The 105,674-nt window shown below is 37.0% G+C and overlaps 13 protein-coding genes, 3 long non-coding RNA genes and 1 pseudogene across 28 annotated transcripts in view; 8 read left to right on the top strand and 9 right to left on the bottom strand.

Annotated features, from left to right (window-relative positions):
- LOC103945997 (F-box/LRR-repeat protein 17) overlaps window positions 1-3,060 on the bottom strand; it is a 3,772-nt gene extending 712 nt beyond the window's left edge. The window contains exons 1-9 of the mRNA XM_009356599.3: window positions 2,306-3,060; window positions 1,888-1,989; window positions 1,518-1,662; window positions 1,213-1,397; window positions 982-1,086; window positions 605-702; window positions 298-518; window positions 145-211; window positions 1-28 (exon numbers count right to left, since the gene is read on the bottom strand). The exon at window positions 1-28 is cut by the window's left edge and continues 58 nt beyond it. Of these exons, the coding sequence (XP_009354874.2) occupies window positions 1-28; window positions 145-211; window positions 298-518; window positions 605-702; window positions 982-1,086; window positions 1,213-1,397; window positions 1,518-1,662; window positions 1,888-1,989; window positions 2,306-2,958 (1,604 nt within the window). The 5' untranslated portion in view covers window positions 2,959-3,060. The remainder of the gene's footprint in view (window positions 29-144; window positions 212-297; window positions 519-604; window positions 703-981; window positions 1,087-1,212; window positions 1,398-1,517; window positions 1,663-1,887; window positions 1,990-2,305) is intronic.
- A 22,777-nt stretch (window positions 3,061-25,837) lies between these two features.
- On the top strand, window positions 25,838-28,141 carry LOC103945998 (phospholipase A1-Igamma2, chloroplastic). The gene is made up of 2 exons (XM_009356600.3): window positions 25,838-27,141; window positions 27,711-28,141. Exons 1-2 carry the CDS (start codon window positions 25,853-25,855, stop codon window positions 27,958-27,960), a joined length of 1,539 nt encoding a protein of 512 aa, XP_009354875.2. The 5' UTR covers window positions 25,838-25,852; the 3' UTR covers window positions 27,961-28,141.
- A 409-nt stretch (window positions 28,142-28,550) lies between these two features.
- Window positions 28,551-31,126, top strand: LOC103946000 (U3 small nucleolar RNA-associated protein 18 homolog). Its single transcript, XM_009356602.3, has 2 exons — window positions 28,551-28,710; window positions 29,202-31,126. Exon 2 carries the CDS (start codon window positions 29,231-29,233, stop codon window positions 30,914-30,916), a length of 1,686 nt encoding a protein of 561 aa, XP_009354877.2. The 5' UTR covers window positions 28,551-28,710; window positions 29,202-29,230; the 3' UTR covers window positions 30,917-31,126.
- Window positions 31,127-33,364: 2,238 nt separating this feature from the next.
- LOC103946068 lies at window positions 33,365-34,977 on the top strand (annotated as a pseudogene).
- Window positions 34,978-35,100: 123 nt separating this feature from the next.
- LOC103946001 (glutathione reductase, chloroplastic) lies at window positions 35,101-38,721 on the bottom strand. The gene is made up of 11 exons (XM_048569848.1): window positions 38,308-38,721; window positions 37,928-38,153; window positions 37,512-37,790; window positions 37,236-37,412; window positions 36,972-37,025; window positions 36,684-36,832; window positions 36,506-36,569; window positions 36,260-36,430; window positions 36,027-36,164; window positions 35,689-35,773; window positions 35,101-35,405 (listed from the first exon to the last, which is right to left on the bottom strand). Exons 1-10 carry the CDS (start codon window positions 38,688-38,690, stop codon window positions 35,732-35,734), a joined length of 1,683 nt encoding a protein of 560 aa, XP_048425805.1. The 5' UTR covers window positions 38,691-38,721; the 3' UTR covers window positions 35,101-35,405; window positions 35,689-35,731.
- Window positions 38,722-39,644: 923 nt separating this feature from the next.
- Window positions 39,645-43,057, bottom strand: LOC103946002 (1-aminocyclopropane-1-carboxylate oxidase homolog 1). Of its 8 annotated transcripts, none has more exons than XM_048569850.1 (5): window positions 42,794-43,057; window positions 41,402-41,662; window positions 40,777-41,294; window positions 40,366-40,687; window positions 39,645-40,017 (listed from the first exon to the last, which is right to left on the bottom strand). In XM_048569850.1, exons 2-5 carry the CDS (start codon window positions 41,516-41,518, stop codon window positions 39,763-39,765), a joined length of 1,212 nt encoding a protein of 403 aa, XP_048425807.1. In that variant the 5' UTR covers window positions 41,519-41,662; window positions 42,794-43,057; the 3' UTR covers window positions 39,645-39,762. The 8 variants fall into 8 exon arrangements, with proteins under 8 accessions (XP_048425807.1, XP_048425806.1, XP_048425810.1 ...); XM_048569849.1 differs by having other exon boundaries at window positions 41,402-42,504; XM_048569853.1 differs by having other exon boundaries at window positions 41,402-41,481; window positions 42,794-43,056.
- A 907-nt stretch (window positions 43,058-43,964) lies between these two features.
- LOC103946003 (photosystem II reaction center W protein, chloroplastic-like) lies at window positions 43,965-44,867 on the bottom strand. The gene is made up of 2 exons (XM_009356610.2): window positions 44,704-44,867; window positions 43,965-44,423 (listed from the first exon to the last, which is right to left on the bottom strand). The coding sequence occupies exons 1-2, from the start codon at window positions 44,798-44,800 to the stop codon at window positions 44,122-44,124; spliced, it is 399 nt and encodes a 132-aa protein (XP_009354885.1). The 5' UTR covers window positions 44,801-44,867; the 3' UTR covers window positions 43,965-44,121.
- A 446-nt stretch (window positions 44,868-45,313) lies between these two features.
- Window positions 45,314-49,205, bottom strand: LOC103946004 (probable galacturonosyltransferase 6). Its single transcript, XM_009356611.3, has 9 exons — window positions 48,890-49,205; window positions 48,757-48,791; window positions 48,454-48,492; window positions 48,197-48,350; window positions 48,025-48,098; window positions 47,430-47,737; window positions 46,826-47,183; window positions 46,068-46,586; window positions 45,314-45,887 (listed from the first exon to the last, which is right to left on the bottom strand). Exons 1-9 carry the CDS (start codon window positions 48,999-49,001, stop codon window positions 45,612-45,614), a joined length of 1,875 nt encoding a protein of 624 aa, XP_009354886.1. The 5' UTR covers window positions 49,002-49,205; the 3' UTR covers window positions 45,314-45,611.
- A 5,945-nt stretch (window positions 49,206-55,150) lies between these two features.
- Window positions 55,151-58,324, top strand: LOC103946005 (magnesium transporter MRS2-I). Its single transcript, XM_009356613.3, has 11 exons — window positions 55,151-55,673; window positions 55,785-55,814; window positions 56,117-56,267; window positions 56,448-56,569; window positions 56,720-56,794; window positions 57,039-57,269; window positions 57,353-57,397; window positions 57,482-57,526; window positions 57,644-57,673; window positions 57,762-57,881; window positions 57,971-58,324. Exons 1-11 carry the CDS (start codon window positions 55,389-55,391, stop codon window positions 58,055-58,057), a joined length of 1,221 nt encoding a protein of 406 aa, XP_009354888.2. The 5' UTR covers window positions 55,151-55,388; the 3' UTR covers window positions 58,058-58,324.
- Window positions 58,325-61,281: 2,957 nt separating this feature from the next.
- On the top strand, window positions 61,282-65,475 carry LOC103946006 (E3 ubiquitin protein ligase DRIP2). Its single transcript, XM_048569927.1, has 8 exons — window positions 61,282-61,531; window positions 61,654-61,893; window positions 62,704-62,803; window positions 63,293-63,626; window positions 63,780-64,216; window positions 64,330-64,380; window positions 64,693-64,765; window positions 64,916-65,475. The coding sequence occupies exons 2-8, from the start codon at window positions 61,779-61,781 to the stop codon at window positions 65,087-65,089; spliced, it is 1,284 nt and encodes a 427-aa protein (XP_048425884.1). The 5' UTR covers window positions 61,282-61,531; window positions 61,654-61,778; the 3' UTR covers window positions 65,090-65,475.
- Window positions 65,476-66,538: 1,063 nt separating this feature from the next.
- On the bottom strand, window positions 66,539-68,656 carry LOC103946009 (PRA1 family protein F2). Of its 4 annotated transcripts, none has more exons than XM_048569928.1 (2): window positions 67,758-68,656; window positions 66,539-66,975 (listed from the first exon to the last, which is right to left on the bottom strand). In XM_048569928.1, the coding sequence occupies exon 1, from the start codon at window positions 68,436-68,438 to the stop codon at window positions 67,830-67,832; it is 609 nt and encodes a 202-aa protein (XP_048425885.1). In that variant the 5' UTR covers window positions 68,439-68,656; the 3' UTR covers window positions 66,539-66,975; window positions 67,758-67,829. The 4 variants fall into 4 exon arrangements, with proteins under 4 accessions (XP_048425885.1, XP_009354893.2, XP_009354892.2 ...); XM_009356618.3 differs by having other exon boundaries at window positions 66,539-66,985; XM_009356617.3 differs by having other exon boundaries at window positions 67,731-68,655.
- Window positions 68,657-70,780: 2,124 nt separating this feature from the next.
- Window positions 70,781-73,262, top strand: LOC103946008 (signal recognition particle 9 kDa protein). The gene is made up of 4 exons (XM_009356615.3): window positions 70,781-70,942; window positions 71,246-71,314; window positions 72,606-72,699; window positions 73,021-73,262. The coding sequence occupies exons 1-4, from the start codon at window positions 70,871-70,873 to the stop codon at window positions 73,095-73,097; spliced, it is 312 nt and encodes a 103-aa protein (XP_009354890.1). The 5' UTR covers window positions 70,781-70,870; the 3' UTR covers window positions 73,098-73,262.
- Window positions 73,263-79,983: 6,721 nt separating this feature from the next.
- LOC103946010 (probable WRKY transcription factor 21) lies at window positions 79,984-82,978 on the top strand. 2 transcript variants are annotated; one of them, XM_009356622.3, is made up of 4 exons: window positions 79,984-80,399; window positions 80,737-81,547; window positions 81,673-81,798; window positions 82,489-82,978. In XM_009356622.3, the coding sequence occupies exons 2-4, from the start codon at window positions 80,748-80,750 to the stop codon at window positions 82,631-82,633; spliced, it is 1,071 nt and encodes a 356-aa protein (XP_009354897.2). In that variant the 5' UTR covers window positions 79,984-80,399; window positions 80,737-80,747; the 3' UTR covers window positions 82,634-82,978. The 2 variants fall into 2 exon arrangements, with proteins under 2 accessions (XP_009354897.2, XP_009354896.2); XM_009356621.3 differs by having other exon boundaries at window positions 79,985-80,399; window positions 80,746-81,547.
- Window positions 82,979-85,668: 2,690 nt separating this feature from the next.
- Window positions 85,669-86,495, bottom strand: LOC103946012 (ethylene-responsive transcription factor 8-like). Its single transcript, XM_048569873.1, has one exon. The coding sequence runs from the start codon at window positions 86,434-86,436 to the stop codon at window positions 85,888-85,890; it is 549 nt and encodes a 182-aa protein (XP_048425830.1). The 5' UTR covers window positions 86,437-86,495; the 3' UTR covers window positions 85,669-85,887.
- An 8,773-nt stretch (window positions 86,496-95,268) lies between these two features.
- On the bottom strand, window positions 95,269-96,363 carry LOC125470593. Its single transcript, XR_007252891.1, has 3 exons — window positions 95,969-96,363; window positions 95,532-95,607; window positions 95,269-95,296 (listed from the first exon to the last, which is right to left on the bottom strand). It is a non-coding gene; the product is annotated as an uncharacterized LOC125470593 (long non-coding RNA).
- An 89-nt stretch (window positions 96,364-96,452) lies between these two features.
- LOC125470594 lies at window positions 96,453-97,586 on the bottom strand. The gene is made up of 2 exons (XR_007252892.1): window positions 96,650-97,586; window positions 96,453-96,551 (listed from the first exon to the last, which is right to left on the bottom strand). It is a non-coding gene; the product is annotated as an uncharacterized LOC125470594 (long non-coding RNA).
- Window positions 97,587-98,554: 968 nt separating this feature from the next.
- On the top strand, window positions 98,555-99,340 carry LOC125470516. 2 transcript variants are annotated; one of them, XR_007252812.1, is made up of 4 exons: window positions 98,555-98,720; window positions 98,874-98,934; window positions 99,086-99,152; window positions 99,250-99,340. It is a non-coding gene; the product is annotated as an uncharacterized LOC125470516 (long non-coding RNA). The 2 variants fall into 2 exon arrangements; XR_007252811.1 differs by having other exon boundaries at window positions 98,555-98,934.
- The last annotated feature ends 6,334 nt before the right edge of the window (window positions 99,341-105,674 follow it).

The raw sequence follows: 105,674 nt of genomic DNA on the forward strand, positions 1-105,674 counted from the left end.
AAATTGGGACACTGAAGCACCAATCTCTCTGGGTATAAATACAAACAACAATCACTAAACGATAAGAATAAATTCACCAAAAATTTTCACCCTATAAAGAATTGATAGAAACCTTAGCTAAAGTGAGGAGATCAAATGGGATACCTGGGTACAAATTTTTGCAATAATTCAAGTTCAGGTCGTTGAGTTCTCGGCAGTTTAAATATAGAGCCTGCATTAGATTGAAAATTAAGAACCAGAAAAGAAACTATACGATAACAAAATTAAGTATTAACTTGTATTAGTTCAGGAACTCACATCTAAGCCAGAACAACCCCACAAGCTCAGTTTTTTCAACCGGGCATGTTTGATAATCAGCTTCTGGTAACTATGGTGTACTTTGGCATTGGATGCTTCGGGGAGTTCACGGACATTGGTTTCATCAGAGGGCGAATTGGGAGAATTGGGATCGCATATGGTCATGCCACAGTCCAGGAGTTCAAGCAGAGGCAGTTGCGCAGTAGCAAATTGAATGAAACCTGAATAGTACAGGCAACAGTTAGTGAACTAAGGTTTATGTGAAACTAATCAATTATCAGTTTTTGTCCATGGTCTAGGTGATTACTTGAACTGATATTAGGGCAAAGAGCAACGAGTAGTCTTGATAGAGTATCAGGGAACACGTTGCAAATAATTCCAATGCCACTATCGCTGATGCTAGATCTGTAATCAAAGTGGAGAGAAAAACATTACCTCTCAAAGAAAGAATGAGTAGAGAGAAGCTATAATTTTCAACTATACGTATCCAACTATGCTCATTAAACAAATTTGTTTTCTGCTTTCAGGATCATAAGCAGTATTTCTCTAATGTTCAAGTCTAGTCCTATAGATTCGGATGTTTTACAAAGCAATAAAACACTACAATCAAACATTGTACATATCAGACAATCAAATCTTAACTTCAAAGACTATTGCAATTGAACCATAGGACTGTAAACATACCCGCTCAGATCAAGCAATTCTAAGTTCTGGTAACTCGAAGCAATGGCAGCAACAGATGCATCGGTGATTTCAGACCCAAGGACAAGAGAAAGCATTCTCAACCCCCTGGATGACATGATCAAACAATCTTCATGAGACTAATTGTGCATTGATCAAAGAGAGTTCTTTCACTAATCATCATAGCAGCAGTCTATTCATATGATAAGATTAGTCTCAAAACAAATGGCAAACCTTAGCTTTGCGGCTGTAAGGGCAAGCACAACAGCGTTGGAAAGCCGGATTGATGCAATGTGTATGTTTTGTAACCTTGGGCAATTCCTTCCCAGCACATCAGCCATGGTAACAAGGTCAGTATTATCATTTTCTTGGCGAGAAAAGTCTACAGAAATCTCTTTTAGATTGGGACAATTGAAAACCTGTGAAAAGGGAATGCGAATGAGTAAAAAGAAGTCATTTAAAAATAAACGGAAAACAAAAACATCAAATCAGCAACTACATGATATTGATATACACAGAGGAAAGATAAAAATAATCACCATCTTAGAGAGGGAGTGAAGACCCGAAAGCCAAATTGTAGAAAGACTTGATGAACAGAGAGCAAATCCACCTAAGTTAGAACAACCTTCCATCTTAAGGCTTTTCAGTAATCGTCGATCAGCAACGAAACGACCCAGTTCATCACTGTAGTTTTAAAATCATGGAATGGATTGAATTAATCAGCCAACAAAAGCACTGTTTTATCAAATGCACACCACACAACGAAGAGTATGAAACAGAAAATAGCCAACAATACCAATCTAAATGCCCAATACAACAGTAGCTCAATAGTTTATCGTTTAAGACGACAGTAACGATTAAACACGCGAAAAAGGGAACATGGAAGCTAACAAAGAAGAGGAAACATACCCGGTGATCCGATTGATAGCGCTTCCGGTAGTATTGATCTCCAAGAACTCAAGATTTGGGCATGAAAATGTAATCCACGCCAGCAATGTTGCATCCACATCACTACAAGGGCAAATTTTTATCAAATTAAACGCAATGCATTATTTAAATAACAAGAATTCAAAATGCAGCTTGCTGATTCCGAAAAAGAATGCTGCATCACATCAAATCCTTATAGATCAAATCACATCACTATAATTCTACCAATTGCATTCATCAAAACCCCATTTCGTTTGATCCCTTAATTTTTTTTTCTTTTATTTCAGTTTTAATCCAGATCGAGTTCATTTTTTCGGTTTAGATTGTTTAGTCTTCAAAGCTCGTCGCTGTAAGTAGATCTGTCAGATGAAACCCTAGATCTGAAACAGAGCAGCAATACCTTTCCATCCTAAGAGAGAGGTTCACGAGGCTCGGGCATTTCTGCAACACCGATCCAACAAACCCGACCTGAGCCCTAGCCGGAACCCTAATCCTAAGCATCTCAGCCGCCTTCCACAGCCTCCGCGTCGTCTCCCTCCACCCCTTGCACACCATCGCCGCCGACAACAGCCCCGGCGGCGGCAACCTCTTCAAAATATCCCAAAGACAGCTCGCCGGCAGACCGCCCAAACCCGTAGCCAAATCTATATCGTCCCCGGAGTCTCCGAACTCGTCAGGGTCCGGATCTGGAGAGTCAAAGTCTCCGCATCCTCCGCCGTATCCAGAACTATCCACATCGTCATCGAACGATAGCGCTCGGCGGAGGTGGGAGTAGGGCAGACGTGGCGGCGGAGGGGGGCGGGTGACGGAGAGAGAAGGGGAGGGCTCCTCATCAACGAACGATTCATCGGCGGTGGAGTTGGCGGGGAGGTGGCACTTGTGGCCCTTCTTCGGCTGGCCGCATCGGCCGCAGCTGTAACTGCCGCGCCTCTTTCCGCGCTTCGCCTCTGAGCTGGAAGAAGGGAGGATGGCGAGGGAGCCCAACGGAGTGGCGGGACCCGAGGCGGCGGAGAAATGGGGTTGGTTTGGGGTTTGGTGGTGGCGCTGCTGCATGGTTCTGGATTTTGGAGATTGAGATGTCTAGAGAGAGAGAGAGAGAGAGAGAAAGAGAGGTTGAGAGAGTGAGAGAGGAGAGAAATATAGGAGAGGGAGAAGGCGCGTGAGTGGTGGGAAGGCGCGGGAGAAAAAAGCGGGATTTCGCGCGCGGGTTTTGAAACATTAAAATAATGCGGAGGAGCGGAGCGAGGGCTGCCTTTGCCTGCTTAAAAGGTTTGAGATGACGAAAGTGACCCTGGCGGTGGGTGGAAAATGCCCTTATCGCTGTAAATTTCTTTTGCACATGTTACTAATTAATGCAATTCAAGAATCGAAATTTTCCCGCGTTTAATTTTGGAAATTAGTTTACTTTTTATTGCAAGCATGATTTTGGAGGATCGGATCTAAATTGGTTCGATCTTGTATACATTGTTTAGATAGATAATTTCCCTATAATCATAAATTTGAATTGTCTATACTTCATAATATAGAACGTACAAGTATCATTCGGCCAATTTGTTAATTTCAGCTGTTGTGTAGCATTTTGTGTGTGTATGACATCCATGGTTAAAAACGCTATATTCTAAATAATTGAGAAGAGTATTATAAACGAAGAGTTTTCTTTTTTTAGGTTACCAAAAGTAGAAAGTGTTTTGAAAGTACGTATGCATGTATAGAAAGGTAACTCAACTCGAATAGATCCCATCTATAAATCGTCCAATTCAAGAAAGAAATAAGGTAACTATGCACGAACAGTGCAAAATGAAAGATCATAGGTTGATTATAACAATGGGAAAATTGTTGAAAATGGAAGTTGTCGTTGGAAGTTCAAGGAATTGAGATTCAATAGATTTGCATGCAATGTAAACATAGATAAAAATATAAATTTGAAACCTTCATGTTTATGGAGAGGGAATTAATGAATTTATGTACCATCAGACGTGGCAAGTTATATATACATATCACGTCAATTAATGAATTTATCTCATAAAATATTAATTATATGCATCGACAACCACCTAACTTGTACGATATTTTTAAATTAAAATTTATCAGCAATGTGCAACGTGATACACAAAAGTAGAGCGAATACTGCGGCTCAAGGACAAAAGCTAAGAAGCCACTTGACTTTTGGCAAATGCAAATCTACAACCCTTCGGAGTTTGAACCCTCCTCGCCCATCTATTCTCTAGTAGAAAAAAACAGTAGAAGGGTGGAAAAATTAAGAGGGAACTGACCACCATGGGCTTCTTGTGTCACCACTAGCATGAGCCATTTGGGTCATCGTTCATCTTGTTTTCTCGGGCCTCATCTTACATGACTCGTTTGGTGGTTATGATCGGATTGAAGTTGATAACGCATAAGTTTCAATGTTTATAGAAGCGATAAATGAATTAGTTGTGAAGAATTAGAAGAGAGAAGTTTTGTTAATGACTAATTCATATTTCGCTTTAAACTTAGACAAAGTATATAATTTAATTGGTACATATTGATTTATTTTTCAATGTTTCAAGTACACCCTGCACGCTCCTATTTCAAGCACAAAATAAAGTAACAATATAGACTACACACAAAATTAATGTAAAAGATTTGAACTTGAGTATCAGGCCCTTAAATAAGACTAAATATAGTCTAACCAATGTTAAAGACACCGTAACTATTGTGCACGGAAACTTTTGGAGTAGTTTGTTTTTGTCAAATCTTCACTAGTTGGTCCAATTCAAATTAACTTTACTAGCCTTCATGCAAACGCTCACACACGTGTAAAAGGTATTTTTTGAATCACAACGTGTTATGCGCGACTTACACATTTTAAATGTATTTATATGTGTAAATTGACAAAAGGAAAGTCAAATACTTGAAATAAATGAATAATTTTAGATCATGCTAGAAGAAACCCCTCATTAACCAATTAAAACGGTTGAATTCACATAATAAAATCGGTCTCTATAAAATTTACATTAAGAATAGAGAAAATAATATTTAATAAACAATTGATTGAACCACATTGTTGCTAGCATATTGTGAGGCTAAGCCCACCCCAACTCCCTCTTAGTGTAAATAATATTGTTTGTTTTTAAAAAAAAAAAAACAATCATTTGACAATTAATTTAATCACATTATTATCTGCATGCGAAAAACTTTTTTTATAACCCGCATTACACGCCTTTTAAGATGTTTTGAATGCGTTTAAAAATAGAGAAAATAATATTTAATAAACAACTGATTGAATCATATTATTGTTAACCCATTGTGAAGCTAAGCCCACCACCTCCCCCTTAGTGTAGATAATATCGTTTGTTATAAAAATAAAAAAACAATCATTTGACAATTTATTTAATCACATTATTATTTGCGTGCAAGAGATTTTTTTTTATAACCGGCATTACACGCCTCTTAAGATGTTTTGAACGTGTTTAAAAATAAAAAAATTGAATCACATTATTGCTAGCCTATTGGAAGGCACTAATTTATGAAAAAATAAAAAATAAATATAAAAAAAAAACTGTACCAAAATTTAATTATTAAAAAAACACTATTAAAATGACGAAATGACCTTGCCTTATTTGATACATTATTTTGAGATGCCTTTGAAGTTTTTTATCTTGAGAGCATTTTTGTCTAAATAATTTTGTTGAAGTTTGGTGCAACAAAATCACCATTCACCTTTTGTGTTGGCTTTATATATAGATAGTGGTTTAGAAAGAAAGAATAGGTGCCACTATTAGAGGTCCATATGGAAGATTCATATTCTTCTACATCTTCCTTTGAATTGAACTTTCCTATTCATCTGAGAATATGAAACTTATTCCATCACGATGACAACGATGGGTTGGTGGAGGCACAAGTAACAAACTGGATACCTCCTCCTTGCTCCTTTCAAATGAAACAATTTTTTCACATTCTCGTAACTCAAGGAGTCAGTATATTAAGTGTCAAAATGTAAATAAATAGAGAATATATCTTTTTTATGTTCCGAGTACACTAAAAAATTTTTCCTTTCAAAGATGTTCAGAGATGAAAAATAGTTCAACACTTCAATTTCCGGTAGCTCTGCTCAATACAGGTTTCAGATTATCAATAAACAAAAATAAACATGGGTGTAAAAAAGATAATAAAAACGTGTCGAAATTAAATCATTTTCCCTTTTTTAAACCTCATTGAGCTCTTGCATGCCGATATGGGTTCAAACCTCGTTTGTGGCTAATCTAACAAAATCTATAATTTAACAAAAATAAATAAAAAAATTTAGTTTTTAATTTTCATAAAAGTAAAAACTGAAAACCAAAACATAAAACGAAAGGATCATCACACGCCACCAACAATTCACCGTGAAAAACTGAATCGTCTCAAAGTATTGGTTTTGTCTTTCTTTTACTCTTTCCGTTTATTTATTAAAAAAAAATTCTTGGAAGTTTTACATCCATTCTCATATTTTCATTTGTTAGCCCTGCTATGCCAGCAAAATTACATTATTGATTATATTACATGTCAGACTCCACATTATCTAATGACTAAGACCTTCAATGTCATTTTTCTATGCAACTTTGTATGCACATTTCGTACACAGTTGAATTAACGAAAGTTCATCTACAAATTAAGAAACATCGTTAGCCTAATTGGAGAACATCCAAAAAAAGGGAGAGTATCTACCAAAGGGCATCAGATGCTTAAGTCAGAAACGTATTTGAGATAAATAAGAACTTAAGAGAGTTATGAGTAATAAGTGGCGATTACCGTTTCTCCTGTGTTTTTCTTGTTTGACTTGGCTATTTATAGACTTGAACCCTAGGCAGCGGGAAGGGAGGTTGCAAACCTTACTAAGCAGACCTTAACGTTCTACTAGCGACAGTGTAGACCAGTCTTCGCAGTCATGCCGACTAGTAGTTTAAAAAGGTCCATGTTGGTAAGAGTGCAGGCGTGTTTGACACCCAAAAGAATAATGGAATTGAAATGACAAGATTTTATTTTCTAGAATTTGTGAATTTTCTTGTTTGGTTAACCTAAAAGAACAATGAAATTGAATACGGAATTTGTCATTTTTAAACTCTTAATCATAGAAATTGAGAAATGACACCTATTCATATGGAATTTAAACTTGGGAATTGGAGGTTCCAAATTTCAAGGTTTTTTTCATGAAGAAATTCTAAATTTCTATGTTTATGAATCCAAACAAGGGAACTGGTGCATATTAATTGATAAATTATGACTTTTATCCAAATTTCAAATTTTTTTTCCTCATCCAAACATAGTATGAAGAGTCGACTTCCTTCCACCATTGAGTCGAGTATAACCTAGTGGCAGGACATATCATGGGCACGAAGCACTTTTGATATGATAGTAGGCCGAAAAACCTAGTACCCACAAGGCACACATGCATGTGCCATAGTCCTTCACGGATGGCAGACATATGCCGCGTTTTGGAGTAATATGTAGTCTACCCATGACTTAAAGGGTAAAAGCGTGGTAGCGAGCATAAGGTTCATTTGTTCTTATTTTATTGGACGTGGTTAATTTATATCTTCATATTTTGAATGTTATAGAATCTAAATGATTCAAAAAGAGTGTAAAAGTATTTGTTCTTTGATCACAATCTAATAAAAAATAATAAGGGCTTATTTTTTATAATCAAGTCTTAATATAATCATATGTCGAACTATTGACTATTGAAAAGTGTGAGTTGTGACAACTGAATTATGATGTTTAGGCTTCATTCATTTTATTTATATATATGACCAATCAAAATTCGGGGGAAAATGATGGAAAATGGGAACTGTTATTCTAAAATTTTATCATGAACTCATTGCCAATATCTTACATGCATCATTGAGATCAATGGGTAACAACACAAGTGATTGTCAACGACTTTTACACGATGGGTTATACATAACAAACTTATTTTTATAAATGTGTGATAATTAAATATAAATTGTGAGGATGAAAGAGAGGGATAAAGGGAGAGGCCTCCGCCTCATATCTCTCTCTCTTTATGAGTGAAAAAAATGGAAGCTTCGGATCGAAGACGGAGAGAAAGAGAGGGATAAAGGGAGAGGCAAAACTTCAAAAGAATTGATATGAGATGAAAATTTCATGTCTGTTTTTTTTTTGTAATGTAAGTAACGGTGACTCATCTGTCAAATTTTTCGTAATCATCGATAATAAATTGAAACTATGTCTTACGTAAGTTGTTAAAGTACAATTAACCTATGCACTCAAAATCAATGCTCATATACTATTTGCCATAATTGACAAGAACATTATGTAGTCTCAATAAGAGAGGAAAGGAAGTATTACCCATTGCAGTCGTAGCAAAGGATCACGCACAAAGGCGTTCTAGTTCATTTCAAGTTCTTATCCAAGACATCTATCATTCAATCAAATCCGGCTTTCAGTATGTGTGACCGGTTCCATTGGGGCCTCAAAATTTTGGGGGGCCCCCAAAATTTTTTTTTATTGAATATAATAAAATATAAAATAATGGAGACTTTGGATGCGGTCCTTAACTATAAATATTCTTTGATTGAAACCTTGTTGGTTTTTAATTTTTGATCGAGCTCCCTGAAATTAATGTCTATGTACATTACTATATTTTTTAAATTAAAAATTAGAAATTTTAGTTTTTTTATATAAATGAGATTTTAAATAAAAAATCATAATTTGTGGGATTAAAAATATTAAAATATAAATATACTATTGTGTGTGTATATAAACATGGGTACATTCATCAAAATTAACAAAATACTTAATCAAAACATGGTTATATTCTTCAAAATCACAAAAAAAAAAAAAAAAAAAAGATATTAGGCTTAATAACATTAGTAAATTTCTTTGATTAAACTTTACACGGATACATTTTAAATTTAAAAAAAAAAAATAAATAAATAAAAAGAGAATGTACCCATATAAGTTTAAAAATGGATTAGAAAAAAATTGAATAAATTTTATATAAAAAAAGGGTACATTTTACATATAACAAATTGGTATATTTAAGAATGAGTACATTTTAACATTAAAAAGTTTTACATGAATGGGTACATATAATTAGCATGGGTACATTTAGCAAAATAAAAAGTACAAATAAAAAAATATATGGGTACAAATACAAATAAACTTTAAAAGATATGGGCACAAAAAGAAATTAATATATGGGTACAAATTAAAACTGAAAAGAAAATTGGTACAATTTAAAAAAGAATTACAAATTAAAAACTAAAACTAAAAATATATGATAAAAAATTTAGTCAGAAATATAAATAGGGAACTATTATTATCACTCCAAAAATCTCATTCTACACTCCTCACAAGTGTATTTTTCTTTCTAATTATAGAAAGTTTGGAGTGCCAAATGAGATTTTTGGAGTGCTAATAACAATTCCCTATAAATATACTAATTGTAACATTTTTAACATTAAATGAATATATTTAGAAATAAAAAATATTTTATTATTGAAATAATTAATGATGCTATTAATACTCAAGGACCTTGATCAAAAATTGAAAAGGAATGAGATTTTAATCAATGAAGTAGTAAAATGAAGGATGAGAACCTAATTTATCCATAAAATAATATTATATGAAATAAAATACTAATCAAATAAAAAAAAATATATATATATATATATAAATCTAATGGACCCAAAAGTCATAAGGCTACCTGCCTAAAATTTGTACGGAATTATATAAAATTATAATTAAAAAAAAGCTATGTTGGCAAAACTAATCAATTTAAAGGGGAGAACCCCATCGAGGCAAACAATTCATGTCAGAGACTCAAAGTCCACTTTTCTTCTCAGTTCTCTCACGCCAAAGTCTCATCGTTGCTTCTCACTTTTCTTCTTTCACACTAGAATCCCTAACATCAAAATCTCAGACGTCGTTGTGGATGCAAATTTATTCCTCCTTGTTCTTAGACAAAATTGCTCCTACAAAATAAACAACACCTTAGGTCAAGGCCAAAAGCCTTAAGCGCCCACGATAAATTGGGGGGGGGTGGTTTTGGCCAAAGAACCTTTGATGCCAAAGTTAGAATTTTGAGGGAAAAATGTTTGGAGAATTTAGAGAATTTAGCAAGAGTGTAGAACTTGAGTTTTGGAGAAAATGATATGGTTTATATCGGGGTGTGGCCGGCCCCTTTGGGAGGAGAAGAACCGGCCACTTGGATGGTTTTTTGGGTGAGATTCATGATTTGTTAGCTAATTAATAAATTAATTAGGTAATAAATCAATTAATTAGCTAATTAATATAATTAGAAAGGAATGATTTGGGGGTTACCTTGTGGAGAAGATTTGATGAGGATGAATGAAATAGGTTTTGAATAATTACCTATTTTGGGCACTTTTAACTTGATTGAAGGATGATTGCCCACTACTTGCGCCTAGAAATCTCGGTGTGTTTCGAGGGTAATCTTGTCTTTTTATCCAAAAATCCACATGTCGCCTTCATATTTTTCTTGATTATTTTTGGCTGCACAAATGGCCCCCCCACACCTGTTGGGCTGCTCGCAGGAAATGGCATCAGGTGTAGAGATCTTCTTACTTTAGGAAACATATGATTGTTTCCCATTTTGATGTAGATTCCTTCTTTAACAGGAAATTAGGTCCTTCTAGGAAAGGGAGATAAATCACTTCTAAAGTCTACCTTAAGTAGATGATTAAATCAACTTTAGAAAGCAACTTATTCTACCCTACAAGAGAGAGAAAGCTAGAGGATATGTGTTCCCCTTCTTTTAGAAATCTTCTACACTTGCCCGTGCAAATGACCGTCTTTCGTTGCTTTCTTCGTTTTCTCTGTGTCGCACCAAGATAAGAGAAATTTCTTGTCTTCTTCTTGGATAGTGTTGTTGCAGGGCAGCCGTCAGGGTGGTGCAGCACGTCGCCCGGCAGAGGCCAGAAGTCGGCTTGGCATGGGCCGATGATGTGTTGTGGAAATGACCACTGTTTAGGCTGCTCAGCTTGGCTAGAGCTAAAGACAACTTGTGCGGCTGGGGCCGCGGATTAAGGCGTTGGGGTGTAATGCTAGGCGAGCCGCATGACTCATGTTCTTTGGGCTTTTAGACCTAATGCAAGACTGGCCAGCTGTTGAGGAGATCGTAGGCCTTATGGACTGCTGAAATGCTGAGGATGCAGGCTTCCTGCCTGTTGGTCCGAGAGAAAAACAAAGGGAAGAGCCAATATTGGTTGAGCTCATTTGCTGAGTACCATGAATGACGTTGGCTGCTTATTTTATTTTTTTCGCTGGAAGAAAAATAGGCTGCTCCCGATAAAAGAGGTAAAAATGATCAAGACGGATGCATTGGCTCGTTTGATCGTTGTTGTGGATCCTACTTATGAATAAAGGTGAAAGAATAGATCTTTCTCACCTGCTCAAGAGATGACGGTTGAGAAAAAACTGAAGACTTCATTCGCTGCTCCATCTATGGCAGCTGAGAAATCAAACTCAAGCAGTTTCCTCATTTCCGACAGGCAGCCCAAACCGTAACCCATGCCATGCCATTTCCTTAGCCCATGCCGAGCCAATCCTTGACTTCAATCAAGCCGAGTAGCATAAGCAATCGCCCCTACCACACCACATCCTTGGCCCATGCCGAGCCTACTCTTAGCCCCTACCAGCCGACGTGCCGCACCACCCTAACGACTGCCCCATGACAACACTATCTAAGAAGAAGACAAGAAAAATTAAAATTTTCGTACATCGATGCGGCATGGAGAAGACAAAGTAAGCAACGAAAAATGGTCCTTTGCACGGGCAAAATATAGAATATTACTAAAGGAGGGGGAACAAATATCCTCTAAGCTCTCTCTCTTGTAGGGTAGAATAAATTGCTCTTCAAAGTTGATTTAATAACCCAATTAAGGTGGACTTAAATAGCCTTTGAGAGAAATTTATTTCCCTTTCTAGAAGGATCTAATTTCCTATTAAAGAGGGAATCTACATCAAAATAGGAAGCGGTCTTAAGTTTCCTACAGTAAGAAGATATCTACACCTGCTGCCCTTTCCTGCGAGCAGCCCAACAAGTGTGGGGGCATTTGTGGAGCAAAAAATAATCACAAGGCGACACATAGATTTTTGGATAAAGGAGGACAAAAATACCCTTGAGGCATACTGGGATTCCTACGCGCGAGCAGCGGGCAATCATTTCTCAACCAAGTCAAAAGTGTCCAAAGAAGGTAGCAAATTCAAAATTATTTCATCCTTCCTTATTCCATATTCTCTACAAAGCAATCATTCCATAACCTTCAAAACATTCCATAAAATTAGGTTAATTGGTTAATTAATAGATTTATTTCCTAATTAATTAATCCATTAATCACCAATTAAATCACCCATTATACCAATTAATCACCCATTATGCCAATTAATCACCCATTACACACCAAAAATACCCCAAAGGGCCGGCCACCGTTTCTCCAAGGGGGACTGGCCATGCTCTATATATTGAACCCCATTTTTCTCTAAAAAGCTAGGTCTTCACTCTTGCTAAAATTCTCCAAAACTCTCAAATACTTTTCTCTCTAAATTCTAACTTTGGCATTGGAGGTTCTTCGGCCAAAGCCCCCCCCACCCATTCATCGTGGGCGCGTGAGACTCTTGGCATATTGAAGTAATTTAAGTTTGGGAAAATTAGAATGCCCTACATCTTTTCTATAGTTGTTAGATTAAACATTCATCCCTTTTAAATATTTGATTAAGGTGCTTTGATCAATTGCCACCTCAATAATTTTCTATTTATTTAATTTCTATGTCATTAATTTAAATGCATTTATATAGAGGCATAAGGTAGCTTAGCAACTAATTGTCTATAATATAGGAATTTAATTTCGTCAATCCCTTTCTACGCATTAAATGACATTTTTTTAATAAAATAAAATAAAAAGTTAATTAATTAATTCCTCATTACCTTATTATCAGTATTTAAAAGAAAAAAAAATTCTCTTTCTATTAAAAATGTCTCAATAAAAAGTCTTCAATACATATTTTTTCACGTATAAATGCATATCATATATACTTAAAACTTATGATACATTTGAGAACAAAAGTATCGACTTTTCGTACATTTAGATTTCAAATGTTCTGAGAAACCAAATGTACCAAAAATTCAAATGTACCATAAAACCAAATGTACCCATTGTTATGTAACCCTTTTGGTACGTTTAGATTTCAAATGTACAGAGAAACCAAATGTACCAAACTTTCAAATATACCATAAAACCAATGTACCCATTGTCAGGTAACCCTTTTGGTACATTTAGATTCCAAATTTATCAAAAGACCAAATGAACAAAAAATCACAAATGTACCACAAAACAAAATGTCTCTATCAGATAACCCTTTTGGTACATTTACATTCCAAATGTACCAAGAAATACAAAAATCCACTATAAAACTAAATGTATCCATATTATAGGTAACTAGGCGTAGCTATATAATGAAACAAATCTTTATTATGTGTTGGGTCTTCTAAATAATAAAATCTGATAATTTTTTTTTTTATAAATATTCTACTATATTCACAAAAAAAAAAAGTAAAATTATAACAAAAAAAAAACATAGAGATGGATAATAAATGGATAAATATAGGGATAAGAGGAAAAGAAAAAAAAAACCAAAATGTCAAGGAAAAGTCGTGAAAAACTAAAATTCTAAACAAAATTGAACTTATGTGAAAAACTGAAATTAATAACCAAAATTTTAGGAAAATGTTTGATCAAAATTTCAAAAGGAGTGTATGTTTAGTTTAAAAAATTAAAAAAACGAGGTGCCTATATCTAAATGTCCCTTTAAGTTTTTATATTTTTACTTTTTTTCGGGTAAAGTGTCTAAAGTCTCAAAATTTAAAACTGAGATTGTGAGCCTTACCAGTTATTATTGTATACATTTTATTTATTTGTTTTGTTGCAAAACCATCTTACAAAGGAGAGATTTTTAAATGTTCAGAACACGGGACAGTACGTCATATGTTATTATACAAGTGAGACAATACTTGAAAAAAAAAAATTTCTCCACTTGTATAATGATATATAGTATATGTAATCGTGTTTCAGATACACATATATAAGGGCATCCCAAAGCTGCCCTAAGGATTGAAGGACTTTTAGCCCCATGACAGGTGGTATCAAAGTAAAAAGTCAGGCCAAGCCGCGGCTAGTGCATAATTAATTGTCAATTGAAAGTTTGAAACAAATAACACATCCCCGTACATGCTCGTTAATGATCGAGTAACATATTATTAATAAGTTAGGTGATATGGAAGAATCACGTATTTAGTTAATCATAATATCTCACTAATCCGCATAGTACTAACCATTATTTTTACTTTGATAAAGATAAATTCATTAAGTATAAGCTCATGAGATTACATCAAAGAGAAAATACTTATTCTCTTAGCATGCATCATCGACCTAACATCCCTATGCATCAAAACATTCTTTGGTAGAGTTGATTCGATTCATCACCTTCTGAAAATTGAAAATTGAAAACCCTAGTAAAAAACAAACTGCAGTAGTATTCTGGCAAATTCAAGAACAGCATTCTATTTACTTATTTATTATTTTGTTTTTATTATTTGCTATTTCATTATACTTTAATTACTTAATTAAAGTTAGCTACTTTCTTTAATTAAAGGCAGCCATTTTGTTCTATCAAAAGGTGCATGATACATATGCACATAAGGAATTAAAAAGAATTCAAACTTATGGAACACAAGATTCATTCTCTTATAAACCCTTCATTTTCTATCCCCTTAATTCTTCAACCCTACATTCTTTACAAAATTGATTAATATGTTATGTAAAAGCTAGAGATGGGCACGGTTTGGTTCGGTTTGGTGCAATTTCGGTTTGACTTTTAAGAAAGAAATGTACATTTTAAAATATATACCTATCTACGCATAAGACGATCTCATTTTCTACACAATACATTAATTAATGAACACATGTGAACAATGAGTACATTGAGTGAGGATGTTTTGATAATCTATTTCCCTCAAAAATTAGGACAATATATGCACAAACAAACTTGCAGCAACTATATATGCAGCAAGCAAACATGCAGCAAATGATGGATGATGAAATTCTAGTGTGGTTGAGTACATACTAAATATATGGAACTCTAACAAACAACCAATTAAAACATGAAATCTCATATGGACATCTAATTAAATGTTTATTAGTATTTGCGGTGTGGTTTTAAAAGCCAAAACCAAAATCAAACCGTTCCCTACAATGTGGTTCGGTTTCAAAACCGCAAAACCCAACTATTCCGTGCAGTCCGATTTGATTCGTGTTTCAGTTTTGATTTCGGTTCCAAATGCCCACCTCCAGTAAAACCGGAAAAACAAAAGATTATGAGTTGCTATTTCCTTATCTACAAGGGTTGCATCTTTACAAAAGGTGAGGAAGAATATATAATAAAAAAATTTCATAGGTCTTTATCGTAACATGATGCCAGAGCTGTTCTCCCGATCATTCTAGATGATGAAGATCCGGACTTAAACAATGACCTATATAATGAGACAAAATTAATGAAAAAAAAAGGTTGGCTTAAAAGTTCAGCCCATCCTAGTTTTAAATATTTGAGTCGTATCCGACCATACAATGTGTCAAAAAGAAAAAGTCTATTAAAACTTCACAATTTGTTTTGTTACTTTTGTATCGCTTCACAAAATAGTAAAAGGAAATACTCATTAGTTTTGTTGGAGATGCTTTTAATTGGCATTTGAAAACTACTAGTGCATATCTTGGTTCACTAGCTATCGCAACATTGGGTCCTCCCCTCAAAAGTCTGCTCTCGTGGCCCAGCCTGCTCCCGTGGTCTTTCAAGCAGCCCAAATCGGTCCAAGACTAGTTCAACCGTCCCGGCTTCAAATTTCCGGACTGATGATCAAATCGGGAGCATTTTCACCATATTTTTCTGCGGATTTGACATTTCCCAGCTTAAATCTTGTTCTCGGAGTCTACCACACTTCCACTACTCAAGGAGAAACATTTCTTCCAAGCTCTTCCAATCCAAATATCGAACAAAACTTGTCTCGACAAGTCATAGAGTTGACGAGCGTTCTAGCACAGCAGACGACCTTGGTGAACCAACTCTTGTAGCGCAAGAAGATGCAACTTGTTCCAAACGAGGTGTCCCAAAGAAAGACAAGGACAGACGAAGAACCTCTCCAGCAGCGTGCTGACAAGCAGCCACTCGACCTGCCACAAACCGAGCATTTGGGTAGAGTACACTCCCGATTGGGCCTCCTAGATAGCGTATACTCCCGTCTTAGAGCGTGGAGGAGCGTGCATTCTCGACTAGGCCCACAGATGAGCATACACTCATGATTGGGGCCACACTCCGATAATCAACATGAGCAGCCTTCCAAGCGAAGTGTTCATTCACGGCTAGGCCCGCAATGAGCATCATCCATATCGCATCGGGGTAGGCAGCATGACGGGCGGAGAGAAGCAGTCACTCAATCCGGCTCAAGTTCAACCAGCAGCTTGCGAAATCCCTCGCCTGCTAGGAATCCACCACATGTACTGCTGCCGCGGCATAGACGAGCTAAACACGTAGAAGAGCAGCCTAGACCAGCAAGTCAAGACTGAAGCAACCGAGAGCTCTGCCACTCCCAACAAAGGCAAATTCATGAAGAAGTAGAAAGGCTCATAACCGAGCGATTGCGCAATTTCCCTCGCAACGAAGCTATTGACAAGGCGCTCCGATAAGACATAACCAACATGAGCGAGTCATCTTTCAATGTCAAGATCGAGCAGACAAGACTACCCCATATAGATTGTTGGATATAAAGACTACTTCTGTTTCGACAAATGTAGCAGCTCAGCCAAATGGCACGCCCGGGGCAGACGAGTACCAAAAGGACACACCAAGCCCAACTACCAAGAACCGGGGGCAGGTTAAGGATTATTTCGGTTGTCCTAGCAGTCTAGCTTTCCTTAGCTGCACTCACGACAATGATTTCCATGCTCTCCAGTGCGAGAGGGTAAACCAATTTCCTGACATCCAAAAGGGTATGTTCTCTAGTGTGAGAGGATAAACTAATTGCTTTCCAGTGCGAAAGGGTAAACCAATTTCTTGACACCCAAAATGGTATACTCTCCAGTGCAAGATGATAAACTAATTGCTCTCCAGTGCGATAGGGTAAATTAATTCATCGACACTCATATAGGTCTGCTCTCTAGTGCAAGAGGATAAACTAATTGCTCTCCAGTGCGAGAGGGTAAATCAATTCCCCAACACCCATATGGGGTCTGCTCTCCAATGCGAGATGATAAACTAATTGTTCTCCAGTGTGAGAGGGTAAACCAATTCCCCGACACCCATATGGGTCTGCTCTCCAGTGCGAGAGAATAAACTAATTGCTCTCCAGTGCGAGAGGGTAAACTAATTCCCCGACACCCATATGGGTTTGCTTTCCAGTGCGAGAGGATAAACTAATTGCTCTTTAGTGTGAGAGGGTAAACTAATGGCTCTCCAGTGCGAGAGGGTAAACTAATTCTCCGACACCCATCTGGATAAGCTTTTTAGTGCGAGAAAGCCACATGGCTTAAAAGATTGAATGCTTGAAGATTGTGTGGGAAGCAAAATGGTGAGGGGGCAGCATCCACTTTTTACACTTAACAATTCGCTTAACACTTCATCTTCAACAACTCAAATTTTGGCAGTTCCATCATTGATTGCTCCATCTATGGTAGCTGAGAAATCAAACTCAAGCAGTTTCCTCATTTCCGACAGGCAGCCCAAACCGTAACCCATGCCACGCCATTTCCTCAGCCCAAGCTGAGCCAATCATTGACCTCAATCAAGCCGAGCAGCATAAGTAATGGCCTATGCCACACCACCTTTTTGGCCCATGCCGAGCCGACTCCTGGCCCCTACCAGCCGACGTGTCGCACCACCCTGACGGCTGCCCCACGACAACACAATCCAAGAAGAAGACAAGAAAAGTTAAAATTTTCTTACATCGGTGCGGCACGGAGAAGACGAAGAAAGCAACGCACGAGCAAGATGTAGAAGATTGCTAGAGGAGGGGGAACAAATATCCCCTAAGCTCTCTCTCTCTCTTGTAGGGTAGAATAAATTGCTCTTCAAAGTTGATTTAATAACCCACTTAAGGTGGACTTAAATAAGCTTTGAGAGAAATTTATTTCCCTTTTCTAGATGGATCTACTTTCCTATTAAAGAGGGAATCTACATCAAAATAGGAAGTAGTCTTAAGTTTCCTAATGCAAGAAGATCTCTACACATGCTGCCCTTTCCTGCGAGTAGCCCAACAGGTGTGGGGGTATTTGTGGAGCCAAAAATAATCACAAGGCGACACATGAATTTTTGGATAGAGGAGGACAAAAATACCCTTGAGACATACTGGGATTCCTACGCATGAGCAGCGGGCAATCATCCCTCAACCAAGTCAAAAATGCCCAAAAAAGGTAACAAATTCAAAATTATTTCATCCTTCCTCATTCCATATTCTCTACAAAGCAATCATTCCATAACCTTTAAAACATTCCATAAAAATTAGGTTAATTGGTTAATTAATGGATTTATTTCCTAATTAATCCATTAATCACCAATTAAATCACCCATTATACCAATTAATCACCCATTATGCCAATTAATCACCCATTACACAAATTATCACCCATTACACACCAAAAATACCCCAAAGGGCCGGCCACATTTTCTCCAAAGGGGACCAGCCATGCTCTATATATTGAACCCCATTTTTTTATAAAAAGCTAGGTCTTCACTCTTGCTAAAATTCTCCAAAACTCTCAGACACTTTTCTCTCCTAAATTCTAACTTTAGCATCGGAGGTTCTTCGGCCAAAGCCCCCTCCAATCATCGTGGGCGCGTGAGGCTCTTGGCTTTGACCTAAGGTGTTATTTGTTTTGTAGGTGCAATTTTGTCCAAGATCAAGGAGGAAGAATTTTGCATCCACAATGTTACCATGAGATAAAGATCTTTCTATTCTAAAGAGATTTGGTTCGAAACTACAATATGTCAAATGTCCAATATTGAAGTAATTTAAGTTTGGGAAAATTAGAATGCCCTACATCTTTTCTATAGTTGTTAGATTAAACATTCATCCCTTTTAAAGAATTGATTAAGGTGCTTTGATCAATTGCCACCTCAATAATTTTCTATTTATTTAATTTTCATGTCATTAATTTAAATGCATTTATATAGAGGCATAAGGTAGCTTAGCAACTAATTGCCTATCATATAGGAATTTAATTTCGTCAATCCCCTTCTACGCATTAAATGACATTTTTTAATAAAATAAAATAAAAAATTAATTAACTAATTCCTCATTACCTTATTATCAGTATTTAAAAGAAAATTTTCTTTCTATTAAAAATGTCTCAATAAAAAGTCTTCAATACATATTTTTTCATGTATAAATGTATATAAAATATACTTAAAACTTATGATACATTTGAGAACAAAAGTATTCACTTTTGGTACGTTTAGATTTCAAATGTACCGAGAAACCAAATGTACCAAAAATTCAAATGTACCATAAAACCAAATGTACCCATTGTTATGTAACCCTTTTGGTACGTTTAGATTTCAAATGTACAGAGAAACCAAATGTACCAAACTTTCAAATATACCATAAAACCAATGTACCCATTGTCAGGTAACCCTTTTGGTACATTTAGATTCCAAATTTATCAAAAGACCAAATGAACAAAAAATCACAAATGTACCACAAAACAAAATGTCTCTATCAGATAACCCTTTTGGTACATTTACATTCCAAATGTACCAAGAAATACAAAAATCCACTATAAAACTAAATGTATCCATATTATAGGTAACTAGGCATAGCTATATAATGAAACAAATCTTTATTATGTGTTGGGTCTTCTAAATAATAAAATCTGATAATTTTTTTTTTATAAATATTCTACTATATTCACAAAAAAAAAGTAAAATTATAACAAAAAAAAAAACATAGAGATGGATAATAAATGGATAAATATAGGGATAAGAGGAAAAGAAAAAAAAAACCAAAATGTCAAGGAAAAGTTGTGAAAAACTAAAATTCTAAACAAAATTGAACTTATGTGAAAAACTGAAATTAATAACCAAAATTTTAGGAAAATGTTTGATCAAAATTTCAAAAGGAGTGTATGTTTAGTCTAAAAAATTAAAAAACGAGGCGTCTATATCAAAACGTCTCTTTAAATTTTTATATTTTTACTTCTTTTTCGGGTAAAGTGTCTAAAGTCTCAAATTTAAAAACTGAGACTGTGAGCCTTACCAGTTATTATTGTATACATTTTATTTATTTGTTTTGTTGCAAAACCATCTTACAAAGGAGAGATTTTTAAATGTCCAAAACACGGGACAGTACGTCATATGTCATTATATAAGTGAGACAATACTTGAAAAAGAAAAAATTTCTCCACTTGTATAATGAGATATAGTATATGTACTCGTGTTTCTAATACACATGTATAAGGGCATCCCAAAGCTGCCCTAAGGATTGAAGGACTTTTAGCCCCATGACAGGTGGTATCAAATAAAAAAGTCAGGCCAAGCCGCGGCTAGTGCATAATAAATTGTCAATTGAAAGTTTGAAACAAATAACACATCCCCGTACATGCTCGTTAGTGATCGAGTAACATATTATTAATAAGTTAGGTGATATGGAAAAATCACGTATTTAGTTAATCATAATATCTCAACTAATCCGCATAGTACTAACCATTATTTTTACTTTGATAAAGATAAATTCATTAAGTATAAGCTCATGAGATTACATCAGAGAGAAAATACTTAATCTCTTAACATGCATCATCGATCTAACATCCCTATGCATCAAAACATTCTTTGGTAGAGTTGATTCGATTCATCACCTTCTGAAAATTGAAAATTGAAAACCCTAGTCAAAAGCAAACTGCAGTAGTATTCTGGCAAATTCAAGAATCGTCTTCTATTTATTTATTTATTATTTTGTTTTTATTATTTGCTATTTCATTATACTTTAATTACTTAATTAAAGTTATCTACTTTCTTTAATTAAAGGCAGCCATTTTGTTCTATCAAAAGATGCATGATACATATGCACATAAGGAATTAAAAAGAATTCAAACTTATGGAACACAAGATTCATTCTTTTATAAACCCTTCATTTTCTATTCCTTTAATTCTTCAACCCTACATTCTTTACAAAATTGATTAATATGTTATGTAAAACCTAGGGATGGGTACGGTTTGGTTTGGTGCGGTTTTGAGTAAAACCGAAACCGAAACTTTTTGCGGTTTGGTTCGGTTCGGTACGATTTTGGTTTAATTTTTAAGAACGAAATGTACATTTTAAAATATATACCTATCTACGCATATGACGATCTAATTTTCTACACAATACATTAATTAATGAACACATGTTAACACTGAGTACATTGAGTGAGGATGTTTTGATAATCTATTTCCCTCCAAAATTAGGACAATATATGCACAAACAAACTTGCAGCAACTATATATGCAGCAAGCAAACTTGATGCAAGCAAACATGCAACAAATGATAAATGATGAAATTCTAGTGTGGTTGAGTAGATACTAAATGTATGGAACTCTAACAAACAACCAATTAAAACATGACATCTCATATGGACATCTAATTAAATGTTTATTAGTATTTGCGGTGTGGTTTTAAAAGCCAAAACCGAAATCAAACCGTTCCCTACAATGTGGTTCGATTTCAAAACCGCAAAACCCAACTGTTTCGTGCAGCCCAATTTGATTCGTGTTTCAGTTTTGATTTTTGGTTCCAAATGCCCACCTCCAGTAAAACCGGAAAAACAAAAGATTATGAGTTGCTATTTCCTTGTCTACAAGGGTTGCATCTTTGCAAAAGGTGAGGAAGAATATATAATAAAAAAATTTCATAGGTCTTTATCGTAACATAATGCCAGAGCTGTTCTCCCGACCATTCTAGATGATGAAGATCCGGACTTAAACAATGACCTATATAATGAGACAAAATTAATGAAAAAAAAAGGTTGGCTTAAAAGTTCAGCCCATCCTATTTTTAAATATTTGAGTCGTATCCGACCATACAACGTGTCGAAAAGAAAAGGTCTATTAAAACTCCACAATTTGTTTTGTTACTTTTGTATCGCTTCACAAAATAGTAAAAGGAAATACTCATTAGCTTTGTTGGAGATGCTTTTAAGTGGCATTTGAAAACTACTAGTGCATATCTTGGTTCACTAGCTATCACAACATTGGGTCCTCCCCACAAAAAGTCTCGGCCACCACTTCAAATTATTTTGATTCATACTATGTTTTTATACCATTTTAAGTAACATCTGATCTGAACAGTCAAATTATTTGAAAAATTTGCAAAACTCAAGGAAATGAAGGAGAAAAGCTCCTCATATACCACAATCATCATTTAATTAACTAATTATTCTTAATTATTAGTTTATTAAATAATGAACTAAATTTAAAAATTTAATTAATTCAAATGATATAACTTTCCATATCAAATGTCATCCAAAATGATATGAAAATATAGTACAAAAACATAGTAAGAATAGCATTACTCAATTATTTCAATCCACTGTGAACAAAAATGCACCGCTTTTAGGAGGCAGATTCTCTGCCCTCCCACTTCTGTGTCCTCCTATTTGTGTGGTAACGGTTAGACCACGTTAATATTTTATATTACTATTTTTTTTTGTCTTATTATCTTTATAAAAAAATAATATAAAATATTAACATGATTTAACTGTAATTACAAAAACAAAAAGATACGAGAAGTGGAAGGGCAAAGAATCTGCCTGCAGAAAGTAGTCACCAGAAGTTTTCCCCTAGAGTGTTCGCTATTTCGTAAAGAAAAAATTGACAGGTTGAGAGGTTTGAAAACTGACCTTTAATTATTTTGCATTACTTTGCCTACAAATATTTGATTTTCACGTTGATTTTTGAATTGTCATTTTTGTGGCTGTCTCTTGTAATATTCCATAATCCTGTTTAATAAAGCATCTGTTACCCCGACAAGACAGATTCTTATTTTGCCCGGCAGGTCTATTTTGCATAATTAGGACTGCAATTAGCTAGCCAGCCAGTAAATAGTTAAATCATGGTGAGTTTAAACTTTTAATTTCGCAAAAATACTATATTTATTATGTATTTGTATTATTTTTCTAATAAAAAGAAATCTACATGTGTTAGTAGGCCCTCCTTTTATTGAAAAAATGGCATAAATAATTATACAAATATATGATAAGTGTGACATTACTTCTCTTAATTTAACAAAAATGTTACATTTACTACATATTCGTATCATTATTTGTATCATTTCTTGAATAGAAATGTGATCTATATGTATTGGTAGATCATACATATATTAGAGAGATGATACAAATATGTAGTAAGTATAATATTACTCTTAATTTAAGTTGTTTATCATTAATTTTCGTTAATTGGTTACATTATGGTAAAGTTCACCATCAGAAGAGATTTTTTAATGTGTTCAGAACACGAGGCAAAACACTACATGTTACTATTCAATTGGAGAAATGTTTTTATTCCAAACATCCCTTCAATTATATAACGAGGTATGAATGTGGGATTTCGCCTCATATTTTGAATACCCTAAAAAATCAAATTTGGATCCTATTTGGATCCAAATTGTGGGGATTCTAAGGATCTTCATATCTTGGTTATTTATCGTGCATCGTACGATTATAAATTATTATTTATTTAAAATTAAATATAAATAATATCTTACGAAAACTGATTGTACGATCTGGAAAGAGGATCCTCTTCCTGAAATATCTACCCACCAACATGATGACAAAGTTGTTAAAGTGGTTATCAACTGGACAAGATAACTACTCTTTTGTTTCTATTACGAGGGCGTCACATGCAATGCGTCACTAGTAGTTAGTGCTCATTTTTCCTATTGAATAATATATAATAAATAAACAAATAAATAAAAGTACAGTGTTGATGATATGGACAAGCGATGAAAAGTCGGAGAAATTGACCCAACATTTTTTGTTCCAAAGAAATTGATTCAACATTTACCACGGTTCAAAATTAGGTTTGGTTCTTGAAGATTTTAGATGGCTGGATTTCGTTGGCATAAAAAATACAAAGATTGATATGAAGTATCTTATATCTGTGTATGCATAGTTAAATACAGTACGAGGAAATTTATTTTCTATATATCCAAGATTTGTCCAACTTAAGCGAATCTTTTTTTTTTAATACAATGATTTTTACATTAAAAGAAAAAGAAGTTCGGTTAAGCTACACAACGAACAACTTAATTTAGTATCGAATTCGCCATCTAAGGGATTCAAACCTAAAATTTATTACTTTTAAGTGAAGAAAAATATCATTAGAGTGTAATACTAAATCTCACTAATCTAAAGAAAATGACAAGAATTTTGGACAACAAGAAAAGGAGGAGAAACTTACTGGAAGACATGTGCTGGACTTGGACCTAGCCAGCTATGTAGCTATGTGTAATTACATAACACAGCCTTTTGCAATAATACAATAAGTACTCATAGTGTAACTCTAATATGGACAATGATTTTCTCCCCTCCTAATCTCTCTCATCTTCTCTCTCTTCTATTTGAATGGTTACGGTTTAGCTACGTTATCATCTTATATTGATTTTTTTATAAAGACAATAAGACAAAAAATAATATGTGAAAGGAGGGGGAGGGAAGGGGATAAGAATAGAATGAGAGAAAATCTTACTTTCTCTGTTATAGTTGTTAAGTGACATGTAAGAGAGAGTTATTACTGACCGTCAAAAATTGAAAGAAGTGCTTAAGAAGTAAAAATGAATACGTGCAAAGCACCGCTATTATTTAAAATGCTGTTTGAAATTTCTTAATTTCTTATACATGGAGTATCCCTTCCGCTAACATCTTCAACTCTAGTTTCCTTTTCATGCTAACTAAACAACTACAATGAGGGCAGCTAAAATTGAAACCCTAATATACAATACTATGTCATTACAAATAATTAAAATAAAAAATAAATTGAAACACTACTAGCTGAAGCCCTGTCAAACCAGCCAAGATTCAAAGTACACAAATGATATGTTAACAAAGTATCAATTGTTAACAATCAATTAACATTAATTGCGAACCACCACAGGATGCCTAGTGGTTGGGACGAGTTTCTGACTGTATTTTATACGACATGTTCTAAATTCGATTTCAAACGTTAATAAATTACTCAATGATGGTCATAGAAAGTTGAAATGCATGATGAAACACTTGCTGATCGTTTTTATAAAAAATAAAAAATAAAAAAAACCATTAATTGTGCATTCAATTTCAATTCTACTGAGTAATGAATATGAATTAAGGTGTTGGTGATGATTGACTTGTGCGTAAAGTAATCAGGAAATATGTATTTTTTTTCCATGGAAATGGATCAAATGATTTCCAACTTTTCCCAACAAGCCAAAGATTTTATTGGAAACATGAAGATATATCTGGTTACTGAAGTAGGATTTTTTTTTTTCTGTTTTTTTTTTCTTCTATTATATTTAAACGATTATGTTTAAATTACGTTAATATTTTATATTAATTTTATATAAAAAAAAAAACGAAATAAAGTATGTAAGAGGAAACGAGGAAAAGAGATGAAAAGAAAAATGCGAGAGAATTCTAGTGCCTCTGGTTACTTGTCAGCGTGGGCTTCTAAGACCAATCAAGATTGACCCTCCTCGTGAATCACATGGTAGTAAAATATTCATAAAGTAAAACACCTACTTGCCCTTGACAAATATAATGCTAACCCTAGCAATCATTTTCTGTTAAACTTAAAAAGTTTAAAATCTCCACTTGCTTTTACATACGAAACTTTGCTCTCTGCGTCATTCAGCACTGAGTTGCTCCACCACCTCTTTTGATCATTGTCTCTAATGGCGGCCATTTCTTTATCCAGTACAGTTCTTCCCTTCCCGAAACTCAACTTATCAGCCCACAAAGCACACCCCTTTGGAACCTCAAACCCATCAAAACTCACCCTTTCCACCTCCACCGTCGCCCCCAGAGTCCTCCACTCAAAAGACACCGACTCCTTCACCTCCATCATCACCGACCTCGGAAAAGAAAGAGCCCAGAACAAAAATGAACGGCAGACCGACACCAACAGTACCACTCACGAAAACGAGCGTCGTTTATCCGATACTTGGCGGGAACTCCACGGCCAAGACGACTGGGTCGGGTTACTCGATCCGATGGACCCGCTCCTCCGATCGGAGCTCATCCGCTACGGCGAGATGGCCCAGGCCTGCTATGACGCCTTCGACTTCGACCCCTTCTCCAAGTACTGCGGCAGCTGCCGCTTCACGCGCCGCGACTTCTTCGAGTCCCTCGGCATGGCTCACCATGGCTACCACGTCTCGCGCTACATCTACGCCACGTCCAACATCAACCTCCCCAACTTCTTCAAGAAGTCACGCTGGCCGAAAGTCTGGAGCAAAAACGCCAACTGGATCGGATACGTGGCCGTTTCAGACGACGAGACGACAGCCCGCTTGGGCCGCCGCGATATCAGCATCGCGTGGCGGGGCACCGTCACCCGCCTCGAGTGGATCGTGGACTTAATGGACTTTCTAAAGCCAGTTTCCTCGAACCGGATACCTTGCCCGGATCCCACCTTGAAAGTCGAATCCGGGTTTCTGGATCTTTACACCGATAAAGACGAGACGTGCCGATTCTGTCAATACTCGGCGAGGGAGCAGATTTTAACGGAGATGAAGCGGTTGGTGGAAAAATACTCGGACGAGGAATTGAGCATCACGATTACCGGGCACAGCCTTGGGAGCGCGTTGGCAATTTTGAGCGCGTACGATATAACGGAAACGGGTTTGAACGTTACGTCAGACGGGCGTGGGGTGCCCGTATCCGTATTGTCGTTTGCGGGTCCTCGGGTCGGGAACGTCCGGTTTAAGGAGCGGCTCGAGTCGCTGGGGGTTAAGGTGTTGAGAGTGGTGAACGTTCACGATGTGGTCCCTAAGTCGCCCGGTCTGTTCTTTAACGAACACGTGGCGCCGAGGCTTATGAAGTTGGCCGAGGGCTTGCCGTGGAGCTACACACATGTCGGGGTGCAACTTGAGTTGGATCACAAACACTCGCCATTTTTGAAGCCGACTAATGACCCAGTTGGCGCGCATAATTTGGAGGCTCACTTGCATTTGCTCGATGGGTTAGTAAAAAATGATTAACAATATTATCAGTAAATGTGAACGTATTATATTTTTTGGTTGACAATTTAGACAAATTACAAATTTACATAGCTATTTGGACTTTAAATTTAGGGTTTCGATTCTCATTATTCAAAATTAGGACCACCTACAAAATAAAATTATTAGATATGAGTATCGAAATATCTTTCGTGTTTCGAGTTTAACTTGGTAGGATGTGACTTTGAAATTAATTGATAAGATCATGCGCTCGATATATCTATAAAATTATTAGATTATGATCATACTTGTAAGTAAATATTTCACCAAATAATTTATAAATTGTATTTTAAAATAGAGAAAACAACTGTGTGAAAATTACGTGAATAATTGCGTTAAAAACAAGAAGAAGAGCGCAAACAGAGAAAATGATAGTGTGAAAATCACGACGATCAGGAGAAAACAATAGGTATCCACCATGTGAATAGCGGTCTATGTTGACTGTGTTTAGTGCATGCCATAAACAATGATTAATCAACAGTCATTTAATTAATTAACCGTTGTTAATTTGATTACGTAATTTTTCATGCAGGTACCATGGGAAAGGGCACAGATTTGTGCTTGCCAGTGGAAGAGACCCAGCATTAGTGAACAAAGCCTGTGATTTTCTGAAAGATCATTACTTGGTTCCACCTTACTGGAGGCAGGACGAGAACAAGGGCATGGTGAGGAGCAAGGACGGCCGTTGGATCCAGCCTGAACGCCCGAAACTCGACGACGATCATCACCCCGAAGACATACACCACCATCTCAAGCAGTTAGGCCTTGCTTCTGACCATTAATTAGCAATTAGCAATCCGATCTTCTTCATCTGTTTAGTGGGGTTTATATGAAGATTGTTAATGTTTGGTTTTTAGCGAAAAAATGTAATAAAACGTAGAGTGCTGTTACGGTGCACGAAATTTCAATACACATACCATTTCGTCAATAATAATCTCAAAAGAAAAGAGAACCATTGCTGTAGTAGTGTTCTCGAAAAATACTATTATGATGGCAAGTAGTTATGTTATATCGATATCATGTTAATATTTTGTCACTATAATGAAAAACCACGCAAAGGATTTGAGAGTCGTTAAGGGCAATTATTCATGCATCCTTAATTTCATTTGAAATGCCCCTATTTTCCAATTCCAATACTGCTTTTATAAAAAGAAAAAAAGAATTATGCCATCACAATTCACAGGCTTAGGATATACGATCATAAATAAATTTATTTACAATGATACAAGTGAATTGGTAATACTATATGATGATTTAACAATCACAATTAATTTTTTTTTTTAAAATGTTATTGGGTAGGCCTAGAGTTGAGGCTACAAGTATATAAAGCCCAAATACCGTTTGACCGAAGGAAAAGCCCAAATTCCTACGACCTCGTTCGGCTTGCAACCCTTGCCTCCAACCCCAAACCCAACGACCCCCCTTTTCTCTCTCGTTTCACTCGAAAGCTTAGCTCTGTTCTCTGCAACCGCTGCTCTCTGCCGTTCCGCGCCGCCGAAGCTCGCCGTCGTCCAAAAGACTTCATCATCGTGGTAAATTGTTTTTCTTTTTGGGTGTTTGTTCTCGGTTCCGTTTCTGGCTGAAATTAAATTTATTTTTTCCTTTTTTTGGCTTTTTTTTTTTTTCATTTTATTTTATTTTGTTTTTGTTTAATTTCTTAAGCCTTGTTTGTATTTCCTTTTGCAATTTTTCAATTTTTCAATTTGACTGTTGATATGCATAGATTTTCTGGGTTTTTATTTATTTTTTGAGTTTATTTGCTTACAACTTCAGGAGTTTACTATTAAAATAATTTTGGGGCAAGGGTTTTGTAATCCTGCACCAGAAGTTCTGTTCGAACTCTGCTCCCCCAATATTGCTCGTATAAAAAATCGTAGTTTCGGAACTTGTCCTAGTTGCCAAGATGAGATTTTGAATAGTTTGGTCATTCATAGTACGAATTGTATTACTTCAGTGAACGTTTTGGAAGCTGTTTTGGCTGTTACTATTAGATTACGTGACCCGGGTTTCACTGAATTTGCAGAATCAGAGACGAATTGTTGTTGCGAAAAGATGAGTTTAATATCGCAGAATGTTCCTTCCGGTTTTAAAGCCAACAAGGCTAAAAGGGATGATGATGGCGCTGACGAGCCTTTGTTTCTGCAAGGAAATGAAGACAATGGGGATGGACAAGCAATGGGTTTGGATATTATGAGGACGAAGAAAAGAAAGAAAGCGCGTAAGGAAGATGATGAGAAATTGGTGGTGGAACAAAAAGAAAAGGAGCAGCTGGAGGACTCATTGTTTGGAGCCATTAATTCCCCACTTGAGTTTGGGAAGGAGGATGAGGAAGAGGTTGGAGATGGAGCGGATTTGTTCTTCGTGGACCGTTCTGCCAATGGTGTGCGTTCGGTTGATGAAGAGGATGGAGAGTTATCAGAAGAGGAGACCCAGGAAAGGAAACCTGTGTGGGTAGACGAGGAAGAGGAGATGACCAAAATAAATATTGCTAAAGTTAATAGGTTAAGGAAGCTGAGGAAGGAGGAGGAGGAGAGTTTGATTTCGGGTTCAGATTATGTGTCGAGATTGAGAGCTCAGCATGCTAAGCTGAACCCAGGCACAGAATGGGCTCAGCTTGATCGACAAGTGCGGGAGAGTATTTATTCTGATGATGAATCATCCGATGAACAGAATCAGGTAGCAGTGGCCCGTGGCTTCAAAGGTGTAGACACTGTTGATGATCTCCTTCGAACGAATGAGGATCTTGTTGTGAAGAGCAGTTCAAAGTTATTACCTGGACTTCTTGAATATTCAGCACTTCTAAATGCAAATGCAGAGGAACCTTCAAATGGTCCGATAAACTCAGTGCAGTTCCATAGAAATGGGCAGTTGCTTCTTGCTGCTGGGTTGGATAGAAGGCTTAGGTTTTTTCAAATTGATGGCAAGCGGAATACTAAAATAGAAAGCATCTTCCTTGATGACTGTCCCATTCGAAAGGCGGCTTTTTTGCCTGATGGGTCGCAGGTTATTATAGCTGGAAGGAGGAACTTCTTTTACAGCTTTGATTTAGTGAAGGCAAAAGTAGATAAAATTGGTCCCCTGGTTGGTAGAGAGGAGAAAAGCTTGGAATGTTTTGAAGTTTCCCCTGATTCTAGTACAATTGCCTTTGTGGGCAATGAAGGCTATATCCTGTTGGTGTCCTCGAAAACGAAGGAATTGATCCGAACACTGAAGATGAATGGAACTGTTCGTTCTTTAGCTTTTACCAATGATGGGAAACAACTGTTGAGCTCCGGTGGAGACGGACAGGTTTACCACTGGGATCTGAGAACTGGGGCTTGCATCCATAAGGCTGTTGATGAAGGTTGCATAAATGGTACATCTCTTTGTACATCTCCAACCGGAACATTGTTTGCTGCTGGTTCAGACAGCGGGATTGTCAACATCTACAATAGAGAGGAGTTTTTGGGGGGAAAGAGAAAACCCATCAAGACCATCGAGAATCTTACAACGAAAGTAGACTTTCTCAAGTTCAATGGCGATGCCCAAATACTGGCCATTTGTTCGAGCATGAAGAAGGATAGCTTGAAGTTGATACATGTTCCATCATTTACTGTTTTCTCCAACTGGCCTCCGCCGAGAAGGTCCATACATTATCCCCGCTGTTTGGATTTCAGTCCCGGTGGAGGTTTCATGGCTGTGGGAAATGCTGCTGGAAAAGTGTTGTTGTACAAGTTGCATCACTACCATCACGCATAGAAGGAATGCTAAGAAAACCAGTATATGGTCACCAGGATCTTGTTTCCTTCGTTTCAGAAGATTCGTTTGCCCGTTCAACGACGATCTGATTGTATCATCCGCTGTATCAATGCAGAAAGGTTTTGCAGCTTTTGACCTTTTATTTCTGTTCGAACTTCGAATGTGTTGCACCAAACTTTAATGGAAAATTTTGAATCATTTATATGTCCATCGCAGTTGTTTTTATCTTTCTGTCAGAAATTTGTGCACACATATATTCCGAGCCGAAGTGAAAAAATGCATTTATTTATAAGAAAACTAGTTGGACAGAAAATAAATAATTTTTATTTTGCATTTTATTTTTTCAATAATTTGTAATAGGCTTGTTGGATGCTTGAATTAACACTTATTATATGCTTGTTCCTTAAGCTTTCAATATGTTTTAATATTTCTTTTTTGGTTCTACCTCTTATTTTTTATGAAGAAAATGAATCTTTTTATCGAATGATTGTAAAAAAAAGGGTCTGGACCCCAATATACATGTCATTCTATTTTATAATTTATGTATCTGAATCCAAGTATTTATTTTTCTTAGGTATAAGTAGACATTTATATATAATAAATTTAAATAAATTGACAAACCTCCTAACCTCACCTAAACGCCTAGACGCTCATGTCCAGCGTCTTTTTGAACCATGTTAATTACAAATGGCCACTTAATTATGTTCTCAATGCCACATATACAAAATAATATTAATATAATTTCAAAATATTGTTGTCGAAAATTTATGAATAAACGATTACTGATAAAACATTGTTTTTCTTCTTTTTCATTGTTATTTTTGGATTGTAATTTGACTTAATATTATTATCTGTTTTATTCTAAATGATGCATGGTTGTATATATTTGACGTGGATTACAAAAGTGATCTACAACAATGTAGTGTTTTTATAAGGGGTACTTGTCCCTCTTATATGGAAGGGGATCATATTTGGATCCCTTTTCACCTAATCCACTTAATTCGGGATCCGGACTGTTGAAATTTGATCCAACTACTACAGTTATTATCATTTTTAAAGGGATTCCTTGTTTATAGCTGTTTGGTCAAATTTTAAATGTCTCGATCCCAAACTAGGTGAATTAGGTGGAAAGAGATCCGGAGAGGATCCCTTTCCCTCTTATATAGGCACTTAATGAGCTCCAAAAGTTATGGGCTCTCAAGTACTTCACAACTTTAGCATTAAATGAAATAAATGTAGACATGACTTATTGACTACACCTCCATTATTCAATCGACACATAGAAATGAAGTAACATTTGCTCAGGGCTAGTTGCAAAGTTTCATGGGAACGAGCACCGGGCACTTCACTCAGCCTTGAGCGGCCGAGGAAGCACTTTTCCGAGCACTAGGTTTGATAACCTTTACGTCCCTTCATAGACTTTTGCCCTTGTCAATGGGCAACGCGTGACTTGGAGTTGATGTTTGGGCAACCCTTTTTTTGGAGATTCCTATCGTAAAACTAAGGTCTACCACTGAGTTTGTTTTGAGGTACAATCTTATCATGTAAATTATGAGAAAATTTATTTAAACCTATATAACTTCATTCTACACTGAGTATGGGCTTAAATTACGAGAAATTTTACTTGATCTCTGATGAGTCGATATTATCTATATATTTTATCCTAATCTTAGTAATAATTTATTAGTTATTATGTGTGAATTTTGATACTTTGAATTATATTTCTAATGTAAGACATTCGACTTCCTCTGGAGGAAAAAGTGATCAAACGGATGAATTTTAGAGTAATTCCAATTGGAGGATGTTCGTGAGCCTTTCAAGATGATTGTATCAAAGTTTCAGATTTTTCTACCTAGCCGTTTGACCTAAAGGCCAAGGGCGCAGCTTTCCTAGATTGACGTTTCTAGATGTTTTGGGTATTTTGGAGGTCAAGATGATATATTTTGAGGAAGATTTCTTCTGAGGATTTGTAGGGGACGACTTCAGCTTGCAAAAGAGATCTTTTAGGACCAAATCAGAGTTGTGAACAGCTTGTATGCATGAATAAACATCCTGATAGCACTTGAAACAAATCGTACCGATCTGCGAATTCACGAACGAAAATCGTGGCGTTTGTTGGATAAAGTCATTGTGGTTGAAGAAAGTAATAGGAGGCTTGAGAGTTGTGGGTGGAAGTGGTGGTGGTTGTGGTTGGATGGACAAGAGGTCAAAGAAGAAGGCTGATGAGATTGCAACATTGTTTCACCTCTTTGTCCAAGAAGTGCAGATTTCCTTTCTTAACCTCCTAGAAACACTATCAAGTAACCAAGAAACTCCAACCAAACAATCAAGAAACCAAGAAAGAACACTATTGTGAGACCGAGAAAGTTCAAGTTGTGTGTATTTCAACAATCTTCTGTTGGTTAGTGTCAGCTTGGCTTCTTTTTCATAAATAATTTTCCTTGGACCATGGATGTGGAAGAGTTACATAAATCTGAACTGATTTTCTCAAATTTACATGTGCGTTTATCTGCATGTTTGTGGCTGGGCGATTTAACCTAGTCAAACATCATTTCCAGTTCGCTGTTTTGATTCATCTTCTACGTGCTTAATCCAAAACGAGCACTTGCTTCGATAAAGAGACATTATTAGCGCGTAAGGAAGATGATGAGAAAGTGGCGGTGGAGCAAAAAGAAAGGAGCAGCTGGAGGACTCATTGTTTGGAGCCATTAGTTCCCCACTTGAGTTTGGGAAGGAGGATGAGGAAGAAGTTGAGTTGTAGTGGATTTGTTCTATGTGAACCATTCTGCCAATGGCATGCTTTCGGTTGAGGGAGAGGATGGAGAGTTATCGGATGAGGAGACTCAGGAAGCGAAACCTGTCCTGGTGGATGAGGAAGAGAAGGTCAAACAAATATTGCTAAAGCTAAGGAAGCTGAGGAAGGAGGAGGAGGAGAGTTTGATCTCGGGTTCAGTTTATACGTCAAGATTGAGAGCTCAACATGCTGAGCTGAACCCAGGCACAGAATGGGCTCAATTTGATCCAGGGTTGCGGGATGGTAGTTATTCTGATGATGATCTCCTTGGAACGAATGAGGATCTTGTTGCGAAGAGCAGCGCAAAGTTGTTGTCTGGACTTCTTGAATATTCAGCACTTGTAAATGCAAATGCAGAGGAACCTTCGAATGGTCCGATAATCTCAGTGCACCTTCATAGAAACGGGATCTGAGAAATGGGGCTTGCATCCATAAGGCTGTTGATGAAGGTTGCATAAATGGTACATCTCTTTGTACATCTCCAACCAGAACATTGTTTGCTGGTGGTGGTTCAGACAGCGGGATTGTCAACAGTTACAATGGAGAGGAGTTTTTAGGGGCAAGAGAAAACCCATCGAGAATCTTACAACGAAAGTAGACATTCTCAAGTTCAACGGCGATGCTCAGATACATGTTCCATCATTTACTGTTTTCTCCAACTGGCCTCCGCTAAGAAGGTCCATACATTATCCCCGCTGTTTGGATTTGAGTCCCGGTGGAGGTTTCATGGCCGGATTTGAGTCCCGGTCGAGGTTTCATGGCTGTGGGAAATGCTGCTGGGAAAGTGGTGTTGTACAAGTTGCATCACTACTATCACGCATACAAGGAATGGTAAGAAAATCAGTTTATGGTCACCATGATCTTGATTCCTTCGTTTCAGAAGATTCGCTTGCCCGTTCGACAACTATCTGATCTGATTGTATCATCTGTTGTATCAATGGAGTCGTGGGTGGCAATTAGTCTAGAAATATGAATGCTTTCATGCCTTTCTTAATGCAGAAATGTTTCTGCAGCTGCTTTTGACCTCAATTTATTTTTGTTCGAAGAATGTATAGCCCCAAACTTAAGATTTGAAACTTTTGGATCATTTCTTTATGTTCATCTTAGTTGTTTGGGACATGATTTCACGCCATTTTTCTCCACATGCACACACCATGCTTATTTTTTACCGTTAAGACCAAGTAAAGTACATAAAACCAATGGACACATGCACACCCCATGCTTATTTTTTACCGTTAGACCGAGTAAAGTACATAAAATCAACGGACAAATGCAGAGGGCGGTGTGCACACCTATGTCACGATATTGAGATATCGAAGTCAAAAGTATGCATTTAGTTATCAATAGTGTATATATATATTGTACAGAAAAGTTCAAAGAAAAGGAATAATGAAAAGAAATAAATAGGCATTTATTTATCGATTCGATGTAAAAAATATGTTGAAGCGGAGCCAGATCACAGTTCATACCACAGTTCGATTCATTGCATTACTGAAGCGAAAACCCGCTACCAATTTACAGAAAGAAAAATTCCTGATGAAGTTCTTGTGCTCAAGTTCATCGCTGGCCCCAAGAGGAAACATGCACCATCTATGCTCTCCGGAAACTCAACTGCTGTCATGTTAGATGCTCCAATTTCCAGCAACTGTTCCAAGAGGATTGTCATGTACAAATTTCTGGAGCCACAACGTGAACCTGCGCAGTAGTTTAATACACAAACCAGTCATACAAAGCATATTGAAGTACCTATTCTTTCTGATTATCATGACCTAGATCACCATTAACTCCGCAACTGAATACACTTTTAACAAAAATGAAAAAGAAACCAGTGTTACCGACTCCTTTTGAGAAGAAGTCAAGTAAATTACCGAGTTTTGCATCATTCTTTAGAATTAAACCAATGAACCCGGTTATATAAAATTGCCCACAACTGAACACACCGCTAAATCCATAACAATATCTTACTTATAACTCTCACCTTTGGAATCAGCTATCTCGTACAGCAGATTGGTCAACCCTGATCAAACACCTGTGGCAGTTTTAACATCGGAGTCTGTCTTCTCCTGGAAGAGGTTCAGCAAAAAAACGATGATAAGTAATACACAGACCACTGAGTTTATAAGTAGCAAAGATGTAGAAGGTTGACTTCAACCCCTATACAAGCTCAGAGTAATAAAGATTGAAAAGTTTCAGCACTTCTTGAGCAGTAAAAGATGTCAGGGAAGTTACAAATCTTGTTATGCATCATGAAAGTTACAGGACCAGAACTACAATAAAATGAAAATTAAGGCAATTCCCTATATGTCCACTACAGACCTGAGATGGAAGGTCTTTTCGTATCTTCCGAGTGGGAGTCCTCATTGTCACAAACTCTTCCGCGGCTGTCGGGTGAATTCCAATTGTGGAATCTAAGTCAGCCTTCGTCAAGCCAGCTCTCACAGCAACTGCAAATCCCTGTAATTTAACACATGTACTGCCACCTGAGCTCCAGAAACTAAAATCCTGATTTGGAAAAGAGAAAAAAACAAATAAAAGTGAAATGCATTTACCTGCACAATTTCCGGTGAATCTTCTCCACACATGTGTAACCCCAGAACTTTGTTTGTCTTTGCACAGACTATGAGTTTCATGAAGGTTCGATCTGGCAACCCTGAGACAGTAGCTTTTAAGGGCCTGAAGTTTGATGTGTAGATATCAACATCACCATACTGTTCTACAGCCTGCAAAAGCAACTACAATTTAAGACAAGAAGCCAATTTCGCACAATTGCAGATATACAAAGATAATTTCCTCACCTGTTCTTCGGAAAGACCAACTTGACCAATTGGTGGCTGTGAAAACACAGCAGAAGGAACAGCTCTACTCAAAGTGAAAAAATATCATTAGAATATACACAATTCACACATTCGCTAGTCTACTTGCATAGATTTTATGGAATACCTCCAAAGTTATAATATCAGGTAGCTAGGATACCTGTAATCAGGTTTTGTTGGTTCATTCAGAAAGAGTGTTTTTGCTATCGCCCCTCCCTCCATCAAAGCAACGGGAGTCAGATTTACTCTATCTGTAACATCTCCAATAGCCCAAATTGAAGGAACTTCTGTACGGGAGAATTCATCAACCTGAGAAGCAAACCAACTCAAAAACCTTCAGAATATAACTCTATATCTCTTGCCCAGTTTTTGGTCACTTTTACCAGGAAAGCATCTAACAAAGAAAGCAGAAAACAAAGCAAAGCTTAAACATATCAAGGAACATTACCTCTATTGCTCCATTCTTGGACAGTTTTACACCTACGGCTTCCAATCCCAAATTCTGCATTGCAGCACAAGTTCACATTACTAACCCATAAACAATACATCTTAATCATTGAACTGTCAGTATTATATTTGCAGAGTGCCACAACCAGGCATGAAGTCCCAATCAAATATTTCTAGACAACTGTCATTCATTTGGTGGATTGTTACACCTATGCCTTGATGGTGATAATCTTTAACTATAAAATCGATATTTCCAAGTTCAAACCTTTGTATTAGGCCTACGTCCTGTTGCAAACATAATGTGTGAGAACCCTTCAATTGTTCCTTTGTTGGTCTTCAGGGACAACGAACCATCAGCTGCCTTTACAATAGCCTTAGGGGACTCCTCTGCATGGAACTCGATTCCTCGCAGAGCCATCTGCTCTTGAACAAAATCTCTAACCTGCATGGTTACAAAAACACATATTACACCTTCAGAAAGAGACTTCAATCACGAAAATGTGTAACCAAACCAATACTGGCAATATGCATGGTTCCTAACCTCTTCATCAAAACCCCTTAAAACTTTCTTCTGCCTTATAAATACATGAACATCACTCGTCAAACCATTGAAGATGCCAGCAAACTCCACCGCGATATAACCACCACCAACTATTGCTATTTTCTCAGGCTTGGTAGGCAAATCAAGGGCAGCATCAGAATCTATTGCATATTCACTTCCGGGAATTTCAGGAATGAAGGGTCGCCCCCCAACCGAAACTAGTATATGTCTCGCAGAATATAGCTTCCCGTCTACATCAACCGTGTGTGGGTCCACTATCTGTGTCATTGGTGACAAAAACACAACATTAAGAACAACATTCCAAGTATATCTCGTGTTCCTGTCACAATGAAAAATTTCTCCTATATCTACAGCGTTGCATACTTTACAGAGAAAGAGTTTTTCCCCTGCCACACCTTTCCGCGGCCTTCGATCAAAGTGACATTTGCATTTTTGAGAACGTTTTTGTAAATCCCGGTGAGCCGCTGTAGCTCAGCATTCTTGTTGGCTATCAATGTGCTCCAATCATGCTTTGGCTCAGTCTCATATCTCCATCCAAACCCATTACTCTCTTCAAACTCATGAGCAAATTTCGAAGCGTAAACTAGTAGTTTTTTCGGTACACATCCACGAAGAACACACCTTCATTAACCAAAAACAAAAAACTCAGCATAAAATAATAATAATAATAATAAAAGCAATAACATTTCACAGAACCCAGAATCCAAAATTGTTGAAAAAGCTGAATAATTCAATTCCCAAACACCCAATTGGGCTCCAAAAGTTAAAGACTTACGTGCCGCCGACGCCGCCGGTGTTATCGGAAGAGATGGTGGAGAAGGGGAGCTCGCAGACGGCGACTGTAGCTCCAAAATTGGCGGCAAAGCGGGAGGCGCGGACGCCGCCACTGCCGGCACCAATAGTGAAGAGGTCAAAGTCGTAGTGGCGAGTGGAGTCGGCGCCGTTTCCGGAATCGGCGGCGCGAATGGAGAAGTGGCGGAGGGAGTTGAGGTGGTGGTGGGGGTGAGAGGTAGAGGTGCGGCGGAGGTGGGAGAGAGAGGTTAGGGTTTTAGGAAGAGAGAGAAAGGAAGGGAGTTTTTTGGAGAAGAGGAGGTTGTGGAGTGCCGGGGAGGAGGAGATGGTGGTGGTGAGCTTTGGGGTGGAGAGAGAGGTGGCCATGATGAAAACGTAAGCGCCTCAAGCTTTGGAACTTTGGTGACTTTGCTGCTTAAATAGGGGCAGTTGTGTTCACCTTGTTTTCGTGTCAAATTTGCACTCGTCGACATCGCGTGTTATCTGAGCTTAAAAATTCAAACCCAAATTTAACATGTTCAAATAAACGTATTACGTGAGCCGAATCGTTTGCATTCATTAAAAACAATATATATTACTTGAATAAATAATCAAATAAAACAATAATATGAAATTACAAAATATTAACATTGAATTCGTAAAAATCCACAAATAATTTCAAAACGCATCATACCACTACAAAATATCAAATGTACGTGCAAAATGAAGTTTTTGCTTTCAACTTTGTGGAGTCTTCCTCAAAAGGAGGGGAGGTTGATGTAGAGATTCTGGACATGGTGGAGATGCTGTGATGTGGGGCCGCGATGGCGTATCCTTTCACATATGAGATTACAGTCCTGTTCTCTTAAGGTTCTTATTTTGAAGAGTCGTGAGGATCAAATCTATATTAGTCGCAAAATTGTATGCAACTGAATCTAAACGAATATAATATTGTGGCTAATATGCAATTAGTCATTACAAATTCTCAAAATGAGAGTCCCTACACCACCCCCTTTGAGAGTTCATTTAAAAGAAACTCTTTAGCGTTTCTCATATTATTCTTTAAAATTTTAATCGCTGAAGTGACAAAAAAAGTGCCCCAATTTAGAGAACGTGCATGCATCAGGTTGTCAAGAATTGTTGATTGGGGCTATTCAGAGCCAGATAGTTGTAAATTCGCGTAACATTGTGATCTGGAAAGCTTCTGATCTTGCATTTTTGTTGTATTTGTTTGTAGGTCGATAACAATGCTGCTGCAGATATCCCATTACCGTGTAAGCGTCCAGTTTATGGCTCGAAGAGAGTTCGGGTGCCACATTTTCGCAGTACTGCAATGGTAAATGTTTAAAGCTTCTCTTGTTACCATGTCTGATGTGCTGGGAAGGAATTATCCAAGGTTGCAAAACATACACATTTCCTTAGGTGGTTTACAAACCATAGGGATTAAAGTGAATCGAATCTAAACCGTAGGGGCTAATTCGAAATCTGGAACGACTGATTTACCCTCGAATCCATTTGCTCTGTAGTAAGCAAGATACGAACGAACGCTTACTTCCCTGTAAATAGGCTGGTCTCCAGAAAGAATCTCCTTGATTGGTCCGATGGGTTTGATTCTCTCGGTTGGATAGAAAAAACATACAGCTGATACTCTAGGCCCCGCTGTTCCTGCCAGTACCCTGTGCACTACGCTTTTGAACTTGCCGTTGGAGATAAACTGCGCACAACATTGAAGATGAATGAGTTCTCATGCAAGATGATCTTTGTAGTTTTGTGTCTCACTCATCACGTGATTTTGACATTCATGCTATGTCTCTCTCGTTATGTCAGGATGGTAATAAGAACATAAGAGAGACAGAGAGGAGATGTATGAAATCGAGACAGAAAAGTTTCTTCTCAAGGAATTATTAGGATGATGAAGAATAATGTGTTTCTCTGTCTCTGTCTTCACATAATTTGACGTGCTCTTTTTATCTATCTTGTCATGTCAGACTGGTGACGAAAGAGACGGAGAGATCTATGACACTAAAGATCTATTTTTGACAAAATAGGATGATGAACTTACTTGCAGAAGATCACCGACATTGGCCACGAGAGTTCCTTTAGTTGGAGGAACATCAACCCAATGACCTTCGTGGAGGACTTGCAGGCCGCCAGTTTTGTCTTGCAAGACTACGGTAAAAGAGGAAGGATCTGAATGCCTGGATGTGTTGAGGGTCAGCTTGGGTTCTGGACAGCTCGGGGAGTAATGGAGCACCAGACTTTCAACCTTCAGGAACTCTCTGCGTTCCAGGTAGTCAGCGCTAAGCCCCAAGGCCTCCGAAAGCAAACCGGATAGCACATTTCCCAGGTTCTTCATGTGCTTGGTGTACTCCTGCACCGCCTCTCTGCGAATCAACCAATCTCTCAGATTATCCGCTAAGTTATGTGATTTGACTATTAATATATATGTACAAGCAGCTTGAGGAGTATGTACCTGCAAACCGATGGAATGTTCTCGGGTTCCAATGGACCGTCCACGAAATCAAACCCTACCGAGTCTCTCCAAACTGCTGCTTTCGTTGCCAACGGTTTTACACTGCTGTAGTATGCCACTTTTTTATTATAGTCACGAGAATACCAGTCCATCCTATCCTCCTTCGGCTGCTCATGAAATCGTCGAGACCCTTCTAACGCCTTATCCATCGCCTTCTCCGGAACTCCATGGTTAACCATTTGAAAGAACCCCCACGTTTCGCATGCTTCACGAACCTCCTTCACAATCTGCGGACGTCGGAAATCTTGATCAAAGCCCTCAAAGTCTATGACAGGAACTCGTAACTCTGTATTTTTTATTGCCAAATCTGAAAGTCTATCTGCTGGCTGGATGAACATCCTGGGGAGTTTTGTCAGCCCTGTGTCCACAAGTCCTTTTACTCCAGCTTTTGTTTCCTCAAAATCCTTCATATCCTTGGTTATGTCATAACTCGACAGCCCGTTTGCCATCTTCGCAAGCTGGGGAATGACGCTGCGGAAGTATGTTAGACGCTCTGCAGATGCGATTAAAAGAAGCAGAGAATATGAAGAACAATTTGATGAGAATAATTGATTTAAAGTAGTACCTTTTGATTGAAATATTTGAAGAATATCAGAATGTTGCTTTGATACCGATGAGTCGATGACTTCAGTACTGTAATTCTGACTGAGAGGGAAGGGACTTTAAGACTCCAAACTGTCATTACATTTGCAATACATTTGGAGTTTGTATTAATTTATTTGGCATCTTAAAATGGTAAGGGAACTCTCTTGAAGTGGGACTCATGAACTCTCTTAGAGTGGGCTCTCTATAGATTTTCTGCTACCTCACAGTTTAACTTCAATTCCTATGTCAATATTATAAAACATTGTGTCGATAAACATGAAGTGGCAGAGAGTCCATGAAGAGTCTCAGCTTTTAGCATTTCTCTTTGATAAAATAATTGGGGCTCATGGATGTTTTGTTTTAGCATCTTGTAATAATTGGGGGACAAATGAGTACAAGTCAGAGAATGTGTACACTACAGATTGGCCCACTGCAATTTAGATGAATTTTTCTAATTGAGCATGCAATATGTTTAAGAAATCCCTCCCCAAACGATGCTTGCATTTTTAATTCCTTAACGAAAGCTGACTACACAATGCACGATGAACGGTTGAGATGAATTGATTCCTAGGATCCTCACAAAGATAAACCTTGATGTTTGTTCAAGCAGAGGACAACCATAGTTGTTGCAAAAAATGAAAGTCATAAGAGGGTTTGGGAATGAATGGAAGTGGAAGTGGAAGTGGTCATGGTGCTTAAGACTTGAATATTACATGATGAAAATGGTGCTTAATCACATGAAAATGCATATAATATTCTTCACACCCAATTCCTTTTTAGTTGTAACTTGTAAGAACTTGTAAGGTATGAAAGAATGCAAGCTCGTTTGAAAATGCTTCTTTCAAAATCACTTATATTTAAAAGCACTTATATTAAAAGCACAAAAATAATTTTAAATGCAAATGCTTCACTAAAAGCACTTAGACCATCTCCAAAGAAGAAGTCAAATATGTCCAATGGGACTAAAAGAAATTCAGGTGTTCTCTAATGGAGATGCCATATATGATGTGGTTGCTTTCTAAGAGTCTTTTTTGACACACCCCGACCAAAAATATCCAAACAACCGAATCGTGCTATGCTGGCCTACAATTGAAAAGTGATGAAGGCATAAAGTGATGGTAATGTGAAAAGTGCGAAATAATTTAAATCTAAAGTACGCATATGAACAGAGTTGAAACCCTTATCACACAAGTGATGTCAGAGTATAAGTAAATTGCAATAAAAGATAAAGTAAGCATTTTATACCAAACGGAGTCTTCTGCAATTTAATATGACATAACCATTTTCAGCAATCCATATACGGAAATGAAGCTGAGAGGAATCGAGCTCAGAAAACCATAAGGAAGCAGTTTAGGGTAGTTTGAAGCCTTACCTTCGCCGTAAACGGAGATATTCTCGCCGGGAAAATTAGAGTCGCGACGGAGCTCGCAGTTTCAATTTCTCAGGAAACAGGGGCCGTATGTGGATTTGTTGGGAGGAGAGGGGTATCGTGATGGTGGTTTAGGAGGTTCCATCGCTGGATATCGGCGGCTCCGCCGTCTGTATTTTTGGGGTCTGCAACGGGGAAGACGAGAGAGTTGGGAGAGGGGGAAAGAGTTTTGAGGTGTTCGGGAGAAAAGTGAGATGGAGTGACAGATATTTTTCAGTGTGGGGAGGGTACGAGTGCACCGGGGGAAGCAGGACCCCCACCTGGGTGGGTCCCACAGGACATAAACCCAACAAAACTGAATAGTGAGATTGCTAAAATGCCCTCCAACTTTGTAGTTCCATGATTCTGCTTTTCGTTTCATCTGCATCTATGACGAGTACTATGAGAGTATGCGTGTGTATATGTATTTGGGTCAAGCCTAATTAATAATTACTTAGGCACAAATCTTAATTATAAAATCTAACGAAGACGGGCTTACTTGCCTACTTGCTTAACGAACTCAACAAATAAGTCATCCAAATTACAGTCTGCAACCCACTACCATTTTGCCTCTCATTAGGAAATGTGCTTGAATCGTCCGATTTACATCTCGTTCGCACTCATGTGTTCGTAAAAACACATACCACCTAAAAAAAAGAGAAAAGGGACAGAGAGTGACAATGACTCAAATGTCCACGTAAGAATTTCATGTATAATTTCCACTTAGCCCGTAAGGGGGATTTTCGTTCGTTAGGGAATAGAATAAGATTGAATTTTGGGACTGGATATGACAATTCAATTGGCCACATCAGTCATCAAATAAAGTTTTGACATATTATATTTGACATCTCTCTTAGAGATACTCTTAACTTATAAATGGTTATTTGAAATTATTTTTAGTTATTTTAAAAACACTTTCAAATAAGTCATCAAATAAATATTATTCTCCAAATTAAAATATAAAAGAAAACAAGTAGAAAACTTGATTTCAGTTTAAGGAAGTGTAATTAGCACTCCAAAAATCTCATTCTACACTCTTCACAAGTGTATTTTTCTTTTCAAATAGAATGTTTGAAGTGTGAATGAGATTTTTGGAGTGCGAATAATAATTCCCTCAGTTTATCATAATAAAACATCAAGTAATCGAGCATTGATATTTAAAAACTGAGACTGAGAATACAGTGGATAACACAAGTACACGAGTTTGATTCAGAAATGGGAAGCTTTTACTACAAAACATGAACTAGAAATTTTTACATTCCTCCATCATTTGAGGAACACTGGTGTTTGGCTTAGAGGGACAATCCTGACTCTTCGTCCTCTTCGAGGGAGGAAGTATAGATAAAGTAGAAGGTCCAAATGAGACCAAACACACCAAAGAGGATCCAACCAAGAAGGTTGTTGCTCAATCCGAATGGAAGCCCTGTTCCCTCGGTGCTCAACCTATCGTCCACCAAAGCCATGGCGGGACTTGACATGGTCGCCGCCATAGCTGCGGCCGCCAAAGATGCACCCTTGGCCATGTTTGAGTTGCTCTCCTTTTTTCCTTCCATGGAGCAGCTCACTCTTCCCTTTCTTGCAAGTGACGGCAAAGCTGAAATCATATTCAGAAACCAATTAGAAGAAGAAAAGAAATGTAAAATCAAATGTCAATAAGTCTCATAAAAAAGAAATATCACTGTGACGATATATCATACCACTTAAAATTAAAGAGAATGACTTTCTTAAAACAACAATTAAACCGTTCATGCACTATTGTAGGAGAAAATTTAAACGTACAACAGTATACTAGAGTTGAGATACCGCTAAAGACGCATATCCGATGTGTAAATAAGTTTCTCTCGTAATCAAGAAGCAAAGAAAGCAAGTGTTACCCAAAACAGTTGAGGATGGAGCCCCAACGGATGGCTTGTGCACAAGGCTTGCCCTAGTGACCGACGAGGCTGCAGAGCTAGCAGTAATGGTTGCCATTTGTCCTTAGTTTTGGAGAACTCTAACAAGCTTGTGGGAAATCTGCAGTGGAACTGAGTCTATGACACAAGTTGCAGTTTCATAGGGGCTGTGAGCAATTCACAGATTAATATGATTGGCCTTAAGTCTGCCCCGTGCATCACAAAGGATGGATAGATTGGCATTTGGCAGCCCCTCATTAGATATCCCCTATCGGCAACCACCCAACCATTTTTCTCCACGCGTCACATAATCCCTCAAAAGTCCAAATGGGCCTTTCTTTAGGAAAAATAGTAAAATCGAAGAGATCTTTTATGATACTGATACAATGTTATAACTTCATCTATTAATGACATAATAAGATGTAGAGAAAAATATACACCTAATATTGAATTATTGATACGAAAAAAGAAAGTTGCGGCTTAATTGTATGATGTAAGTTACTCACCTAGTTTAACTTGGTTTTCAGCATTAATTTCGCTTAGAACAATCAAGAGGTTCAGATAATGGGTTTATAACTAATATAATAGCAAATAACAAAATGAATGTGTCTATATTGAAAGATGTTTTGAAACGGTGTAGCTAACAGGTCGAAACAAGTTATGTACACAAAATACGGACCAGCAATACAAAATCCCCCAGGGATCTTATTAATTCCAATTATTTCTATACTTTTTTACTCGGCTCCTAGAAGATTATGGCCGGAAAATTTTGTGAAAAAATTGATCGGAACTTTGCATCGAAGCGTCGTTAAAGAAAGAATTGTGTGAGGCAGTGCAGGTCCACGAGCAAGAAGCAACTAATAATCTGGTGCATGTGTTTTTCAACTACCCTATGCATGAATGTTGCACCGTTGCAGATAAGAGTCGTCATAGTTGACATATTTTCTCCAATAATCCTTGTACCTCGCAATCGCTATGTCCAACCATGGCTTCATGATTCCATCATAGTGTATTACTGCCGCTCGATCAATGTCAGCACGAACCACACCTGAGTTATAACCCAGCCCAAGGATGTGCCACCGCCTGTCCAAAGCTACCGTCTGGTTATAGAAGGTGATCCAACCTAAGGGCAAACTCCCAGCCACCCACAACGGCCTCTTATAACCCTGCAACCAAAAACGAAGCAAAACAAGCATTAGATTGTGATTTCATAACAACATTCAAATATCCACAAGTGGAGATGTATGTACTGTGCCGCGAACCAGACCAGACCATCACATTCCCAAATGTTAAAACCCGAAAAAGAAAATACTTTAAAAATTGTAAAGTAGAAGTTCATATTGTACCGATTTCAAGTATTTGTCGTAGAGTGTAGTCAGATCTTTTCTCCTCCATTCTTGAAGGTCAAACAAATTCATCCCAAATGCCCATGTGCATGCATTGGCATCAAACCTCTTTGCCACAAATGGATCTGAGAAGTTGATGAATGTATCCATCCGAAGGAAGGAAGTTTCACTCTCCCGACAAGTCTCGACTGCTCCATTTACTTTTCCTTTCATATCAACACTCCATAGCCTACTTAGATCCTTTTGCACCACCACATCATGGTCAAGGAGCACAATCTTATTCAATGCCGGGAAGATATCTGGCAGATAGAAACGGAGGTGGTTGAGCTCGGAAGAATATCTAGGGTCACTAGAGTTTTGCCTTAATCTTGTATTGTACTTGGTAGACAACCATTCAAAACCATCAATGCTCTGGACTTGGATTGTGGCTTTTCCAGGAGGATTTAATAAGAACCACATTGAGATTGCTGGAAAATTGAGTGCATCAGTCACAACATGGAAAACAATCTTCTCTGGTTTCTGCACATCATTATGCCAAAAGGAAAGAACAAGTCAACAAGCTTCCATGGTATACTGATATAGTGTCTGTTTTCTTCGTAACAATAAAGGAGAATGTGAAAATTAGGGCCGGGGTTAACTATCATGGTTTTTGGCTAGGAATCTTTTGATTCTCCACTTTAGCCAAAAGAAAAATCATGGGGTCCGGAAATTAAATGAGAAACTTATAACAGAATACTGAAAAGACTGATTCAAATTACCAAGGCAGCAGAAACAGTGGAGTTCACAACCACTGTACATGCCAGAACATTGTCGGAGAAAACAGCATAATGATAGAGCTTTGGATCATGCAACTTTTGCTGGTTAGGAAACTGCCTGTCCTTGGGAGCCAGAGCAAAGTATTCAGCAGTTAGCTGCATAGAAAGACAATGAAGGCCTTTTGGGGTTGTGCTTGAAGCGAGGCTGAAAAGAAATGAGACTTGCTTCTTCTGCGACTGAATTTGCTCTTCAGCATTCTGAGTCATAGCACGAAGCTTTTTGGACATGGAAGAGCAGTCTGGGTATGTACGCCTGGCTTTAGATAGTGAAGACTCCATCTTTCTCATTCTCTGTAAGGCACTGCAATTTAATTTGTTTTAGAGAATATTAATGCTTTGTGACTAAGTGAGAGGTCATAATGGTGTTCCCCAGCCTAAAATGTTTACTGACATAACTATTACATACTACCTTACTGTCAGAACGGTGAATTCAAATTTCAGATTCATTTTTGTTTCAACATCTTTTGTTTTTCTTTCCCTTCTGTGGGGTTGAACATACTTGGAAAGAAATGGAAAAGGGGAAAATAAAAGAGATGAATAGTTATACCTCCTTGATAGATCCGAATCCTTGGTGGCTCCACCAATTGCTCGTTCCACCTCTTTGATTTGCAGTTTCAACTCCTTCACTAAACTTGACTTACTGCTTGGTGGTGCAGAACTCAAGTATGCTTTAGCTCTAATCACTTGATCCTTCATCTCGTTTATCTTCTTTGTAACTTTCTGTAATCTTGAATGTGCATTCTGATCATGTTGAACTGCACGATTAGGTCTTGCATCTTTCTTCCGTCTTATTCTCTCATCTATTACTTTCCGCGACTGAGAGTGTACATTCTGATCTTGTTTGTTCAATTGCTTCTGTAACCAAAACCATATAAATCAAAATACAGACTGCAGAAGGTACACCTTGCTACAATGATTTGTCACATAAAATTCTGAAATTGCGGCGATTTAACAATTATATTGAAGTCTCAAACTTTGGGGTTTCTTAATACCTAAAATGCACAAACTTGACCCTTAAAACTGCATACTCCTAAACTTGTAACAAACAACTTCTACTGGATTATAAAAGACTAAATTTTTCTCTTTTCTTCTCATTTTTTCTATCAAATCTGCTCGTCATATAATTGTGGCACAAAGCATACCTTTCCCCTAGACATGGATGATACTTGTCTCTGCTGAAGTTTCTTATCTCCTTCGTTGCTCTCATATTTGGTTCCTGATATTTGCATTATGCAGACACACAGTAAACAATGTGAGATTGAGAAAGCAGTATATAAACAAAAAGAATACAAACACCAGTCAAAATACACTAACCATTTGTAGTTCTTTCCAACATATCAGTAGCGTCCCCAACATTTCCGGATTCCTTATCAACATGATCCTTTTTAAGAGTATAATTAACTGCAGAAAGCAAATCTGTATCTTCATATAAAACTTTTCTCGGCTCTTTCAAGCCTTCATTCGATTCCTAAATCACAAAAGCGTATCAAAAATCAAAACCACAGATTGTAAAACAAACAACTGATAAATTCACATTGAATCCATATCGCAATCAATTCATCCTTCACTACCTGCTCGACGCTAAGTTTCACACTATCAGTCCTGTATTTCTGCGCCAACAAAACAAAACCCACCTTCAATCTCCAATTGGTTAACAAAAATAAAAATTTGCAGCTTAAAAAACGTATAAATTTCCAATCTTTAAAACATCCATAAAGAAACAATTTTTTCATAATTTGACTAAACCTTCCGGCATCAAACAACACAGACCCTAAACATTCAAAAGTTCATTTTCTATCACTTTCTCAGCAGCCAAACACCACACAATAAAATTACAAAACAAAAAACCGAGATTTGGGATAAAGGATTCATACAATATTCGATAAATCCTCTATGGATTCGTTCCTCCCTGCAAAGCCACAGTTCACGAATCAGTCAGTCTACACAATTGAACAAAGTCAAACAAATATTTACAAATGCACCACTGCATCAGAATTTCATATTTACAATTAGGCGTGAGATTTTTGAGCCTCTGGGAGACGAAGACGACGGGCGCGAAAACAGAGACGCATAGCAGAACGAGGATGAGGATCCTCTGGCATCGACGAAAAAGCTTCATCAATGGCGGTTAGGGTTTTTCTCACTCCTCCAACAGCACATTTCACAGATTTTTCTCAAATCACAACCGAAAAAAATTAAATCCAATGCTTCGATTACAAGAAAACGAACCGGAATTAAAAAAAAATAGCAGGAAGATTAAAAACAGCAGGAAGAAGCGAGAAAAGGAAGATATCGGTAAAAATCTAGGGGTTCTGAATCAGTCCCCTTGATACTTTGCGATTCTAGAGAGAGAGAGAGAGAAAGAGAGAGAGCGCGAGAGGAGAGAGAGTGTGCGTGTTTACGAAATAGCTTGTTCGGCCATGTTCTTGTTCTGTGAGAGAGGTGGATTTTTTTTGGTTTTCTCTTTTTGGAATATATTTGTTTTTTGGATTCTGTTTTGAAAACCAAAAAAGGAAAATCGGATATTTTTTTTCTTTTTTTTTTTTTATCAAAATTTTTATCCCTTTTATTTTCTGTGAGAGAGGTAGGAATGTAGGATGACGAAGGTGACGGTGACGGTGGGGTGGGGTCCACGGTGGATAATGCGGACTACGGCTACTGATCGTCGATTAGTATGACTATTTTGTCTGACTGAGAGTGTGGAAACGTGTAAGAGTGGGATGGTGGCACGTTAAATTCTGTTGTAGGTGATAACAAGAGTGCGGCTGACAATCATTATAAAATTGATTAAGCGTAATTTTCAGGTTAATCATTTGTTTGTGGAAGAATTTTGTTTATGTGTTTTCTCCTTGTTAATGGAAAAAGATCATCGCCGGATTATTTTTTTAAGAATTTTGTGATCATGACTATTCATCATATATCGTGCGATCATAAATTATTTTAAAATTTAAAATTAAATATAAATAATATCTAACGAAAATTGACCCCACGATATACGATGAACGATTAAGATCCCGAAATCCTTAAAATTCCTAAAAAAAAATCCAACCAGGACCCTCTTTCCTCATTAATTATGTTACTCTTTAATTCTTGTAACCGAAAATGGAAAGGATTAATTAATTTCGTAAATGACCGTCATGATTATGTTTTTTTTACTTCCAATTGATCGTTTCAACGATATTTCCAAAACTGTGAGTTTTGGAAAACTATTTTCTTTCGTTTTTTAGTTTAAAAATGATAGAATATTTTATACAAATTTATCTAAATTGTGGCAAGGAGGGAGAAATTGAACTCACGATGTATTTTGTTTCATTTGACCCATTTTTATGATCTTTAAATTGAATAATACAACCATAACAAGTGTCCTAATGGTAACCCAGTGGACTGCAGCTCCCCTATAAACAAAAAATATGGGAGATTCTGGGTTCGATGCTCAAAGCTGGTGAGTCTGCTTAGCTATGGTCACGGGTAAAGTGAAACTCTGAATCGGAAAGAAGTGGATAATTGTGTCTTGCCACCAATTATTCCCTTTTAAGAAAAAAAATTTGACTAACACAAAAGAGAATGAAGAAACAAAACTATACAAAGTGCATAAAAAGAAATAAAATAAGTGCACAAAAATAATTTCTAGTTAGTTAATTATGTCTCAACAAATTTGTTTTATCATGGTTGGAAGGGAAATTTGAATTAATAACTTCTCTCACGCTTGTTCATTTGAATTGTATCTATAATTTCTTATTACTCATAATAAAATTACGATAGCGTAATGAAATTTACATGTCGAATTTATTCACAAGTATGTCAAATTCATGAAAATCTAATGAAATACGATAAACACGAAACTAGTACTATGTTTAAGAGCACGTTAAGCACTTAAACATGCATTTAACAATGGTTATCATTTGGAGTTGAGATCAAGTTTTGCCCGAAACTCATGGATTGCATTAAATGAGCTAAAATGGTCAGCAAGCTGAAATGATGAAAATGTATTCATCAATCATCGTGTGGACTAGTTTGTCTTTGTCGTCCTAAGTCCTAACTATTGTTGTAGGTGATCCAACTCCAACCTAGCTTTTCAAGTTTTTAACCCTAAACTTAGTACTATGATCTAGTGCTATTTTTATTTACCTGTAAATAAGAGCTTTTAGATTCGATTCTTGCTAAAGTCGAAGTTAAACCACATTATTATGACAAGTTTATTATAAGGTCTAGCCCACTTCATATCTCCTTAATGTAAATACTATCGTTTGTTAAAAAGAAAGGTTTTCAACCCCAATTTCCAAAGTTTTTTACAATCTTGAAATTGGATTGAGTGAATTACAAGGTCCCAATACTCTAAACAATTTCACGTCAAAAGCTAACATTTAAATGTTCCTTAAGACTAAAGCAATAATAAAGACATTGATCCGTGTTTAATGGTGGAGATTTAATTGATAAACCACTGACCCATTTCAATTTTATTGGTCAAAACATATCTTAGTTTCGATGTATATTTGAGTCAAGTAAGATGGTAAAGATAGAGTGTCGTCTTCTTGCACTCAAGTTTGAATTTGCTTTTGTGCAGATTAGAGTCATTTACCAAACAGATTCCATCCTAATTGATGTAAGGGAGTTTTGTTAAGTTGGATGACCCGTGTTCGAATCTTTCATTGAACGAGATCTTTTGCAAGGGATGCTGTAAGCTTGTAGTTAAATTGGTTAGACATATTTCCCTCCTTCCAATATCGCTTGTATAAATAAACTTACTAACTCGGGTCTAGTACTATATAAGTTAAGAAGTTTATCTACTCTAAAAAGCTTTTATTTTAGAAGTGTAATTAGAGAGAGATAAACTGAACTCGTGATTAGGAATTGATCCTCCATGACTCATCAACACTGACAAACACCGACACGACCAAAAAAGGACCGAAATTTGTAGCCTGAAATGAAATGGGTGAGGGACCTCACCTCATGGCTTTTGCTCAAGTTTTTTGACTTTAAGCCTGGAAGCGAGGTACTTTTTTCAGGTAAAGGAGAAGAGTGTCACATGGTTCATGTAACACATCTAATCATTTTAAATTTAATTTGAAATGCTTGAAGATCTCGTGTCACCTACTTTCGTACATGATAGTAATTAGTGTATGAAAGGTCGGCAAGAAATTGGATCCATGTGACTAATAATTTAATACTTGTATGTAATAAAAACATATAAATATACATGAATGTGAAATAGAATTTGGGAACGTGACATATAGGATATTTATAATTAATTTATGGAATGTTTCGATACTATTATAGTAAACAAAACGTATTAACATGTTATTAATATATCAATATATATATATATTGATGATGTGTACATTTAAATTACATATTAATAAAACTTATCTTTGTCAACCAAAGTGAAAAGACATTTTTATGTTCTATCATAAAATAAAATTATGAACGATAAAGTAATTTTGTGCAAACTTAACTTTATAGTTTTTTTTAAAGCATAATATATGTATGATTCTAACAAATATCTAATTTAAAAAATAAAAAGAAAAAGAAAAACTCCTCCTCCTTTCCACGTTCTCTCTTTCTCATTTTAAATTAAAAAAGTGTTCACACACACACACACACACAAAGTATGTAGGCAATAAAAAAAAAAACAAATGTATTGTATTGAAATTTCCAAATGACAAGAAAATTCAATTCATTTCAATTTGCTCTTCGAGATTGTAACAAGGCTGCGCATGCGGTTGCTCTTCTATTGGTAGGGAGAATGCTGGTGTCCATGGAACCGATTTGAACTCGGTTGGTTAATCTTTTAGCCCCTGAGGCAAGTGTTGATATGCGTCTTTGATCATCTATATCTATTTATATGAAGGAAGAAATAAAAAAAAGTGATGCTTTCATGATACTCAAATTGCCTTTTTCCCGTTAAGAATTTCGAAAGTTCGTTATTTTTTAAAATATATTTTAATAAAAATAAAGTAAATTGTCATATTCGTATGAGTGTAGCGAGAAGCTAGTTTCCAATAAAATCAGCCAAATCTTTTGAGGAAAAAATTCATTTAACGCGCTGAAAATATTAAGCAAGTTACATGTATGTGTGGATGGTGTGAGGGAACAACCATTTTATGCATTTCTTAATCCTTAACATGTATGTCATTAAGACATTAACAATTGCATTTCAAGAGTGTTGTTATTCCCATCCCAATGTCTTATCTCTCTACCCACTTTTTAATAAAAATTTTAAAGTGATGTTATTCCCACCTTAATGTTTTATCTTTCCACCCACCTTTTAATGAATTTTTTAATTACAAATTTGTCCATTTGCAAAAAGACTGATAAGGACATTAATTATCTTGTTTTGCTTAATTTTTTTTTTTTTTAAAGTTGGGCATGGGAGAAGATTTGTCTACTTTAAACCCTAACTCATATTTTCATCTCCTTTCATTCAGAGAAAGTAAAAAAATATCAATGGACTTATAATATGACTTTTTCATTGAACAGGTGGAAGTGACGCTTCTACGGAAGAGGTAGAAGATTATGTTTCCATTGAAAATGTAGAAGAATAATTTGTGTGTAGGTCATTTGAATTTGTCAATCGTATTTTTGAATTTGTCGTTGTCGAATTCTTTTGAATTTGGATACCTCTGTCGTTTCCATCTGAATTTGCAGACCTTAATTAGTAGTTTTCTTTTACATATTATTTGTTATATTTTTTAAGAGAGAATTTTAGAATTTCATATGTATGTATATATTAAAGGTTATTTTGGGAATAATAGTGCGTGGGGAAATAGCATTTTAATTTTTTAACCTTTTAAAGTGGGTGAGATTACAATGTGGGTGGAAAAATAAGACAATGGGGTGGGTCTAGTAGTTCTCATTTTTTAATTACAATTTTTTCCATTTGTAAAATGACTAATAAGGACCTTAGTTACCCTCTTTTTGTTATTTAAAAAAATAAAAAATTTGGTCATGATAACTATCGAGCTCTATTTAAACGACTTGTCTGCCTTAAACCCCTCATCATCTCATCTTCTTTCATTCAAAGAAAGCAAAAATAATGAACTTAGTTTGGGCGTGATACCTCTCACGCTTTGCTCAAACAATTTTTCTTAATATGAAACAATCATGCATTTTTCTTATGTTAGATGAAGCAGATGAAATTCTATCATGACCGTATCCTTAGTTTTAGTTTTATATTTATATTTTTATATTTTTTTAAGAGACAAGTTTATAATTATATATATATTAAGGGTTATTAATAATATTGAATAACATTTTAATTTTTTTTAACTTTTTACAGTGGGTGGAAATCTAACGTGAGTGAGGAAATAAAACAATAGGGTGGATCTAGCAACTTTCAATTTCAAAGCATCTTGGTTTTTGGTAAAAAGACCATCTTGTTAGTTGTCTTAACTAATTTCTTGTGGTAGTCGCCACTCCGACCACTTCCTCGTTGATTTCCTTTCCTTAATATCTCACTAAACGTATTAATTTGGCTTTGATTATCAAAAGAATGAGTTTGTTGTGAATGTTATTATTGATATTGATAATGTTTATTTCACGTACTTAGTATGTTAGGAATGTTATTATCCTTCTTATTCAACTAATTGGAAATATATGGAATGGACAATAATCAAGATTTTAATACATAACCGGTCTTGTCAAGGGTGCTCCTAATAATTCATTCTACACTGTTTCAAATGTATTTTCACTTATATTTTTATATGTTTAGGGTACGCAATAATTTTTTTTGAGTGCCTTTATCAACTCCTTATATAATACCATTATTTTATTATGACACAAATACGCCAATATTTAAAATATTGCAAACCTTATTTAGCAAAATGAAATGGCAAACTAAATAAGGAGAAATTAGCTCTTCGCCCAGTAGTACTTCTCTTTTGGCCGAATAACACATGTTTTCCATTTCAATTTAAAAGTTAGCTATTTTCATAAAATGGGTATATTGTTTAACTTTTCCCGCTTACATAAGGTTAAAGTCCAAACGCAATCAACATCGTCCCAGTATGACTAAAGACGTTCGTTCTACATGTAGGATCGACACAATAGATTATGACAATTTCGAAGTTCCAATTTTTCCGTTCACGCTCACGAGAAATACGCATTATATCAAAACCAATCACTCGAATACCTCAATCCTTAATGTACATACGTCGTCATATTAAAAACTGCTCAAGGCAAATAATTTATGGGAGGGAATGTGAGCGCACGCGCCGTTTAATGCGGGTAAAACTTGATTCCGACATATATTTCTCCCCTGTCAACAATTTACTTGCACTCTTACGTTTCCACCAGCAGCCACCAAGCCATGCAAATATCTCCACCACATTTTCCTCCAAACCCACCTCCCCAATCCCCAATTCCCCAAAACCCATGAATTCTCCAAATTTCCCAATCCACCAACAAACCCAATTGATTGATTCACAAAAAGTTCAAAACTTTCCTCTTTCCCACTTCCCCATATTCCTTAATCGGCTTTCCCAATAAGCAGCTTTTCCCAATAGGAGATATGTTAGCTCTGGAAATAGCTCGGGATGAGCTGCTGGTCCCGGCGGCGGAGGAGACTGCTCAGACGCAGGCTCAAGCCTCTGCCGCCACCAAGAAAAAAACTGCAGCTTTGAGAAGCTGGATTTCGCTGGACCATGACGGGCAGGGAACGGTTTTGGATTTGGACAAGCACGCCATTATCCACCGAGTTCAGATTCACGCTCGAGATCTTCGGCTTCTCGATCCATTGCTTTCGTATCCTTCTACAATCTTGGGCAGAGAGAAAGTGATTGTTCTTAATTTGGAGGTCGGTTGTGAGATTTCCACAAGTGCTTTTCGTTCTTATTCTGCTTCTGGCTTTTTTTCTTTTACTAAACACTGTGCTTGTTGCGTATACTTTATGGGATTTGGGTTCCAGCACATCAAAGCAATAATCACAGCGGATGAGGTAATTAGATTAATGTGTATTTGTACTGTTTTATTTGTCTTTGCCTTTACACTTCTTATTGTTTGTTATAATGTAAGTAGCGCTAAACTAGCAACTAAACACAATTAGCATACGCGTAGCCATATAGCCTCGAGGCAGTGTGCTCCTCCTCTACACCCAAGTTTAAATCCGCCTCACGTAGTTTAGTTTGAATTAGAGTAGAGAATGGCCGAGTATACTTGTGAGGAGAATAATGAGTGGATTTCAAATGCATTGAAGTAAAATATATTCTAGGCAAATGGTTAAGATTTTTATTGGTGTAGGTACTGCTTAGAGACCCGTTTGATGATGCTGTACTTCCCATCGTTAAGGAGCTTCAAAGGCGTTTGCCTCTGTCAAGTACCAATTTCAATGGCCAAGGAGAAGAAGAGGACGCTTCTGGGGTACAAAAAGATGAAACTGATGAGGAAAATGGTGTGACCTCAAAACTTCTCCCTTATCGGTTTATGTCATAGTGTTGCTCAGGAAGCTCGAGCTCAATTTTCCGTGTTCCTAGTTGCGTTAGTATGTTTCCAATTTGGTGCCCAAGTTTTGTGCTTGTTTATATGTTCTTTGACTTAATTTCCTGGTTGTTTTGTTTATGTCATGATTTAGAATTCCCATTCGAATTCCGAGCTTTAGAAGTTGCACTAGAAGGTATCTGTAGTTTTCTTGATGGGCAGACTAGAGTTCTAGAGGCTGATGCTTATCCGGCTTTAGATGAGCTGACCTCCAAGGTAAATGATTCTTAGAATTTCATTTATTTTCTAAATCCCTGATTGCATAACCAAAGTGTTTACCCTAATTACATTATTTCATAATCCATGATAGAAGGAAAACTTGTTTAGATTGTTCTTCTCTGTTGAAAGAGCTGGACTTATTTGCAGATTAGCAGTCGCAATTTGGATCGTGTTAGGAAGTTGAAGAGTGCAATGACCAGGTTGACAAATCGGGTTCAAAAGGTATGACAGTTACCAATATTATGCTGAAAACGGCAGTCATATGCTAATACTTAACTACATTCCTCTTATGCTCAGTGATGCAGGGGATTTGTTTCTTGATTTAGTTCTGCAATCAATTCCCTTAACAATGTTGTATTGTTTTTGTTGCCACAAAGGTAGAAGTTGCAAAAAATGGCAAATATATATTTTCTAATTTTCGCTTACAAGTATGAACTTATTTCCTTTATGGAATAATGCATTCTAGGTAAGAGATGAACTCGAACAACTTCTTGATGACGATGATGATATGGCAGACCTTTACTTGTCAAGAAAGATGGTGGGGACTTCACCTGTCAGCGACTCTGGAGCTCCAAATTGGTCTCTCGCCTCACCTAATATAACTATAGGCTCAAAGGTATCCCGAACAAGCAGGGCGAGTGCTGCAACGACAGTTGAAGAGGAGAATGATGTTGAGGAACTTGAGATGTTGCTCGAGGTTTTAATTTATCACAGGTTTTGTACTCTTGTACGGCCAAACCAAACCTGAAGTCTTGAGTTGAATCCTATTATCTTTTGCAGGCTTACTTTATGCAAATTGAAGGCACGTTGAATAAATTGACAGCGGTATGCATTATTACTACGTTGGCAATATCCTAACTTTCTACTCATATGAGATAAAACTTACACGTTTCATTCTTTCATTACCAGCTGCGCGAATACATCGATGACACAGAGGATTACATTAATATCCAGGTAATGGTTGTTCACATGATATTGAAACCTTGATACACTGATTTCAGACTTCACCTGCACAGTAGTTTCTTTAACAATATGCGCAGACATGTCCGATCTAATGCGTAATCATTGCAGCTTGACAATCATCGGAATCAGCTAATTCAGGTAATGTCTTTAGGACTCAAAAAAGATACCATGCCAACGTTTTAAGTATATATCCTTTTTTATGGTTAACATGAGTTTCCGGTGACAGCTAGAGCTGTTCCTAAGTTCTGGAACTGTTTGTTTGTCTATGTGTTCTATGGTGGCTGCAATATTTGGCATGAACATCCCGTATACATGGAGAAAAGATCATGGATACGTATTCAAATGGGTACGTATACCGCCACATTCCACATAATTTCCTTCACTTCTTTGGAGATAAATTTTCATTTCAAACTCCGTTTCCCTAACATAACTTAGGTGATCATCGTCACGGGGATAGTTTGCAGCTCCGTTTTCTTGTTGATAATCTCGTACGCTCGGCACAAAGGTCTTGTTGGATCTTGATACTCATACCATTTGATCTGTATGTATACATAGTAGAGCTTTGCAACTATCATCATCATGTATTGTTACTTGTAGTTAGCAATTGATCAAAGACCGAATAAAGTTTAATGTTGCGATTAAGTTGGCATCAACCTGTAGGGGATTGTAAAAAGCTTGTAGCTCAATTGGTTACGAGCATCGTCTACTCCTCTACTCCGAGTCACGTGTTCAATTCTGTCTCGTCCAGTATCGCTTGTATATAAATATGCATGAGATTTTGTTCTGGAAGTCAAGTCATGGTCTTTAATTACGTGCTTATCAATCTTATTACATGTTAATTCTTAATTCACAAATCTGGTCCCTTACAATTGTCCTGTTACCTAACTGGTATTACCCACTCCTAGAAGGAGGAGCATGCCGCACGTGACTAACATGTTTTACATGTTCTTCAACTATTGTTGTGCTGGCTATCTAGGTGGCATTTCGTTGACATTTGAATTAGGGGTGGGTTATCCACACACTTCTTTTTACTTCTCACACATTATTTTTTTTAATTTATATTCGTTGATCTTCTTCAATTCATACAATCCGACAGCCGAAAATTAAAAAGGAGTAAGAGAAGTAAAAAATGGTGTGTGGATATCACATCCCTTGAATTATTGCATATGGTCTTTATATATATATATATATATATTTATATTTATATAATTCTTTTATTTTATTTTATATAATTCTTTTATTTTATTTTATATATTATTAAGATCATCCTGAATGTGGGAACATTTTTTTGATGGGAACAATCGCTTGCAACTCATCGATTTGTGTACTTAAATATTGGTTTAGGCATGATCTCATGTTCCATGTCAACTGTCTGATCAGAAACAGACACGTGGTAGATCGTCTTAAATTATAGTCTCATGTGGCCCCAGTATGACAACTCGTCCGTCTTTCTAGTCTACAACAGCCATGCCGAATAATTTTCCGGTGAAACGCTGTCATGGCAACCTCTGAAAACCCAAGGCTGCCCTACGACGGCCGGCGGGTATAATTTTAAGTAAAAGTTACAAAGGGTTGTGTTTGTATGACATTGTCATTGAAATGGTCTCGGTATTTTTTAAATTAGGTAATTTACATTTTGAACCTTAGGTTTTTATTCAATTACAACATCGACAACATCTTTAGAACATTTCAATCTTATATATTTACTTATTATTTTATTTCAATGTCATACATTTATCTAGAATTCTGATAGTTTCTTCGTCTATGTGAACGTCATGGGGCCGTGCTGGGGAAAGTGGTGGCTGAGCCCTGCGGGTAAAGTAGGGTTTTAGGTTCTTTTTTACTTATTATTTCAATCTTCAAGCTAGAAAAGCTTCGGTGTTCATCAGCTCGAGAACACCACGAATATCCCAGCTCAAGAACGCCACGAAAATCCCAATAAATTATGCTAATTTAATTTACACAATCGACGTCGGCGAAGGACTTGTCGAAAGGTTGCTGGAGAAGGAGAGGGTGAGCCCATTTTATAATTACAAATGATTTATTTGTTTTTATTCACGTGGCACATGTTTTGTGGGGCTTGCAGCGTTTTATACAGGCATATAACGAAGAAACCAACAGAAATTACGATAGATGTATGACATTAAAATCAAATAATAATTAAATATGAAATTGAAATATTTTAAAGATGTATATATCATTATACGATGTAAGATCTCACATCGTCCAGGGATGAGGATCCTATAAACCTTATATGTATATTCTCATCTCTACCTAGCACGAGATCTTCTAGGAGCTCACTGGTTTCAGGTTCTGTATGAACTCTGAATTTAAGCTAGTTCGTGCAAGAACAATCTCAGAATGGGTGACCCACTTGAAAGTTCTCGTATAAGTTCCCAGAAATAAAACCGTGAGGGTATGGTAGGGGCCCAAAGTGGACAATATCGTGCTATGGTAGAGTCGAGCCCAGAATGTAGTGGGAGCCTGGGGCGGATGTGACATACGAGGTTATAAGTTATAATTGAACAAAAATTGAGGGTGTAAAATCTAATTAAAAAAAATTTGGCATTCAAAAAGCTCTAAAGCAAATACAAGAAAATTTCCCTACTCCACCTTATTAAAAGCAAAGAGGCCAAACCCGGTGGTTGTTTCTTGTTCTAACTGAATACAATGAAAAGATCAATGATAGAACAATTCATATAGTGACATTTCGTGCCAGATACATAAGGGAGGTATAAACCCAATTTTTTTTTAGGAAATTTTAACAAAACATTTTTGGTACGGTTCATTTTTAACGAAAATGATATTTTTACTCTAAAAAGTCACTTCTGGTACTATTCACTTACAAAACATTTTTGTCATTTTGGTTAAAACTCAAACTTTTCAAACTTTTTTTATATTTTTATTTTTTTAATTGTGGTGACTCTCTATAATTTTATAGGCTTCCCAAAGATTCCACCTGGCCTACGGATTCACATATTGGGTTGCTCTTCATGATGAGGATCCTCATCGGATTCTCTTTGTAAGGATTTCGGGATTCTTCTGATCACATATGTTCATCATACATCGTGCGATCAATTTTCGTCAGGTACTGTTTATATTTAATTTAAATAAAAAATTTTAAAATGATTTTTGACCTTACGATGTACGATGAACAGATGTCAGATGTGATTGGAGAATCCTAGGAATCTTTTAATCGTGTTTGTTCATCGTATATCATGCGATTAGAAATCATTTTAATTTTTTTTATTTAAAATTAGAACACAAATAATACTTGACGAAAACTGATCGCACATATTACGATGAACAAACATGATTGAAGAATTCACTATATCCTCATAAAAAGAATCTAAAAATGATCCTTGCAAAAAGAATACGGAAAGAATCCTCATTGCCTCTTCATACCTTTGCACATTAATTTCACAGCGCGGTAAAACACAAAAGTGAAAAAGTGAACAACGGCGATTGGAAAGTGGAAACATAGTATGGGTTTCAAGTAGCTTTGACTCAGCCCGTTCCGTACGTGAAATCTATTTTTGTCAAATTAAAAATAAAAATACCAAAAAAAGTTAAATGCGACCGCCAGCTATAATGCACATGTGGACACAAAACAACTCACTCACACTTCAGCAAGACTCGCCGTCGGGCGCACGATAACCCAGGGCGCACTTTAATATCAGTACGCACCCTTAGCACATGTTAGCCTCGTCCCCCCAATCTTGAACTGAACCTGGTCTTTAAATTTCAATTTAATATTGCTTTTCGAATAAGAAAATGAAATAAAATTAGTCAAAAAAAAAAAAAAAAAAAAGGAAAAAACTTCATGCTCTTTTATGACGAAGAGCGAGCCTCTCGATTCAGATCAATAATCCTTGACCCTCTGTTCGAATCCATCAAAACCAACGTCGAGTACTCAGAAATCGATCGAACCCATCTCGCAAATCTCACTTTCCCACCAACCAAACAGCTCAAATCTCCCTCGCAGCTTCAACAGGGGTAATGATAATATATTTCTTGCTTTCTTCTCCCTTAGATTTTGCTGGGTTTTCCTCATCTTTTTCGCCTGCTTTGTTGTCCCGTTGATGTTCTGATTTTTGTGGTTTTTGGGTCTAATGCAGGTGGATTTGCAGAAATGGACGTAAATTTTGTGCGTGCCGCAACATGCAGTGTGTGAATACGTGGGGGAGTTCGGAATTTTGGAATTTATAGAGTGGGAGGAGTTGGAGGCTTCGTGGGGTTGGAGATGGCGAATCCGGTGGTGAGAGTGAGGAGGGAGACGATTGCGGCATGCATGACTTGTCCTCTCTGCGATAAGCTCTTCAGAGACGCCACCACCATATCTGAATGTCTTCACACGTGTGAGTTCCTCCTCCTTCCCTCGTGCCAAAGACTCTTTGTTTTTCCTGTTTCTGCCGATTGCGTTTCTGATTCTGGAAATTTGGAGTGTGAAGCTGTGATTTTTATGGCGTTTTGGTGTTTTTGGTGATCTGGGTTATTGGTATTTTGCATTTTTGTTATCTGGGTTTGGCTTGGTTTTGAGTCGTTTGCGTGGTTTTGGGATGTGGGTTTTTGGAATTCCATGTTTTCCAAGACGGTTTCCTTCCTCGTTCTCTCTTTCTGTTTACGTTTTTGGGCTCGAAGATCTGAGGGGAACTTTGCCTGTTGGATTTGCCAACCATTTGATGAACAAACAGAATCTTATTTCATTAATTTGACATGCTTGTTTATGACTTCGAATGCTTGACTAAAAGGGATATAATTCCGACGTCTCTCGGAAGGTCTCTGCTTGCAGTGGCCTAAGTTGCATAACCGCATTGCATTCGTACATGTTCATTGGATGGAATCCTGAGAGTGTGTAACAAATGTATAGAGTTAGAGTCATGTGTTCTTGAAGGTAGAATTACAAACATGCAATTATGTTCAAAATCCGTACCAGTGCGCAACTTAAAGACTGGCTTTCTTTTACTTTAGCTCGTTAGCTGTCTTTTCTTTCCGTTGATTAAGAATTTAGTTTACTTCATGCCGGGTTTTCTGTTGCTTATCAAATTAATTTCGAGTGAAGTTTTTCTCGGACTGATCCTCCACCCTCCTTTTCTTTTTATCGTAAGTTTCTTCTGTGTACGGTGTAGAGAATAATTATGATTGATTTTTTGTTTGTACTTCTCCAGTTTGCAGGAAGTGCATATATAATAAGATTTCAGACGAGGAACTAGAAGTCTGTCCAATATGCAACATAGACCTGGGTTGTGTTCCACTGGAGAAATTAAGGTTCCTATTTTGTTAACTTATCATCGGATTAAGCAAAATAAGTACTTAAATGGATTATAATGTGCAATTTTTGGAGAAGTTGGTTTTCCTTCATCTTTTTCGAGCAGAATCATTCATTTTTCACTTTTAATCAGAATGCCATGGTTTATGCCATCAACGTGCAACCTCCCCGTATTAATTTAGTGGCAAAGAACTGTTCTTTGATAAGTGAGTTTATTGTGGGATGATGACAAAATAGGAGGATGGTACTACACCTGATATGGATATGCCTTGTAATTCTTTATGATCTTCTCTGCATGTGCATGCAGTCGCATTTGCAACCATTCAACGTTCTTGATTTAGTTGCAGATGATTTGTAATTCTCCAGTCCTTGTGCCTTTGTCATGCAACTGTAAATACTTATTGGGCAAGCATGCACATCCATTATTCATGAGTTTTGTTGATTTAATCATATGATATATTGATGGTTTTAGTTACCTTGGTTATCAGGCCAGATCACAGCTGGCAAGATGTAAGGGCTAAGATTTTCCCTTTTAAAAGAAGAAAGGTAAGTGCACCTGAAGTTATGCCTTCAGTTACATTACCAGCTAGAAGAAAGGAGAGATCTCTCTCATCTTTGGTGGTCAGCACTCCCAGAGTGTCAGCCCAGGCTACCATGACGGGAAGGAGAACTAAAGCTGTTGCAAGAAAGGCTTCTGCTTTACAAGCATCCAGTTTTTTGGTTGAGAGGCCTATTAAGAACGAGGAAGGTTCAGCAGAAGATCACCCAGAGAGCAACAGCTCACCTGAAGCCTCAAATAAGTCTGGTCAAAATAACAAGCCGGTAGGTGACGGCAACATTCTGTCTTATCTAGCTTTCCTTGTATGCATTTGTTAAACTGCTGATGAGCTTTTATTTCCACAAGCTTAAAAAGAAAGTATTGCATTTGGATAAATATACTAATGAATTTATTGCTCTCAAATTTGGCTGGCGCAGAGTTCTTTTTCTGCTGAGCCTAGCCAGCCTGTATCCAATAAAGAAACTGAGGACAGCGGTGAACCATGGGAAGGGAAATTGGATCTTTGGAAACCATTAAATTGTTTGGTTGAAGTTGCGAATAGGACCAAGTCTCTCAAATCCAACTCCCAAGGGTCTGAAAATAAAGTAGAACCAGTGCATGTAAGTGAACCTCAGGTTCGCAAGTCCAAAAATAAGGAAAACAAACAGAAATCAAAAGTTGAGGAGGAAAAGAATAGCACTTATCCTACCTCTCCAGAAACAGTAAAACCTAAAAAGCTGCGTAGGGTTCGACGAAAGAGGGAATCATTTGCAGAATCAAGCATTTCACCCCAAGCTGTTTTGGATGCAACTTTTGGCAAACATGAACGAAGAGCCGGTCCAATTTGGTTCTCACTCGTAGCTTCTGAAGACCAGTGAGAAACAACTTTAGCTTTGATTCTGTCTTTATTTGGATTATTTAAAGAATTTTTTGGACAAGTTGCTCTCCCTTTCTTTGTGAATTGATCTTTTGAATTAATGGTTTCAGGGAAGGAGATGAACCCTTGCCTCAAATTCCGACAAGTTACTTAAGGATAAAGTGAGTTCTTTACTTCTCTAATGCATGTTTGAGTGCACCATTCATCATTGCATGATGAAGTGTTCAATTTTGCAGTGCTATTTATAAGTTTTATGGACAAGCTAACATATGCTGCTTCATTCTTAATCGTTAATGAACTCCATTATTTGTTCTTAACGTTCCGGAAAAAACTGTAAATGTTCAAAATTCATCACTGCTGGTACTTGTAACTTTTGTCTACTTAAGATTTTGAAGGTGTGAGAATGATTTTGTTATGGGAAGAGTTCTCTAATGATTGTCTCATTAGTCTCATATTTGGTTCTTTTGTCACAGGGATGGGAACGTGCCTGTCTCGTTCATCCAGAAATACCTAATGAGGAAACTAGACCTCACTAGCGAAGCTGAGGTAAGCCAATCCAGTTTTGGTTTAATTTGAAAAGACTACTGGAAAATCATTCCCAGTACCCAAATTGTGTGTTTTTCTTCGGAATATAGTTAAATTTTTACTATATGTTGCTTGCTTCCTTTGGTAACGATTCATTAATATTTCTTGCAGGTTGAGATTAAATGTATGGGACAACCAGTGGTTCCCACGTTAGAAATGTATAACTTAGTTGATCTGTGGCTACAAATGGCATCCCCTTCGGAACGAATTACAGCATCTGTCGGGTCCTCTGCGAAAGATTTTGTGATGGTGCTGGCTTATTCCCGAAAGGTCTCAAACTCCTAACAGTTCTGTCATGTTTTTTCCGTTAGAATTTGTGAGATGATAGAGATGCAGTTTCTGATCCGGCATGTATTGTATGAGTATATGTTGCAAACTTTGCAATCACAGTGTTGTCAACTGCTGCTGCCCACGGCGGTGTCAGAGGGGACGATGAACTACTGAAGAAAAACTCGCTCATCTTCCCTCGTACTCAAAGTGTGGCATGTTGTTCTTGGCGAATGACCATTGCAATGTCTGTATTATACCTGATCAAATTTTCTTGTTGAAATTATCGATTCGCATCATGTAATGCACTTGTTCTATGAACCTGACTTATACACAGTTTCTGGCCGCAGTTTACTTGTCTGTAACAAAATGCCCAGTACCAATATACAAAATATTTTTCCTCTTGTGCACGTGGTCCGTTCTTTTTTCTCGTATTATCGATGGGGATCATGGAGATTCAAACTCAGTATTTCTTTTACAATTGAAATAAAAGTACCACTAGACCAATATTATCACCATTTCGCAATGCAATGACTTGACCTCGCCTGGTGATTAGACTAATAACTTTCGTATCTCTACTGACGTTATAATATGTAAATTAGTTATTAGTATTATATCCTCAAGCATTTACATGTGGATTGGTGATGCTACGTGATTTTGGAACTGTGCCGTCCACTTCTCCATCACCTTCAACAATTGTGGAATAGATTTTTCGATTAAAACTTTAAAAGAGATTTTTATCGAAGGCATGAGCGTGTAAACTAATGATTCAAGTGGGAACTTGAAACAGTATCACGTGCGCACGTGACTTTACAGATTAGCTCTCAGCACATAACAGTTCCTCCAGCATCTGGTTTATGGGCCTTTTACCGCAGTGGTTGAAAGGAATGGTGCCCTTGCATTACGGCGTGATTTCGAACCTAGTTGATTCCCTGATCTAACATCTAATCTAACAAATTTATTAAGTGACAGAAAAAAAAAAAAAAAAAAAGCACCTGGTTTATACTATACTATTTATATGCTTCCCATGCTGTAAAGGCTGCAACCTTTTTCTGCCTTTGAGTTGAGCCTCCTCCTGAGCCCCGAGACTCAAAACAAAGCACCTGGTTTATACTATTTATATGCTTCCCCACGCTGTAAAGGCTGCAAGCCTTTGAGTTGAAGCTCCTCCTCAGCCCCGAGGCTCAAAACAAACACAATACTAATCGCGTTTCAAATGGTTTGCCATCCATCGTAATTCTACTTTTAAGAGAATCTTCTTAACATTTCTCATAGAATCATATTATGTAGAAGGAAAACTCCGTGGCTAAGCTTAAAAAGAGAAAAACTTGAGCGTAACCAAGATTTATCTCCATCTCTCTATCTCACTCGTCACCTGTTACATGCAATAATCTCTCTTGTAAAACGCGTACAAGAATCAATAATCTTAAGGATTAAACAAAAAGAAAGTCGAAATACAGTATAAAGTTTAAGCAGAAATACCATTATCATATAATAAAACAGCATTAGCATTTAGCACAGTTGTAAACAGGCTTCCAATACATAATTAGTGAATGCCAAGTTGCTTAATCTTACCCTACAAAAATATTCCTGAATAAGGTGTAACAAAAGTAAGCTAACACATTATTGAATCTGTATTCCTCTCCCAAATGGAAAACCAGCTACCCTTCAAACATCTTCACAAAATAATTGCGTTAAAAGCCATTGACTTTGCACACATCTTCTTGCCTTCCCTTTTCGAATAACCAATTCGATAACTTTAATCGTCACGTGGCCCAAATTAAAGCATTGCATCTCTACTGTATCATCACAAATCAACAGAGTTGTGAAGGATGGTATGCCGGGCCATACCAGAAGCACATGCTTAGCTCCCCCTCCGGCCTTCAACGTCGACGACACGGGTCCTATAGAAGTCTGAAGCATCTTTTAGCAGAAGGTAAATTGAGAGGTGACATATATGGAGTACGCATGGCCATTAAACTGATGAGTGAGAATAATTATATACTAAGTATCTATTAGCTTTTAAAACTTCAGATTGTACAGAGTTAGATTGTGATGAAAGAAAGTACTGAGCAATCGATAGTTGGAAAAAGCCGAAACAACACATCCCAATCGAAGAAACTTACCAGAAACACCGACTAACGAACTTCAAGAAAACAAAAACAAAATCAAAATTAAAAGTAATATGCTACAGAGGAACACTATTAGGCATTTCACATGTAACGAGTCGCCAAGAGATGGTTGACGAAGGCAAATATCGAGCTTTCAACACTCAAATGCAAATGGCGGCAACACATCCAAATGCAAGAAAGTTGCAAAATCAAAACTAAAAGTAATATGCCACAAAGAACACTGCTTGGCACATACATATGCAGACGCAACTCATTAAAATCCGTCACATAACATGCACATAAACTGTATGCAAACTTCGATTACAAACTCGATAAGATTAATGGCCTTAGTCCAATAACTCAACAAGATGACAATGTTTCCCTTCTTTCAACAACCACACTTGAAATCAACACTATATATTGGCAGAAACCAGAGCAATCTGATACATGCTTAAGTAAAGTATAAAAGAAAACCTCTATCGAAAAAGCAGCTGAATTCGAAAGCTAAAAAAGCAAACAATTTAGCTCAAGATTGAATGAAATGTTACCTAAAAGCAGATCTAAAGTGAGCTTACAATGCCAAAGAAAAGAGAGAGACTTTCTTCTACCCAGCAAGGATCCAATGGCACCCAGTATTCTCCAATCAGCTAAACGCGGGTGTACCGTGCTCGCCTGGGACTGTCCACCACAACCGAGAGCAACCCACCTTCGGCAGCTTCCTGCTCGTCGGCATACAAATCATCCGTCCCCCTAAACGCAGCGTGCAACCCAACAATCGCGAGCCCAATCAGAACCGATACCAGCACGTTCAGCCACACGTGCGTGAAGACCAAAGCCACGACGGTGACGACAGCGAGAGTCCCCAAAACGATGCGGTCATCGACGATTCGGTGGAAAATTACGAGCGGTTCGTCGCGGAAGAAGTAGAGGAAGAACCAGGCGACGAAGACGAGGAGGAAGACGATGAGGGAGACGGGGTGCCAGAGGAGGCTGAGGAAGAGGACGAAGAGGACAAGCATCGTGTAGTTCACGCGGAAGTGGCCGAGGTTGCGCTTGATTCGGACGGTGGCTTCGCCAAAGGTGTAGGGGCGCGTGAAGCTGGAGAAGGGCTGAACGAGCTCGAGCCATGGGCGGCGCGTGGCGAAGAAGGACTGGGTCGTGGCCCTGGCGCGCGTGAATGGTTCGGGCATGGCGGTGGTGAAGGAGGAGGTGGTGGATGGGAGTGCGCCGTAGCGGGGTGGCGAATGTAAAGACATTGGTGCTGGAAGAATAGAGGTTTACAGAAGTTCAAGATGGAAGCAGAGCTGAATTTAAACCCTAGGAGAGAGAAAATGGTGATCAGAACAGGAGAAAAAGAGGGGTAGGTCTCTGTAATTCTTGGTGTGAGACTGTTGTGGTGGCCTGATATTTTGTGCTTTTGGGGAAGGTGATACTGGAACGGCAAGAGATGCGTGATTTGATGGAAGGTTATAGTTGAAGGAAAAAAAAGATTAGATATTCTCGAGGAACAGGACTACCCGGATCTTAGTGACGATTTTAAAATTTTTTAAATCGTGTCTATTTATTGTATATCGTGAGTAAGTTTTTAACAGATATTATTTATATTTAATTTTAAATAAAAATATTTAAAATAATTTATACTCGCATAATGTATAATAAATAAATATAATTTAAAGATTCAAGAATTCTCACAACGAAGATCTGGAAATGATCTCATTCATTCTTGAAAGCCATCTTTTTAACAAAATGTTAATCGAAAAATATTTTTCACATTATGTCTTTAAAACTTTTATATTAATATTTAACAAACATTTTTATATTTGTTATCTATGATATTCGAATTTAAAAATTTCACTTACTTCGACCAATGCTAAATGCTTTCCATTTATGTCAATTTTTTCCATTTAAAAATATTATGAGGATTTTTAAAAGGGTCAGAGGACTTATTTTCAATCCATTCATGAAAATCGTCAAACGATGACTATAGTTAAAGATTTTGTTCAAAAATAAATTATTATTTGTTGTTGAAATGACAGTGTTTAATTTATACGTCAATATGGCATTCATGTAATTTAAAAATGAGTATGTTAAGTGTTGTGTCATAATGTGTTAGGATTAACTTAATGACCAGACCAAAAAGAATGAGCGAATAGTATAAGAGCTGGTTTGATATTGCTGTATTTTGATAAAAAATTGTTTCTGATGTGATGTGAGAATAAGCAACTGTGAAATAAAGTAGCAGAATGTTTGATAAACTTTTTTGTAAAAGTGCTTTTGAAAAAAAAAAAAAAACAGTATTATAATGTTTGGTAAACTTTTATATAAAACAGATGTGAAAAAAAACCGGTTTTTCAAAGCTGAGTTTTGCAGCTTCTTGTTTTTGGCTTTTTTTCATCCAAAACTGTGAAAAAAAACTGAAGTTGAAGTTGAATGTTTACCAACTTTTTTCAGAATCACCTCAGTACCAAACCAAGTCTAAGTAACATAAACTTAGAGTTGTTTGTGCACTTATAGATGTTATTGTTTACAAATCATGAAAGAAATGGTAAGTCTGGACATCTTCCACAATAAACTTGACAGCACTAGTGCAGCCCAAAACTGCCACAACGGAGAACCAAGCAACCGTTGCAAAGTTGAGAAGCAACAAAGAAGGGTACATTTTGGTGTTTTTGGTCTGCCTTCTTCTAGCTTTTAAATATGCCAATGCAGGGAACACAAAGTCCAATGGAGCAGTTTGACATAAAGTCTCAAAAGAAAGGCATGGCTGCTGCAACATTAGTGACAAAAACCATATAGATGGAGGTGAAAAAAAAAGCCGAATTAGGGTTTTTCGGAGCAAAAAATGACCGTGCAAGTAGTTTTTTGTGACATGAATCCCTCCTCGAAATAGGCATACGTTATATCTACACATTATGAAATGTAAAAACAGCATCAGAAGTGAATTCAAAGTTGGAAAAATAGTAGGGGTTTAACATTGCGTTTAGACCAAGAAAATAAATTTGGGATTTGGAAAAGGTAAAAATAGGGTTAAGAAACTCAGTTCAGATCGAGCCACAAAAATTGAACTACAAAAACTGAAAATGCATGAGTTTAGTAGATTAATACCAAACCTTAAGGCTACTTCTCTGCTCTCTCTAAAGCCGACAAACAAGCTTAGAACACTGGGAATCAACAAACTCAGGTGGTTGATTCATATAAACTTCATTGTGTAGAATCCTATTAAGGAAGACATTACGCACATCGAGTTGTTGGAGGGACCAATTATTGGAAACAGCAAGGGCAAGTATGGTTCGAATAGTATCCGGTTTGACCACGGGAATGAAGGTCTCTTGGAAGTCGATGCCTTCTTGTTGATTATTCATACAATCAATCAGACTGAATATACAAATTGATACAATTTCAATACCTTAAAAATACAATATGAGAAAACTAAAAGTTCGTTTTCCATTTTGATCTTGCCGGCCCAAATTTCCTCCCTTACCGTATGATGACATACCCGCCCCGACCCGGCTGCTTCCCTGGTCGAACGCTCAAAAGCGGGATGGGCTATGATCTTGCAGGCCCAAATATCCTCCCTAATCGACTTCCATAAAATCCCCAAAAGGCCCATCCTTCCTGTAAGCAAACACAAAAACCCCAATTCTCCCTTCTCCCCCTCTCCGAAAGTCGCAGTGCGATCCACGCAACAATGGTTTACATAACTTCCTGGGACGAGTTCGTCGAGCGATCCGTCCAGCTTTTCCGCGCCGATCCCGAATCTGTAGGTTACGCTTTTTCTTTTTTCTTGTTTTCTGTTTGGCTTCCGAGAAAATTTAAAGAAATCGAGTGACGTTAGCAATAGTTCTTGATTGCTGCTTGATTTCAGTGCATGAAATCCCTAGTCTTCAATGGTATAATTGATTTTTATCGACTAAATTTTCTTCGAGAAACCATGTTCTCCGTATTCGAATTAATGCTGTTTTAATTACGTTTTGTAAACGAGTATTAGGTGATCGGAATTGATTTTATTAGACTGATATGTAACTTTTTCTAACGCTTGTGATGGATCTGTTTGTTGATGCAGACTCGATACGTGATGAAATACCGGCATTGCGAGGGGAAATTGGTTCTTAAGGTTACTGATAATAAAGAGGTACTAATTGCTTTCCCCTTTGATACCGTGTATTTACTCAATGTGCAATCGTAAATTGGTTTTTTGAGGTATTTATATCATGTTATAGTGCATTGTTTCTCAATTATACTTGTGTTTAAGAACATCGAGTAGTTTTCCGAATTTGGTGTTATTCTTTTAGAGTTCCGTAGTCTCTGCATAGAACTTTGTCTTATGAGTTTTCCTTGGTTCTTTTAATATATGTGCTTACAATTAACTACCGAGATGTTTAGTCCACAAAGAAGTTCTTTACACATAATATTCATAGCTGGTTTTGTACTTTTTGAAGAAAGTAAATGCAAGATTATGTTATGTGTTTTCTACTATTAGTGAGCGCATATTAATGAGAATATGGATATTTGCAAGGAGAGAGGATCCTCGCCGGATCCTCTTTGTGAGGATCTCCGGGATTCTCCAATCATATCCGTTCATCGTACATCGTGGGGTCAGAAATCATTGTAAATTTTTTTATTTAAAATTGAATATAAACAGTACTTGATGATAACTGACCGCACGATGTACGATGAACGGATGTGATTGGAGGATCCGGCTAGGATCCTCTCTCATTTGCGAAATATTAGGTTCACATACTTTTTTTTTGGTTTAGACTAGTGCGGTTGTGTTGGGATTTTTTTTTTCTTTGGGAACTTAGGTTACCTCCTATTTGTGGCAGAAATACCTAGATCAGCTTCCTTCACCTCTGTTTTTAGATTACACAATCTGGTACTGTTGATGTCACTTAATCAATTTCAAGGTGTTCTTTCATGCTCTCTTTTTCACCATTGAGCATAGTGAGATACTTTGATTTTTACATAGGAAAAATTCTTTGAATGCTATGTGAAAATAATACTCGAAGGAACTCTTTTCTTGCCAAATTGGTCCCAAACTGAACTTGAGGCGGCCTTACTGGCGATAGTTTTTAGCTTATGGCAATATTTTTTTTTCTTCTGTCTTACCGTTTGTGTCTTTTTATTGGTGGACAAGTCTTAATTGCAGAAATCTGGGTGAAATTTGACTATATTAAGGTTGTCTTTATGCATTTCAGTAATATGGAAAATCACCTAGGCTTTCCTCATATGTGGAACAGGCTTCATATATCCTGTAGTGAAAACGTGAACTGAAGTGTCTTTTATGGCTGTGCTAGAAACTGGGGATATTTTCTTTAAAACTCAAATTGTTAGATTCAAGAAAATGGATGCATATATCACTTACATCATCGTCGATTACATGCTTGCCTGATATACTCATGTGATGGATCTCTTTGCATTTGCAGTGTCTGAAATTCAAAACAGACCAGGCGCAAGACGCTAAGAAGATGGAGAAACTCAACAACATATTCTTCACTTTGATGTCCCGAGGTCCTGATGGTAGTATCTTTATCCAAGCCTAAATCTTAATTTTTTTCGAAAAGGTTTTTGGCACAACTGTAGGTCCCAGTCCAGTTGTATTTACGTGTAAGCAATTAGATTGCTTGCTATGTGTCTGAACACGAACAGTGGGGTAGCCACCTTTTACCGAAGTTTCCTTTCACTAATTACAAAGGAGCTTTCGGGATGTTCGAAAACATGTTTCAAATGCAATGGAATTCCCTTCCTTGAATTTGTTTCCAGTATGACCTTGATGTTATTAGCACTCTTTCTGCCAAACTAAAACTAATTCACATTTCCTGTTGTTCTCCTTTTGAACAGCGGATCCATCAGAAGTTACTGGGAAAGACCAGATGGACGCACAGCCAACCAAGAAAGGACGGGGAAGAAAACAATAGTTGTGTCGGCGTAATTAGGTTGTTTTTAGGACTGATCTTACAGGGAACCATGGATTACTATTCAGACCGAATTTTTGGAGATGGTTACAGAAGATTGTGGTTCTTTCTTTTCCCCGATGTTCGCTTTTTATTTCATTTTATATATAAAAGGATTGTTGACAACTTCAACTGGTTTTGTCTTGGCCAACATCTTACAATGGTATCAATGACTCCTAGTTATGTTTCAAGAGTTAAATAACCGACCCATTTATAAGTTCATAACTGCCCTCAACTGTGATGAAGATTCTGAGATGAGACTGGCTGGTCGATTGGTGAATTGCAACCAATTGATCAGCCAATCGACCAGCCACTCACATCCTGTAAGATTTGTCTTGGATTTTCTTTGATTTTCTTCTTGAACGTCTGCATTCGATTATTCACAATGGTAGAAAAGGCCGCATCCGATCCCGTTTGATAAAATGAGATCCAACAGGGTTTACAAATCCCCCAAAACATCAAACGAGATCCAACAGGGTTTACAAATCCCCCAAAACATGTGTAGCCCGTTAAAATGCTCACGTGGTTAAGAGCATTTATATATGCATTAGAAGTCTTAAATATGATTCTTCTTTTCGAGTAATCGCTTGTATAAAAAATGAAGCTAGGCAAAGCTTTATTTGAGAGGACGCATGCTAATATTTCATGGCTGCCCTCTAAAAAGTGAGAACCGGGAAGAGCTCTGGATTGTAGACCAAAGACAAAGATAACGTGATTTCCCCTTTGCCAATCTAATTAAAAAAAAAAACTAATGAATAGCGTCTGAAAACTTTGAGTTTTAATAATAAAGACAAAATAAAGGGTAAAATGAATAGTACCAGAATTGACTTTTTAGTGTAAAAATATAATTTTTTGTTAAATTAAACAGTACTGCGGACTTTTCGTTAAAATTCTCTCTAATTAAGGCCTTACGGAGCCCAATCGGATCCCAATGCACTCTTTCCCTTTCTTTCTTTCTTTCTTTCTTTCTTTCGTTTACTTTATTTTTTGGCATGAAAAAAGGATAAAGTTGTTAAAAATCAAATCCATGCATGTGATGGGCCACAAAAGCTTGTGAAATGTTTGCTCCCAAAGAAAAGATGGCGTGTGTAATCGGGGTTTTTGGGAAGCAAATATTCTTCAATCAAAGTTAAAGAGACAGACAGACCAGATGGACAATGGGACAGAATGTCTTGGAGGACAAGGTGGATTCATTAACGTTACCAGGACCATTTTGTTCACACATTCTTTTAATTGTATTTTTGGAATACCGTCATGTTGTATACCAAGTTAACTGATTCTTAATATTATAATTATAGTATGTTGATTCGATCATACCACGTGATTGTATTTCAATACTGTTGTGCAATAATAGTTAGGGTGGTGCTATTCACACATTTATGTTTATCTCTTGCACATACTTCTCAAATTCTAACAGTTAGATCGAATGAATTGAACAAAATCAACAGACATAAATAAACAAAGTGTGTATGTAGGGTTTCAAGATGCCTGACTCTCATGCAGACGCTAACGTGAGCTGGAGGGGGTTTGATTCTTCAATCAAGCAACAAGAAGGAAATCATTAGTTTGTATATATAGAAGAGTGAGAGAGAAGGGAAGGAAAAGAAAGATGGAACAAAGAAGCTTTTGCGATTCCTCAAAGATCTTTCAGTTTACAAATCCAATCGTCCACGTTAGTTCCTTCTTAAATAATGAAAGAAATAAAAAATAATTAAGGAAATGGAAAATAATGCAAAGTTACTTAACTTTTCAAAGTAGAATAATTCTCCATATTCTCATTGGTCCGTCCACGTGTGGTGATAGTTAAACTACACATGTAAACAATACATGTTGGGTGATGTAGCTGCATATGTGACTTTTAAACTTCACGCGTGAACAGTGTACCAATATCCTCATATACTATGAAGGAAAAGGATTCCTCCGTAAAACAAGTCCACAACAATGAATAGTAACTAAACTCCTTATAAGCCTGTATAAGATTCGTTAACTTCCCGATTTAGGACAATTCTCAACACCTCGCAAATAAAACTATAGATAAAGAAAAAGGGAAAAAAAGTAAAGTATCGGTGTTTTCATGGCTCTACATTTTGGATAAAGTAAACCTTTTGACCTTTAAGATCTGAATTGTTCCCGACTTAAACGTCGTAAAGTATGAATTCGTGCACTTTGAGTGGGAAAAACCATGCTTTAATCCAACTTTTCTTTCTCTACTTTTTATTACTCGTAATTATGTTTTTATTCTTTTTCCTCTTTTTTTTTTTTCTTCTGAAAATTTAACGTTATGATCACACTAATGTAATTTGCATCCTTGGGTGATATAGAATTGTGTTATTTGGGTTATTGAATGTTTTGATCTCTTAAATTCATGCATGGTGAAATACTGAAAGTGTTGGAATTGCTTCATTCTCCGAACTTATGTTTATAAGCCTTGAGCATGATTGGCTCAGAGAGTAGCTGGAGTAGGCAGGCCGATTAGGGTTCCCACTTTGAAGGGGCCTCAATTTTTATATATTTAAGTTAATATTACAAATATTGTGTTTGTTCAAATAAGAAGTTTACAGACTTTGAATCTTTGTCTAAACACAATAGCCAGTTGAATTGAGTGGTTGAGCCCAACATTTGTAAAATTTATTTGTTTTATATAATTATTAAATAAAAAACAACATACCTGTTTTGTACGTGAAAAGTGAAATATCAAGTTACTCAAACTTGTTCTTTTCGACTTCAAAAACAAACATGTTTACTTTTTTGGTCGCACTCCCTCGATTGCCAAACACCAAACCCAAAGGGGGCTTTTGTTGCGCCGGACTATCTCGGATTGGATTAGCTTCAAGGACTAAGCTGGACTGGCTTAGACTAGACTAAACTGGACTAACTTAGTGAAGCGTTTGGTGTAGTATTGGACTAAGAAGCTGGATAATAACAAATTCTAATATTATATTATTTAATATATAAATTATTAATATTTTATTATGATCTTATCTTTTTCTCCATCTTTTCCTACCATTTCCGTCCCACTCTTTTCCTCTTCTCTCATCGTCCCACCCTCTCCCTCTTTTTTTCCTCTTAGACCTCTCAATTCATGTCTCTTTCTCATTCCTGGTCAAACTCCTTATTGATTCCAGTCTCTATTTCTCTGTCCTCCCTCCCTCTCTAGCTATACGTTGTTCGAACGGAACCTCACGGCTTCAATTTTCCCGACGAGTTGCAGGTTTCCCGATGTGTTTTTTGGCCAACCCTCGTTAAATTGGATGAAGTTAGCACCACCAAAAAATTCATCACCATCCCTGGACCGAGATCTTAGCTTTGAATGCTCGAATCTGTCATGGATTTGAAGAAGCCCAAACAGGCCGAGACTTCCAGGCCATTTTCCTGTCACATTCGACCACATTTTAGCCTCGATTCAGGTAAAATCGTAATCTTGTCACTCCCAGCTTCAATTTGGTATATTTTATATGAAAGTTGGTTGCGAAATGGATCTGAAAGAGAGTTGGAAAGTTAATGATTGATCTAGGTGACCGGAGATGATGAGGAGTCTGTCGGGAGTGGTCGTTGAGCATGACGAGGACGAGAAAGAGAGGATAGTCTTAGCTAGTCCCATGGTTATTGAGGGGTCTCGCTAAGACCTCTTAGTGAAGGGTTTTGTCCATGCTAGTCCCCTTTAGTCTCATTAATGTTAGTCCCAGCATGGAACAAACACAGTATTGGACTAATAGCTAGTCCAGTCCAACTTAGTGAGGGCAAACAAACGCCCCCTAAACGGCTAAACCCAGCCTTTGTCACATTCCCCAAAACAAACACCAAATTCTAAACATCTGTGTCTATTCTAGAGCTCCACTTCGAAGGCTCGCCTAGGGACCCAAATTAACAAGAACAGCCCCGGCCTTATGTAGTATGCATATAAGTGTGTTTTCATACGAGGCGGATCGAAATTTGTTAATTCCAATTTCAGTCCAAAAATGTTTGGAATAACTGTTTTCTTCTAGTTTTGTGTCAACTTCTATTTTTCGAATGTCTGTTTCATTCCGAACTCGAAATTTTCTGTCAAAAATGAAGGGCAAAGGTTGCTTTGCTCCAATCCACTACAACAATTATAAGTTTCCACCAAAATAAGAAAGAAACACGTGATTGCTAATTACATTTCACTTAACATCGGTCAGTTTCTATATGTAGTCTTGTTTTTTTTCTTCTTTTTTTTTTACACAATCAATATTGAAGAAAAGGAAAGCGACAATCGCCCTAATCTTACGATCATAATATAATGGTTTTTTTCTTCATAATCATAATATAGTTGTTGAACATTGTATAATGGTTATTTAAAAGTTAAACATTTTCACAAGGCATATATAATGATTAGAGGTGCAACTTGAGTTAGGTCAACCTGGATCCGTCCATGTCCAGCCCAATTTCAAATCCTATTGGACGGGTTAGATGAAGAAAAATCCGCCCAAACCCAACCTCAACCCAATCATTTCTTCGGTTGGGTTGGGTTGAGTGAATGCCTTTCTCGTCTCTGTGAACCCAAGCCAAACCTGATTTTGAGCCTCAATTCTCTCATGCACATATTACCCATTCCACTTCATTTTTTATAAATTATATGTAAGTTTTGGAATGACAATACTTCAAGTAGTTGCTTTTACATTTATTTTGATTGAAATTTTGTATACATCTTGTTATTTAATTTTAATTTTGGATTGTTGAAATATTTAATAGTTTACAAATTGTTTGCTTTGACTTTTTGTTGGATTGATAACGTGCAAATGAAAATGTAACTAATTTTTTTATTCAAAATTTAAAAATTATGAATATTAATGTGTTATAACTTATAAGATTAAACTGAATAAAGTTAGACGAACTTAAATTTAATCCGAATAAACCCAAATTCAATTAAAACCCAAATCTAACTAAACTTGCATGACCCGAACTAACCTAAATTTGAATTGTATAAATTAGGTTAGGGTTTGTTGACCATCTATCCGCACGAGTTGCATTCCAATAATAATCATGTAAGATCTCTAATTAGGCATTACATCATATTATTAAGTGAATTAATTTTTAATCGAAAGTGAGCTGATTACGCCAATCAGAGAGAGTAAAGTCAACGGAGGTAGGACCGGTGGGACCCCATGGCGGGTCCAGTCACCGAAGCAACAGTGTCTCCCCGGCGAAGGATACAAATTGTCAAGCAGTCACAACGGCACATCGTTTTACGTGTCAGACTTTAGGGTTCAGTTTTACACGTGTTGATAAATGATTAACCGTCCTGGCAACGGCTATATTGGATGCTCTCGAGTGCTGGACTAGGCCTTGGGCCCCACTCTTGAACGGACGTTGAGATAAGCCGCGCTGCAGAGGGAAAATAAGACTTCGAAGCAAAGTAAGGAGCAAAAGCTTTTGCTAATGTCGTGCTATTTTTCTTTCTTTTTTTAATATTTTTTTTTTACTACTCAACGAGATCGAAATCAATTTGTTTATTTAATTTTTAATATAAACATATCGTTTGAATGAAAATAAAATACAAGAAAAGCGTGAGTCAATTTTAATTTTTTTTCTTCATTAGGCTGATTCTCACTTTTCTTTGTTCATAAGATCGATTGTTCAATCACTATCTTGATTTAAGGTGTCCACCGTATTAACAATATTCTCTTTATAGATATCGTAATTATAATATCAACAGTTAAGTTACTGAATATTTTCATGGTTATCGAGAAAAAATTATTGTGTATAAGGGTGACATCTAAATCGGTGAACATAGCATGTTATATTCTAAGGTTTAGATTTCAATTTTTGAAGAATAAACGGAATATAATATGACCACCCTTAACTATTTAGTGTAGTGACATGTAATCACTATTTTATTATAGTTAGTCATTATTTAAATCTAGTTAAGTAAAATGTTCTAGCAATTGATGTAATTTGACAAAAACAACTTAACCATTTGCTTTTCTTTCAAAAAATTCAAGATTAAGCAACGAAAGAGAGTTGCATCTAATCTTTGTTATGACGAAGTTCAAGCCTCCAAGTTGTTAAACAATAGTAGATTATCAATCATCACTTGATATAATGGCACTTGAACGTCGTTTTGTTGAATGGTGAATTCAAATCTTATCAACGACGGTTGGTGAATAAAAATTAAACAAAGAAAAGAAAAAAAACTTTGATCTTTACAACTTACCCAACTTTACCATATATTACAACATTGTGCATTTGAGTTGTTTCTTATTTGGCGAAATGGTACTTTAACTGGTACTTTGCTTAATTTTATGAGAAAATTCAAACTTGAGCGCAAGGAAGCAAGCATGATACCCTGTACAATTGACCAAACGGACGTTTATGCATGTGACTACGTTCAAACAAGTGTCATTTTACACAGAAAAAGAAAGACATGCAGACAATCGATGAATGGACTATACGAAACCGTCTTTGTCCTCATTTTCTGACCCCCAATCCAAATTTGCAGAGACTGCACAACATGCAGAGAGGCCAAGCGAAATCTAGCTCTTCAACAACCCTACCATTATCTGATAACTCACTAAGCACACGAGAGATTCAACAGTGTAACCGCTCATATTCAAAGAAATAAAAAGAAAGATATATATATTATCGGTTACACCGTAAATTTGGTCAGAGCACACAGCTTTTTTTTTAATGCAAGTTACAAAAGTAAAGCTGGATTTAGTGGTCTTGCTCTCTCATGAAGGAGGAAAAAATTACCAAATTTAAAAACTTGAAAATTGAATTGGGGGGAAGAGAAAGAGGAAAAATCAAATCTTGAAAGAAAACAAAGAAAAAGTGAAGGGAGAAAAATAAAAAGAAAACTTCGTGTAGACCGTAAAAGCAAAGGCTCACTTTAACATTTTGTGGACGTCTGTGTGGAGTAGAGGAAGACCATTTCCGAAAAGAGAATGACAAGGGTCTTCAATCCGGGACCCCCCGCCTTCATATCTGTGACATAGGCGGCAGTTTCATCTCTCCATTTTATTTCTCTCTCTCTCTCTCTCTCTCTCTCTCTCTCTCCTTCTGGCACTCGGTGTTTATTTATATCTCCTCTCCTCTCTGTCTCCTCTGTTCAAATCTTTGGGTTTCTCCCTCAAGAAAAAAAAAGGGTAATTTATATTAATAAAACAAAGATGGTGGCTTTGGCTTTGTATTCTTGTGGCAGTGTGATTTCCATCAAGCGCAAAGCAAAAGTCTTCTCCTTCACACCTTTCAATCTCAAAAGCATGAATTGAGAATCTAGGGTTTGAAAGCATCAACTCCAACAAGGTCCGTTCGTTTGCGTCTCTTGTTTTCTTCCCTCAATCAACTGACAATTTTACCAAATTTCTTTGCTGTAATGTCTTGATTTCCATCTGGGGTTTCCTCTAATCTGACAAATTTCATAAACCCAGTTGGTTGTTTCATCTCCTGGGTGAAATTTCATTAGAAAGTTGAATACTTGTGGGTAAAAGAATGGGATTTTGGTTATCTGGGTAGTTGATTTATCTGCTGTGGATTGCTGAACATTCTATAAATTAGGTTGGTTTGCTGAGTTTTTGGTGTGTTTTGTGTAAATTTTTAGCCTTTTCAGGATTTAAAATTGTGGGTTAATTATTTTTGGTAGTTTTGGTAGATATGGAGGAAGTTGAAGAAGCTAACAAAGCAGCCGTTGAGAGCTGCCATAGAGTTCTTAGCCTCTTGTCTCAGCCACAGGATCAAGTTCAGTATAGGAATCTAACGGTGGAAACTGGAAAGGCAGTGTCTAGGTTTAAGAAAGTTATTTCCATTCTCAATACTCGTTTAGGTCATGCTAGAGTTAGAAAGCTCAAGAAGCTTCAAATCCCTTTTCCTGAAAGAATCCTTTTGGATAATCCTAACTCGATTGGGGACCGTCCATCCAAAACTCCCCACTTTCTTCAATCTAGATTTCCTGAAAACCCAACTCAAGATTTGAGTTTAGATGTTAAAAGTTCCTTGTGTTTGGGGAATCCATCGTTGGAATTGAGTGCTAATGGGAAAACCCCAATTCATCCTGCCCAACAAGTGCCGCCGGCGCAATATCACTTCTTTCAGCAACAACAGCAACAGCAACGTCAACAACAACAGCAACAGCATCAGCAGCAGAGGATGTTACTTCAGCAGCAGCAGATGAAGCCCCAAACAGAAATGATGTATCGTGGGAGCAATAGCGGCATAAATCTGAATTTTGATAGCTCTAGCTACACACCTACAATGTCATCTACGAGATCCTTCATTTCTTCCTTGAGCATAGATGGAAGTGTGGCTAACTTCGATGGTAATTCCTTCCATTTGATCGGGGCTCCTATCTCTTCAGATCAGAATTCACATCACAAGAGGAAGTGTTCTGCTAGGGGAGACGATGGGAGTGTTAAATGCGTTGGTAGCAGTGGTAGATGTCACTGCTCAAAGAAGAGGTCGGATTTGTCTCCTTATGCTCTACTTGGTTCAGTAATATCTTGTAATGCTTCTGTGTCCTGTCATGGAGGAGCAATTATACTTGCTTTTTAACTATTTTATGTTATTTATGTTCTGCTGCCAGGAAGCATAGGGTGAAAAGGTCAATTAAGGTGCCTGCTATCAGTAACAAGCTTGCAGATATCCCTCCTGATGATTATTCATGGCGGAAATATGGCCAGAAGCCAATCAAGGGCTCCCCTCACCCTAGGTATCATATTTCTGCATTTCGAATGAGAAATTGATTTCATTTGATGCCCAATATCTTCTTCCAATGCTTTGTGTATAATATGCAGAGTTGATAATTAGCATGGTTGAATATTGAATGTAGTGATTGTTAGTGTTAACCTTTTTCTGTGTATTTTTTTTTTTTTTTTTTGGGTTGAAAAACGGGTCTATAATCAAGAGCCCAAAGAAACCTACTCAATAATAAATCTAGACCAGGACATCCCAAGTCGATCCTCATGAATACTTTTCTGTGTATTTTTCACATACATGATCAAGGTTCTAAAAGGCGCTAGTCAGGCAGCAGGCAGGGGTTGTGGCCTAGGTGGTTTTTTAAATTTTAATGAAATTTTTATCCATAGCTTTTTTACAATCGAATTTAGGGTCAAGATTTGTTCAAAGAATTCACGTTTGAATATGACATGTGATTGATATTTGATGAGGCTTGTTAAATAAACTTTCAAGTTTTTTCGACACTTCTATGGAATTTCGTGTTTATCCATATGCTTGGAAATCAAATGTCCGAAAGAATCCAAGTTGAATATGACGTGTAATTGATATTTGATAATGCTTGTTGATAATGCTTGTTGGAAATGAAATGTCGAAGATCAGAGACTTTTATGTTAAAACTTCTCGAGAACTTAATTAACTATTGAAGCTCCTTTAACTTGTGCAGGGGATACTATAAATGCAGTAGCATGAGAGGTTGTCCAGCAAGGAAGCATGTCGAGAGGTGCTTGGAAGAACCCTCGATGCTTATTGTTACCTATGAAGGTGAGCATAACCACCCAAGGATACCATCGCAATCCACAACAACGTGACATTCGTGGAGAGCCTTGCCGAGCTCAAGCCCAACGGTCACTTTGTCAAACCCTTATCTATGTTCGGCTTGGGATGCTCCTGTACATATATTTGCATGGTTCAAGCATGACCTACAAATTGGAGCAGCTATTTCGGCTTTTGGAAGTTGACTCTTTCGAGCGTTTTTGCATTTAGGCATGCGGGCATGAATCCCCAGCGGGGGAGACTCAAACAAGTCTGTAAAATTAGGTCATCGTCCTATAAGAACTGTTTTTTTATTTATTTATTTTCTGTGTTCCTTTTAGCAATCAGTGCTTCAAACCATTTAGGGTTTTTGGAATTAATGAAATGCCTTTGATGTGGTACTTTTGGTTTTCATTTTCTACCTTCATTGTTTATACGTTTGGGTGATAAAGTTTGTTGTGAATGGTAGATGGTTTTAGGAAGGATGAATTAGAAGCCAAGTCACAGGTGGTCCTGTTTACCAAATTGCTCCTGCTTTCAATTGTTGTGGGGAAAAAGAAAAGTAAGTTAGGTGTGACTAATGAGGGGGACCAAGATGTGTTGTTGTTATTCCTTCAATCCAATCAAACCAAAATGATATTTTTGGGTTCAACTCCCAGATATGGGGTCGATTCTTGCACAGTCGGGGATATAGAATGTTTTCTTGTAGTATTCATCACATTAGTCGATGTCTCCATATTTTTGTATCACTCATCAAGTGACGTGAATATATAATTGCATGCACAATAAACATAGTTTTAGGTAATTTATCCTTACTCTTCCGATAAAGATACTTTGGTAGTGTTATCATACAAAATGATAACACTATCAAAATATTTTTATAAGTATGACAACTCTCACATGTGGTGAGACTAGACCAAACCAAACGTACAATTGCGTGAGTGAAATAAAAAAATGCAAAATAACTCTCATACTTTAAATGCTTTACGAATGACCTGGTTAGTACATTCTACCCAAGTTAACTTTTTTCCTTTCAGTTAGCAAACTTTGAGGAGAATTAATGGAGAATCGAAGTAGGTAAAAAGACAGTTGCTGGAAGTGGTAAATATTCATTATTTGGTTGGTGAATCTTGGGAGCTTGTAATAAAGGAAGTGATATGGCTCAGTACGCTACCAAAACGATGTAGAGAATGAAAAGATGACGTGTTACAACAGAAAAATCATTTTTTTCCCTCCTAATTTTTCTCTCATTCCCTCCCTCCCCTCCTATGAACGATTACAGTTAAGCACAATGAAATGCTTGTTGCGGCAAGTAGCCATTTACTACAGTGATGGAAATGTGTTAAGTCCTTGCATGACAGTATTGCTTCAAACCCTATGAATGGCTAATTTAAAATCTAATTTAACAAAACCTATCATTTAACAGAAGGAAAAAAAAAAAGAAAAAAAAAAAAAAAGATTTTTGCTGACCTCAAACATTTTGTCTTCTACTGTTTTTGCTTTTGGGGTTTGCAGAGAAAATTAAATTTAGGGGATCTCATTTTTTCTAAATTTTTTAGTATGTGTTTGTATATAAAAAACATCGACATTTGTCATCACTAAATCTTTGTTGGTTGGATCATTGGTTGCAGATTTGATACTTTATTGATATGATGTATGTCATACACTAACGCAATTAATTTCTTCTAAATATGTTATAGATTGAGTAGAGCAATGCGCGCGCCTCCTAAGTTTGAATTTATTTTCCTGCTAGATACAAATAGGGGAATATTGGAAAATCGTTTTCTTGAAGGTCAATGGCGTGTTGTAGCAGTCATGAGAAGAAAGTCAACGAGATTGGATGAGGTTAAAACTTAATCGCACTCAATATTTTGTAAGAAGATTAATAATGTCTAATTAGTGATTATGGTTGCTGCAACGTTTTCCAAATCTTTGATTCACCGCTCCCTAAACCAACCAGAGTATTATGTTATTACGCAATCAATAATTAATATAATTATTTAAATTTATTTTAATATTCTTGAGTCTTGACAATCAATCAACCGGTACTCTTTAGTCTTCTTTTTTGGGCTTTAGTTTTAAGCCCAACCCAGAATTTGGTTTTGATTGAGAAATTTTTTGTCAAGTCTGTTGAATGGACCAGCCTAATATCCATGGTGGGTTGACTAGTTGACCCATGACCCATGATTCAAAGTTGTGACATTAGTGTTCATATTTCTTATTTATGTTTAATTTTAATTAAAGGATTACAATGGTAATTTTATGATTTTCGAAGTTAGCACTGATTTTCGAACTCTTATTTTCCATAAAACTATTTTTTTAGCTATTAAATTAAATATGTCAAAAGCGTCAAAAGATTAATTAAAAAATAAGTGCAATAAAGAAAACGAAAATATGATAATCACAACACATACCGTAATAAAACAAGGAAAGAGAGGGATGCTTGGTGTTGTTGTATGGAAAGAGATGCCCTCCGGATCTCTTCCTCTAAAATTCAGGAATCAAGTGATCCGGATATTTAAAATTTAATCCAACGGTATAAAATTATTATAGCTTTTAAAGGATCAGATGACCCATATCGTTTGATCAAATTTTAAAAACTCAGATCTCAGAGAAAGAGACCTGCAGAAGATATATTTCCTTGTTGTATCGTCCAGTCAAAAACTCTTAATCATGTATGACGTACGTGCGGGACAAAACAAAACCAAAGTAGCACGAGTCCCCACTGGTGGGCGTCTTCTTCTTTGTTCCCTTCTCTTCTACCAACGTCTCCTACTAGTCAACATGATTTACCTTTCAAATGCAAAACAAAAATATTCTAGTGCCCTATGCTAAATTTTGTTAAAACCCGTCGTTGATGCGTGCGTGAATATCAAGGATGAATTATTACTAATCTAACATGTAATATATCAAAATATCGAATGAAAGAGTAAATCTTCTTAATCTAAGTAACTGAGCTACAAATCCGTTACGGAATTTGATTTGTTAAAGGATATGCATCATAACTGCATATACAAAAGGGAAAGAGATTTCATGTACAAATATCATAATTAGTTCATGCTAAAATAAGTAAATAAAAAAGATTAAGAAGTTGCCACAAATATCCGAATCAATAAAGCTCAGGGCAAACAGAATTAATAGTCGGTAATTAACTTTTAATCGCGCCCTCAACATTTTTATCCTTTCTATTCCCGTTTTTACAAAAACTGTACACATGTGATGTAGAAATTAAGAGTAAACGCCAAGGGCAAAAATGGAGAGTCACCCCAAATACTTCCACCAGAAAAGCCTAAACCACATCGGCGGCCGCTCAGAACAGCGGCGCTGGCAGATTCAGATCGAACAAGAACGGCTTCTTCTCCTTCCGCATCTTCTTCTCCTCCTCGCCCACCACCACGTCCACATTCTCAAGCATGTACCCTGTATACTCCGACCTAACCGGCGCCACCGCCGGAGCTCCGGTCATAACGTACATCAGCGGTGGAGGCCAGAGCATCTCAGAGCCGCCGCCGAGGAGAAGCGAGTGAGGCGGAGCAAGAGCGAGATTACCGAAGTTGGTCTTGGCCTTGGAACCGCGGAGGCTAAGCGCGGCCTCGTCGTACGCACGCGCCGCCTCCTCGGCGGTGTCGTAGGTGCCGAGCCACTTTCGAGTCTTCTTCCACGGATCGCGAATCTCGGCGGCGAACCGTCCCCACGGCCGCTTCCGCACGCCTCTAAAATGCGGATCCCTTCCCCCGCCGCCTTTACCGGGCGAAGCGTGCCTGGGCTGAGCTCGAAGCTTGCGAGGCGGAGGCGAAGGCGGTTCAACGGCGAGGGAGAGTGCGGTGTCGCGGAGGTGGAGCGCGTCTACAGTAGACATTGGGTGGACCGTGCGGAGAGAGAAAATGGGGGCGAAGACTCGAGTGAGTTTAGGGTTGGCGTTTTGGAGGGTATTTATAGGGGAGGAGACAGTCTGGGTTAACGCCGACAGCTTTGGCCTTCGGGGTTGAATTAAAAAATATTATTTTTTATGAAAATATTTTTAAATTAGTAAAATACTAAATTGGAAGGTAAATGGGTTGAATAAGGTAACGAATTTAATTTATGCCAAATCAGATAAATAATACTAGTGATCATAAGGTATTCGGATAATAACTTATGTGGTAAAAAAATTCGGATATATACCCTTGTGCTGAAATCTATTAGGATTTGTGTCCAAAATGTAACTTTTGTTCTTCCTCCATTAGCCTGCATGTGAGTTTCTTCGCCCAAACCGATGCGCTCTCTCTCCCCCTTTGGACCTCTGATTCGACGGTGATCACCCAAGATAGAAGGGAACGCTCTCCAAATCGATTCCCACTCTCTCTCCATTTGGTTCTTCAATTACCGTAGTTTGTTGTAGTGATTGAATTCCTCTTTTACGAATTCCAATTCTTGTTTTTGTTTCAATTGTTGTGATTGAATTGCTTGGGCATCCTCTGATTTGGGTTTGCAATTGTTTGGTTCCAGAAATCGAAATTTGACAAAGTTGGGTGTTTTGTGTCAGATTTTGTTTACAATTTAAACCGTTTAATTCATGATTTGTTCTATGCCAATTCAAATTTTCTGTGGATTTGATTGGTTTGATTTGGTTCTTGAACCCAATTTTTTTTTTTTTAATGTTCTTGAATTGGGCCAAGAAAATGTGGGTTTGGTAGGAATTTTGTCTAAATATTGATGAGTAATTTCGTTTCGTATCAGTATCAAAATGCTGCTTTGGTAGAACAATTTGTTAGAAACAACATGCGGCAACATGCAATTTTGTTTGTAACGAACGCATGAATCCAGCTATTGCAGGAATTGTTTTGTTTGTTTGCTTTCCAGTTTCAAGGAGATGTCTCCAGCATCATAAAGAAGACTAGAAAAGAAACCAGGTACCTTTAAAGCTTTCGACGGGTGTTGGGAATGCAGGTTCTGGGATCCCAGCCATTGCATACAATCTACTTTTCGGAAAAGGACGGAAGTTAAGTTTTGGGGCATAAATCCGAATAAACTTTATCACGAGGGTTTAAATTTGAAATTTTTTTATCATAGAATCTATCATCCGAATACTTTAAAACCACAAAGATTATTTATCCAATTTGGCCTTTAATTTAAATAGGCTTGACGCAACGAAGGCATTCGTGTAAGTACGAGATACTGTGGGGGGTATAAATTATCGAATATAATTAACGTGTTTTGCCCAAATCCAAACACTTCTTTTTGTTAGTTTACATTTGGGATTGCAGACCAACATTTATAATTGTCGGTTTCTATGTGACAGCTAAAACGAACGTGGATTGGTTTTGCATTATCTTTGAAGTTGGTTATTCTCTCTGTTTAATACTTTGCTTGTTACCACTTAATATTACGATTCAGTGGTATTCTTATTCATTTATAAATAAGATATCTTAGATTCGATTATTGCCAAAGACGAATTTGAATGACATTATTTCTATTAGTGTAGCGTAGACTCAATTCACTATCTCACTCTTTTAGTGTAAATAATATCGTTTGTTCAAAAAAAATATATATATATTTGCTTGTTGTTTCACGATTTGCTTGATAAACTAGGTTTTGGTGAAATGAGGGTTGTTTTGAGTTAGGGTCTCAAACTTGATGTACGACGACAATTTGTATTTGTAGTAAGTTTGATACCTTGAAGCAAATAAAGCCATATTAATAAGGTGAAGTTATAATATTAACACGAAAATTATACTTAAATATGAGTTGATGAAGAGTCTATAAGGAGTCCAATTCTTGAAAGAGCCTCCTTAGGCCATCTCCAATCGAAGGAAGGCAAGATGGCTCATTTTAGACCTATGTCCCTCCAATAAATTAATATTTTAATGAACAGTGCATAACCATATTTCTTACTATCTCCAACCGAGGGCCATAAGGCCAAACATAGTCCTGTCACAAAAAACCATCTTCAACCGAGGGTCAAAGGGCCACAGGGTCAAACATAATTTATTATTTAAATTTATAAATTACAACAAGGAACCGATAAGAGAGTGGAGTTAAGAAAATTTAGACTTCATCATGATGTCTTGCATCATATTACACAACATGATTATGGAGGATGAGCGAGATGAGTATATTGATGGAGAGTATGATAACGACCAAGAGGATCCAAATAGGTCAAGAAGGGCCTGTGCAAAAATATATGATGGTCCTAATTTGTCTTTTAATTCAAGAACTGGTAGTATCTCTTTAAATGAGTACATGAGGCGATATAGGATAATACGTTATGTGCCACAAACAAGTACCTACAACAAGATCTTGTTGCACATCTTTGGGCCAAAAGAAGCATGGAGTAGGCGTTTAAGTTTTATGTTGTTAAATGTTTTTTTTATGTTGTTTCATTTTACTTATAGAGTTTTTCATTTTCCGTTGCATTCAAATTGCGGCCTGGCCTGAGATCGGTCAGGCTGGCTAGATTGGGCATGTCAGTTGGCCCTTTGATCATTTTTTATCTAGTAAGATTCATAAATTTTTTGATCTAGCCCTCAGTTGGAGGCCGAGTTATTTTTAACCCTGTGACTGTTATGAACAACTCTTCTGAACACTTCAGTTAATGATGACCTTAGCGTCTCTCATTTAATTATTAGCAAATTCAATTGTAAAACAATAAAAAGTTGTCGTGATGTTGGTGAGTCAAAAGTCGAAGCGCTCGCAAGCACCCAAAAGTAAATGAATCGGCGGCAAAGCGGTGGTAGGGCTTTCGAAAAAGACGAGGAGGGCACGAGGAGCACGTGGGGAAGAAATGAACGATGGCAGTCTTGGGTGAATGCGGTGTTGGGGCCCCATATTTGTCTCTCACTGACTGACACCGCTGACACTATCATTACCTAAGCTTGAAAGTTTCCCCCCGCGGAGTCGCAGCACACCGCGCAGACTACAGTACAAATTCACGCGCAGACAGACTTTCTTTTTACGTTTCAGTCCATCTTACATGCTCGACTGCAGAAAATTACTTGGGGAACGTAGCCTTACCAAGTCATATTATTTCAAATTGGACTAATTTCAAATTAAGCTGAACCTGATTGGTTTAAACTAAAGCAGAAAACTACTTGGATAACCTAGCCTGGTCTTGGAATAAAATATTTTTGTCTTAATATTTTTATTTTGCCATGGAACTAGACTTTGTAATTTGTCACTATCCTACAAAACGTTGCTGTATTACCCTCTTCATCCCCCTTTTTACAAAAAAGCATCAATCACAAACTTTGCACGTATCAAACTGATTCGAATTTCACCTTCAGGTTGTACACCGCTGATTTGACGTCCATGGAGACCTTGAACGGTTGGAGGCAGTTGGCGAAGAGGAGGAGGAGGAATTCGACTTTAGAAAGGTCTGGATCTGTGTTCAGAAGTTCCTAGAGGGCGATTTTCGAGACATTGAAATCCAAGCATCCCTTGTGGGTGAACGAACTCATCGAAGGGATTACTGGGCGCTAGTCGGATTGGATCAAGGAGAATTAGATCTCGAAGGAGCAGAAAGAGAAGAAAGCGAGGAGTGAGAGATGAGGAAGGGGAGGGGGAATTGACGAAGGGGGAACGATGACAGCTCCGTTTGTGAAAACATAGAGCAAAGAGGCAGAAGGGAGTTAGTCCCCGCAAATCCCATGGTTCTCGACAGGTTTCACTAGCGAGGGAGTTAGTCCATGCATGTCCCATTTAGTCTCATTTAACTTAGTCTCTACACTTAACAAATACAAGATTATACTAATATGTAGTCCAATCTAATTTAATGACAGTTAATGAGGTCAAACAAACGCACCCCGAATGTCTCATGCTTGTATTAGAAGAGATAAGAAGCTTTGCCTTGCGAGAAAAATTTGGACAAGGCAACTTGATAAGTTATGTGGTCAAAGATTACAAAGGATAAGACTTTGTTGTGTTTGGATACCATTACCGCCATATAGATACAACATGCATCACCAAACACGTAGTCATATCATGAAATTTAAACACAGAGCAATATACTCAAGTGACAACTTTTCTCCGACAAAACCTTATACCAACAAGGCATGTTTGGTATGTTGGCTAGGGATTGGACAAGGCAACTCGTTGTGCGTCAGCTTCAGGCATTCACCTATCCCTCGCGATCTCACTATCAAGTATTCAAGGTATGAATTGAACTCTGAATCTCCCTTGACAACTCTTTTCATTTTTTCATATGGGTTTTTTGAATTTAAGAAAGTTTTCTCTTCACAAGGTTCAATTTTAATTGTTTTCTCCTAAGTTGGATGATTAAATTTTGAATCTTTTAATTTCCCCAAATTCACATGGAAATGGGTTTGTGGTTGTTTTATGGGAGTGGAAGAAGGCAATGACATCTGCTCAACTAAAGGTTTTTTTTTCAATGGTTGATCAACAATAAACAAGCGTATACGAGATTGGAGGGTTCGGGAGTTGAAGTTGAGCACTTGCTTTTAAAAGCACAAAGCGGGGGTGGATGGTAAAGGATCATCTCACCTAACCGTTGCATTTGTGTAGTCCGTCTTTCACCACACACCCACGCATTTGTACATATGTGCAACTTCTTTGGGTTTTTTTAGATGTAATAAATTGGAATTATGCATAGGTATATGAGAAGACGATGTTTCAGAAGATTAGCACTGAGTTTGACGAGCGAATGATTATGTGAGTTGAACTTTCCATGCAAGGTCAGAAATTTAAAGTTTTGGTCCAGTTTTGTAATGCCCAATTTCAATTTTGAGTTTTGTTTAGGTTTGACGAGAAAATATGCCCGCGCGTTGCTGCGGGACTTGAACGCACTCACCTTAACTGCATGAATAAGACACATTCAACCTGAATAAATTAAGACACATGCACCATGCACTCATCTCAGAGAGATAAACAAAGATACCAAAAACGGAGAGGCAATGTCACATTGTTTTGCATGATCTTTACACACACGTACCCTAAAAGTAAGAGTGTAAAATCTACGCTAAAATAAACAACTAAGTATGAGCAGGACCTCGTAAAAAGTAGGTGATCATATGTGTTCTTCAACTGTCTGTCGAACCTGAAATCAACGAAAGTGATCCACCGTAAAAAACATGGTTAACCACCATGTATTGAAGCTATATATAATCATTGAAGAAAACCTTTTACATCCAGCACAAAGCAAACTATAATCGAAAATGCAGATAAATAAATAGAGAAAAAAAAAAAAAGGAAGGAGAAAAAAAATAGTCGAAATTTCTTTTATGTCCAGCAATGGAACCAATAGAGATTGTGTAGAAACAATGCAGTAAACCACCATGTATTGAAGCTATATATAATCATTGAAGAAAAACCTTTTACATCCAGCACAAAGCAAACTATAATCGAAAATGCAGAAAAAAAAAAAAAAAAAAGGAGGAAAAAAAAAATAGTCGAAATTTCTTTTATGTCCAGCAATGGAACCAATAAAGATTGTGTAGAAACAATGCAGTAATCACCACCAGAGAATGGGGATAAACAGAATGGTAATACACACATACCTATCAAGATAGTAAAATGAAAACAACTAAACATTTAAATTCAAAGGTCCCTCGGAACATGCTAAAAGTAAAACTAAATTGCATAGCGATTGGCATCTAGATTTACCTTTAAAATGGCATGTGATATGTCATTAATAAAAGCCCTGAATTCTTGGTTCACTGCTAAATTGGTAGGAGCTTTTTCTTTATCCATCAGAACCTTAAAACAAAACCTGTAATAGTATGATAAGCGATCAAGATCTGGTAAGTTTATTAGACATTGTTTCAAATACAAATTGGGACTCGTGGGAAAAAAAAATAGAAACAATCAAATATCATATTATATTCCGACAATACTCTGAGATGGTATGAAGTCACCTCATCTAATTTTATGACAAATGGGTGAGACTCGTTAAAGAAACTCAATAATGGATAGAATGTTTAAATCTATCTGATGAAAGAAGTGATAACGTTGTGGTTATTTTATCAGGAGGCGTTAAAACCATGAATCAAGAGGATTATAGACCAGGGATTTCAAATATTTCAATTATAAGAAAACTTGTTTGCAATACTGAGAAAAAGCTTATTATTGTTGATAAAAAATGCACACGACACCAATGGATTATGCCATAAAAATAACACCATGAAAAATCCAGAGACCAAAATCTTGGGCGGCAGAATTTATCCACATCAAAGGACGCACAATCTTGGTTTAAAAAACCAATCAAATTTAAATTCTAACACCATACGATCAAATGTTAATCAAACACACAATCTCAGAAAGCTGAAACCATGTTAAGCAAACGAAACAGAAGGAAAAGAGTGAAGATGTAAGCATTGATAAGAATATGAAAAGTGGCAGCACTGATATCATGCACAGATAGGACAACGAAATATCGGAACCAGCAGCTACAAATAGAACCAAGAAGGAAAAGGATTGATAAAATAAATAAATAAGAAATAGGACAGAGGCACAAACCAACGACATGAGCTCAGTTTTTTCACCATGAATTTTGCATGGCCTAAAATCAAGAAAATGACGTGTTTACCAGGATTTTGAAGTGGACGACCGCAGTCCGAATGACAGCGATCATCCCTCTTTTGATCGTCTTGAACCGACGCAGGACACTCATACGAAATCCAAAAAGGCAGCATTATCTGGAAAGAACATGCGAAGCCGTCAACAACAACAAAGTAAATATATAGTTCCATAGATGCAAACCAAATAACACTACGGCATGGTATTTGATTAAGATCCGTCTCTACCAGTTTGATGGCAAAAACACACACCTCTCCCATGTGGGAATGAACCTAACGATTTAACGAAAAGAAGACGAAAACCCATGCGGGAATGAACCTAACCACACTGCATGCATTCACATACACTGCCCCAATTTAAGATTCGGTTTTTGTCCAATCTATGTATATGCTTAGATACATCTGAGAATTTGCTTTGCAACAGTTGCTACTCTCATCGTCTTTTGAGAGAGACAGATACAAAGGTAAAGATTACAATGGGGAATAGTTAAGAATCCTTCTAAAATACTAAAGAAAAACATACCTAGAATGGAGTAAACAACTGTTTGTCTCCATAGCAGTTTCTCAGAGCATTTATGCTGTCAGAAAGATAGTGCTCCACTCCAGAAGGATGGACAAATGTACCAGATGGAGACTGACCCAAAGAAGACATAATTAAAAGTTAGCATCTGATGAACAATTAAGGTGATGCAAAAGGGTAACACGCGATGTGAAATTATTATACCAAAATAGCCAAGGTCTGTTAATCTAATCACCAAATAATAAAACAGAAATTAAGCACAAAAGTATCAAAATTAAAAGGAAGGAAGAATACGAAACCTTGTGCATAGAACGTTTGTGAGAATGAATCACACAACAATCAAGGGTGGACAAATCACAAAAGTGACAATTAAAGGGGACCTAACGGACACCCCCATTTCTCTCTCTTTGCAATCGCAGAAATCCCAAGGGTTTGAGGAAACAAATGGAAAATGAAATGCTTTTTCTGTTCCCTTTACCCTCGCAGAAAATCCTCCCATCTCTCTCTCTTACCCTTGTCCCATCTCTCTGTCTGCAAATCGCAGAAAAGAAACCCTAAACAAATCCCTGAAATCCCTCGCCTAAATCCTCCCACATTTCTCTCGAACACTCCCTATCTCTCACTCTCTCTCTCTCTCTCTCTCTGCAAAACCTAAACCAGATCTCCTAAACCGTTGGTGCCACTGCACATTGTTATCAATTGTGGGTTTATCAAATCCTTCATGGCTTAGACTGCATGAAGAATTAGAAACTAAAAGATGAATATACGCTGTAAATCATCATATAAATGTAATTGCATTTAAAAAAAAAGAAGGGAATAAAAAAATTGAATTCTATTTCATCAGCATGTAACTGCATGAAAAGTTACAATTGAATGCAGACTCAATCAGTAGTTCACACAAATCTTGCCCCTGTCTACATGTTTTTGGCTTTCAACATTTTAGCTTCAAGACTTAGCTACTTCAACAACAACGAATAGAGAAAATCAAGTTCCACAACTTACGAAAACAAAGTGGCAACTGAGAGATCGTTTGAGGGATTTGAGATTGAGCTTCTTCCATAAACAACATACCTAGAACTTCCCAAATTTTCAAATGGAAATAAAACATTTAAAATTTAAATAGCTTATAGTAATTTAACAAATTCTTTATTAGTGGAGTAAATAAACTGCAACTAAACAACTTATAGTAATTTAATCTGTGTTTGTGGATATGAGAGAGAGAGAGAGAGAGAGAGAGAGAGAGAGAGAGTTATCTATTATAAAGCCAACCTTTGAATTCACTTCTTGGTCCTCTTGTGGCTTATTACCAAAACTCTCCACTGCATTTGCAGTAATGCCCTCTTCCGTAAGTAAAAGGTACAAAAATATCAATTATTTAATGGTAGATATGTACTTTAGACTTTTGAAGATCTAATTCATCCTGCATCTTCTCACACTCATCTTCATGCTGAAGCCGTAAACCTGTCAGCTCAGCCTCATGTTCGCTCCTCATTGAAGTTGTTTTCTATGAAAATGATAAACTGGTTTGTAACGTAAGCATATAACACTCTAGTTAAATAAGCAGTTCCAACTTAATTCAAAGATATTTATTTGAACCTCTCTCAATTCGTTTTCAGCTTGCAGTTAGATATGCTTTAGTTCTTCACTGTGTTCAGATTTTAGACTGAGTATCACGTTCCTGGTGCTCCAACCTATAAAAATTCAAAAAATCTTTTATGAAATTCCAAAACAACCAATATGATTAAAAGCCTACATACAGTTTGCTTAATTAGCAACTAATGCAGGGCAATTTTCATTTCCAACCAACTGTACGGACACAAAGATGTCTTCTTTAACTACCGCTCTATTGAACAGTAAAAAACTCAAAAACTCTGAACTAATTCAAAATAAAAAAATTGCGTAAATTTAACATCATGCTATATGTACCTTCACAGATTTTCGAACTCGTAGAGTCATTGGTGAGTCGACTCGGCCTTCGTGCCTGTGTGTAGACTCGTCATCCCTGCAAATTGCAAAGCTAGAGTCACCAAATCAATAGGCACAAATATATATAGGAAGAGGCATAAGCTGAAACATGTGCAACATAGATATATTAAATAAACACGAAAACAACCATTAATACACCTGCAAGCAAGAAACTACTCACGGTTTCCTAGATGGACCAACAACCAAAGCGTTCTCCACCCATCTACATTTCGTTAGAATCTTCATGACACACATGATATTACAACTAACAAAATAGCTTAAGCATGTTACAGTGGCAATATAGAATACCCAGATAGACTTAACTTCCACAAAACAATAAGGTATAACTTCCCTACTTCTAACTGCTTATTAGAAATTTCAATTAGAACAAATAATACCTGTAAAGGCAAGGGCATCAGAAAGTCATTCAGAACCACTTCCCGGTGCACCAGACTCAGCCCGGCGAGGCAGTTTTTGGCTAGCTTTGGGTTGAATTCCTACATACTCCATGCTTATCTAATAATTCAAATCAAAATTTTCATTCGAACACAACATTCTTCAAATCAATAACTTCACAAAGGTTATAATTAAAAAAACAAAAAACAAAAAAAAAAAAAAAAAAAAGAAAAGAAAAGAAAAACACTAACAATTTCAAATCTATAATTTCAGTAACCTTGTGGCTCATGCGAAGTGTTTTACTGCAAAGAAAAAACAAAGAGTGAGCACAATTAACGCACAAATTTTCAAACAAAAAAAACGACATTCAACTCAATAATTTTCAAAGCTTATAGTTCACAAAAAACAAAAGAAAAACACTAACAATTTCAACTTTATAATTTCACTAACCCCAAAAATTACAGAAAGTATAGGCAACGACAGTACCTCTCAGGGTCGGGAGGAGGGAGGAGGAAGTTCGCCATATGCAGGGGAGAAGAGATCGAGGGATCGTTTGAGACTGAGCTTCTTCCATAAACAATATACCTAGAATTCCCCAAGTTTTCAAATGGAAATTAAACATTTACTTAGCTTAATAAAAAGCCAAAATATAAAAAATTAATCAAAAGGTTGAGAGAACTCACATCCCAGTAATGCTCATTGCTGATATTAACACCACTGATTTGTGGAATTCCCACGCCCAACTCCATGACCTCTGTCTCTGCCATCCCTCTCTCCCTCACAACCATGCCCACTTTCGACCCACCCCTCAATCCCGACACCACCCATTGATTTGAGGAGGAAAAATCAATCCAACCCCCTTTTTGCAAGCCTCACTCCTCCCTCTCCCTTCCGCTCCTTGCCAATCCACGCCCATCTCCCTTGTTGTAGCTCTGCAACCCACGTTTTTTGGCAGAACTCCCTCTCCCTTCCTCTCCCTGACATTCCACACCCTCCACCGCTTCTCTGTCTGTAACTAATCCAGCCCCATTCCACAAACCCAGCCCGAGCCTTACCCCCACTTAGGCCCCCTCACTTTCTCGAAACCAACTCTCAAACCCTAGAAGGCAGAACTCTCACTCTCTCGCAACCCACTTTGAGTGACACGGATGCAACAACCCTCGCCCTCTCTCCCGCCGTCGCATAACCCCAAAATCGCGCTCTCCTTGTCTCTCTCTTTCTCTTCCCAAATCGAGCATCACCACTCAATCCCCTCTCTTTCTCTCCCTCGAATTGTACACCCCCCGTGACTCTGTCTGCCTGTAAGCCGCATGCCTTCCTCTCACCAATCCCTATCTCTCTCCCCCTCCCTCCCTTTCTCTCTTCTCCCTCTGCTCGCTCGCTCTCTCTCTCTCTCTCTCAGCTCAGAAAGAAAGGAAATGAAAGTCTCTCACCCACCCAATCTGTTCGAAACCCTACAGACTAAAACGACCATCGCACCCCTGCCTTTCCACGATTATCAACACGCGGCATGAAGATCAGCGGCAGAGAGAGTCAGTGGCAGCCTCGTAAATAAACTGAAATGTGGTCCAAAACACTGTTCATATGAATAGTGCGATTTCCCCTCCTACTTTAGACTAAAGTAATTTGCATCCCCTCTTTGTCGTTGTTCATATTCTTCTTTGTGAGTCGATGTAAATATTTAATTTTCATGAGTGGTTCAAAAAAAGTTTATTATATCTTTGATAGATGAACTCGATGTACGTAAAAGGGAGCTTTTTGGGTCTGATTTGTTGCGACTTGTATTAAAACGAATTTGATTTGAGACAGAGGAGAAGATGGAGTGTATTAAAATGTGCTCGTGTTTATATGGAGGTTGTTTAGAATATATTCAAAGATGATTATATTTCGTTGATTTTTCTCTGTTTAAGTATTAGGGAGTTTTAACGAAAAGCTCATGATACTGTTCACTTTAACGAAAAACCATATTTTTACACTAAAAAGTCAAACCTGGTACTATTTACTTTACCCTTTATTTTGTACTTATCGTTAAAACTCAAAGTTTTAAAGCCTTTTTCATTAGTTTTCCTTAAGTATTATCTGTTTTCTTTATAATATCTCAATTTTTAGTTTACCACGAAAGCTTAACCAATGGTTACTATCGGAGTTTCTAGCAAGGTGGAAGTGGGTGCTTCAGACAGTTTTTAGTATTGAGCGGAGCCTGTTGACTTGAATACCTCTTTTGGTGATAATGGGAAGATATATGGTTACAAATTATTTAAGGTAATATTTATTCTTTATACATTTCAATTGAAGTTTACTTTCATAGAATTTGCTTAACCCATGCAGATAATTTTAAAACTATTTTGATGGTTTGAATGAAATGATTTTGGAACAGTTTCAGTGTTATGTTTCTTTGTATGCAGATAACCATATATATTTGCGAGCGCTGTATCTCTCTCTATGTACTCTCTATCTGTATCTCCCTCTATGATTTAAAACTTTATCTTTCAATACCAAACTCCTTATTTCCAACGCAAATTTGGGATGTTAACTAAGTAGACGCTTAAGCAAGGTGCGAAAGCAGGCCAACAAGTGGATCAGGCACCGGTTTCTCATGACTGAATTATTAAAGTTCTGTAAGATTTATTGAATACTTTTTTCGAACTGTCTCTCGCAGTGGAATCACCGCCACCAACAGCTCTGGCCGCGCAGTTCGTCATCGTCCAGTATTCCTCCAAAATTCCATTATCTCTCCTTGATTTATCTGACTCAGTGCGTCTCTATTCTTCCATTTACACCCATATCTATCCAAATGACTGTTTATATGCATCTATTTGTTAGAGAAGGCTTTTGCCTTTTGGATTCAATTTTATCTGCTCTCTGCGTTGGATTTGATGTCTTCTCGGTACTAATTTTTTTATTCAGCAATGGAGCTTGCATTGTCGATTGAGAAATTGGCAAATGAAAGCTGCTTCACTTGCACAGTGTAAGGCATACATTGTTATTGTATGATGTCTTCTTAATATAAGATTATTAGGTTTAGGTGATTATATTTTGTACCAGTAACATCGATTGGTTTGTGTTTTGAATTAACAATCTTACTATACTATGTTCACTCTCGAATTTACGATTAACAGGTTGCTGAGAAGAACAAAGATGTGCAGTTAACAGATTTTGTTGAAACCGAGTTTTTTTGTTGAGCAGGTCAGTCTTGATATCTTCCTTTATTTTTCCTCAGTTGGAAAGGTTCTACAGGGACACTTGCGGCATGCTTTTTGATGTTCTGCTTTTACCTTTGTAGGTGGAAGCCATCAAGAAAATATCTGAATATGTTGCTCAACTAAGGACAGTTTTCAAAGGGCACGGTAGGAACCCATAATCTGATTTCGTTGTCATCTTTATCCTACGTTTAGTGTTCATCTTTTGAAAACAACATTACGTTATCAGATTTCATTTTCCGTTTTTTAAAACCCAAGCGCTACTTAACAGGGATGTTGTGGCTACGTGATGATGAGTTGGTCGCTGTTGAAAGTGGTGTTATGCTCTCCGGTGCGCTGATTGTAGCTGTTTAGAGATTTTGGTTGTATGGTTAGAACCTTGTATTCGTTTTTCAGATGAGGAAAATACATGAAGGACAAATTTTAGCCAAATTAGTTGTTTGCATTAGGTTTTGAGAAACTCAAGTAAATTGTATATAGTTGGGACTTAGAAATCCGCACTTTTGGTTGTACATAGGCTCCCAATTTTTGGGCAAAGGAAAGCAGGAAGAGAACACCAATGGTGGTGATGATGGAGAATCCCTTCTTTGCGGTGGAAATCGACGGTCCATGTGCAGCATTCAACCCAGTTTATAAGATGAGGGGTCAAAATGTAGACCGAATGACATGGGGATTTGTTTCATTTTAATCATGTTTTGTACTGAGGTAAATCTCCCTCCCCATTTCACATAATTCTAAATGCTGATTAGCATATATGTGTAAATAGGATTGTATATGGTTGTCTATATGTAGTAACAGAATTGTAAACATTGTTGTAATTATGTGGAGCTAGAGTTGTAAACCAGTGACATTGCGCGGACTTTTATTGCTCGTGATGTCTAAGATTGGATTTCAAAACCCCTCTTATTGTGGATATAGATCCGAATCCATATCCGATCCATGATACCCTTAACGCCATCAAACATTGAATATGATTCATATCCAATTTAATTGGACTAATCCTACCTAATCCGGTCTACCAGACGAGAGACCATTAGGATTGTGGCCTGATGTTAAATTAGATTCCGAATTCACCGGACTAATTGTCCCAGCAGATGAATGGGAATCAATAGAACATGATTCAAAGCCCAGTCCAGTCCCATCCTAGCATTTCCAACACTCGAACCTTGTTTGATGTTGTCCAAGGCTGACCCAATGGTCCTGGCCGTTGTATATATAACGCCACCAATCATCTCTGGCACAATAAACATGTTGCGGATGTTAGTCCTAACTCGCTCCGGCTTCTCATCCGAAGATGCCTCTCGCTTCTGTTTCAAGCGTAGAAATTAACAGATAAACGTAACCACAAGTTTTGACAATAATTCCGTAGACTGATACTTGACAGAACATCATATTTGGACGACAATATTTCCCCCTGCAGTACTATCTTAGCTCACAAGAAAACTTTCTATCGTGTTGGTAGCCATACAAACGGCATGAAGTTAAACTTACAAGACAGATTAACGGTGGCAGTGCAAACTAAACGGAGTTCATGCAACCCAAGACGATGTTTCCAGCATCCACATGCCACATTTTATTAATCGAGAACGTGCAGATCATGCCATGTCGTATTTTTAAAACAAGTAGCATCGACACAAAACAATGTCAATGCAAATAAAGAAGATACATGCTAACCAGATTAAACTCGAACAATGCAAAAAAATAACACACTTCTTATAATTATGATAAACAAACACACAGAATTATCTTGACACTAGTGTTAGACTTGAATTCAACGAAAACATCATGCGTTGTCTGTGCCTATAGTGAATACCTTTGGAAATACAAACCAATACAGGGCTAAACCAAATCAAACCAAACCAAAGTATCTCCCATTTCCAAAAATCCATTACCCAACATGAAATCAAGGGCTAATGTAGATGAACAGTCACTTTGAAATGGCATTGTCAAATTACATCACTTACCGCTGTGCGCAATTTATCGATCAATGCCATTGCCTTCTGCTTCAAACCATGTTGAAATCGGACACAAAATGCACACGATAAATTTAGGACTCGTTTAGAATTGCTTATGTAGAGAATGCTTTTGCTCATAAGCGCTTCTAGTAAAAGTGTTTTCATTGTAAACAAGCTCGCATTTTCATTAAATTCAAGTGCTTCTTAAAGAAGCATCTAATATTATCTCACAAGTGCTTCTTGAAGAAGCATCTATTATCATCTCACAAATGCTTTTCTAGGAAGCGCATCTACGATGAGGAAGCTCGTTTTGACATTTTCTACCATACAGAGGTGGCCAACGTCACAATACGGTTTAGTCCTTGCAAAAGCAATCTCAAACAAACAGGCCCCTAAAATTATAAATGGGCTTTTGCCAATTTGAATAAAGATTTTGAGAAAATTTGACAATCAGACGGGCCGATGGCATTCTCAACGTTATCTGCGCTGGGAACTTAGGAAGGGTATATGGGATCGTAATTTCTGGATTGCTCGTACGGCCAAAGTTCGACCGTTACTTACGTTACCGTCCTCAAAGAGTTAAAAATTAAAAGAAGCAAGTTACACTTTGAAGCAAAAAGTTTAGTGCATTTAGCAGTTTGGTGCTTGTACTTTAGAAATTTGACCAAAACAACTTTTAATGCTACAAATTGTCCCACGTTGCCTCATTTTAAACTTTTACTTAATAGCTATTTTCAGAGCTAGGCCTCATTTGGCAGCTTTGACTGTAATGACTATTTCAATCGGATATGATAAATAGTCATTGGATAGTACTAACTAAATTAATTAGGAGTTTTGTGTAATATCAGACTAATGACAATATTATTTATACTGTAGTAAACATGAATTCAACGTAATTATCTAAAAACCCAAATACTTTTCAAATCCTAATCTTCAAAATAAAAAGCAAATTAAAAAGGCCCAATTGAAGCAAAATCTAATTAAAAATAATAATAAAATGGCCTAGATGAAAAATTTTCTAATTTCCAAGTTCTATCATCCTTCTCAGCCAATATTCTAAAATAAACCCAGGTCAGATCAGCAAAAAATACCAATTCTAATTCGACGAGGAGAGCCCAATTCGAATTCTCCAACCAAGATTCCAAAATAAACCCATACTAGATTAGAAAACCCAATTCGAATTCGACTGTTGTGAATGAGAATGAAACTCTCTTTGTACGGTGCTTGGCGCAACGAGGAGAGAGCAATGAGGATAGTAGTGATGACGAGATAAGGCGATGAGGAGAATGGTGGCGGCGAGAGAAGGTGACGGGAAGATCGATGTTGGTGAGAGAAGGCGACGGAGAGATCGATGTTGGCGAGAGGAGGCGATGGGGAGAACGAAGACGGCGAGAGGAGGTGTCGTGGAGAATGAAGTGTGAGAGAAAGGAAAGGGATCCACTCCTTTTGGAAAGGTCTATTAAGCAGGTGTATACCCTACTAAATAAGCAGATTGATTAAACTAATCCAGCGACTATTTAATACGAGAGGACTCCATATTATTAGTCTTATCCAGTCCCTTATACGACCTGCCAAACGAGACCTAATAATGGTTGGGTATCCATAAGTAGGAGAGATTTTTTAATGAACCACGAATATAAGACTGTACGTCATATGTTATTACACAAGTGGAAAGAAGTTTTCTTTTTCAAGTGTTTCTTCACTTGTATAATGACATATAGCTATGTGCTCATATTGCGGGCACACTGAAAAATCTCTTATAAGAAAGATGGAATAAGTAATTGAGACTAAGTAATTTTTTTTAGAACAAACGATATTATTTACACTAAGGGGAAAGGGAGTGGGCTTAGCCTCACAGTGAGCTAGTAGTGTTGTTCAAATTTGTTTTTGTCGAGAATTGAACATAAAATCTCTCACTTACAAGTAAAGAGAAATACAACTATACTGTAATACTAAGTGGCAACTGAGACTAGATAATTGTAGCGGGGAAATCAATGTAAATTGGTTTAAGAACATAATGATGATTTTACTGTAAGCCAACGTTATTATCCATTTTAACAATTGACGGTCATCTTAACAAACAATAATAACCATAGTAATGGGAAATTAGTCGAGATGATCATTTTTCAAATTCGAAAATGATTCTCTTTTTAGGCACGTCATCGATATTTAATTGTTTTGTTGTCAATATTTGATTCAATTGTTCATTAATATCCAAACAAGTGCCTTTTGTAAGGAAAAAAAAATAGGTTATATATTTCATTTGCTATGCTCAAGGCAGTAGCAACCAATATAACCAACTAGCAATTGGTATAGTATTCCTTGAACATTTCTTTTTATAGGGTTCTAAGTTCGAATTAAAACCTGACCACAATTAAAATCTTATCTTTAAAATTTGTGAAATTGCATAGACTTTTTTGGAAGGTACTTAAAATCTGAAATTGATGGTTAGTTTATCACGTATTCGTTGTCTCCGGTGGATTTAAATTTCTAAATCATTGTTTACCAACCAACTACATCGATTTGTCACCGTTAACAATTTGGGTTAGTTCATTACATCTTATCCATCGAAATCTGGCGACAACAAAGAGAGATGGTGCCGCTTCAAAGAGATGAGAAAAGTACGTGTTGCGATTGAACTCCATAGATGTGATAATGAAGAACGGGAGACGAGTCTCTATATCTAGAAGGTTAAAGTTTCTTTAAAAATGTTATTATCTAGTGTCTATATATGACATCTATTAATTCATGTGTTATGAGTCTAGTATTCATTTAAGAGAAAAAAAAAATGGATCCACTAAGTGCTATGTCAAAAATAAAAGAGTTGACTTGACAATCGGATGTTAACAAAAAAACTTCACAATTAGATAATATGATCCATAAAAAAAGATAGATATATGGGGAAATTGTGTAATATTATGTTATGAATAATTTAAAAATATAAGGGCTTGTTTGGTCCGCAGAATGAACTTCTAAATATCTCATATTCATTAATTTGGTGGGAGTGAAGGATCCTTAGTCTAGTACCCAGCAACGTGAAACAGAACAATTCAAGGTATGTGGGAACAAACTACTAGACCAAACTAATGAATGATACGATAGTGTTTCGTGTATGCATTCTTATATAGATTCATCACGAGTCTTAATAAATTTCAACATGTACAATATTTCAATGTCACATCTCGCATCACTTTCATGGAACGTTGAAAAATATCATCTCTGCTCATAATCGCTTTTGGTAAAAGCTCTATATGTTGTCACACTAGAAGTGCTTTTAGCCTTTTACCCAATCTAAAAGCAGTCCCAAGCCAAGCATCATTCAACAACCAAAACCTGAGATACTATTTTGGTGTCTCTAGTACTTATGTTGATGGTTTATCACCTTGAAAATTGGTAAACTCCCAGTTGATGTTTTATCACGTTGGTTTCGTCCGCTGCACGAATCAAGGGAAGAACCAGCTAGTAACTTTCACAAGTTAAAGTTGAAACTTGGTGTTTGTACATTTTTTTACCATGCTTGGCTGAAGCAGATGCGGGAACACAAGTATGTATACGAAAGAGCTAAGGTTCCTTTGATGCGAGAAAACTGAGGGCCCGTTCGGTAGCGGAATGCATTGGATTGTTTCGAGTTACCAATATGACAGATTATAACAAAATGAAGACGTTCATGTGAGAAGTCCGAGTCACTTGGCTGCAAGGACATGATGCAAATTTCCAGTATTTGTTAGCTAATTCATGTATGAGTCCAACTGAATGTCATAATATAGGCAACATAATAGTCTATATGTGTATGGTCAGCAAAGGAAACACGAAAATTCAATCAATCAAAGCCACCCGTTAATTCAACGCTGCAAAAAAATCTGGGAAGAACAAGCTAGTAACTTTCACAAGTTTTAAGTTGAAAGCAGGTGCATTATCTGCATTTGTACCACGGTTGGTTAAAGCAGATGCAGGAAACAATTATGTATATGAAAGAGCTAACATCCATCCGGTGCGAGGAATTTGAGGTCTTGTTTCGTTAGCGGAATGTAATGGATAGTTTCGTGGTACCAAAACGACATACCTATAACAACCGAAGACTATGTTGTTCTTGTGTATAGTCCAAGTCACTTCGCTGCACCGAAATTTCCAATATGAGTTTCTTAATTTACATATGAATTTAATTGTATTACGAGTTTTGATGCAGCGTATGTAAGAGGTTCTGGAAAATATATAAGGTGCAGCAAAAGCTGGGAGCAACTTCTGGGTATGTAAACCCTTTTGATAGGTGCAATTAGCAAGCCAGTGAGTGAGATAAGCCAAAAAAACTAAGAACTATTGTTCACCTACTGCATATTTTACATCAAATTTTGCTTTAATCTGGGGTAAAAATACAGTATTGTCCTCAGTTTTTGAAGGTGTAAAAGGATAAGCAAGAAGTCGACCATGTCAAGTTACATAAGTTGTAAGTGGCATATGTGTCAATGTCCTACATGCTAGAGGAACATATGTACCTAATTCTAAATCAACCCAATGACCATTTGATTTGGATTTCACTTGGATTTATGTTCCAA

Source organism: the organism of the source record quoted next, unplaced genomic scaffold, assembly GCF_019419815.1.
Source record: "Pyrus x bretschneideri cultivar Hongxiangsu unplaced genomic scaffold, Pyrus_bretschneideri_v1 Contig50, whole genome shotgun sequence".
Classification (NCBI taxonomy): Eukaryota; Viridiplantae; Streptophyta; class Magnoliopsida; order Rosales; family Rosaceae; genus Pyrus; species Pyrus x bretschneideri.

Coding starts and splice junctions, on each gene's coding strand:
- LOC103945998 (XM_009356600.3), top strand. CDS start 25,853: ATGGCGGCCATTTCTTTATCCAGTACAGTTCTTCCCTTCCCGAAACTC. Junction 27,142..27,710: donor CACTTGCATTTGCTCGATGG/GTTAGTAAAAAA, acceptor TTTTTCATGCAG/GTACCATGGGAAAGGGCACA.
- LOC103946000 (XM_009356602.3), top strand. CDS start 29,231: ATGAGTTTAATATCGCAGAATGTTCCTTCCGGTTTTAAAGCCAACAAG.
- LOC103946001 (XM_048569848.1), bottom strand. CDS start 38,690: ATGGCCACCTCTCTCTCCACCCCAAAGCTCACCACCACCATCTCCTCC. Junction 37,791..37,927: donor TGATCGAAGGCCGCGGAAAG/GTGTGGCAGGGG, acceptor CCAATGACACAG/ATAGTGGACCCACACACGGT. Junction 36,833..36,971: donor CCAAGAATGGAGCAATAGAG/GTAATGTTCCTT, acceptor TTTGCTTCTCAG/GTTGATGAATTCTCCCGTAC.
- LOC103946002 (XM_048569850.1), bottom strand. CDS start 41,518: ATGACAGTTTGGAGTCTTAAAGTCCCTTCCCTCTCAGTCAGAATTACA. Junction 41,295..41,401: donor TCAAATATTTCAATCAAAAG/GTACTACTTTAA, acceptor GTCATTCCCCAG/CTTGCGAAGATGGCAAACGG. Junction 40,018..40,365: donor ATGTCGGTGATCTTCTGCAA/GTAAGTTCATCA, acceptor TGTTGTGCGCAG/TTTATCTCCAACGGCAAGTT.
- LOC103946003 (XM_009356610.2), bottom strand. CDS start 44,800: ATGGCAACCATTACTGCTAGCTCTGCAGCCTCGTCGGTCACTAGGGCA. Junction 44,424..44,703: donor TCCATCCTCAACTGTTTTGG/GTAACACTTGCT, acceptor ATATGATTTCAG/CTTTGCCGTCACTTGCAAGA.
- LOC103946004 (XM_009356611.3), bottom strand. CDS start 49,001: ATGAAGCTTTTTCGTCGATGCCAGAGGATCCTCATCCTCGTTCTGCTA. Junction 48,351..48,453: donor TGAAACTTAGCGTCGAGCAG/GTAGTGAAGGAT, acceptor TTTGTGATTTAG/GAATCGAATGAAGGCTTGAA. Junction 48,099..48,196: donor GTTGGAAAGAACTACAAATG/GTTAGTGTATTT, acceptor TGCAAATATCAG/GAACCAAATATGAGAGCAAC.
- LOC103946005 (XM_009356613.3), top strand. CDS start 55,389: ATGTTAGCTCTGGAAATAGCTCGGGATGAGCTGCTGGTCCCGGCGGCG. Junction 55,674..55,784: donor TGATTGTTCTTAATTTGGAG/GTCGGTTGTGAG, acceptor TTTGGGTTCCAG/CACATCAAAGCAATAATCAC. Junction 57,674..57,761: donor ATCGGAATCAGCTAATTCAG/GTAATGTCTTTA, acceptor TTCCGGTGACAG/CTAGAGCTGTTCCTAAGTTC.
- LOC103946006 (XM_048569927.1), top strand. CDS start 61,779: ATGGCGAATCCGGTGGTGAGAGTGAGGAGGGAGACGATTGCGGCATGC. Junction 63,627..63,779: donor CTGGTCAAAATAACAAGCCG/GTAGGTGACGGC, acceptor TGGCTGGCGCAG/AGTTCTTTTTCTGCTGAGCC. Junction 64,766..64,915: donor ACCTCACTAGCGAAGCTGAG/GTAAGCCAATCC, acceptor TATTTCTTGCAG/GTTGAGATTAAATGTATGGG.
- LOC103946009 (XM_048569928.1), bottom strand. CDS start 68,438: ATGTCTTTACATTCGCCACCCCGCTACGGCGCACTCCCATCCACCACC.
- LOC103946008 (XM_009356615.3), top strand. CDS start 70,871: ATGGTTTACATAACTTCCTGGGACGAGTTCGTCGAGCGATCCGTCCAG. Junction 70,943..71,245: donor TCCGCGCCGATCCCGAATCT/GTAGGTTACGCT, acceptor TTGTTGATGCAG/ACTCGATACGTGATGAAATA. Junction 71,315..72,605: donor AGGTTACTGATAATAAAGAG/GTACTAATTGCT, acceptor TTGCATTTGCAG/TGTCTGAAATTCAAAACAGA.
- LOC103946010 (XM_009356622.3), top strand. CDS start 80,748: ATGGAGGAAGTTGAAGAAGCTAACAAAGCAGCCGTTGAGAGCTGCCAT. Junction 81,548..81,672: donor TGTCACTGCTCAAAGAAGAG/GTCGGATTTGTC, acceptor TTCTGCTGCCAG/GAAGCATAGGGTGAAAAGGT. Junction 81,799..82,488: donor AAGGGCTCCCCTCACCCTAG/GTATCATATTTC, acceptor TAACTTGTGCAG/GGGATACTATAAATGCAGTA.
- LOC103946012 (XM_048569873.1), bottom strand. CDS start 86,436: ATGTCTACTGTAGACGCGCTCCACCTCCGCGACACCGCACTCTCCCTC.